Source organism: Pristiophorus japonicus, chromosome 18 (assembly GCF_044704955.1).
Source record: "Pristiophorus japonicus isolate sPriJap1 chromosome 18, sPriJap1.hap1, whole genome shotgun sequence".
Lineage (NCBI taxonomy): Eukaryota > Metazoa > Chordata > Chondrichthyes > Pristiophoridae > Pristiophorus > Pristiophorus japonicus.
In genome coordinates this window covers 93,375,383-93,497,278 of record NC_091994.1, presented here as the reverse complement: position 1 = coordinate 93,497,278, position 121,896 = coordinate 93,375,383, and the positions used below count along the sequence as shown (strand labels likewise).

At 46.3% G+C, this 121,896-nt stretch overlaps 1 protein-coding gene across 3 annotated transcripts; it reads right to left on the bottom strand.

Annotated features, from left to right (window-relative positions):
* Positions 1 to 9,667: 9,667 nt before the first annotated feature.
* On the bottom strand, positions 9,668 to 81,971 carry LOC139228900 (matrix remodeling-associated protein 8-like). Of its 3 annotated transcripts, none has more exons than XM_070860397.1 (10): positions 81,524 to 81,971; positions 64,958 to 64,984; positions 63,213 to 63,518; positions 53,305 to 53,406; positions 34,764 to 35,195; positions 20,631 to 20,789; positions 19,963 to 19,993; positions 16,374 to 16,453; positions 14,391 to 14,486; positions 9,668 to 10,304 (listed from the first exon to the last, which is right to left on the bottom strand). In XM_070860397.1, exons 1-10 carry the CDS (start codon positions 81,570 to 81,572, stop codon positions 10,279 to 10,281), a joined length of 1,308 nt encoding a protein of 435 aa, XP_070716498.1. In that variant the 5' UTR covers positions 81,573 to 81,971; the 3' UTR covers positions 9,668 to 10,278. The 3 variants fall into 3 exon arrangements, with proteins under 3 accessions (XP_070716498.1, XP_070716499.1, XP_070716500.1); XM_070860398.1 differs by having other exon boundaries at positions 14,391 to 14,483; XM_070860399.1 differs by having other exon boundaries at positions 63,213 to 63,308.
* Between the last annotated feature and the right edge of the window lie 39,925 nt (positions 81,972 to 121,896).

The following is a 121,896-nucleotide window of genomic DNA, read 5'->3' as shown; positions in this document are numbered from 1 at the left end:
GTTGTGATAGAATAATTAAGAACATATGAAATAGGAGCAGGAGTAGGCCATTCGGCCCTGGAGCCTGTTCTGCCATTCAATAAGATCATGGCTGATCTTCCTCAACTCCACTTTCCTGCACTATCCCCATATCCGTTGAGTCCCTTAATATCCAAAAATCTTGATCTCTGTCTTGAATAGACTCAATCTTGGTTTTCACTGAGTTAGGTGAGCTTGGTTGGGTGCTTCAATTGATCTCACAGCTGATTCCGGCACCTTCGCTGAGGTCAAATAAATCAATACAGATCAACGTGGCTTCTGGTAAATATTATATGCCATCTTTCGGATGAGATGTTAAACCGAGTTCCCGTCTGCTCTCTCAGGTGGGCGTAAAAGATCCCATGGCACTTTTTTGAAGAAGAGCAGGGGAGTTATCCCCGGTGTCCTGGCTGATATTGATCCCTTAATCAACATAACAAAAACAGTTTATCTGGTCTTTATCACATTGCTGTTTGTGGGAGTTTGCTGTGCGCAAATTGCCTGCCGTGTTTCCCACATTACAACAGTGACTACACTCCAAAAGTACTTCACTGGCTGTAAAGCACTTTAGGACATCTGGTGGTCATGAAAGGCGCTATATATATGCAAGTCTTTCTTTTATTATTCAGTATTCAATTGAGCAGTAGCTTTAATTACTGGACCATCAGGGGGTATCACTCTTTTAGCTCAATGTATGATTTAAAAATTTTTTCGCAGCCCCAATTGTCCTTGAGAAGGTGGTGGTGAGCCGCCTACTTGAACCACTGCAGTCCGTGTGGTAAAGGTACTCCCACAGTGCTGTTAAGAAGGGAGTTCCAGGACTTTAACCCAGCGACGATGAAGGACCAGCAATATATTTCCAAGTCAGGATGGTGTATGACTTCGAAGGGATCTTGGAGGTGATGGTGTTCCCATGCTTCTACTACCTTTGTACTTCTAGGTGATAGAGGTTGCAGGTTTGGGAGGTGCTGTTGAAGAAGCCTTGGCAAGTTGCTGCATTGCACCTTGTAGATGGTACACACTGCATATACGGTGTGCCAGTGGTGGAGGGAGTGAATGTTTAAGGTGGTGGATGGGGTGCCAATCAAGTGGGTTGCTTTGTCCTGGAGGGGCTCAAGCTTCTTGAGTATTGTTGGAGCTGCACTCATTCAGGCAAGTGGAGAGTATTCCATCACCCTCCTGACTTGTGCCTTGTAGATGGTGCAAAGGTTTTGGGGAATCAGGTGAGTCACTCGTTGCAGAATACCCAGCCTCTGACCTGCTCTTGTAGCCACAGTACTTTTGTGGCTGTCCAGTTAAGTTTCTGGTCAATGGTGACCCCCAGGATGTTGATGATGGGGAATTCAACGATGATAATGCTATTGAATGTCAAGGGGAGCTGGTTAGACTTTCTCTTGTTGGAAGATAGTCATTTTCTGACAATTATGTGGCACGAAAGTTACTTGACACTTATCAGCCCAAGCCTGAATTGGGCAGTAGCTTTAATCACTGGGCTATCAAGGGTGTCATTCCTCCTTCACTCTTTTAGCTCAATGTATGAATGTAAATATACCCAAAAAGACAACCTTATCAACAGAAATCGATTTAAACTTTAGTATATAAAAACTGAATTGTTGACTGCACAAGCTTATCTGCTGTGCTGTTGCTTCCAGTAAATTGGAGAATGTGCTGTGTTATAATGACTGGAGCTTTATACCACAATGTGTTATTAAAAGACAGTGAGAGTGATTATGTCTTCATCGATCTTTCTTATTATGCACTCAGTAGCTGCCTTGAAAAAAGTGGTCTGCTGCTAATGTGGAGCTGTCTTTAACTTGCCTGTCCCATTAAGATGGCGCTTTCACCTGGCCTGCCCCTTTAAGGTGGAGATCTCTAGCTGGCTTGTCACTTTAAGGTGGCACTGTCTTTCACCTGGCCTAGCCCTTTAAAGTGGAGTTGTCTTTACCTTGCCTGTCACTTTAAGGTGGAGCTTCTTTAGCTTGATCTGTCTCTTTAAAGCCAAAATCTTGTGTAAATATACACCTCCTGAGGTTAGAAGCTAAATTGCTGTTGCTGAGTGATTTTTTTTGTAGATTTGACAGCTTCTTGTAAATCTTCAGCTCCCCTTCAGAAGAGACTGGGCTATCAAGATCAGAAGGAACCAGCAGGAAATTATTGCCTTTTCTTAAGATGCTACTTGTTCATTTGTTCCACTTTTTAAAGTTATACATTCTGTCTTTATGTTAATCTTTCCTTTGTAAATTCCTATGTCAACATTTATAATAGAAAATGCCTATGTAAATTTGTCACACTGTAATTACAAAATCCCTCTGGTGGCACTGAAGTGCCGCCACTGTGGAGAAGATGATATTACAGCATGACCAGTTTACATAGACAATTTCTATTATAAAACATGACGTAAAAATGTATAATAGGAAAAGTTGACGGAGTGTGCAGATGTATGATTTTTAATAAAATACGAGGTGACTTCCTGTGACGTTGCACCTAGGGAATCAAGAGCAAAAGTAGTCTTCAGGTGAAGCAGTGGATAATTGCACCAGAGAGTGCATGTATAATTCAGTCCCCACTTAAATGTTGTAATTTCTGATCTTATTTTTATATTTCCATTATAAATTCCTTTGTCCAGTTATAATCAAAACAGCCTATGTAAACTTGTCACCCAATAATCATATCCACTTCTCTTTCAAGCACCTGTCTTTCACCCCTATCTCTCTCTCTCGACTCCCATCTCTTTCAAACCCCTTCTCTCAAACTCCTCTTTAAACCTCTCAACCCCTTCACTCTTTCGTGACCCCCATTTGCCTCTTAGCTCCATCTCATTTCACCACCTTCTCTCGTTCTTCTTTTTCTGCCTCCTCTCCCCTGCTCACTCTTTCTTTCACCCCTCTCATCCTTCCCTCCCTCTTAACCCTTGTCCTCCTGTCTTTCACTCCCTATCACCCCTTCTCTCTGACCCCTCTCACTCACCATTTGCCCCTTCACAACCATCCTCTCTCTTTCTCTGCCTAATACATTTTCTGAAATTCGTAGAACACAAAGGCTGCAGCAGGAATGTCATCATTAGTCATTATTTCTCATTGTCACATTGACACAGCCTCTTTTAAAAAAAAAATGCTTATCATTTTTTTTTACCTGTTAAGCTTTTATAATTTGATCTGTTTTTAATTTTTTTTGAAGAAAAATGACTGAGCAGTAAGTTGAAGAAGGTATTGGAGAGGCCACACCTGGAATACTGCGTGCAGTTTTGGTTTCCATATTTACGAAAGGATATACTTGCTTTGGAGGCAGTTCACAGAAGGTTCACTAGGTTGATTCCAGGGATGAGGGGGTTGACTTATGAGGAAAGGTTCAGTAGGTTGGGACTCTACTCATTGGAATTCAGAAGAATGAGGTGTGATCTTATCGAAAGGTATAAGATTATGAGGGGGCTTGACAAGGTGGATGTAGAGAGGATGTTTCCACTGATGGGGGAGACTAGAACTAGAGGGCATGATCATAGAATAAGAGGCCGCCCATTTAAAACAGAGATGGGGAGAAATGTCTTCTCTCAGAGGGTTGTACATCTGTGGAATTCGCTGCCTCAGAGAGCTGTGGAAGCTGGGACATTGAATAAATTTAAGACAGTTTCTTAAACGATAAGGGGTTATGGGGAGCGGGTGGGGAAGTGGAGCTGAGTCCATGATCAGATCAGCCATGATCTTATTGAATGGCGGAGCAGGCTCAAGGGGCCGTATGGCCTACTCCTGTTCCTATTTATTATGTTCTTAAGAAAAATATTGCATCAGTATAGCTGACTGAATGGTACCCTATCCTGGCAAATTAGGTACTCTGTACACTGCATATGCTCAAACTTCACAAACCAAGTTCAGTTCAAAGAGTCACAGGTCTGCAAGCCCAAACTTTAGAAAGAGGTTGAGATCTTCATGTGAAATGTTTAATGAAGGCATTAAAATACACAAAAGATAATTCAATGGATAAATCATGTTACTGATTTATTTAAAAAAAATTCAAACCCTTATTTAGCTTTAGTTACTGAGGAAATAAAATGGCAACTGAAATGTTTTCTAAAGCATTTTATGAGAATCTAGTGGCCAGACTGTGTAGTCACTGTGATTAATTTACGTAGGCAAACCCTATAATATATATTATGGGCATTTATAATAGCAAATATTGACCCAAAAACATGGCATCTGGAAGTACCACAGGGAAGATTTTGAATATATATCTAATTGGAGCTAGACCATTTAGGAGTGAAATCGGGAAGCATTTTTTCATACAAAGGGTAGTGGAAATCTGGAACTCTCTCCCCTAAAAGGCCATGGATGCTGTGTCAATTGGAGCTTTCAAAACTGAGATCATAGATTATTGTTGGCTAAGGGTTTCAAGGGATATGCAGCAAAAGCAGGTAAATGGAGTTGAGGAACAGATCAGCCACAATCCATTTCAATGGTGGTACAGGATGAATGGCCTATTCCTGTTCCTATATGTGTTGTGATTTCTGAGTACTTTAATTTTGAGCGAAATGCAGGTCCTCTTACAGTGTAGATGAAGTGACTGCTGTGGAAACAATTGACTAATAAAAAAAGAGACAAAGCAAGGCATCTTGTTCTCTTTATTTAAATTCATGAACATTTGCTCATTTAACAGCATACTGTAGAACTGTATCAAGCCAGCATACACACACTGTATACTCTATAATGCACTTGAGATGAGCATGTAATAATAATAATAATGTGATCCGATTGGCTGGTGAGCAGGCACTAACCTCCAACATTTTTAAAGTGGTACTACGCACACTCTTATAGGGACATAACTCCCAATTATTTGCACAGGGCTATTATGTAGGAACACAACAGGTCTTATTACACAGAGACACCTTTTATGTTCATACACCATACCTCGTGTCACACTAATAGCAATAGCTGCACCAGTCAGACTGCAAAGCAGAGCTAATGTTTTAATGCGCAATAGGTAAAGTACTGATAGCAGAGAGAGCAGCACATGTCAGACACACATATATGTATATAAAATAATTTCCTGATGTCGCAAAAAATACACCAAAAATAAAATAACTTTGGATGAAGTGAGAGAAAAAGGTCAAGGGAGCAAGCAACAGATTGAATATGCTCCCTAAAGTCTAGGAACACAGGAACTTACAGGACTAGAACAGATGACTGTATTCCATCTTATCCACCCTTTCTGAAAAACACTTTCAACACATTCTTGAGTTTTCCATATTTTCAATCCTCGGTGAGAAATGTTAAGTCTAGCCTGCCTGTTCCCCTCCCTTCTGCAGGGCCCACATACATGTTACATTTTTAATAATTATACGTTTCAGTGCTCAGACCCATGGCCCTGATATTAATAGGGAGCAGGAGAGGGTGGTGATCGGGAGGGCTGGGGGGGGGAGGCTGGCAATTGGGAGGACGGAGGAATGGGGGAGGCTGGCGATCAGGGCTGGGGGAGGCCGAAGGCTTCCTTGAGGGGCTTGGCCTGGCCCACAAGGCCTGCTAAAAGAGCTAATTACTTTGGGGAGCCGACAGCTCCTGCCTTAGATCAGCTGCCGGGAATCCCACAGGTTGGGCCTTCCCCTCACATTAAATTTAAGTCGCAGTGCCGATGATCAGGCCACGACTTTGATAAGTTCATTAGGCCCCAATTGCCTTTTGCAGGAGCATCGTCCATAGCCCAATTTCTGCAATTTAAAATTTAAAAGGGCGGGAATGGTTAGTTGCCTGATTCTAATATTTTAGCCTTGGTGTCTTACGCTAGAAGATTTGGTGAGAGTTTTTGTTAATGTTGTACTCAAAATCTGATGGGTTTCTCCCCTCCCAGCCCAGGTTTGAGCAGTCCACCTGGAATTTTTAAAATGATAAACCGGACACTAAAAATTTATTTTTTTAAATAAAAGTTCATTTTCCCACTTAGTTCCGCGTTTTGTGAAGTGGCGATGTCATTAGTTATTAATGTTTTCAGTGAATTTTCATCGTTAGTAAAGAAAGCTTCAGCTCTCATCTGCCCTGCAGCAATTCCAACCCAAATCCCACACCTGCCCTATATCAACCTCTGTATCGCCACCCATGTTCACCTCTGCCTCAGCTCTGCTACTAATGAAACACTCGTCCATGCCTTTGTTACCTCTAGACTCGACTCTTCTAATGCTCTCCTGGCTGCCCCCCCCCACCTTGCACCCTCTGTAAACCTCAGCTCATGCTACTCTGCTGCCCGTATCCTAATTCGCACCATCATTCCTTTGCTCGCTGACCTACATTGGCTCTCAGTCCAGAAACACCTCAATTTTAAAATTCTCATTGTTTTCAAATCCCTCCATGGCCTTGCACCCCCCCTGCCCTCTCCCTATCTCTGTAACCTCCTCCAGCCCTACAAACCGAGATCTCTGCACTTCTCCAATTCTGGCCTCTTGTGCATCCCCAATTTTAATCGCTCCACCGTTGGCAGCGGTGCTTTCAGCTGCCTCGGCCTAAGCTCTGCAGTTCCTTCCCTAGACCTCTCTGCCTCATTTTCCTCATTTAAGACACTCCTTAAAACCTACCTCTTTGACTAAGCTTTTGGTCACCTGTCCAAATATCTCATTATGTGGCTCGGTGCCAAATTTTGTTTGATAACCCCCTGTGAACCACTTGGGACATTTTACTACATTAAAGGTGCTATATAAATGTAAGTTGTTGTTGTTGCCCCAACCCCTGCACTGGGTCAATCCCAATCCCTGCACTGGGTCAATCCCAATCCCCACACCGGAACAATGCCAACCCCTTTCCTGCCCCAATCCCTGCACTGGGTCAATCCCAACCCTTGCCCCGATTACTGCACTGGATCAATCCCAAACACTGCCCTGTCCTAGGAAGGGTGTTGATGTTACTGAGGATTGAAATTTGCAGGCCAATCATATGAGAGCCCTCGCTGGCTCAGAGTTTTAAGTATTATACCGGGAGGATTGTGATAAATGATGCTTTAATACATTATTTCCAATAACTAGAGTTCACAGTATAATAATGCTATAGCTCTATAAAGGAGTGGAAACTCCTGGATATCCCTTCAGGTCAATGGTTGAAGAGAGCTTCACTATGGAATCAGTCTGTCCGGCAAGATAGCAAAATGGAACTTGCACAACAGCATGGAGCGGGCACTGTTTGCGGTATAAGTAACTGCTGGCCCTATTGGTACCAACTCGTTACAGATCTACTCAGACATTTTCCTAGCTACTGGCCCATAAAAACCAGCAGCCAATAAGGTCAGGGAGGGAGTACACTTAAATTTTCTGCTGAACAGTAATTTCCTGATTGTGCGTGTGACTGAGATACCCCTGTATTACAGACAGTTTAGACAGAGTGATGGATAAAACCTGGATGGATGGAGAGTCAGTTATACTCACTATTCCTCTTCCCAGCATCCTCACTATGTTGAAATCAAGACCCATCATACCATCTCCTACTCCAACTAATTTTCCCTCGGCCCTCAAACTGTGGAACTCTTCACCTCTTACTTTTGCCTTCCTCCTACAATCCTCAGTCTACTAAAACCCAAGCTTGCAGTCAGCTGACCTCTTCCCCATGTTGCTGATCTTCTTTCCAACTCTTCTCGATCTTGGTGCTGTCCTGCCTTGACCTCAATTAAACAAAAGACAATCTGAAGAATATGTTTGAAACAATGCTATCTGATTTAGTAAAGCTGTTTTTCTTTTATAAAGTCATTAATATACAGGAGAGACCAATTCAACCCATTAATTTTACTTGTAAAAAAAAACATTAGGTGCCTACAATAAAAAAAATGAATGAAAGAGCAGTGTTTTATTTGTACGGCATTGGCTGTGGTTATACTTGGACTGGGAATATTCACCCAGTCTCTCTCCTTTTATCTTGTATTATTGTCATTTATGTTGCAGTTGAAGCCACACACCGTGTACGAATGTAGGGCCCACTGCTGATCCCAGGTCAGGCTCATCACCACAGATCCCAGGCCAGTGATAGCTACCCCAGGCTGATCCCAGGCATCAGCACTGATCCCAGGCCAGCGACTGTTATCCTAGGCCAGCGATGCTGATCCCAGGCTGAACCCCACTGATTGCAGGCCAGCAACGAGTCTTCTATATGATGTGACAGATACAATCACATGCAAAGAAAATCGAGTGAGAGATGGAACTGCAGGGTGAAACCACTGGATACGATGCTGTCTCAGTAACTGTGTGGACTGAGTAGGTTCCAGAAATATGGCAATGTGATTTTTGAAATGGCAGCATTTATAAAATAGGACAAATACATTGCATAATTGTCACATGATGATAATGATGAATTATGATAATCTTGTATGTCATTCTTGTTTAGAATAATACCGTGTTTTTGTGTCAGTTATCAAAATTGTCACTATTTCGGATTACCTTGGGGGAGGTAACTGTTTTGCAGAACATTTTAGAAATTATTCACTACATATTGAGTGGAACTTTTCACTTCATAAGACTTATTACTTGAATTCTAATCAGAGAAAATTAATCTATGAAAGAAAAGAAAATTCACCTTTGATAGAAACGAGGAGGTGGTCAGTAAGAAAGAAACATTCAGAGACTGAAGATGGAGGGATAGACACACAGGGATTGGAGATGGAGGGAGAAACATACTGAAAGATTGGAAATGGAGGGATACACTGAGGGACTAGATGAGAGAAAAACAGTCTCAAACTGAAGGAGGGAAAGATGCACTGAGAGATTGGTGATGGAGGGATAGACATACTGAGGGATTGGAGATGGAGGGAGAGGTACATGGATTGGAATTGGAGGGAGAGACAGACTGAGGGATTGGAGATGGAGGGATAGGCACACCGAGGGCCTGAAGTGGGGGGCGGGGAATAGATACTGAAGGACTGAAGGGGGGTGGGGGATAGATACACTGAGGGACTGAAGGGGGTGGGGATAGATAAACTGAGGGCCTGAAGGGGAGGGTAGATACACTGAGGGATTGAAGGAGGGGGGATAGATAAACAGGGCCTGAAGGGGAGGGTAGATACACTGAGGGATTGAAGGGGGGGGATAGATACACTGAGAGACTGAAGGGGGGTGGAGGATAGATACACTGAGGGACTGAAGGGGAGGGTAGATACACTGAGGGATTGAAGGGGGGGGATAGATAAACAGGGCCTGAAGGGGAGGGTAGATACACTGAGGGATTGAAGGGGGGGATAGATACACTGAGAGACTGAAGGGGGGTGGAGGATAGATACACTGAGGGACTGAAGGGGGGGGGGATACACTGAGGGATTGACGGGGGGGGTAGATACACTGAGGGATTGACGGGGGGGGATAGATACACTGAGGGACTGAAGGGGGAGGGAGATACACTGAGGGACTGAAGGGGGGGGGATACACTGAGGGATTGACGGGGGGGTGGGGTAGATACACTGAGGGATTGACGGGGGGGGAATAGATACACTGAGGGACTGAAGGGGGAGGGAGATACACTGAGGGACTGAATGGGCGATACACACTGAGGGATTGGAGATGGGGGGGAGACACAGTGAGGGATTGGAGAAGGAGGGATAGACACACAGTGATTGGAGATGGATAGACACACAGTGATTGCAGTGGAGGGATTGGAGATTGAGGGATCGACAGACTGAAGGATTGGGGATGGAAGGATAGACAGACTACAGGACTAGAGATCCACACTGATGTTAATTGTAAGCTGCCAAGTTGCTTGGTCCTTCAGCTGGTCAAAGCTGGAAAGTAACTGTGCTGAGTTGGTGCATTGAAATTGCAGCCTCCAAGTTACACACTGTGTATCATTGGGTAATGGTGATCGTTCCTCCAATTCAAGTAACACCACAGCCAACTACTTTGAAAGGAGCAGCACTTACCCTTGCGATCTTGTGCTCCCAGAATCTCTACCCTCCCCCCAGCTAACATCATATTGTGGACAGTTACAGCCAGACAGGATATCCACCGTTTCCCTTCTGACCAACGATATTGAAGCTGTTTGTTAGCAGTGCCTGTCTCCCTCATCAAATAAAACCATTGCACGCCTGGAATGGCAGAAGTGTTAGATGAATGAAAAGTTCCCAGTAAGGCAGTACCAGGTTTTGGTTCTGCAAAATTTGCCACACAGTTTTGTGATATGTTCGTGACAGTACCCTTGATATGTATACTTTAATTAAGCGCTGTATTATTGAAGGATATTGATAAAAGGCAACTGATTTCCTTATATAGACCCTTCACTGATCAGCTTCTGGATCCAGCCAGCAGCATCATTCTCTTTATTTCCAATATTTCTTCTCAAAATCTGAGGAAGTAAATCAAGAGGAATTAGTACAGATGATTGTTTAAATTGGTACAAAAGGCATTTGATAACTGTCATGTTTAATTATCGGGGGGCAATTATCGAGTAGCCCTCTTGCCGTCACCTGTGGCATTGAGCAGACTTGTCTGAGTTTCTCAGCCTCCAGTCACTGACTGACCAATGTCGATGTTGGTGAGCTGGGAATCGGGCTGCAACCCTCTTGTCTTTCTCGCCACATGAAGGCACCAAATGTTATCAGGACGTACAGTTAGCCCAGCATCAATTCAGCAAGTTAAAAGAGCCCATTAAAATGGAACCATTCAATGGAACTATAGGAAAGGTAGTTTACTCTTCCGAGCCTCCACTTATCGACCACCACAGTGACATGACTGAAATCACCCCCTGAAGAAATCACAGGCATGGCCTGCATCCCGTCACTGTGTGGGAATTCGTCTTGGATCCCCTTGCCACTGGATCAAGACCGTACTCCGTCAAGCCCATCTGGTGTCTAGTGTGCAACGGCCACCCCACGTTAAAATAATTCACACACAGGCATCTTCCACCGTTTAAAATGAGTTCATCAGTCACCCGAGAACTCATTTTTAGTGTGGAAGCAAGTCATCCTCGACCCCAAGGGACTGCCTATGATGATGATGATGACTGTGTGGAAATCACAGACACAGACCTATGTCCCGTCACTGTGTGTGGGAATCACAGACACAGACTCGCAACTCTTCACTGTGTGGGAATCACAGACACAGACCTATGTCCCGTCACTGTGTGTGGGAATCACAGACACAGACTCGCAACTCTTCACTGTGTGGGAATCACAGACACAGACCTATGTCCCGTCACTGTGTGTGGGAATCACAGACACAGACTCACAACTCTTCACTGTGTGGGAATCACAGACACAGATCTATGTCCTGTCACTGTGTGAGAATCACAGACACAGACCCATGTCCCGTTGCTGTGTGTGGGAATCAGACACAAACCCATGTCCCACTATTGTGTGGGGTATCACAGACATAGACCCACATCCCATCACTGTGTGGGGGAATCACAGACACAGATCCACATCCCATCACTGTGTGGGGAATCACATACCTTCATCCCATCACTGTGTGGGGGAATCACGGACACAGACCCACATCCCATCATCACAGGCATAGACTCACAACTCTTCACTGAGGGGGAATCACAGATAGACCCCCATCCCATCACTATGGAGTAATCAGAGACACAGAATCCCGTCCCACCATTGTGGGGATATCACCGATATAGACCCCTGTCCCACCACTGTGGAGGAATCAGATACAGACTCCCACCCTAATAGTGTTGAAGAATCAGACACAGACTCACAACCCATAACTGTGTGGGGAATCACATACCTTCATCCCATCACTGTGTGGGGGAATCACAGACACAGATCCACATCCCATCACTGTGTGGGGGAATCACATACCTTTGTCCCATCACTGTGTGGGGGAATCATAGGCACAGAGCCACATTCCATCACTGTGTGGGGGAAATCACATACCCCCGTCCCATCCCTGTGTGGGGGAATCATAGGCACAGATCCACATCCCATCACTGTGCGGGGGAAATCACAGGCACAGACCCTCGTTCCATCACCCTGTGGGGGAATCAAAGACACAGACCCCACCCTATCAGTGTTGAAGAATCACAGACACAGACTCACAACCCATCACTGTGTGGGAGAATCATAGGCACAGATTCCACACCCCATCGCTGTGTAGGGGAATCACATAAGAAATAGGAGCAGGAGTAGGCCATTTGGCCCCTCGAGCCTGCTCCGCCATTCAATAATATTATGGCTGATCTGATCATGGACTCAGTTACACTTCCCTGCCTGCTCCCCATAACCCTTTATTCCCTATCACTCAAAAATCTGTCTATCTCCGCCTTAAATATATTCAATGACCCAGTCTCCACAGCTCTCTGGGGCAGAGAATTCCACAGATTTACAACCCTCAGAAGAAATTCCTCCTCATCTAAGTTTTAAATGGGCGGCCCCTTATTCTGAGACTATGTCCCCTAGTTTTAGTTTCCCCTATGAGTGGAAATATCCTCTCCACATCCACCTTATCGAGCCCCCTCATTATCTTATATGTTTCGATAAGATCACTTCTCATTCTTCTGAACTCCAATGAGTATAGACCCAACCTACTCAATCTATCTTCATAAGTCCACCATCTCATCTCTGGAATCAACCTAGTGAACCTTCTCTGAACAGCCTCCAATGCAAGTATATCCTTCCTTAAATACGGAGACCAAAACTGTACGCAGTACTCTAGGTGTGGCCTCACCAATATCCTGTAGTTGTAGCAGGACTTCTCTGCTTTTATACTCCATCCCCTTTGCAATAAAGGCCAAAATTCCATTTGCCTTCCTGATTACTTGCTGTACCTACATACTAACTTTTTGTGTTTCATGCACAAGGACCCCCAGGTTCCTCTGTACTGCAACACTTTGCAATTTTTCTCCATTTAAATTATAATTTGCTTTTCTATTGTTTCTGCCACATTTTCCTACATTTTCCTCACATTTTCCGACATTATACTCCATCTGCCAAATTTTTGCCCAGTCACTTAGCCTTCCTATATCCCTTTGCAGATTTCTTGTGTCCTCCTCACTATTTGCTCTCCCACCCATCGTTGTATCATCAGCAAACTTGACTACATTACACTCGGTCCCTTCATCCAAGTCATTAATATAGATTGTAAATGATTGAGGCCCCAGCACCAATCCCTGCGGCACCCCACTAGTTATTGTTTGCCAACCGGAAAATGACCCATTTATCCCGACTGTCTGTTTTCTGTTGGTTAGCCAATCCTCTATCCATGTTAATATATTACCCCCAACCCTGTGAACTTTTATCTTGTGTCGTAACTTTTTATGTGGCGCCTTATCGAATGCCTTCTGGAAATCCAAATACACCACATCCATTGGTTCCCCCTTATCCACCCTGCTCGTTACATCTTCAAAGAACTCCAGCAAATTTGTCAAACATGACTTCCCTTTCATAAAATCATGTTGACTCTGCTTGATTGAATCATGCTTTTCCAAATGTCCTGCTACTGTTTCCTTAATAATGGACTCCAGCATTTTCCCAACAACAGATGTTAGGCTAACTGGTCTATAGTTTCCTACTTTCTGTCTGACCTCCCCAGAATCCAGGGAAATTTGGTATATTACAACCAATGCATCCACTACCTCTGCAGCCACTTATTTTAAGACCTTAGGATGCAAGCCATCAGGTCCAGGGGACTTGTCCGCTTTTAGTCCCATTATTTTACCGAGTACTACTTCTTTAGTGATAGTGATTGTATTAAGTTCCTCCCTCCCTATAGCCCCCTGATTATCCACTATTGGGATGTTTTTAGTGTCTTCTACCGTGAAGACCAATACAAAATATTTGTTCAAAGTCTCTGCCATTTCCCTGTTCCCCATTATTAATTCCCCTGTCTCATCCTCTAAGGGACCAACATTTACTTTAGCCACTCTTTTCCTTTTTATATACCTGTAGAAACTCTTACTATCTGTTTTTATATTTCGTGCCAGTTTGCTTTCATAATTTATCTTCCCTCTCTTTATGTTTTTTAAGTCGTTCTTTGCTGGCTTTTAAAAGTTTCCCAATCCTCTGGCCTCCCACTAGTCTTGGCCACTTTGTATGCCCTTGTTTTCAATTTGTTACAATCCCTTATTTCCTTAGTTAGCCACAGATGGTTATCCCTTCTCTTACAGACTCCCGTCCCATCACTGTGTGGGGGAATCACAGATTCCCCCGTCCCATCATTGTGTGGGGGAAATCACAGGCACAGACCCTCGTCCCATCACCCTGTGGGGTTATCAAAGACACAGACCCCAGTTCCAGTCAAGGGGGTTGGGGGGAGAAATCAGACATAGACTCACATCCTGTCGCTGAGCTCCTGGCTGATTATTGCAGGGTAGCAGGAGGATTGCTAATTGTGGGAGGTGAAAGGGTGGAGTCCATAATGAAAATATCTGGAAAAGTGGGAAAAATGAAAACACTAGAAGGATCGAGGGGTTTAAGCCCCAGCCTACCTCTATCTAAGTTCTTTGGGGGGATCTCCCTGAGCAGCTCCACCTTCTCTCTGGACATTGCAGCCTTTTCCTTTAGTATGTTGTTCTTGTAGTCTGCTAAAAATAAGAACTGCATTATTCTCACTCTGCAACAAGCACAAACGTACAGGTCAACTGCCCTCCCCCTCCCAAATCCTCTCACCCACCCACCCTCTCCCAGACACCCTCCCCTCCCATCCAGCCCTTCCCCTCTCCTGCCTCTATATTCGCGACTGCTGCAGAAAGTCGCCTTTCTACCTGGTCAGTGATATATCTTCACCATTGGGCAAATGTCACACACAGACAGGTCTTCAGTGATACAGGATGGAATGATTCTCCTGTCAGTATAATCTGATGATATAATTCCTGGTTACCATTAGCTGCATAAACAAATTAATTGGTAGGGATCTGAATCATCATCATAGGCAGTTCCTCGAAATCGAGGAAGACTTGCTTCCACTCAAAGTGAGTTCTTAGGTGACTGAACAGTCCAATACAGGAATTACAGTCTCTGTCACAGGTGGGACAGACAGTCGTTGAAGGAAAGGGTGGGTGGGGCATCTGGTTTGCCGCACACTCCTTCTGCTGCCTGCGCTGATTTTCTGTATGCTCTCGGCGATGAGACTCGAGGTGCTCAGTGCCCTCCCGGATGCTCTTCCTCCTCTTAGGGCGGTCTTTGGCCAAGGATTCCCAGGTGCTGGTGGGGATGTTGCAGTTTATCAAGGAGGCTTTGAGGTTGTCCTTGAAACGTTTCCTCTGCCCACCTAGGGATTGGCTGCCGTGTAGGAGTTCCGAGTAGCGTGCTTGCTTTGGTCTGAATACTGGAATTGTGTCAGATATTTAAATGAAAACCAGTCCAATGATTGAGAATAAAAGTTTTGCTTAAGTGTATCCGTGAATCCACCTGTTGAAGCACTGAGTCATTCAAACTAGGAAGGTCCCATGTTCAATCCCTGATCTCTGTTGTTAGCTGATCTCAGGCTGGGCTGGGCTGGGGTTAGGGTGCTATCACTTGTCTGAGTCATCTTGGGCTTGGGGTGGAGGGGAGCAGGAATTAGCCACGATTCCTGATGACTGTCTGGTGCTGGAAAGTGCGGGTGTTTGGATATTGGGTAAGGACAAGTTGGGTTTGGTTATCATGCCCCTTGCAGCCAAATGTCACTAAATCATAGAAGCTAACAGAATAGAAGGCTATTTGACCCATCATGTCTATGCTGGATCTTTACTAGAGCAATAAGTAATTAATCACATTGCCCCACTCTCTCCCCATAGTCCATTGATGTTTATAGTCTCCAGCAGGTACACTTTGTCTTGGTTCGCACATGAAGGATGGCCCTTTGGGTGAGATACTGATGTCCATGAAACACGTTCCTCAGCATAAGAGGAAGCGAACAATCACAGGTATCTGTAATGGGCACAATTTAAGTGATACATGCATGGCTCAAACTCGTATTCTCTCCTCCACGGTGCAAGGAGTGCACGATACAACTGTTTTGCTCCTTGTTACTGCTTTATTGGTTTGCTAGCTCATGCAGTGAGTGCTGATTCGTTGCATATCTTCAAAAGAGAGCTGGGCCAGTTCCTGGCTAGAGCGGAGATCCCGGCATGGAATGTTCGTCGATATAAAGCATGGTCAGTGTGGACTCCTGGACTAGTTTTGATCAGCTCAGCAGGTTGGAGAGGAGTTTTCCCTTTTCCCCCGCCACTCCCCTCCCCTGCCTAAATTGGCCTTGGGTTTTATATCTGGTTTCTGCCTCTCCCAGGAGATTACAGGGCTGCTGGGGTTGGGGGCTTGTTGTGAATAATGATGCTTAATTTAAAGCTTCACGGCCGTGTAGGGCAGGCTCAATGAACAGCTGGTCTTTTCCTGTCCACCATTTCCACATCTTTGTAAAGATGAGCAAAGGCAGTGACTATGCATAAATGCACTGTTCAGCCAGCAAATTTTACTGATGTTACACGTACCCAGTTTTATTTCCTCATTTTTGTTCGGTCTCAGATCAGTCGTGTCAACCACAAAATCGTTGAGGGTATCTTCTGTTCTCCTGTTGATTTGAGGAGAGAACACAGATTGAGACAGTGACCTTTAGCAGTCAATGAAGCTCCTGAGAAAAGTGCTTATTTGTATTTATTTCTGGTTTCTTTAGAATTTGCTTTACAATTCAGCCTTTGTTCTAGTATAGACTGAAAACTGTATAAAGTTTAAAAAAGAATGATTTTACTACCGTATATGTCCGTATATAAAGGAACATGAATGTAAGATAAACCCCCAGGAAAATATACTGAACATTCTGCAGCCTATTCTGTAAACAAAGCTCCCCAGAGAGCAGATTTTAACATGCACTGTTTCATGTAGCACTAATACTTTACACAAACAGGAAGCAGAACATCATGAGCAGAGAGAAGGAGCAGGAGATCAGGAGCCTGAGAGAGGGGAATAGGTGACCGGAAGCCTGAGAGGGGGGGAGCAGGAGAGTGGGAGTCTGAGAGTGGGAAGCAGGATATCAGGAGCCTTAGAGAGGGGAACAGAAGATTAGCAGCCTGAAAGAGGGGAGCAGGAGAACGGGAGCCTGAGAGAAGGAGTAGTATAGTATAGTATTAGGCAGTCCCTCATATTGAGGATGACCTACTTCCACATCAGAAAGGGATGAGTTCGCAGGTGTTTCAATGAGGGGAGATCAGGAGTCTGAACGAGGTAGGTTGGGATGGGAATAGGGCCATTAAGGGATAGACAGGAAAATACCACAGGTAACGATAGAGAGATGGCAGACATATTAAATAATTATTTTGCTTCAGTATTTACCAGGGAGATAGAACAGGTGGACATGACATTGGATGATGAGATTAGCAGATATGAACATTTAAAATAAAAAGAGGGGATATATTAAATAAAATAATCAAACTCAAAGAGGATAAAACCCCTGGTCGGAGGGATTGCATCCACGCATTTTAAAATAATCTTGGGAAGAGATAGCAGAGGCCTTACTACACATATTTAATAATTCGTTAGAAAAAGGTGTAGTGCCAGAGGACTGGCGGATAGCTAACGTAATACCTATATTTAAGAAGGGGTATTGAACATGTCCAGGGAATTATAGATCAGTCAGCTTAACATGGGTGGTAGGAAAAATAATGGAATACTACTAAAGGAGAAAATAGAAGAACAACTAGAAACCAAAAATATAATAACGAATAGTCAGCATGGATTTCAAAAGGCAAAATCTTGCTTGACCAGCTTCATTGAATTTTTTGAAGAGGGAACAGAGAGAGTAGACAATGGTAATGCAATAGATGCAATTTATCCAGATTTTCATTAGGCCTTCGATAAGATATCCCATAATAGACTGATGAACAAGGTCAGAGAATGTGCCGTCAGGGGACAAAGTAGCAGAATGGATCGCTAGCTGGCTTCAAGACAGAAAGCAGAGAGTAGGGGTAGAAGGTAGCTATTCACAGTGGCACAAGGTGGGTAGTGGTGTTCCACAAGGATCAGAGCTGGGACCACTGTTGGTCACAATTTATATTAACGATTTAGACTTTGGACTCAAAAACACAATTTCTAAATTTGCGGATGACACCAAATTGGAGGCGATTGTCAATACTGAGGAGGACGGCAACAAATTACAGGAGGACATTAATAAACTTGCAGAATGGGCATATAATTGGCAAAGAAGTTCAACACAGATAAATGTGAGTATTACATTTTGGTAGGAAGAACAGGGAGGTCATTTATTACTTGGAGGATGAGAGTCTAGGTGGGGTAGAAGAACAAAGGGATCTCGGAGCACAAATACACAAATCGCTAAAAGTTGTGACACAGTGCCATAAAAAAAGTAAACCAAGCACTAGGGTTTATTTCTAACGGCATAGAATTGAAAAGTATAAAGTTATGCTAAACCTGATTCGACCCTTGGTTAGACCACACTTCGAGTACTGCCTATATTATAAAAAGGATATGGAGGCACTGGAGAGGGTGCAGAGAAGATTTAGAAGGATGATACCAGAAATGCGAGGGTATACGTGTCAGGAAAGGATGAACAGGCTGGGTCTCTTTTTTCTTGAAAAAATGCTGAGGGGTGACCTAATAGGGGTCTTTAACATTATGAAAGGTTTTGATAGTGGATACAGAGAGAATGTTTCCACTTGTGACGAAGAGAATAACTAGAGGTCATCAATGTAAGATAGTCACCAAGAAATCCGAAAGGAAATTCAGAAGAAACATCTTTACCCAAAGTGTGGTGAGAGAATGTATGTGGAACTCGCTATCCCAGGGAGTGGTTGAAGCGAATAGTATAGATGCATTTAAAGGGAGGCTAGACAAGCATATGAAGGAGAAGGGAATAGAGGGGCTAGGCGGATGGATTCAGGTGAGGAAAGACGGGCGGAGACTCGAGTGGAGCATAAACACCGACAGGAATGGTTGGGCTGTTTGTGTGTCATATATGCTATGTAAGTTCCTGACCTCCTCCCCCAGCCAAAGTTCCTGACCTCCTCCCCCAGCCCAAGTTCCTGACCTCCTCCCCCAGCCCAAGTTCCTGACCTCCTCCCCCAGCCCAAGTTCCTGACCTCCTCCCCCCAGCCCAAGTTCCTGACCTCCTCCCCCCAGCCCAAGTTCCTGACCTCCTCCCCCAGCCCAAGTTCCTGACCTCCTCCCCCCAGCCCAAGTTCCTGACCTCCTCCCCCCAGCCCAAGTTCCTGACCTCCTCCCCCCAGCCCAAGTTCCTGACCTCCTCCCCCCAGCCCAAGTTCCTGACCTCCTCCCCCCAGCCCAAGTTCCTGACCTCCTCCCCCCAGCCCCAGTTCCTGACCTCCTCCCCCCCAGCCCAAGTTCCTGACCTCCTCCCCCCAGCCCAAGTTCCTGACCTCCTCCCCCAGCCCAAGTTCCTGACCTCCTCCCCCCAGCCCAAGTTCCTGACCTCCTCCCCCCAGCCCCAGTTCCTGACCTCCTCCCCCCCAGCCCAAGTTCCTGACCTCCTCCCCCCCAGCCCAAGTTCCTGACCTCCTCCCCCAGCCCAAGTTCCTGACCTCCCCCAGCCCAAGTTCCTGACCTCCTCCCCCAGCCCAAGTTCCTGACCTCCTCCCCCAGCCCAAGTTCCTGACCTCTCCCCTCACTCTCTCTCCCACCGCTCCCCCCACCCCACTCTCTCTCACATCTCCGATTTCCTCTCAGAAGGATGTGAAAATGTACATGTCGATAATAACTTTGATGAACATTCCACCACAGGGGTTCCTCACTCGGCAGGGTATAACCTCTGCAGCCAGAATCATTGAGTTCTCCAGGAGAGGAACATATTTGCTGCAAGCTGAGATGCTTGCAGCTTCAGTAATTAGCTTTCCTTCACCACAAGATGCCCCGTCCAGGAAGCAAAGAACTGCAAACACCACGGCCGAGATCCCTGCAGTACATGGCTGCAGACCTCTATCCAAAGGCCTTTGACCCGAAAGCGGTTAGTGGCTCAGGTCATGTGATAAGTGTACAGTTTGATCACAAGCCTACCAAAGAGTTTGTTTGTGCCGGTAGTGAGAAGAGAGCGAATGATAAGTCAAAACTTACGGTTGTGACGTCTTCACATTGTACTGAAGACCTGAAAAAAGGAAAACACAGTTGTGAGCCAAAAGGGTTCAAAGAGCAGGCATGCATCCATATCTGCTGCCTGTTCAGTGGGTCATACAGGCCTGTGTGACAAAGTTGCATTTTGATCTGTACCTCAACTTCAAACCATTACCTAACAAAAATCAATCAATACTGAAAGTCTTGAAAGCTCCATTGTCTCTCAGCATCCACGGCCATTTGGGACACAATTCCAGATTGCTACTATCCTTTGTGTGAAAAAGTGCTTTCTGATTTCGCTCCTGAATGGCCTAGCTCTACTTTTAAGATTGTGTCCTCTTGTTCTTGATGTTTTCAAGGTAGGGCAGAGGTGCGGTATACTGATACACACACAGTCCATGAGGTGGATCTCTGATCTCTTCTGCCTTTTAAGGGGAAGGCAGAGAGCTCAAGCCCGCAGCTCCCACACAGGAACGGATGTAGGGGAGAGCAGTAGGAACCTTTCCCACACATCTCTGAGCAACTGGCGATTGAATAACACAGAGGGTCCTCCCCCCGACCTACCTTATTACCTTTATACCATGTGCGCTGTGCAGGGGTCTTAAAGGGGAAAAGAGGCAGAGAAATATAAAAGAGGTAACGAGAAAAAATAAGGAAACTACAGACATCACCTCTCTTTCTCTGTCGATGAGTAAGCAGGGCAATGGTGGTTATCAGAATGGCCAGGAGCAGTAGCGTTGCCAGGATGTATCCAAGTTGATGAAGGAAATGTGAAGGATGTTCCGGAATAAAAACATTGATGATTTTCGGTACTTCAACTGATGTAGATGCTAAAAACACAAACAAATAAATAAATAGTCTCCAAAAATAAAGTCACTGATTGAAGATTGGAATCCACACATTGTTGAGACTGCCTGATCCTCTTGTGGCATTGTTAGTGAGCAGTCTGGAGCTTGGTTGTGAAGTTTAGCTGCTGATGTGGCGTTTGCCTTTAAGGACTCTGTTTTCAGGTAACTGTGCATATTTGTAAATTGAAATAAAGAACTTGCATTTATATTGCACCTTTCACAACTTAAGGTAGTCCCAAAGCACTTTACAGCCAATGAAGTACTTTAGAACTGTAGTCACCGTTGTAATGTAGAAAACAGAACAGCCAACAGCAAAGTCCCACAAACAGCAACGTGATACTGGCCAGGTAATCTGTTTAAGGTATTGGTTGAGGGTTAAATATTGACCAGGCCTCCAGGGAAAACTCCTCTGCTCTTCTTCTAATAGTGCCATGGGATCTTTTATGCCCACCTGAGACAGCAGATGGGGGCTTCGGTTTAATATATCTTCCGAAAGACGGCACCTCCGACAGTGCAGCACTGCTTCAATACATTGAAGTGTCAGCCTCGATCATATGCTCAAGTCTCTGGAATGGGGCTTGAACCCATGACCTGCTGACTCAGAGGTGGGACTGCTACCACTGAGCCAAGTCTGACACCTGCTCAAATTGCTGTGGCCAATTAAAGGCAGCTGCATTGCTTGCAAGTTTCAGACCTCAGGTTTGAAGAATGTGATAGGGAAATTATGGGTTTCTATAGAATGGTGAGCGAGGTTGGTCAAGTGACTCCCCTCACTTGCACTTTGTCAATTATTCAAAGAGCACTTTCACCCTGCAGCAAGCACACGTATATGTATAAAATATGTTGCAGCAAATTTTAACATAGTGGTTTCGATCTGTCTATTATATATAAAAGTTTTGAGAACTATTTGTCACACTTCAAGTGTCACACATGCAGATTTCTATGCCACACTTAAAAACAAGTTGTAAAAAAGAGAAAGAAAGCCAGTCATTTCCTGCAGATTTCACCTAATCTCTAATTGACTTTAATATATGCCTAGGATCATAGAAATGAAAGCAGACGGAGTAATGTGGTCGATCCTAGCTCTTCAACCGGACCAAACTGCTTAAAAACAGTCTCTAGTTGACTGCAGGAAGGCACCTTGTGGCCTTAAAGGGTAACAGCAGCTCACAAACAGCTGCCGCTTATAAAACATTGCATCATCGATTAATTACGAGGAACAACACGAGAGGTCCAATAATATCATTAACAAAATTTAGCCAGCAATAATAGACATGATATCAGGTTGCTGCGTTGTACTAAAGCAAAATACTGCGGATGCTGGAATCTGAAATAAAAATAGAGAATGCTGGAAATCTCAGCGGGTCAGGCAGCATCTGTGGAGTGAAAAACAGAGTTAAAGTTTCGGGTCAATGACTCTTTGTCAGAACTGCCGAACGTTCGAAAAGAGCACATTCTTAAGCACTGAAAGGGGGAAGGGAAGAAAGAACAAAAGGGAAGGTCTGTGATAAGGTGGAAGGCAGGAGAGATTAGAGAGACAAAAAGGGATTATGGGCCAAATTGAAATGGTAATGATAGAGTTAGAAAAAGGTTAATCTGGATAGGGTGTGAATGGCGTAGTAATGACCAGCTGCCATTATAGACAAAGAGAAAAAAAAAGAGAAGAAAAAACATAAGGGGGCGGGGCAGGGGGACGGGGGGTGGTGGGGAGAGAGAAAAGGGAGCCAAAGATGGCCAGAGGTTAAGCTCTGAAATTGTTGAACTCGATTTTGAGTCCAGAAGGCTGTAAAGTGCCTTAACGAAAGATGAGGTGCTGTTCCTCGAGCTTGCGTTGAGCTTCATTGGATCAGTGTAGGAGGCCGAGGACGGAGAGATCAGAGTGGGAGTGGAGCGGAGAATTAAAGTGACTGGTGACCAGAAGCTCAGGGTCACACTTACGGACTGAACGGAGTTGTTCAGCAAAGCGGTCACCCAATCTACGCTTGGTCTCCCCAATGTAGAGGAGACCACATCGTGAGCAGCGAATACAGTATACTAAATTGAAAGAGATACAAGTAAATCGCTGTTTCACCTGGAAGGAGTATTTGGGCCCTGGATAATGTGAAGGTAGGAGGTAAAAGGGCAGGTGTTGCATCTCCTGCGCTTGCACGAGAAGGTGCTGTGGGAAGGGGAGGGTGTGCTGGGGGTGACTGCGGAATGGACCAGGGTATCGTGGAGGGAGCGGTCCCTTCGCAACGCTGAGAGGGGAGGGGAGGGGAAGATGTGATTGGTGGTGGGATCATGCTGGAGGTGGCGGAAATGGCGGAGGATGATCCGTTGAACGTGGAGGCTGGTGGGGTGAAAGGTGAGGACAAGGGGAACACTGTCGTGGTTCTGAGAGGGAGGGGAAGGGGTGAGAGTAGAGATGTGGGAAATAGAACGGACACGGTCGAGAGCCATGTTAACCACGGCGGAGGGGAATCCTCGCTTGAGGAAAATTAAGACATGTCAGAGGCACTAGTGTGGAAGGTGGCATCGTCAGAGCAGATGCGACGGAGAAACTGGGAGAGTGGAATGGAGTTCCTTACAGGATTTGGGGTGGGAGGAAGTATATTCCAGCTAGCTGTGGGAGTCAGTGGGCTTATAGTGGATACTGGTCGAAAGTCTATCCCCAGAAATGGAGACAGAGAAGTAGAGAAAGGGAAGGGAAGAGTCGGAGATGGACCATGTGAAGGTGAGGGTAGAGTGGAAATTGGATGCAAAGTGATTGAAATTTTCAAGTTCAGGGCGAGAACAGTCATCAATGTATCGGAAAAAGAGGTGAGGGAGGGGACCCGAGTAGGACTCAAACAAAGAATGTTCCACATATCCCACGAAAAAGCAGGTATAGCTAGGACCCATGCAGGTTCCCATAGCAACACCTTCAATTTGGAGAAAGTGAGTGGAGTTAAAGGAGAAGTTATTCAATGTGAGAACAAGTTCAGCCAGGCGGGGGAGGGCGGTGGTGGATGGGGACGGGTTGGGTCTCTGCTCGAGGAAGAAGCGGAGCGCCCTCAGGCCATCCTGGTGGGGGGTGGGAGTGTAGAGGGATTGGATGTGCATGGTGAAAAGGAGACGGTTGGAGCCAGCAACTTGGAAACTGTTAAAGTGAAGGAGGGCATTGGAGGAGTCATTGATGTAGGTGGGAAGAGAGTGGACAAGAGGAGAAAAAATAAGAGTCGAGATAGGAAGAAATAAGTTCTGTGGGGCAAGAACAGGCCGAAACAATGGGTCTACCGGGGCAGTCCCGTTTGTGAATCTTGGGAAGGAGATAGAAGCGGGCTGTGCGGGGTTGGAGAAATATGAGGTTGGTGGCTGTGGAGGGAAGATCTCCAGAGGAGATAAGGTCAGTGACAGTCTGGGAAATGATGGCTTGATGTTCAGTGATGCTTGATGTTTGTTGTACTGATCAGCATATCATCACACAGCCTTTGGTTTATAAGCATGGTCATATGACCTCCCTAACCCTTGAGCCTGATGACACCACTCCTTAAACTGAGCCTGAAGTCAGGGTGAGTCTGTGCAGAACAGGTGAAACCTGCAGGAGATGACTGGCTTTCCTTCTCTTTTTCTACAACTTGTTTTTAAGTCTGCCAATATCTGGTGGCCTTCTTCTCTTTTGCAATGTTTACCAGATGGCTCAGTGGGTGAGTGCGTCATGTGGATTGGTACTGAGCCACATGGGAAGGTAGGTCCCAGGTTTGATGCCCACTCTAATAGCCGATCTTAATCAGAGCAAAGTTGAGGTTCCGCAATTGGACTCAGTACTCCTGGGAGAGAAAAGCAGCAAGGATTCTCACCCTAATCATCATCTGGTGACACTCCACTGGAAAATCCAGCTCATTTTGGGTGGGATTAAGGTTTATCTCTCTTAATCCCATCATTCTATCATTATATGGATCTGAGTGCTGGAACACGTGAAAAGTTGACAAGAAAAAGATACTAACAGGAGAGATAAATTGGTTGAGAGGAATACTGGGAGTATCCAGGATGCAAACATTCAAGAATGATGTAATAAGAGCATGGCTGAGACAAGCAACAATACTTGTAAGATCCACGAAAGATGACTGCGATGTTTTGGGCACGTTTTAAGAATGGAAACAGAATACCTTTCATGGCCCTGCATATAGAGGTACAAGGAACAAGAAACAGAGGAAGACCAAGGAAGAGCTGTATAGACAATGTCAAGAGCGACTTGTCACAGAAAGGGATACAGATGACTGAGTCAGCCAAGCTGGTTCAGAACCGACAACAGTGGAGTTAATTAATTCAGCCCAATATATACTTGAAAAGGAATAGTTTTCAGGGCTATGGGGAAAGAGCAGGGGAGTGTACTGTATGACTCTATGATTCAATCATCACTGCTGAGCTAAGCAACGGGAATTTAGTCGTAGTACTAGGCGAAATAGATGGACCAATGGCGTTCTCCTGCCTAAAATACTTGGCTAGGTTACCATGTAAAGTGTATGCATGCGCACACATACACATGCTAATAACAGGATTATGCTTAGCGGTGATACCCCACAGTCATATAGTCTGATTACACACACTTTCTGAGCTCTTGGATGAGGTATAAGAGGGAGTCCAGCTTTTGTGGAAGCATATTCCACAGAGAATCAGTCCCTTCAGGAGAGGGGGAGAAACTGGGGAGTAATCATTTAAAATTATATTTTGGTTATTGACTCATTCAGTGGTTAGTGTTGGTGCGCTGACAGTTTCTGTTCTGATAATGTGACCAGTTGATGCTGTGGAAGGTTAAACGCACGCAGAGCCACAGAGATCTCATGTGACACATTTTTGATGGTCTTCAGCTGGAACATCCAAGATAAACAGTGCAGCTCTGCGCCCGGCCCTCTCCTGTCAGACCATATTACCAGAGTTAATCTCTCTGTGGAACATGGTGCTCCAACACAGTGCAGTCTAGTGTTTGCACAGAGCATTTCCAGGTGCTGGTGCCTGGGAAGTGAGAGTTAGGTTGGAAGGAAAAGAAGTTAAGGCTGGCCTACTTTTGGTTCAGACATGAAACTATGCACGGGGGCTGCCAAGCATGAGAGCCAGGATTAAATAGGCAGCATCACAACCCAGGGAGCTTTCAGGCACACACAGTCCCTGACTCATCCCTACACCGTAATCTTCTGCCACGTTGGTGTATTCAGCTCCGGGGAAAGTCTATGCAGTGACAATTCCTATTCTATGGATTTCATTTTCTAAGTAGTCCAAGACTTAAAAATCAAACAGTGATTGTGACGGATGCAATCGGCGGTGCAGGAGTCATATCACCAATCACAATATCATAGTGTCCTCCTGGGCATTAACCTTGGCACTTTGATTGATCAGTCAAGTGTCTTGTGCATGGCAACAGGCAGTGAACTGAGTAACAGCCCTGTCAGATGCTTTACCAAATGGAAATTTTCACTAATTAGAGCCTAAAGATTAAAACTTTTGTTACTGACTGTTGGACAAAATGATTGTATAATGGGGTGTATGAGACATTGCTGCAAAACAAGGTGTATCAGTCACTCGCCTCGGAGTCAGAAGGTTATGGGCTCAAATCCCACTCCAGGGACTTGAGCACATAATTCTAGACTGACACCCCAGTCCACTGTTGAGGTAGTGCTACACTGTCAGAGGTGCCGTCTTTCCAATGAGACGTTAAACCAAGGCCCCGTCTGCTCTCTCAGGTGGATGTATAAGATCCCAAGGCACTATTCTGAAAAAGAGCAGGGGAGTTATCCCTGGTGTCCTGGCCAATATTCATCCCTCAATCAACATAACAAAAACAGTTTATCTGGTCTTTATCACATTGCTGTTTGTGGGAGCTTGCTGTGCGTAAATTGGCTGCCGTGTTTCCCACATTACAACGGTGACTACACTCCAAAAGTACTTCATTGGCTGTAAAGTGCTTTGAGACGTCTGGTGGTCGTGAAAGACGCTATATAAATGTGAGTCTTTCTTTCACTGATGTGTAATGGGGTGAATCAGTCACACTGCTGTATGTACACTTCCCACATAAGGACTTTCTGGCTTTCCCATTATGTGCTGTTACCTGCCTGGTTTATGCCCAGGAGGAGAGTTTGATATTGTGATTGATTACATGACTCCTGCACCACCGATTGCATCTGTCACAATCACTGTCATTCATCTAGGTGGGCCGGGTTCCATTCTTATCTATCCGGTCATAGCCAGAATAACACCTGCAATGGCTTCTCTTCCTGCCCCCACATTTGTACCTCTGGCGTCCTCCAATGATCTATCCTTACCCCCTCCTATTTCTCATCTACCTGCTGCCCCTTGGCGACATCACCCGAAAACACCTCAGGTTTCACATGTATGCTAATGACACCCAACTCTACCTCACCACCACCTCTCTCAACCCCTCCACTATCTCTAAATTGTCAGACTGCTTATCCGACATCCATTACTGGATGAACAGAAATCTCCTCCAACTAAATATTGGGAAGACCAAAGCTGTGGTCTTCGGTCCTGGCTACAAAATTTGTTCCCTAGTCACCGACTCGATCCCTCTCCCTGACAACTGTCTGAGGCTGAACCAGACTGTTCGCAACCTTGGTGTTGTATTTGACCCCTAGATGAGTTTCCTTTCCGACCACATATCCACACCATCACTAAGACCGCCTATTTTCATCTCCGTAATATCGCCCTGCCTCAGCACATATGCTACTGAAACACTCATCCATGCCTGTTACCTCTAGATCACTCTTGATCGGCCTCCCACCTTCCATAAATTTAAAGTCTTACAAAATTCTGCTGCCAATATCCTAACTCGCACCAAGTCCCATTCACCCATCACCCTGTGCTCACTGAGCTACATTGGCTGCCAGTTAAAATTCTCATCCATGTTTTCAAATCCTCGCCCCTCCCTATTTCTATATCCTCTTTAGCCCTACAATCCTTCGAGCTAATTGCACTCCTTGAATTCTGGCCTCTTGAGCATCCCTGATTTTAATTACTCCACCATTGGCGGCCGTGTCTTCAACTATTTAGGTCCTAAGCGCTGGAATTCCCTTCCTAAACCTCTGCACCTCTCTATCTTTCTTTCCTCCCTTAGGACGCTCCTTAAAACCTACTTCTATGACCAAGGTCAGCTGTCCTAATATCTCCGTATGTGGCTAAACATTAACAACTTGCATTTATATTCTTAGAAGCAAAGTCTCATAAAACAGCTGGGGATGTAAAACACCTTTTAGAGGAACAACAACGCCACAAGGTGTAGATGTCAAATTTTGTTTGATAACGATCCTGTGAAGCGCCGGGGGACATTTTACTACGTTCAAGGTGCTATATAAATGCAAGTTGTTGTTGTTTAAAGCATTCGCTCAGACACTTTGTTGGAGCGAAACAGCCGCCATTTTAGGTCTGGGTTTTAAAATGAAATTGCATTGTTCCATGTGATTACTGTGAGTTGTCCACTATTCATATTTTTGATGCATTTTCATCAGCAGTAAAGACTGGGCTCAAATCCTGTGTTAGATTTCATAACTACAGCTACCACAACACCCTGGCTGCCTAGAATATCCAGCTGTGAGCACTCCCGGTCATCAGCACTACATTATCAATGGTAATCGTTGTCTTACGCTACAGTTCAAGTAGAGTTCCTGAGTAAAGTGTAACGTCCTAGTCTCAAAACCTTGCTTAACCTTTGTTTTGTGTGTAACCCTTGTGGATTAGAATAAATATCAACATGGACGGTGATTTGGCTGTTAGCTGTATCATGTCCAGGAGACCTGGCTATTGAGACACTTTGGTTTTGAAATGTTTTATGGATTAAAAAATAAAGGTTGAGTTTTTACGTCACATCACTCTCTTGTTTTACAAATTAATATGCTCAAATCATTCTTTTCTTTGTTAAAACAAATGTTCCTGATTGTTGTTTTTCCAGAGGAATGAAGAATACTGAGCTGCTGGAATGCAGCCAGTTCCACATGGTTCCCATATGGATCAAATCGACTGAACAGGATGCACTTCATGCCTCAGAAACTTCTGGAAATTCTTAGAAGCAAACTCTCATAAAACAGCTGGGGATGTAAAACACCTTTTAGAGGAACAACAACGCTACAAGGTGTGGGTAATGGAAGAGTAACGGGGAGGAGAGGAGTAAGAAATAAAACCCGAAAGGCCGAGGCAAAAAGATAATAAGAACAAGCTTTGAGTGGCTGGTTGGCACAGTACTCTCTCCTGCCGAGCCTGTACCAATTAGATGTTGGCTGGGATAAATTATTTGCGTTTTGGAGCAACAGAAGCAGTCTCTTTGATTACATGCGACAGCTTTGATGGTGATTTTTTTATTTGCTTGCATTTAATTAAAATAGAAACATCCTCTGGTTAACATCCTGAGGTTAATTTTTTTGAAGGGTTTCTTTAAGACTGAAGCTTTGGGCTGGGGATCTTGAGCACAGTATTGTCGAACAGATGGGAAGATGTCCAATACTAGCAATAGCCAGCCCTTGTTTACTTTGGATTTGACTGCTACTTCCTTTCTTCTCCTTCTCCTTTCATGGTAATGTTCTGGATGGAGCTGAAACAACTGATTTCCTTCATCTGGAGGCTTCAGACATTTGTTGTGGCACTCTGGAGCTTGTCATAGCTTTGCAATGAATTAAGTTACAATATACTCCTTCCTTGTCCTTTACTGCCCTAAATTATCATCTTTCAAGTGTTGGGGTCTCTCGATTAAACCTCCTGATTATTGGTGTCTCTCTTTGATGTATTTTTCTTTCTTCTCTCAGTCTTGCTACACACTGTTCCGTTTCAGGAAATAGCCATTGCGTGTGCTACAATCTTTGTCCCTCTCCAGTGCCCCTCATAATTCTGCAGCACTCACTGAGCATAAAGATAGATTACTAATCTCTTAAGAATCTCCGGGGTGGGGGAGAAATGTGACCTTGCTTCACCCTTTTCTTGGGTGAAAAATGGAGCAAAAAGATCCAATTTAACAGGGCTCTGAGAACGCTTGAAAAACGTCCGACACCGTATTGGCTTGGATGATGGTTAGTCGTCTCTGGTGGCAGCCTTAAACAGGTGTTAGGCCTCATGCATATGCTAAGGAGGGGCCTAAGGCCTACTTTCCGAAATTGGTCAGAAACTCAGCTTTTACAGTTCCTTAAAGAGATCGATGAAATCCGCCGACAGAAAGTTATTTCTTTTTAACTTATTTTAATGTGGAGCGAGGGGGAGCAGGAGTGCTCCTTCTGGCTCCACACCGTTAATGCAGCCTGCTGCCAGCATGTACACTCGCCCCCCCCGCCCCCCCCTCCCGCCACCACCGAGGATCTACCCGAGGGTCACTGCTGGCCCAAACTGGTCGAGGAAACTCGCGAGCTGCTTCAGGCAGCCCAACAGGTGCCTACGGCTCACCGGTATTATTTAGATGAGGCCCAATGCCAATTTCGGACAAGTCTCTGGCGTCCAGCTTCTGTCACATGCCATGAGTGCGATGACCATTTCAGGTCCAAAAATGGGCCTAAATCTCCCCCTATCTGTCAAACTGCCCTGAATGATGTGAGGGTAGGTCCAACTTCTGATTTCCGCCATACACAGCATAGCATTGACAGAAACCGACAACAGTGAGGTCTTACTGCATTTAAAACATCCTGCTATTCTCACTTTAAACTTGAGATTTTACTAGGCAGTAGATCTATTTTAAAATCTTTAACGCAGTGTGCCCGCAGATATTAAACCCTTCAGAGATTATGATCCTGGCTACTATCTATAAGGGTTTTACCAAAGTGGCACTTGTATAAACGGAGAATGACTTACATAAGTGTATGACCCATACATAATTTTATACGATGGACCTCAAAACACAACTATCCCTGGTGAGGGATGAGAGGGTTGTCCTTCAAGGAGAGATTGAGTAGAATGGGCCGATACTCGCTGGAATTTAGAAGAATGAAAGGTGATCTCATTGAAACATAAGATTGTGAGAGGGCTTGTCATGGCAGATTATGAGAGGCTGTTTCCCCGGGCTGGAGAGTCTAGAACTCGGGAGCATAGTCTCAGGATAAAGGGTCGGCCATTTAGGACTGGGATGAGGAGAAATTTCTTCACTCAGATTTGTAAATCTTTGGAATTCTTTACCCCAGTGGTCTGCGAATGTTCAGTTGTTGCGTTTATTCAAGGCTGAGATTGATAGATTTTAGACTCAAGGAAATCAAGGGATTGGGCGGGAAAGCGGAGTTGAGATCGAAGCCATGATCTTATGGAATGGCAGAGCAGGTTCAAGAGGCCGAATGGTCTACTCCTGCTCCGATTTCTTTTGTTCTTAGGTCAGCCTGGCAGCAATGACAGTACTACATTGCCCTTCCAGCCATGAACGCATGACTTCGCCAAGGCGTCTTCAGCAGCACCTCCTAAAGCCGCGACCTCTACCCCCTAGAAGGACAAGGGCAGCAGGCGCATGGCAACACCATCACCTGCAAGTTCCCCTGCAAGTCACACACCATCCTGACTTGGAAGTATATCGCTGTTCCTTCATCGTCGCTGGGTCAAAATCCTGGAACTCCCTCCCTAACAGCACTGTGGGAGTATCTTCACCACACGGACTGCAGCGGTTCAAGAATGCGGCTCACCACCACCTTCTCAAGGGCAATTAGGGCTGGGCAATGAATGCTGGCCTTGCCAGAGACGCCCACATCCCATGAATGAATAAAAACACTCAAGCCGTGCCTATTATTACTGTTAGTAGTATTTAAAATGGCCCCGATCATGGAGTAGTGCAAATTAACGAGGTGTTTGAACCTGAACAGAACAGAAATTGGGAGCATGGCTGAAGCTTGCGAATGACTGTCGCATGCTGATTTCTCTCCCTTTGAGAAAACAAGGACAATCGGGATGCAGTACTAATCTATTATGATTGATGCAGTTCTGAGCGCTGCTTAACACAGCGTCATTCAATGCCTTTTATTCTCAAGGTTTATTTGGAAGATCAAATATCTCTTGCACATAAACAAAGAGGATCAATTTCTTCTTTATACAAAGTGTCTGAGTGTACCATTGTCCTTTTCCCCGAGTCTGAAGCAGTGACTGGAGAATATCGTACTGCCCACCTGACATTATCTACTAAATAGCAAGAAAAATTACATAAAACCTTTCTGAACACAAAGGCAAGAAATAGTATAAATGAACCCATTCACTAATCACAGCTTGATCACAACTGAACCCATTCACCAATTACAGCTAGCTCACAACTGAACCCATTCACCAATCACAGCAAGCTCACAAGTGAACCCATTCACTAATCACAGCTAGCTCACAACTGAACCCATTCACCAATCACAGCTAGCTCACAACTGAACCCATTCACCAATCACAACTAGCTCACAACTGAACCCATTCACCAATCACAACTAGCTCACAACTGAACCCATTCACCAATCACAGCTAGCTCACAACTGAACCCATTCACCAATCACAGCTAGCTCACAACTGAACCCATTCACCAATCACAACTAGCTCACAACTGAACCCATTCACCAATCACAACTAGCTCACAACTGAATCCATTCACCAATCACAGCTTGCTCACAACTGAATCCATTCATGAACCACAGCTAGATCACAATTTTCCATCTTTTGCCTTGATAATAATTTGTTTGGAAAAAATAAACTAGAGTTGGTAGGAGTGTGGTAGTGAGATATGCAAGGAGGGAGAGTGGGAATGAAGAGAAGGAAGCGGAGAAAGGAAGGTTCAGTGAGGCTACGGAAGAGAGGTAAGCACAGGAGGTGGGAAGGAGAAAAATGACAGAGCTGGAGGAAAGCGGGAGCAGAGTAGAGAGGGCAAAGGGAAGGAGGGAGGCAAAGAGACAACACAGTCAAAGTTTCAGACTATTTTTGCAGTTGCTTCTAGTACATCACTGCATTCAACCGCTAGGTTGTGTCTCTAACACCTTTGACAGGGTACAGCCAATAAGCTGTCATGTTCTGTTAAGTGACATGCTTAACATCCATAATGAGCTCACATCAGAATACCTCCTTAATTGGTTGAAAGTTGCTGATGTCCTCTCATAACAATAACAATAACTGAATGAAGAGAGGGTGCAGACTCCTGCTGATGTTCGGTAGGGAGGAGACTGCAGGAAGCGTCCTTCATATCCCGATGATAAAGGTACTGAATTATAAAAAAACAGGAATGTTGCTAATTCAAATCCCAGCCTATGTTGAGGTAGTTGCTCTCAGCCTTGGCAGCAGTAGGTGTGTTACAAGTATCAGCAACCCAGAGCTAGTGAAAATTCACCCAAGGTTCCTGCTTCTAATTGTTATCCAGTGGCCCCTATTGAAAATATGCATATTGGCTCAGAATAGGACCAGGCTCAACTGTGATACCTCCATAACCTCATAGGCAGTCCCTCGGAATCGAGGAAGACTTGCTTCCACTCCTGAAGTGAATTCTTTGGTGGCTGAACAGTCCAATACGAGAGCCACAGATTCTGTCAAAGATGGGACAGATAGTCGATGAGGGAAGTGGTGGATGGGACTGGTTTGTCACACCCTCTTTCCGTTGCTTGCGCTTGATTTCTACACGCTTTCGGCATTGAGATTCGAGGTGCTCAGTGCCCTCCCGGATACATTTTCTCCACTTAGGGTGGTCTTTGGCCAGGGACTCCCAGGTGTCAGTGGGGACGTCGCACTTTATCAGGGAAGCTTTGAGGGTGTCCTTGTAACGGTTCCGCTGCCCACCTTTGGCTCATTTGCCGTGAAGGAGCTCCGCGTAGAATATTTGCTTTGGGAGTCTCGTGTCTGGTATGCGAACTATGTGGCTTGCCCAGCGGAGTTGATCGAGTGTGGTCAGCTCTTCAATGCTGGGGATGTTAGCCTGGACGAGGAGGCTGATGTTGGTGCGCCTGTCCTCCCAGGGGATTTGTAGGATCTTGCGGAGACATCGTTGGTGGTATTTCTCCAGCAACTTGAGGTGTCTACTGTATATGGTCCATGTCTCTGAGCCATACAGGAGGGCGGATATTACTATAGCCCCGTAGACCATGAGCTTGGTGGCAGTTTTGAGGGCCTGGTCTTCAAACACTCTTTTCCTCAGGCGACCGAAGGCTGCACTGGCGCACTGGAGGCGGTGTTGGATCTCGTAGTCGATGCCTGCTCATGTTGATAGGAGGCTCCCAAGAAATGGGAAGTGGTCCACGGTGTCCAGGGCCTGCCGTGGATCTGGATGACTGGGGGGCGGTGCTGTGTGGAGAGGACAGGCTGGTGGAGGACCTTTGTCTTACGGATGTTTAGCGTAAGGCCCATGCTTTCGTACGCCTCAGTAAATACGTCGACTATGTCCTGGAGTTCAGCCTCTGTATGTGCGCAGACGTCGTCCGCGTACAGTAGCTCGACGACAGAGGTTGGGATGGTCTTGAACCTGGCCTGGCGAAGGCTAAACAGGTTCCCACTGGTTCTGTAGTTTAGTTCCACTCCAGCGGGGAACTTGTTGACTGTGAGGTGGAGCATGGCGGCGAGAAAGATTGAGAAGAGGGTTGGGGCGATGACGCAGCCCTGTTTGACCCCAGTCCGGACGTGGATTGGGTCTGTGATGGATCCATTGGTAAGGATCACGGCCTGCATGTCATCGTGGAGCAGGCGGAGGATGGTGATGAACATTTGGGGGCATCCGAAACGGAGGAGGACATTCCATAGACCCTTGCAGTTGACAGTGTCAACCTCCATAACATGCTGACACTCACTGCTTAGGCAAATACATGGAGAATGGAACTCAGGAGAGAAGGAGCCTAGGAACAGAAGCAGGCCAATCAGCCCCAATAGCCTGTTGGGAGGGGAGGAAGCAGAGAAAAATAAAACTAAAAAGCAAAAAATAAGATTGCCCTGCCCTTTCTTTGTTGCAGAATGTAACACCTAAAGTAACAGCTGAGCTCCTCTCTATGTGATGTACAATATTATGGAAACATGATATGAAAAAAATCTTACCTGTTTTATATGTAAAGTTCACTTTGACTGGCTCTGTAATAAAGAGGCTGAAGATGCGTCTTTCGTGAATCCCGCAGTAATGGTGGTGCAAATCGCAGGAGTACAGTCCTTCATCACCAAAGCGAATGTTAGAAATGGTCAGCGAAAAATCACCATCATCGAATGCCGTCTCTGATATATTCATCCTTTTCCTGATAAACTGGGGACCATAAGATCGCTGCTCCCCGGAAGCGTAGAGGTCAATCAGCCGATCAGCCTGGTCATGCCAGACGCCAGGAGGTGATCTGTCCCAGTGGACCACCTGTTGTTCTTCCTCGCTGTGTCTCTCTGTCCAAATGTGGTTGTGGTTTATACAAGGCAGCACCACAGTTGTACCAACTAAGGCCACCATCACTGCCTTCTCTCCATCCCAAAACTTTCTCACCTTTCTTGCTGTAAGCACAAAGCACTCTCAGTTAGGGGTTGTGTAAATAATAAATACGAGTCAATCTGTGGTAATAAGGAAAGATCATCAACCTGAAACATTAACTTTGTTTCTCTCTTCACAGATACTGCTTGACCTGCTGAGTATTTTCAACATTTTCTGTTTTTATTTCACATTTCCAGCATCTGCAATATTTTGCTTTTGAATCGCTGTGATATTGCACATGGAGTAATTTTCAGCTGAGTGCAGTTAAAGAGTCCAGGAATTAATTGGACCAAGGTGTAGAGACATAATTTTATATTTACTTTATAAATGTCTATGTCCCCTTTTTTAAATGGAAACTGCCTATGTAAAATTGTCACACTGTAATTACACTTTCCTTCCAATGGTGGCACTATAATGCCTCCACTGGTGGGAGGTGCAATTACAGTGTGACAAGTTAACATGGAAAGTTTCTCGTCGACACAGAAATTTATAAGTGGAAAATGTTAACTGGAAGGTCACAAAGAAATTATATTTTATATATACATGCATTGTTAAAAGGTTAAAATAGGACAGGCCAAAAGACAAAACCATGGAGCGATGGTGTTAAAGGATGCAATGGGCTGCAACCAGTAAGTAGGCCGTTTTTTTTTCTTCCGTAAAGGTCACGTCCCCTTTAACTAGCGCCCCGCAGCCCGTTACATGCCCCCTGAAGCTGTCGCGGTCATCGCCCAGCGCAGCTTCAGGGGGCACTCCCAAATCTTTGCTCCGGGGCGAAAAGCAGTTGCTGCACACGGTGATGACGTCGTCATTGCCGGTGCAGCGAAGCACTACCGGTTACCGCCGTCACTAAACCCCCACGGAATTTATCGGGAGTCATTAGCAGCGTCATGCCCAGGTGAACATTTGTTTGTGCCCAGTTAGCACCCCCTGAGGACGCTAACGGGAGGCACAATGACCCCCATTCTCCCCCTTTATGTCAGAAGGTATAATTGTTCACTTGGCTGGCCTCCAGTCCCAGAGCATACATTTACAGTTTCTCATGATACACTGAGAGTAATACTCCAGAAACCTTGCAGTCGATTTCACTCTTACGCCTTGGGCAATGGAATCATCAAGCTGACACCTTGTACTCTGGAGTTTGGAGGAACAGGTAACAGTGAACAAAGGCATCCATTCCTATTAGGATTGTCACAGCATTCAGGCAACCTCGAAAAGTGAATCATCTTAAAATATAAGTTGAGAATCACCCTCCCTCGGTACAGCCTTCCCACCTCACCACCTCGGTAGGGTATCGCCTCCCCCCAATCAGCTCTCGGTAGGGACTCTGCCCCTCGGTAGAGCCACCCCCCAGGCAGAACCCTCCCCTCCTCAACCTCTCGGTAGAGGTACCCCTTGGGAGAGATTCCTCCCAGCTAACAAGTTTGTCTCCTGTTGTTTCATCAGATGCTTTCAAAACTACCCAATCACAGAGCAATTGTGTTTCTCCCTTTTCTTTCACTTTTCTCCTATCTTATTTTTGCCTTATTGAAAATGTTTCCAATCCACTTTTCCTTAGGACCCATCCAGAGATCCCCAAACAGTGGGCTCATAGGTGACTTTTTCCCACACCCTTCCACTTCGCTTCTGAATCCAGTTGTTCGGATGGGGACATGGCAATCATGAACCCCAGTGAGAAAATTTAATGGAGGCATTACTAGTTCGCCAGCGTATCATGCTCCATGTTATTGCCAGGAGGTGTCAAGCTAGAGGAAGGAATCTTGGCCATGTCGGCTCATACAAACATAGAAACATAGAAAATAGGTGCAGGAGTAGGCCATTCGGCCCTTCTAGCCTGCACCGCCATTCAATGAGTTCATGGCTGAACATTCAACTTCAGTACCCCATTCCTGCTTTCTCGCCATAGCCGTTGATCCCCCTAGTAGTAAGGACCTCATCTAACTCCTTTGTGAATATATTTAGTGAATTGGCCTCAACAACTTTCTGTGGTAGAGAATTCCACAGGTTCACCACTCTCTGGGTGAAGAAGTTCCTCCGCATCTCGGTCCTAAATGACTTACCCCTTATCCTTAGACTGTGACCTCTGGTTCTGGACTTCCCCAACATTGGGAACATTCTTCCTGCATCTAACCTGTCTAACCCCGTCAGAATTTTAAATGTTTCTATGAGGTCCCCTCTCATTCTTCTGAACTCCAGTGAATACAAGCCCAGTTGATCCAGTCTTTCTTGATAGGTCAGTCCCTCCATCCCGGGAATCAGTCTGGTGAACCTTCGCTGCACTCCCTCAATAGCAAGAATGTCCTTCCTCAGGTTAGGAGACCAAAACTGTACACAATACTCCAGGTGTGGCCTCACCAATGCCCTGTACAACTGTAGCAACACCTCCCTGCCCCTGTACTCAAATCCCCTCGCTATGAAGGCCAACATGCCATTTGCTTTCTTAACCGCCTGCTGCACCTGCATGCCAACCTTCAATGTACCATGACACCCAGGTCTCTTTGCACCTCCCCTTTTCCTAATCTGTCACCATTCAGATAATAGTCTGTCTCTCTGTTTTTACCACCAAAGTGGATAACCTCACATTTATCCACATTATACTTCATCTGCCATGCATTTGCCCACTCACCTAACCTATCCAAGTCGCTCTGCAGCCTCACAGCATCCTCCTCGCAGCTCACACTGCCACCCAACTTAGTGTCATCCGCAAATTTGGAGATACTACATTTAATCCCCTCATCTAAATCATTAATGTACAGTGTAAACAGCTGGGGCCCCAGCACAGAACCTTGCGGTACCCCACTAGTCACTGCCTGCCATTCTGAAAAGTACCCATTTACTCCTACTCTTTGCTTCCTGTCTGACAACCAGTTCTCAATCCATGTCAGTACACTACCCCCAATCCCATGTGCTCTAACTTTGCACATCAATCTCTTGTGTGGGACCTTGTCGAACGCCTTCTGAAAGTCCAAATATACCACATCAACTGGTTCTCCCTTGTCCACTCTACTGGAAACATCCTCAAAAAATTCCAGAAGATTTGTCAAGCATGATTTCCCTTTCACAAATCCATGCTGACTTGGACCTATCATGTCACCTCTTTCCAAATGCACTGCTATGACATCCTTAATAATTGATTCCATCATTTTACCCACTACCGATGTCAGGCTGACCGGTCTATAATTCCCTGTTTTCTCTCTCCCTCCTTTTTTAAAAAGTGGGGTTACATTGGCTACCCTCCACTCCATAGGAACTGATCCAGAGTCAATGGAATGTTGGAAAATGACTGTCAACGCATCCACTATTTCCAAGGCCACCTCCTTAAGTACTCTGGGATGCAGTCCATCAGGCCCTGGGGATTTATCGGCCTTCAATCCCATCAATTTCCCCAACACAATTTCCCGGCTAATAAGGATTTCCCTCAGTTCCTCCTCCTTACTAGACCCCCCGACCCCTTTTATAACCGGAAGGTTGTTCGTGTCCTCCTTCGTGAATACCGAACCAAAGTACTTGTTCAATTGGTCCGCCATTTCTTTGTTCCCCGTTATGACTTCCCCTGATTCTGACTGCAGGGGACTAACGTTTGTCTTTACTAACCTTTTTCTCTTTACATATCTATAGAAACTTTTGCAATCCGTCTTAATGTTCCCTGCAAGCTTCTTCTCATACTCCATTTTCCCTGCCCTAATCAAACCCTTTGTCCTCCTCTGCTGAGTTCTAAATTTCTCCCAGTCCCCAGGTTCGCTGCTATTTCTGGCCAATTTGTATGCCACTTCCTTGGCTTTAATACTATCCCTGATTTCCCTTGATAGCCACGGTTGAGCCACCTTCCCTTTTTTATTTTTATGCCAGACAGGAATGTACAATTGTTGTAGTTCATCCATGCGGTCTCTAAATGTCTGCCATTGCCCATCCACAGTCAACCCCTTAAGTATCATTCGCCAATCCATCCCAGCCAATTCACGCCTCATACCTTCAAAGTTAGCCTTCTTTAAGTTCTGGACCATGGTCTCTGAATTAACTGTTTCATTCTCCATCCCAATGCAGAATTCCACCATATTATGGTCACTCTTCCCCAAGGGGCCTCGCACAACGAGATTGCTAATTAATCCTCTCTCATTACATAACACCCAGTCTAAGATGGCCTCCCCCCTAGTTGGTTCCTCAACATATTGGTCTAAAAAACCATCCCTTATGCACTCCAGGAAATCCTCCTCCACCGTATTGCTTCCAGTTTGGTTAGCCCAATCTATGTGCATATTAAAGTCACCCATTATAACTGCTGCACCTTTATTGTACGCACCCCTAATTTCATGTTTGATGCCCTCCCCAACATCACTACTACTGTTTGGAGGTCTGTACACAACTCCCACTAACGTTTTTTGCCCTTTGGTGTTCTGCAGCTCTACCCATATAGATTCCACATCATCCAAGCTAATGTCCTTCCTAACTATTGCCTTAATCTCCTCCTTAACCAGCAATGCTACCCCACCTCCTTTTCCTTTTATTCTATCCTTCCTGAATGTTGAATACCCCTGGATATTGAGTTCCCAGCCCTGATCATCCTGGAGCCACGTCTCCGTAATCCCAATCACATCATATTTGTTAACATCTATTTGCACAGTTAATTCATCCACCTTATTGCGGATACTCCTTGCATTAAGACACAAAGCCTTTAGGCTTGTTTTTTTAACCTTTTATAGGCCGCTGCCTCTCTCGACTCCCGCCTCTGTCGACGCTCCCCGGACTGCTGAGCCTTTTATAGGCCGCTGCCTCTTTCAACTCCCGCCTCTCTCGACGCTCCCCGGACTGCTGAGCCTTTTATAGGCCGCTGCCTCTCTCGACTCCCGCCTCTCTCGACGCTCCCCGGACTGCTGCCTTTTATAGGCCGCTGCCTCTCTCGACTCCCGCCTCTCACGGGAGCTAACCCCCCACGGGTTTACAGGCACCAACGCTCAGACTGCCAGCTCTCTGAGGAGCAGTGTGTGAGAAGGTTGCGCTTCCGAAAGGAAGTGCTGACAGAGATATGCCACCTCCTACAGGCAGACCAATTGACTGCACTGCTCTTAAGGCAGCCTTCAGTACTCGAGGCAGCCTTCAATACTCCCCTCAACAGGTATCCGAATTCATTGTGATGTGTTGCATGTTGCACAGCTTGGCCATCATGAGGGGCCACGCATTGCCACTGGGGATTGCATGTCCACCTCAGGAGGAGGAGGATGACGAAAAGGAGCCTGGCGAGGCCCCCATTGGATAGCCACCCCATCCACGGGGGAGGCAGTGTGGAGATGCTGCCGAACCAACACTTGCACATCACGAGCTTGTCATGGACCGGCTCTCCTAAATGGAAGAAACTGAGGGGCGGAGCTAATACTAGACACGCTATGTGCCCCCATAAAGGCACATCTCTGGTGAACGGTGGAATGATGCACAAGACACCAATGGCAAATGATGAATCATAAATTTTACTGCAACAAAGTCACAAAATCACCCCCCACTAAAATAATATCATACAATATACAACGTTGTGTTGCAGGGCACTAACCAACAATGAAACTTCTTTACCGCCACAAGTTTCGGCTCGGGCGCACAAAGTCCGTTGTATAACGCCTGACTTAACGCCAACACTCCTCCAATTTATATTTTCGCCAAAACTTGCAGTCAGAGGCGCAAACTATTTTCAGGCACTAACTTTAATGCCCCGCCACGATTAACACCCCGATATCCAAAAAGCCCAAATTCCAGCCCTACAGGTTGATAACTTGATGTAAGAGCATCATTGAATAGTTAGTACATGTGATTAACTGCAAAGCTTGCAAAAGATGAGGACTAGAGTAGTTTGGCAGTTTTAAGATTAAAATAGATGTGTCATGAAAAAGTACTGAGACTAGATCACGTTAGATGAACTGGAGCATAACACAGCAGCTCGCACGTTTGTGCCAAAAACAGGTCGCGCGATGTTCTGCAGAAGTGGACAGAGCTGGTTTAAGATAGGTTTAGTCAAAAGGATAGCACAAAATGCTAGCGATACATACAGCAGCTCTTCATCCGTGATGGGTATGCTACTTATGAGTACTTAGATGTATTGCTTGCTTGTAATAATCTTCTAATGTTCAATACATCTGAGTTAACCCATTCCTAGTGTCCGATCCTGTTACTAATCATGACTATATTGAAAAATTTAACACACAAAAACATTCAATTCCGAACCTCAGGGTTGGCTGCAATTCCTTCCTAATCACTAATGCCCATCCCAAGCAGAACGCCCAAGAGAACACTCAAGGAATGTTTATGGTTTCAGCAAAAGTAAAAATAGAAATGTTTCTGGTAAAACATATTTGTGGGAAGCTTTTTTGTGTCCACTGTATTTACAGTAATTTCCCTGGAATGCTAATGACTGATTGGTTTGTCTTTTGTCAGTTCACTGAAAGCTGTGTGTCTGCGAAACAGTACAAGAGGAAACTGGCATTCTGTCACAGTATTTCACTGCTGTATATTATTTATTAACTTTGAGTAATAGAAAGACCTTGTTTATCGGCAGAATGCTAATAGAACATTCTGCAGATAATAGACAATGGCGTCATTATGAAGTCTTTCATAGTATTCTAATGGAGTGACACTATGTAATCATAAGAACATAAGAAATAGGAACAGCAGTAGGCCACCTGGCCCCTCGACCCTACTCCGCCATTCAATTGATCATGGCTGATCTGACCATGGACTCAGTTCCACTTCCCTGCCCGCTCCCCATAACCTTTTATTCCCTTATCGCTCAAAAATCTGTCTATTTCTGCCTTAAATATATTCAATGACCCAGCCTCCACAGCTCTCTGGGGCAGAGAATTCCATAGATTTACAACCCTCTGAGAGAAGAAATTCCTCCTCATCTCAGTTTTCAATGGGCGTCCCCTTACTCTGAGACTATGGGCCCAAATTTGGCCTTCCGGTTTTTTTGGCGCACCTCCGAGCCCCCCCCCCCCCCGCCTACATTTTACCCCAGAAGCAGCGCCAAAAAAAATCCGTGAGATCATGGCCGATTCTCGGGCCGTCTGTGGAGCTGGCGTGGCGTAGAACAAAGAGGGAGGCGGAGCTAGGTCTCTGCTGGCCGCGCAGAGCCGGCGGGGGGGAGCGGGGCCTGATCTGAGTGACTGTCAGAGTGCCGGCAGCACACACATGCGCATTGCAACGTTCGCGCATGCTCAGTGGGGCAATAACATTGGCAATCGACCATTTTTAAAGGGAGAACCTCTCACTGAGTTTTGGATGCCTGCTTGATGTTTTGAAAGCTATAGGGGTGCTGTTTGGAGTATTCTGCAAGAAATTAGCTGCTAAACCTCCACAAGAAGTGCTGCATAGGTGAGAATCATTCATTGCTGCAAGCAAAATAAGGACTTTGTGTTTTTAAAAATCCCCGCACTAGTCTCTGTAGAGACCCAAGCCGTAACCCCCCGCCCCACACCATCACCACCCCCCATGAAGCAGTGCACATTCACCGAGATGTGGATCTGAGATGGGTGCAGCCTTTCTTTGCTGCTGTTGTTTTTGTTGTTGTTGTTGATTTTACTCTTGTAACTGTTTTCAAATGTAAATTGTTTTGTAAGTGATGTAACTTTATAAGACTAAAGTGACCTTAAAGTTTTTAAATGATCTTACAGTGCAAGTTTTTTCTAATGGAAATTGTTTTGTAAGTTTTGTAACTTTACAACTAATAAGTGATCTTAGGGTTTTTAAGTGATATTAGAGTGTAAATGTTCTCACATTTTGTAAGTTATTTAATTTCACACCTAAAAAGTAATCTTGAAGTTTAAGTGATTTTAGGTGTAAGATTTTTCACATTGAAATTGTTTTGTAACTTTTGTAACTTTACAAGTTTATAAGTGATCTTAACATTTTTAAGTGATCTTAAAGAGTCATATTAAAGTACAATTTGATAAAAAAATTATTTTATTACACTAAAGTGAAGTACATTCCAAATTTTCAATAAAATATTTTTTACATCGTGTTCCATTAACACAACACTTAGCCCAGCTCTTCTCACTCCCCAAACAGGGTAAGAAACCCAAAGGTCTTTTGTTCTCTCCCCCTCCCCCCTTCAGTCGTGACTTCTCTATCCCTCCTCGTCAGCACACCCGCCCCCCCACCCCCCACAGCCTGCAGAGTTCAGCCTTCTCCCTCCCTCCCTCCCATCCACCACCATCAGTCTGTCCCCACCCCACAGCCTGCCGCATTCTTTCTCCTTTTCCCTCCCCCCCCCCCCTCCCTCCATAGCCTGCCACGTTCTCCGTTTCTCTCCCTCCCACAGCCTGCCATGTTCTCCCGATTCTTGCCCTAGCCGATGGGCTTGCCAGTGTCCCGCACCTGGCCCTGGCCGAACTGACTCCAGCATGGTTCAGTTTAAGGTAGGATTTGATGCAGTACTTTTATTTGTTACTTTAATTATTTACTTCACTTCTTTATTTTTTATTGAATTGTTATTACTTTTTGTGCTTTGTTTGGTGCTTGGTGGTGCTTTAAATGTAGTTACTTGCGCCGATTCCTTAACTGTAAGTAAGGTCTTTCTGTGGGGACAAAAGTGGACACATATGCTACCCTAAGTTAGTTTAGTACAACTTTTTTCTGGCCAAATTGGCATAAATGGTGTAAGTGGCTGGGAATGCCCCCTTTTGAAAAAAAACTGACCTAACAAAAAACCTAACTAATTCACTTAAATTAAATGGCCATATTTGCAACTAAAAAGATACACCAGAAAAATCAAGTTACACCAAAAAAAACGGTGCAACTCATGGGGAAATTTGGGCCCAGAAAGTCCCCTAGTTTTAGTTTCCTCTATGAATGCAAATATCCTCTCTGCATCCTGATTATCTTATATGTTTCAATAAGATCACCTCACATTCTTCTGAACTCCAATGAGTAAACGTCCAACCTACTCAACCTTCATAAATCAACCCTCTCATCTCCGGAATCAACCTACTGAACCTAGTGGCTATCAGTCTGAGTACTTCACCCAACAGAACTCTGCCGTTCACAGGAAGTGATCACATGCACAGATCCACACCCATCACTTGGTGATGCAGAGTTCTGGCACACTCTAGACTTGGGTACTGTTATGAAGAATGAGAGCAGCAGCCCTGAGCTATGCTTGATGCCATCAGAACTGCCTGTTGGCAGCCCGGCTGAACCCGTGGGCAATATTTTGCCGGCCAATCGGGAAGTCGGGTGGCAAAAATAACGTGGTGGCTGTGGCAGCGCGACCTCCCCTTGAAGGGCTGCCATGCTGCCGGGCCACAAACAGTCAAGAGAAGGTGCAATAACAGAGAAAGCGGTCGGGGGCACCGCGTGGCGAGGCAACGATTTTTTAAACTAAATTTCAGTCGGAGTATTCTGGAGGTGCGAGAGAGTGGCGGTGCGCGTTTTAATGACAGGTTTATGGCGATCAGCAGCAGCGGCGTGGAAGTGGGAACAGGCCGAAAAATCCCTGACCTGAATTGAGGTTGGGGCGGCCACTGGGCTGCAACGTGGCGGCCACTCGATTCCACCGCATGGCCGCCGCAAAATGGCGGAAACAGGCCTTATAGGGACCCTTCATTTCGGCTCGATGTCCCATCTTCACACTGAGGGCATCCTCTACCGTGTTGTGTGGCACTACCACCGTGCTAAATAGGATAGATTCAGAACAGATCAGCAGCTCAAAACTGGGCATCCATGGGACGTTGTGGGCCATCAGAAGCAGCAGAATTGTATTCCACCACATTCTGTAACCTCATAGCCCTTATCAAGCGGCACTTGCTCACCAATAACCTGCTCACCGATGCCCAGTTTGTGTGCCGCCAGGACCACTCGGATCCAGACCTCATTATAGCCTTGGTCCAAACATGGACAAAAGAGCTGAATTCCAGAGGTAAGGTGAGAGTGACTGCCCTTGATATCAAGGCAGCATTTCACCGAGTGTGGCATCAAGGAGCCCCAGTAAAATTGAATTCAATGGGAATCAGGGGGAAAATGCTTGACTGGCTGGAGTCATACCTAGCACAAAGGAAGATGGTTGTGGTGATTGGAGGTCAAACATCACAGCCCCAGGACATCGCTGCAGGAGTTCCTCAGGGCAGTGTCCTAGGCCCAACCATGCTCAGCTGCTTCATCAATGAACTTCCCTCCGTCATAAGGTCAGAAGTGGGGATGTTCGCTGATGACTGAACAGTGTTCAGCGCCATTTGCAACTCCTCAGATAATGAAGCAGTCCATGCCTACATGCAGCAAGACCTGGACGACATTCAGGCTTAAGCTGATAAGTGGCAAGTAACATTCGCATCACACAAGTGACAGGCAATGACTATCTCCAACAAGCGAGAGTCTAACCGCCATCCCTTGACATTGAGTGGCATTACCATCACCGATTCTCCCACCATCAACATCCTGGGGGGTCACCATTGACCAGAAACTTAACTGGACCAGCCACATAAATACTGTGGCAACAAGAGCAGGTCAGAGGCTGGGTATTCTGCGGCGAGTGTCTCACCTTCTGACTCCCCAAAGCCTTTCCACCATCTACAAGGCACAAGTCAGGAGTGTCGTGGAATACTCTCCACTTGCCTGGATGAGTGCAGCTCCAATAACACTCAAGAAGCTCGACACCATCTAGGACAAAGCAGCCTGCTTGATAGGCACCCCATCCACTACCTTAAACGTTCACTCATTCCATCACCAGAGTACCGTGGCTGCAGTGTGTACCATCTACAAGATGCACTGCAGCAACTCACCAAGGCTTCTCCAACAGCACCTCCCAAACCTGTGACCTCTACCACCTAGAAGGACAAGGGCAGCAGGTGCATGACAACACCATCACCTCCACGATCCCCCCCAAGTCACACACACCATTCTGACTTAGAAGTGTATCGCTGTTCCTTCACCGTCCCTGGGTCAAAATCCTGGAACTTCCTCCCTAACAGCACTGTGGGAGCACCTTCATCACATGGAAGGCTTCGGCCAAAATACAAGCCGAAAGGAGGAATCTGCAACCCGGATGGCGGCCAACCGAGCAGCGAACCAGGGCGTCAGAAACACTATCCGAGTGACGGTAAAGAAAGTGGAAGGACAGACAACGATCAACCGGGACCTCTTTGTGAAGAAATCCTGCTTGGAACATGTGGTATGAAAGTTGCCGATGTCTTCGCCTTGAAGGACCTCCCGAAGAGAGGTTACTTTGATGTAACCTTTAGAACCATCACCCTATGCCTGAAGTTCCTGAAGGGATTGAAGGAGGCGAGTGAACCACTGTGGTCAGAGTTGACTTGGGAACCACTGTTCACCCTCCCGTCACAGAGAAGACGCACTATCACAGTGCAAATGTACAACCCCCACATCCCGGTCATCGACGTGCTGACTTTCCTCGCCAGGTATGTCGATGGGGCAGGAAACAGCAGCGACCTGAAAGACCTCCACGCCAGATCCAGGTCACCATGAAAGTGGACGCCAGTGGAACCATCCTGCACCCCCCGTCCAGCTTCGTCATCAGAGGAAGTCGGGGCTACATGGTGTACGCTGGCTAACCCAACGTGAGCCGGACCTGCGGGAAGGCAGGCCATGTGGCGGCAAGCTACAAGACAGTCATCTGCCGCAACTGCAAGAACGAAGGCCACCAGACAAAAGACTGTAAAGAGACCAAGTGCTGCAACCTTTGTGGTCTGGCTGGGCATCTCTACAAGAACTGCCCCAAACGCAACTTCAGCTATGCGCAGGCGGCAAAGAACATTACACGAGAGGAGGAGGAAGCTGAGGAACACAATGCTCCAGAGGAGACCTACACCCTCCCCCTGACCGACACGCAGGGCAAAGAAGCAACCGCCCACGTGGACTCTGAACAAGTCAGGGAGGAAGAGAAGCTTGCTACGGCGAGCTGCGAGACCCAGCACCCAGCAGTGAAGCTCTCCCCCAGCGCACCGAGTCCACGTACGAGGAGACAGCAGATGATGAAGCGGGTGGGAGGCCGTCAAAAAAAAGTTCCGTAAGCATAAGGAAAAGAAGCAAGCAAGGGCCCCTGCTGAAACGAAAGGGAAGAGGCGGCTAACATCCACGACAGACAGCAGTGACATCTGCTCGTCTGACGATGAAAGGCGAGACAAGACCCCTCACTACCGCCACCAGAACAAGCGGCAAAACGCCAACCCACAGTCCCAGGCGACCGAGAGCAGTGAAGCGACCAGCGCAGCCCCGCTCCGAGAACCCGGGAGCAGCGAAGTGCCCAGCGCACACGAGCTCCGGAATACCGGGAGCGAAGAAGCGACCAGCGCAGCCCAGCTCCGGGATGACGGGAGCAGCGAAGTACCCAGCACACCCCACCTCCGGAATACCAGGAGCGATGCAGCGACCGAAGCAACCCAGCTTGAGAACGTTGTGAGTGATGAAAAGAGAGAACCACCAACACCAGGCGAGGACAGTGAAGAGGACATATCGGACTTTCTGACAGTTCTGCAGCAGTCCCCTGATCGAAACACTCCCACGGCAGAGGATGATCAGTACACCAGCCCAGGTGAAGTAGTCTTTTATAGTGTTAATCTATGCATGCAGAAACTGGCCACTGGGCAGGTCTCCAACGTAAAGGACAGTTTATTTGAAATGTAAATGTTTTGAACTGTAACCTGTAACTTAAATATGGATTTAAAAATTGCATCTATTAACGTGCGTAGCGTAAAATCCACTACGCAATGTGTTTCCACCTTGGGGTACCTCGCCAAGGTCAAAGCAGACCTGCTGTTCCTGCAGGAGTGCGGTCTGCCGCACTTCAGCAGTTATCGGCAGTGGTCACGATGGTGGGCCCATGGACCATCCGTATGGTCAGGAGGCAACGACTGCCGGTCCTCAGGCCTGGGCATTTGGCTGCGGGGAGGCCACTTCACCATCACCGAAGTTAAGGAGGTGGTGGGCGGCCGCCTCCTCGTAGCAGATGTAATGTACAAAAATTCCCCTCTAAGGCTAATTAACGTGTATGCCTCGCCTCTCAGAAGCGAGCGGCTGGCCCTCTTCCAGCAGCTTCCACTGCTGCTGGCAACATCCAGGCCGGTCATTCTGGGCGGTGACTTCAACTGCATCATCGATGCGGCTGGACGATCCAGCAGAGCCGACAGCAAACTGGACACCACGTCCAGACTCCTGATGGATGTGGTAAAAGACGCCAAACTGTGCGACGTCTTCAGCAACCCTGCAGACGGAGCACCGCGCAGATACACCTGGTCAAGACCGGACGGGTCCGTCCGTTCCAGAATAGACTTCCTGTTTGTGTCCCACACGCTCAAGGTCAGATCCACCGACGTCATGCCGGTGTTCTTCTCTGACCACTGCCTCCTACTGGCCGACTGTCGCCTCACAGGAAAACCAGTAAGTTGGCAGGGGGATATGGAAGCTCAACGTGAAACTGTTGACTCCGGAAAACGTGGAGGAACTCAAGAGGGATAACAAAGGTTGGAGAACCGTAAAGCCCCTCTGCGATTCCCCGATGCACTGGTGGGAAACAATCAAGACAAACATCAAGAGGTTCTTCATCCTCAAAGGTGTTCAGGAGGTGAGAGGGAGACAGAGGGAATTGTCCCAACTCCAGAAGAGTATGCAAAACCTGCTCCTGCTGCAGTCGATGGGGGAACTCGAAGAGGTGAAGGGCCAGCAAGCCTTGCTCTTTGCCTCAGAGTCCTCCAAAATCATTTTCCGCTCCAGAGTCCGCTCCGTCGAGCAGGATGAGACGTGTTCGCGTTTCTTCTTCCAAAAGGTACACAGGGGGAGCTCTGTGATCACCAGCCTAAAGGAAGAAGACGGTTCTGTGACGTCTTCGCAGCCTGACATGCTGAGGATCAGCAAATCCTTCTATGCCAGGCTGTATGACGTCAAGCCCACAGACCGCGCGGCCTCCCAGTCATTCCTGTCGTCTATCACGGAGGTCCTAGACGACAGCGAGCCGGAGAGCCTGGAACACCCGTTAACTCTGGACGAGCTGACAAAGGCCGCCCGGTCCTTCGAGACGAAATAAAACTCCCGGAAGCGACGGCTTACCGGTCGAGTTGTACTCGGCTCTGTGGGACTGGATGGGCCCAGACCTGCTGGAAGTGTACGAGGGTATGCTTCTGGCCGTCAGCATGTCAGCATCGATGAGGAAAGGCATCATCACCCTCATCTAAAAGCAGAAGGGGGAGAGGGAGGAAATTAAAAACTGGCGGCCCATTTCGCTGCTCAATGTGGACTACAAGATCCTGTCAAAGGTCATCGCCAACAGGGTCAAGTCTGCTCGTGATTCACCCGGACCAGACCTGCGCTGTCCCCGGCAGGAAGATCTCTGATAGCTACTCAGGGATACGATAGCCTACATGCGGGACAGGGGGAGAGACACCTGTTTAATCAGCTTAGACCAGGAGAAGGCCTTTGACAGGATATCGCACACGTACCTGATGAACGTGCTCTCCAAAATGGGGTTTGGGGAGGGCATCCGCAATTGGATCCAACTGCTCTACAGAGACATCAGTAGTGCAGTTCTAATCAACGGGTGGGAAACTGAAAGCTTTCTGATCAGATCTGGAGTCAGACATCTGTCCTCTCTCATCTGTCTTGTTTGTGTGTTGTATCGAGCCCTTTGCCGGGTCCATCAGGAAGGATGCGGGCATTAGAGGTGTGACGATCCCAGGCAGCGGAGGCGTTCAGGTCAAGACCTCCCTGTACATGGACGACGTGGCCATCTTTTGCTCAGATCCTCAGTCGGTCCGCAGATTGCTCACAATCTGTGACCAGTTTGAACTGGCCTCGGGAGCGAAGGTCAATCGCAGCAAAAGCGAGGCCATGTACTTTGGCAATTGGGCCGACCGATCCTTTATTCCCTTCACCGTTAAGCCAGATTACCTGAAGGTGTTGAGAATATGGTTCAGAGCGGACGGGGCGTGCGCCAAAAACTGGGAAGAGCGTATCGCCAAAGTGAAGCAAAAACTGGGATGGTGGAAGCTGCGCTCCCTCTCCATGGCAGGAAAGAACCTGGTCACCAGGAGTGAAGTGCTCTCGGGTTTGCTGTACGTGGCACAGGTCTGGCCCATCTCACGCTCCTGTGCCGCGCCAGTCACCCGAGCCGTCTTCCACTTTGTCTGGAGGTCCAAAATGGACCGTGTCCGCAGAGACACAATGTACAAATCTCTGGACAGTGGAGGAAAGGATGTTCCGAACGTTGCCCTCATCCTGATGGCCACCTTTGTGTGCGGCTGCATCAAGCTGTGCACCGACTCCCGGTACGCAAACACCAAGTGTCACTACGTGCTGAGGTTCTACCTGTCCCCGGTGTTGCGAAGGATGGGCCTGGCCATGCTGCCGCGAAACGGCCCCACCAGCTGGACCATGCCTGTCCACCTGTCCTTCGTGGAAAAGTTTTTCACAAAAAACCCTTTGACCACAAAGCCATAAAACAGTGGTCAGCACGTAAGGTCCTGGACGCCCTACGAAAGAAGGAGAGGGTGGACCCTGTCGGGTGGTTCCCTGAGCAGACTGTTGAACTCGTTTGGCAGAACGTCTCATCGCCAGAGCTTTCACACAAGCACCAAGACATAGCTTGGTTGGCGGTGAGGAGGGCCTTACCCGTCAGAGCGTTCATGCACAGCCAGCGTCTCAGCAACACGGCACGGTGCCCCCGAGTCGGCTGCGGGGCGGACGAGACTGTCATCCATCTCCTTCAGGATTGCGCCTTCGCAAGGCAGGTCTGGAAGGAGATGCAGTGGTTGCTGTCGAGGTTCATCCCAAGCAGCTCCGTAACACAGGACTCTGTGCTCTACGGGCTGTTCCCAGGGACACACACCGAGACTGACATCATCTGCTGCTGGAGGGCCATCAACTCGGTGAAAGACGCACTTTGGTCTTGCTGAAACTTGCTGGTCTTCCAGAGCAAGGAGATGTCCACGTCTGCGTGTTGTAGACTGGCGCAATCCAAGATCCAGGACTACGTGCAGCCGCCGCAAAGGCATGGTGGGGAGGAGCCACAGTTTAAAGCCCTTCCGCCACGGTAAACCCAGGGGCTGGTATCTGTATAAAACTCCCCTCGGGCTGCAATGGTAAACCCTTTGTATACATAGAGCACCATGATCTGCAAACACCTATGTGGTGCCATGTATAATGCAAGTTCTGTTGCGTAATGCATGTTGGAAAGAAATGTAACTGTACACTCACTGTGTACCGTATGGTGACACATGTAATGCAATTTGATGAACGTATCACAAGGTATCCTGGATTGTATGAATTGTACCTTGAAATGTAAAGAAATGCATTGAACGGAATTGCAGTCAGCATCCAAATGTAATGTATGGAATTGCTGACCGCATCCAAATGTACTGAACTGCTTTCGAATGTATTGTGCAAATTTTTATATGAATAAAGTATATTTTGAAATTTAAAAAAAACATGGACTTCAGCGGTTCAAGAAGCCGGCTCACCACCACCTTCTCAAGGGCAATTAGGGATGGGCAATAAATGCTGGCCTTGCCAGCGACGCCCACATCCCATGAACGAAAAAAACCTCACTTCAAATCGTTAATTTTTGTAATGTGAACAACATAAAGCTTAAACAAATAGATTTTTTCTCAGAGGGAACATTTTAAACCAAAGGGTGATCAGGTTGTGGAAGAAGTTGCCAGGGACGGATGGTGTAAATGGGGTGAAGAGACAATTAGATGGATTTCTGGAAAGTGATTGAGGGATACGGGTAGAAGATGGGTTAATGGGATTGTGGACTATGGGGAGAAGGTGGGTAGATCGGATTGTGGACTATGGGGAGGTGGGGTTGAGGGATTTGGGGAGAAGGTGAGGTTAAGGGATATGGGGAGAGGGTGGGTAGGTGGGGTTGAGGAATATAGGGACAAGGTGGATAGCTGGGGTTAAAGGATATGGGGAAAAGATGGGAAGGTGGAGTTGAGGGAAAAATGGGAGAAGGTGGGTAGGTGGGGTTATCAAAAATGGATGGATAGTTGGGCCTAATTGCCTTTTCCTGTTTTTCTCCCCCTGTGATTCCATTTCTACTGTGTGATATAAAGTTAATGTTCTCATGCTTAACTTATGGCATCATGTGACTAAAACTAATTCTTGAAGAGTGAGAGATGTGACAACCTGATTGTTCAGGGAAGTTCATTTATGTGCCAGAGAATATATTACAGTTTCCCGCCCTTTTAAAAAGAGACCTCTATCAACATCGGGAGCGAGATCAAGTGTGATGAGCATCACCTTTCAATCAAGATTGTGCTCCACAATCCTGGCTCAGACAGATAACCCAGACACAAAACTGAAGCGGTTTTAACAGATTGCTGGAACTAATATAATGTATTTCAGGTGTGACGGTGAGTTCCACATATCTCACGTGTGCTCTGGTGTATGAGAGCTCTCATCTTTCATAGTCTCACCGCTTTGTCACCACTTAGATTACCTCTGCACAGATCTTCACACCTACATTGTGTTTAAAGATCAGTGCTTGGGATGGAACTCTGCTCTCTGTAGGACCATCAAATCAAATGAATTTTCCAGCTTTGGGGTATTGTGCACCACTGCTGTTAATCTCTGTGGTGCTGTTAAAGGTTGTGATCTCCCAATTAAAGCAGGACAGATGAGAAAGGTGTGTCTACAAACTACAGTCATGGAATTACACTGAAATTACAACATGGAAACAAGCCATTCAGCCCAACCAGTCTGTGTTGGTGTTTATCCTCCGCAGGTGTAGTATCCTAATCCCATGTGTCCACCCAGTTCCCATATCCCTTTTTTCTTGTTTCCTTCAACCACCTATCTAACCTATTCTTAAATGTTGACTTGGTCTCTGCTTCAATCACTAACTCCGGTAGTACGTTCCACAACCTCAGGACTCTCTTTGTATAAAGGTTTCTTGTGCTCTCTGTCCAAAATTTCTTACATTTAATCTTATATCTATATCCCTTATTCTAGGCCATTCAATCACTAGAAACAGTCTGCTTCTATCTACTCTGTCCCATCACTTCATAGTTTTGAACACCTCTATCGGGTCACCTTTTCATCTCCTTTGTTCTAACAAAAACAGCCACAGTGGTCTCAACAAAAAGCAAATTAAACTTGGCTTCTGTCTGCGCCTGATTTCCCCACCTTGTGCCAGTCCAACCCTTCACTTACCTGATCTGGTGACATTGAGTTGAATTTTGATTGTTTCATAAAGGTGACAGTAATGGTGGTGAAGATTACACGAATAAAAGCCTCGGTCAGTTGTTTGAACATCTGTAAAAGCAGGAAAATAAAGAAAGGGAGGTTAGAAATCTTATTTGAGGGCACTGGATAATAAGGTAAAACTGAAGAAATGAAAACTTCACTCAGCACGAGCATCAAAGAACTGAATTAACTCTGACATTGTTTTACAATAAAATCTCCAAACTATACCAATTACTTTATACACTGATCATGATACAATGTGAATGAATGTGACTCACGAGCTTTGGTCAGAGTGTCCAAGCTTTTGTCTCCATGGATGGCATATTGTGTACCATGGACCCTTGGGGCCCAAGTATAAAGTTTAAATCCTCATTCCCATTAATTCCCAGATATCTCAAGTTACTGATCTCATCATTCTGATTAAGAATGTATCTGCCAATCAGGCTGCAGAGCTAAGAACAGCCCTTTCCAACCCTGCAGGTCAGATTCACCAGACAAAAAAGTAGGGGATCTTTGTGATTGAGAGGATATCGGGGTTAGCTTAGCTCAGGATCAGATAGGACACTGAGGCTGCAAACAGTCTGGTTCAAACTGAGACAGTAATTAGGAAGAGGTTGCAATCAGTGGCAAAGGTACAGAGTTTGTGGCAGGGGCCAAAAACGATGGTTTCAGTCTTCCCAATGTTTAACTGGAGGTAATTGTGGCTCATTAAGGACTGGATGTCAAACATGCAGTCCAACAACAGAGACAGTGGAAGAATAAAGAGGGATGGTGGAGGTAAAGCTGGGTGTCATTAGTGTAAAGATCTTTGGATGATAGCACCAAGGGTCAACGTGTAGATGAGGAAGAGGAGGGGGCCAAGGATAGATTCTTGTGGGATGCCAGAGGTAACGGTGCAGGGGTGGGAAGAGAGGCCATGCAGGAAATGCTCTGGCTACAATCAGAGAGGAAAGGTCTGGAAGGTTGATGATGGACGATAGTTTGCAAGGACAGAGGAGTTAAGTGTTTTTTTTGAGGGGGGAAGATGATGGCTGTTTTGAACACAAATCTCTTCCAAGTAACTTTATCAAATACCTTCTGAAAGTGGAAGTATTTCACACCCACCACATTATCCTCATCTACCCATTATGTGACATCCTTAGTGATTCTGTACTGGCTTGGAATTATTGTCTTCCTCTCATCCCATATTCTTGCCCTTTGATGGTTTGCCTACTGTAGCTTAAGCAAACTGATCTGTGATTCACAGGATCCGATGTCTAGTCTTAGCTGAAACAACATTACCCTGTTACTACACTGTAGGAATTTTAGTCACAAATCTTCTACTTCTACTGAGGTAGTGGTACAGGTCTGGTTAATGGTCAGGGACAGGAGGGTATGACTGCAACTCAGACAGGTAACGGGACGCCAGGTGCAGTGCTGGAGGAGCCTCAGCCTTTCTTCTTATCCAACAGGTGTGAGGTTCTTGCTGCATAGAAACATAGAAACATAGAAAATAGGTGCAGGAGTAGACCATTCGGCCCTTCTAGCCTGCACCGCCATTCAATGAGTTCATGGCTGAACATGCAACTTCAGTACCCCATTCCTGCTTTCTCACCATACCCCTTGATTCCCCTAGTAGTAAGGACTTCATCTAACTCCTTTTTGAATATATTTAATGAATTGGCCTCAACAACTTTCTGTGGTAGAGAATTCCACAGGTTCACCACTCTCTGGGTGAAGAAATTCCTCCTCATCTCGGTCCTAAATGGCTTCCCCCTTATCCTTAGACTGTGTCCCCTGGTTCTGGACTTCCCCAACATTGGGAACATTCTTCCTGCATCTAACCTGTCTAACCCCGTCAGAATTTTAAACGTTTCTATGAGGTCCCCTCTCATTCTTCTGAACTCCAGTGAATACAAGCCCAGTTGATCCAGTCTTTCTTGATAGGTCAGTCCCGCCATCCCGGGAATCAGTCTGGTGAACCTTCGCTGCACTCCCTCAATAGCAAGAATGTCCTTCCTCAGGTTAGGAGACCAAAACTGTACACAATACTCCAGGTGTGGCCTCACCAAGGCCCTGTACAATTGTAGCAACACCTCCCTGCCCTTGTACTCAAATCCCCTCGCTATGAAGGCCAACATGCCATTTGCTTTCTTAACCGCCTGCTGTACCTGCATGCCAACCTTCAATGACTGATGTACCATGACACCCAGGTCTCTTTGCACCTGCCCTTTTCCTAATCTGTCACCATTCAGATAATAGTCTGTCTCTCTGTTTTTACCACCAAAGCATGTTTGGATGAAGACAACATCTTCAGGGTGGATGAGCAAATTGCCCACAGCACCATGGTACAGGAAACAATTCAAGTGGGGGGAGTGAAAAGGAATGTTGTAGTGGTAGGGGACAGTATTGTCAGGGGGATAAATACTGTTCTCTGCAGCCGCGACCAGGAGTTCTGAAGGCTGTGTTGCCTGCCAGGGTTAAGGATGCCTCCTCGTGGCTGGAGAATAATTTGGAGTGGGAGGATTCAGTTGTCGTGGTCCTCGTAGGGACCAATGACATAGGCAGTATTAGGAATGAGGTTCTGCCGAGAGAGTTTGAGGAGCAACGGCCCAAATTAAAAAGCAGAACCTCAAAGGTAATAATACCTGAGCCATGTGCAAATTGGTATAGGGACAAGCAAATCAGAGAGTTAAATGAGTGGCTCAAAGAATGGTGTGGGAGGAAGGTGTTTCAATTCATGGGGCACTGGCACAAATACTGAGAAAAGAGGGAGCTGTTCCGTTGTGCCGGTCTCCACTTAAACCAGGCTGGGACCAGTGTCCTGGCGAACCGAATAACTAGGGCTGTAGATAGGGCTTTAAACTAAAAAGGCCGGGGTGCGAGACGGGAGGGGTCAGGTGAGGGGAAATTTAGAAATCTAAAGAGAAAGGTCAAGGCAATGGAGCAGTGAAGCGATTTAGGTAAAGATAAGCAGAGTGTAACAGGAAGAGCCAGCGAGTTTAACAGTAAAATTGCATCAGCGAATAAGGTGAAAACAAGGAATAATGGTTAAAAAGTTTAAATTAAAAACTCTTTAATTGAATACACATAGCATTCGTAGAGGAATCATTTATTGCACAGAAGGAGACCATTTGACCCACGTGTCTGTGCTGGCCGAAAAAGAGCTATCCAGCTTAATTTCACTTTCCAGCTCTTGGTCCGTAACCTTGTAGGTTACAGCACTTCAAGTGCATATCCAAGTATTTTTTAAATGTGGTGAGTGTTTCTGCCCCTACCACCCTTTCAGAAAGTGAGTTTCAGAACCCCCACCCTCTGGGTGAAACATGTTCTCAACTCCCCTCTAATCCTCTAACAATTACTTTAAATCTATGCCCCTGGTTATTGACCTCGCTCCACTTTATCTAGGCCGCTCATCATTTTATACGCCTCATTCAAGTCTTTCCGCAACCTCCTCAGTTCCAAATAAAACAAACCCAGCCTATCTAATCTTTCCTCATAGCTAGAATTATCCAGTCCTGGCAACAACCTCGTAAATCTCCTCTGTACTCTCACAGTATTCCTGCAATGTGCTGTCCAGAACTGTACACAGTACTCTAGCTGTGGCCTAGTGTTTTATACAGTTCAAGCATAACCTAACTGCTCTTATATTCTATACCCATTTATAACAAGATAGACGAATTAGTGGCACAAATAGGAAAAAATGGCTTTGATCTAATAGCCATTACTGAGATGTGGTTACAAGGTGACCAAGCTTGGGAACTAAATATTCCAGCGTACCTGACATTTCAAAAAGACAGGCAGAATGGAAAAGGAGATGGGGTAGCCCCAATAATAAAGGATGACATAAGGACAGTAGTGAAAAGGGATCTTGGCTTCAAAGATCAGGAAGTAAAATCTGTATGGGTGGAAATAAGAAATAACAAGTGGCAGAAAACACTGGTGGGAGTAGTTTATAGCCCCCCCCCCCCCCCCCCACCCCACCCAAGCAGTAGCTAGACTTTTGGACAGAGTATTAATCAACAATAATAGGAGCTTGTAACAAAGGCACTACAATAATCATGGGGGACTTTAATCTTCATATAGACTGGGCAAATCAAATTAGCAAAGGTAGTCTGGAGGACAGGTCCATGGAATGCATTTGAGACAGTTTCCTAGAACAATACGTCATGGAACCAACCAGGAACAGAGTATTTTAGGTCTTCAATTGTGTAATGAGGCAGGGTTAATTAATAATTTCATAGCAAAGGATTCTTTGGGGAAGAGTGATCATAACATGATAAAATTTCACATTGAGTTTGAGAGTGAAATACTTAAATAAAGCCAATTACATACGTATGAGGGCGAGATGGCTAAAGTAGATTGGGAAATTAGATTAAAAGGTATGACAGTATATAAGCAGTGGCAAACATTTAAAGAAATATGCCAAAATTCTCAACAAATTTACATTCTATTGAGAAATAAAAACTCCACGGGAAAAATAATCCATCCGTGGCTAATTAAAGAAGTCAAGGGTAGTGTTAGATTAAAAGAAGAGGCTTATAATGTTGGGCAGAATAGTAATAAGCCTGAGGTTTGGGAGAGCTTTAGAAACCAGCAAAGGATGACCAAAAAATTGATAAAAAGGGAGAACATAGAATATGAGCGTAAACTAGTAAGAAATATAAAAACAGATTGTAAGAACTTCTACAAGTCTGTAAAAAGGAAGAGAGTAACAAAAGTAAGCGTTGGTCCCTTCAAGGCTGAGAGGGGTGATATTATAATTGGGAATAAGGAAATGGCAGAGACTTTAAACAAATATTTTGTATCTGTCTTCAGTCGAAGACACAAAAAACATACCAAATATAATGGGAAACCAAGGGGCTAATAAGATTGAGGAATTTAAAGTAATTAGTATCAGTGGGGGAAAAGCACATGAGAAATTAATGAGACTAAAAGCCGACATATTCCCTGGACCTGATGGCCTACATCCTAGAGTTCTAAAAGAGGTGGCTACAGAGATAATGGATGTATTAGATCTTCCAAAATTCCCTAGACTTTAGAATGGTCCCAGCGGATTGTAAGGTAGCAAATGTAACTCCACTATTCAAGAAAGGAGGAAGAGAGAAAACAGAAACTACAGGCCAGTTAGCCTGACATCAGTCATCGGGAAAATGCTGGAATCCATTATTAAGGAAGTGGTAACAGAGTGTAATGTTTGTAAGCTTGTAATGTTTGTAGCTCCACACTGTGAAGGTGGACGTATTGTGTACTGCAAGTGCAGGGTTAATAATAAACAGAACTAGGCAGATTTCCGGAGACTTCCGAGAGAGCTGCCTGCCATGTTAGGAAGCTGTGTGTGATGTGCTCTGTGAATATATCACATTTGTCGACGAGGATGAGATTTTTCGGATGATTTAAAGCTTAAATTTTTGTTGGTGAAGGATTCAGCCAGCCGACAGAGAGACTTTGGAAGTTTCTGCCTTTGGAAAAAAGCTACAAAATCCAAGGTAAAATAAAGCACACGGGGTGAACAGCTAGAAATTAAAATGGCAGAACCCGCAGGTGTATTGGGACATTTGGGAGAATATAGACACGACTGGGAACGTTTTAAAGCGTACGTGGATCGGCTAGATGGTTTACATCCAATCATGGAAAAATTGGATGCAATTAGAAATGCACCCACTCCCAGGAATGTCACTGAACTTCGTTCATTCTTGGGTCTTTTGAACTATTATGGGAAGTTCCTACCAAATTTGGCTACAGTATTACATCCACTGAATGAACTTTTGAAAAAACAGGTCCATTGGAAGTGGTCAAAAAAATGCGATACAGCATTCAAGGAGTGTAAAATCAAATTGGTAGAGAGCACCATGTTAGTTCATTATGACATATCTAAGGAGATTAAGCTAGCATGTGATGCCTCTCCGTATGGAGTTGGGGCAGTAATCTCTCATGTGTTAAGTAGTGGGGAGGAGAGACCAATTGCTTTTGCTTCACGCACTCTCAGTGCCAGTGAGAGTAATTATGCGCAAATTGAAAGGGAAGCTTTGGCATTAATTTTTGGGGTCAAGAAGTTTCACAAATACTTGTATGGTCGTAAGTTTACCATCGTTACAGACCATAAGCCCCTAACAGCAATCCTCCATCCAAAGTCCCCAGTTCCAACATTAGCTGCAGCCCGAATGCAGAGATGGGCTTTGATTTTGTCAGCATATACATATGATATTGAATACAGACAATCAGCTGATCACAGTAATGCTGATGCAATGTCTAGATTGCCTTCCCCATCACAAGTTACACCCAATAGGGAAGAAGTGTTCTATTTTTCATACATTGATGAACTGCCAGTCACAGCTGAAGAGATTGGTAGAACAACCAAATGTGATCCAGTGATGTCAAAGGTGTATGAGTATATTGTAAATAGATGGCCAAACCAGGTAACAGACAAAGATACACATCCATTCTTCATTCATAGGAATGAATTATCAATCGATAAAGATTGTATCATGTGGGGTGCAAAAGTGGTTATACCAAATAAATTCAGGTCCAAATTATTAGGAGACCTCCATGACCAGCATCTGGGAATGTGTTTGACCAAGAGTTTTGTGCACAGTTATTTATGGTGGCCAGATCTTGATAAAGATATAGAGTACATCATGAGTCAGTGTACGACATGTCAATCGGTAAGCAAGCAACCACCACCAGTACCATTACAGCCATGGAAATGGCCTCCCAGGGTGTGGCAAAGGCTACATATTGATTTTGCGGAGTTAGAAGGACAACAATTGTTCATTGTGATTGATAGCCATTCGAAGTGGGTTGAGGTCTTTCCAATGTGGAAAATAACAACAAGTAAAACATTGGACATTTTACGAAAATTCTTTTCTGCATTTGGCCTCCCTGAAGAAATTGTTTCGGATAATGGACCACAATTTCATTCAGAAGAATTTGCACAATTCATGAACAAAAATGGTGTGAAACATACCAAGGTTCCACCATACCATCCTGCTTCGAATGGTGCAGCAGAGCGCACTGTACAAATTGTAAAACGTGCCCTCATAAAACAAATGTTAGATCCAAATCCAAGGAAATGACAGTTGTCATTGGATCACAAATTGGCTAATTTTTTGATTACATATCGAAATACTCCAGCAGAGTTGTTTCTCAAACGACAGCCTTGAACCAGATTCTCATTGTTAAAGCCAAATTTGGCAGTCCGTAGAAGAGACACAATTAAGACAGAAAGAGAATCATGATAGAGGTAGAGTAAAAGAGAGAAGTGTGAAATTAAACCAGAAGATGAGAATGAAGAACCATCACCATAAATGGTTAAAGTGGTTACCAGGAAGAGTGGTGAAGATATGTGGGCCTCGCACATATTTGGTAAAGATGTTTGATAATAGACAGGTTAGGTTTGTTCATATTGATCATATTTTACCTACAGACATGGAAGGAGTTGAAGGTGGGAATGATTCAATTATTTCTGACTCATCAGATATTTTGATATACCAGTAGCAAATCCTAAATCCAATGTACTGGAAACAAATCCAGGAGAGAATCAGAATGAAAGTCTGAGTCCGAGTCAGGAAAACAAAGAGCCTGAAGTTAGAGTGAGTTCAAATGAAATTCTGTGGAGGAAAACGTTCCTCAGGATGAGCCTCGAATGAGTGTGAAATCGACACCATGTTTGGAAGATTTTGTTCGAGAGCGAAGGTAGCCTCTTCGAAACAGAAAACAAGTGGTAAAGTTAAATTTGTAAACATGGAAAAAAAATAAGTTTATATCCTGTGTTATGTATAAACATGAAAGTTATGTATGATGTTTGTTATGATGGTTTCTTCATTAAGGAAGAAGTGTAATGTCTGTAAGCTTGTAACGTTTGTAGCTCCACGCTGTGGATGTGGACGTATTGTGTACTGCAAGTGCAGGGTTAATAATAAACAGAACTAGGCAGATTTCCGGAGACTTCCGGGAGAGCTGCCTGCCATGTTAGGAAGCTGTGTGTGCTGTGCTCTGTGACTATATCACACAGGGCACTTAGAAAATCATACTATGATTAGGCAGAGTCAACATGGTTTTATGAAAGGAAAATCATGTTTAACAAATTTATTAAGAGTTTTTTGAGGATGTATCTAGCAAGGTAAAGGGGAACCAGTGGATGCATTATGTTTGAATTTCCAAAGGGCATTTGATAAAGTGCCACATAAAAGGCTGCTATACAAGTTAAGTGCTCATATATTCAGGGTAATATATTAGCATGGATAGAGGATTGGATAATGGACAGAAAACAGAGAGTAGGGATAAACTGGTCATTTTCCAGTTGGCAGAATGTAACTCGTGGGGTGCCACCAGAATCAGTGCTTGGATCTCAGCTATTTACAATCTATATTAATGACGTAGATGAAGGGACCGAGTGCAATGTATCCAAATTTGCTGATAATACAAAGCTAGATGTGAAAGTAAGCTGTGAGGAGGACACAAAGACCCTGCAAAGGGATATAGACAGGCTAAGTGAGTGGGCAATATGGTGGCAGGTGGAGTACAATGTGGGGAAATACAAGATTATTCACTTTGGTAGGAAGAATAGAAAAACAGAATATTTTTTAAATGATGAGAAACTATTACATGTATATTCAGAGAGATTTAGGTGTCCTCGTACAGGAAACACAGAAAGTTAGCATGCAGCTACAGCAAGCAATTAGAAAGGCAAATGACATGTTGGCCTTTATTGCAAGGTTTTGGGGTACAAGAGTAAGGAAGTTTTACTACAATTGTACAGGGCTTTGGAGAGACCACACCTGGAGTACTGTGCACCGTTTTGGTCTCATTATCTGAAAAAGGACATACATGTCTTAGAGGTGGTGCATCGAAGGTTCACTAGATTGATCCCTGGGAATGAGAGGGTTGTCTTATGAGGAGAAATTGTGTAGATTGGGCCTATAACTCTCAAGATTGAGAGGTGATCTCATTGAAACGTATATGATTCTGAGGGGGATTGACAGGGTAGATGCTGAGAGGTTGTTTCCCCCGGCTAGAGAGTTTAGAACTAGGGGGCATAATATCAGGATAAGGGGTCGGCCATTTAAAACTGAGAAGGAATTTCTTCATTCAGAGGGTTGTAAATCTTTGGAATTCTCCATCCGAAAGGGCTGTGGATACTGAGTTGTTGAGTATATTCAAGGCTGATAGATGTTTAGACTCTAGGGGAATCAAGGGATATGGGGATCGGGCAGGAATGCGGTGTTGAGGTCGAAGGTCAGCCATGATATTACTGAATGGCGGAACAGGCTTGAAGCACCGCATGGTCTACTCCTGCTGCTAATTCTTATGTTCTTATGTTCTACTCCTCATTTTCTTAAGCATCCTTAGATGTTATCCATTGAGGGCCACCTTATTCTATAGGCATTGCCTCTTTACCCCATTTTATTTTATAGGTGGTGCCACTGTATCCTACCGTATTTTATAGACTGTGTCATTGTACCCCACTTTATTCCACAGACTGTGCAACTTTACCCCAGCTTATTCTATAGGAAGTACCTCTTTATCCCACAGTATTCGATATGTTCTGCCATTATACCTCACCATATTATATAGGCGCTGCCACTGTACCCCACCATATTCTATAGGTGTGTCACTATACTCCATCTTATTCTATAGGCTGTGCCACTGTATACCACCATATTCTATAGGCAGTGTCATTGTACCCATTTGTATTCTCTGGGCGATGTCACTGCACCCCACCTTATTGTATAAGACAGTGCCACTTTAATTTATCTTATTCTATAGTGTCATAAAATCCATCTTATTCTATAGGCTGTTTCACTTTATCTTACATTATTCTATAGGCGTTGCTGCTTCATCGCATTCGGTAAAAAAAAGCCTGAAATAAAAACAGGAAAGTAGTTTGCTTTTACCTTTTATCACTAAAGAGAAGTTTCCATTGGAGAACGCAGAGGTTGACATCATTACCCGTCCCTGGTTGTAGCTGTTATAGATCCGCTGATCCCCTGCTGAGAACATATCAAGCACTCGTTCAACCTTATAGTCACCGTTCATTGAGAACCAGTCCCAATGAGCCACCCGTTGACGGTCATTCAAACGGTCCTGGGTCCAGACTATTCGCTGACTGTAGCACTGCAGTATCACCTCCGACCCAGCGGGGGCAGACAGGTTTTGGTATGCCACCACAACACTATCCGGGTTCATTTCATTCGCAGGAACTAGAAAGAGAAGTAATATTATTAATTTGATTTCTCACCTGATTTAAATTCCATTTTCTCCACTCCATGGAAGTAATGTTCTTCCACTTGTCGCTTCCTTCTCTCCTGTCTTAAAGGTGATGGCTTACTGGGTTGTGGCTTTCAGAGGCACTCACCGCCCTCCAGTGAGTGGTAGCAGGGCATGTCACCACAGAAGGCATCAAAGGCAAGCTTGATCCTGTTCCCCTCTGACGTTCACAGATACACATACACACAACACACTCTATCCAGCTAATGTCACTGGATAGTGATCTGGAGCAGGAACCCTGGCTGAGTTTTCCTTCCCCACTCCAGGGACAGTGAGGCAATGTAGCACCCATACTGCTGCCTCAGCTGAGAACAGTCATGGACGCATTGTGATCTAAGGCTGGCAGTATTTGCTGAAGCTATCCAACTGCCTTCTAACATTTATATCATAGCAATGCAAAAATGCCTTTTGGATTCAAACAATTTAACTTATCATATGGATGTTTTATTCTAGACAATATAATTGGGAAGACAAATCACATTTATATACATGCATGTTGCTGGGTGAAGGTGAGGATACAAGGGTATTCGGTTTTGGGTGAATCAGACTGTTTTATCTTGGATCATTAGTTTAAACTGCAGTGGTATAAATCTTCTGGACTCTTAAACTACTAAAATGATTGCCTTTTCAATGGCTAATTGAAAACTTTGTCTGAATTGTAACTTTTTAGTGCAGCAAGGTTCAAATTTTGTCATTTTACATGGTATTGGAACCTCATCTGGACCGTGCAAAGTGAATCTTGCGCCCAGCCTAATATTCACTGCTACATTCAGCCTAATATTCACTGCTACATTTCCTCACCATAGGAAGTGACTATTGTCACCTCAGTGGGGGAAGATTTCTCCTGGGTACTATCTATAAAGAAGTCATAAACACAATAGGCAGCACCGCTAAACATCAATAGAGAATCAGCATGCATTTTGAAATTAATGCAAAAAAAAACTTGGGCAGGATGTAGAATGAGTTGCCGTTTCCCTATTGCCCATTCTGCACTATCGCCCAGAACGAATTTCGATCCAATCTTTATAAATAGCCTCACCATTTTGTTACACATATACCGAGATTATTCCTAAACGGCTGATAACTGAGCATCAAGCCAGGTGGGGACTAGAAATTGTTATCATAAGTACATGAGGCAAGAATGTTCACGCATTAGAGCCATTATGGATAATGGGCCACACTCAGAATGCCAACTTGTGCTGTGTATTTCTAGCACTTTATGTGAGTAAAAACTGTTTCCTGAAGCATTTGCGTTGGTAGCATCTAGCAACGAGCTACAGAAACTCAGCATGTCTCCACATAACCAGATGATACAATTAATTACTCTCAATATACTTGCATAAAAATAAATAAATAATAAGAAATCACTTACCATTAGTGTAGGCGAGGGAAAATTTCACTGTAAAGAGAGGAATGAGAAAGATTATATGTTTCTAAACTTGCTGAACACTGCTTTGGAGCTCAGGGCTCACTTTTATGAAAGTGCTAAGGCACAGCTTTGATCCTCCTGTGTTATTATGATAACTTGCCTTAATCTCACCCTACTGCTACACTGACATGGCAGTCCTGTTGTTTAGTTTAATATCTTCACTACAGATGCTAACCAGCAAAGTTTTAAGCTGATAGTTGGTGCATTAGCTTGTTAGAGTTGCATAAGATCAGTTTTTTAACTGGTAGTCAGTAGAAACCAATCATATCATTTGTAGGGTGGGACAGGAGTCTGTCAAAACAAGTCAATTGGACACTACCTTCTCCCACTGTTGGTTGTGCATGAGCTCAAAGCAGAAAAGTTTTAAAATGTGTTGATTGTTTGAGAGTCACAAATGTGTTTATATACAAAAACAAGAAATATATTAACTGATTTTGATGCACATTCCTGTTCTTCCACTTATGGAATTGTTACAGTTGGAAAATAAATAGGGATTGGGGTGGGAGTGGTGATGAGTTTTACTTAATTTAACAATGACACTAAGGGGCCGAAATTATCCCTATGAGGTCTGCAGCGACTTTAGTGGCGCCCACTGGGCCACCGGGGAAGGTGTCGGCCGAGCCAGTGGCCTGGCACCCGAGAGCGGGTGCCGGGCTGCATATTGGTGGCACAGCCACACTAGTGGCTACCATAGTCGGGCCGACTGAAAAATCGTCCGACAGGAAAAAGATGGTGGCTACCACACTACCACCTCCTTTTTAAGGACGGCCAGGGCACCCCAGCCAAGCTGTTGGTGGCATTACCCTGTGCCGACCTCGCGTCCCGCAGGGCACAAAGGGGTCGGCGCATCGGTGTGCTAATTACAGTGTGTGGCGCACTGGCGGAGCCCCGGGGGCAATTCCGGGGGCGGGGTACGATCTGGCTGCTGCGCCTGGGAGAAAATCCTTCAGCACTCCAACAGCACGTCCCAGAGGCCTTTCTGAGGGCAATTTTAGCCCTAAGACTCCTATGTTTTGGACTTTGCTGCAGTGTAAAATGTGTGATGTGGGCCTGTTTTCAGGGTGAGTGATAATGCCAGGTTATGTTCTGCAGTTTTGAAAGCGGATTATTACACATTTGTGGCAGAATCCCTTTTGTTATCATGCAATAACTGGGGAGAACAAGTTATTGGGGAGAACAACCAAAACATCCATATTAGAACAGTCAATACCCAAGAGGGAATGACAAATAACAGTGCCCATGGGTCTTACAACCAATGAGGTACAAGTGAGAACCCTTAACTATTACAGTTGGAAGAAACTGGTAGCAACAACGTCCTCGTATGGATAAGCCCGTAGACAATATTCAGGGAAATAGGAGGACATGATCTCAGAATAATCCCGTCTATGACACTGATGATATTTCCATTGTGTACTCTACTCTATCGATCTTTATACCTACATAGTAAGGCTACTCAATGGTTGATAGTTTTGTGTTACATTTTGTGACCATATTGCGCTCTGGCAGTTGGTTTGAGAGTGTCCAAACTCACCTTACTTGTGTAAATGACTAATCTCCAGAAAGTGAATTAAAACATAGGATGCTCTGTGGCTTTTGAGGCAGAGATGAGATCATCACTTAAAAAAGAACTGGATAAGTATTTGAAAATGAAGAATATAAAAGCATAAAAGGCAGGGAACTGGGATTAGAGGAGGCAACTCCAGCTGAAAAGTTGGCACCAACATACGGCCGAACGGCTCAGCTGTAATTTCTACAACAGACTTCACTGCAGTCTGTCGGATTTGAACACATGTTCCAGAGGACAGAGTAATACATTGCACCATCCAGTTTTCTGGAAGATTCTATGCAAAACTAAATACGGTTTAGTGTTGTTCAAGGATTAAGTAGACAATCCAAAACATATTCCAGCCCCAGAATACCATCTCTGTAATCTGTAACACATGTTGTACTCAATGATTGTGCCAGACAGGCAGTCTGCTTTTGGTTTACAAAGATGGGTCATTTGGAATTTAAAGGGATGGTTTTGGAGTTGAGCCATTTGTATTAAAGAGTGTGATTGGATAAAATAGTGACAGGGGGATCAGTACATGGTGAGAATTTAAGGGTTTGTTTCAAAATGAAGCGGTCCTGGCTAGATTGGTAGGTGTCTGATGGTTTGTGTAAATGATATCTAGGAACTTACTTTACTGTAGATTATCAATATCGGTCATAGGGTAGAAATAAGTCAATGCTTTTTAGAAATGTTTGCAAAGTATAATTAAAGAAAGCCCTGCATTATCAGGTCTCTCAGTCCTTCACATACAGGTTGAGCGTCCAAAATACGGAGTTCCGAAATTCGGAATTGACACCAGGCCGATCCGTGGTGGGGTCGTCTGGAAAGCAGAAAAAATGTTCCAAAGTCCGGATTCCCCCCGTCTCGGCGGCCCGACTTCATCTCCCCCCCCCGCCCCCCCCCCCCGCCATTACCTCAGCGGCCGGACCTCGCCCCGATCCTCGGCGGCCCGACCTCATCTCCCCCCCGCCCCCCCCCCGCCATTACCTCGGCGGCTGGACCTCGCCCCGATCCTCGGCGGCCCGACCTCATCTCCCCCCCCGCACCCCCCCCCCCCCCCCCGCCATTACCTCGGCGGCCGGACCTCGCCCCGATCCTCGGCGGCCCGACCTCATCTCCCCCCCGCCCCCCCCCCCGCCATTACCTCGGCGGCTGGACCTCGCCCCGATCCTCGGCGGCCCGACCTCATCTCCCCCCCCGCACCCCCCCCCCCCCCCCCGCCATTACCTCGGCGGCCGGACCTCGCCCCGATCCTCGGCGGCCCGACCTCATCTCCCCCCCGCCGCCCCGCCCCCCCCCCCCCCGCCATTACCTCGGTGGCCGGACCTCGCCCCGATCCTCGGTGGCCCGACCTTGTCCGGCCGCCTCCCTCCCTTACCTCGGCGGATCGACCTCGCCCCGACCCTCGGCGACCCTACCTCGCGCCCCCTTACCTCGACAGCCCAACCTTGCCCCAACCCTCAGCGACCCGACCTCGCCCGCCTTACCTCAACAGTCCGACCTCGCCCCGGCCCTCGGCGCCCCTTACCTCGACTGCCCGATCTCGCCCCAACCCGACTTGGCCTCCCTCCCTTACCTCGACTGCCCGATCTCGCCCCAACCCGACTTGGCCTCCCTCCCTTACCTCGACTGCCCGATCTCGCCCCAACCCGACTTGGCCTCCCTCCCTTACCTCGGCGGCCTGACCTCGCCCTGGCCCGACTTCGCCTCCCTCCCTTACCTCGGCAGACCGACCTTGCCTCAGTCCTCGGCGGCCCGAACTCGCCCCAGCTCTCGGCAGCTCGACCTTACCTTGGCGGCCCGACCCCTCCCCCCACCCCCACCGACCCCATCTACCTCGGACCAGGCAAAGACGTTCCGAAATCCGGAAATGCCTGGAATCCGGAACGGCCTTGGTCTCGAAGCTTCCGGACGTCATACTGTACAATGAATTAGTTAGGGCGATAACTTTTGTTATGTTATGTTATGTTTTCAAATTGCTACATGGCCCTGCCTCTCCCTATCTCTATAATCTCCTCCAGCCCTACAACCCTCCACAATCTCTGCACTCCTCCAATTCTGGCTCTTGCTCACCCAGATTTTCATCGCTTGACCATTGGGGGCTATGCCTTCAGCTGTCTAGGCTCTAGGCTCTGGAATTCCCTCCCTAAACCTCTCCACCTCTTCTCCTTTAAGACACTCCTTAAAACCTACCTCTTTGACCAAGCTTTTGGTCACAAGTCCTAATATCTCTTATGTGGCTCGGTGTCAAATTTTGTTTGATAATCGCTCGTGTGAAGCACCTTTGGATGTTTTACTACATTGAAGGCACTATATAAATGCATGTTGCCGTGGTTAGAAAGTCAAGTTAATCTAACAGTTGGAAGAGAGGTAAATTTTGGTCAGGGCACCATGAGAACTTGGCTCCTCTTCAAATATTCCCACAGGATCATTAACATCCACCTGAACCTGCAAACAGGACCTCATCTTAACATTTCACCTCAAAACAGTGCAGTACAGAGGGAGGGAAGTGTCAGCCTAAATTAAATGCTCACGGTGGGGTTTGAACCAACATCCTTCTGATCTGGAGGTGAGAGCTCTACCAATTGATTCAGCCTGACACTTGTCAAGCTATGGAACCTGAAAGCAGGGAATTGCGATGAGATTTCAGGTCAGTGCCTGCATCTGTGCAAGTCTGCTGTGTCAGGGGACAGCAGAGGAATGGAAGCTAGCCTTCAAGGCAGAAGGCAGAGAGTAGGGGTAAAAGGTAGCTATTCATAGTGGCAGAAGGTGGGTAGTGATGTTCCACAAGCCTCAGTGCTGGGACCACTGTTCACAATTTATATTTACGATTTAGAATTTGGAATCAAAAACACAATTTCTTTATTTGCGGAAAGCACCAAGTTGGGGGATAGTCAATACTGAGGAGGAATGCAACAAATTACAGGAGGACATTAATAAACTTTCAGAATCGGTATATAATTGACAAATGAAGTTCAACGCAGATAAATGTGAGTATTATATTTTGGTAGGAAGAATAGGGAGTTCACTAATTATTTGGAGGGTGAGAGTCTAAGTGGGGTAGAGGAACAAAAGGACTTCAGAGTACAAATACACAAATTGCTAAAAGTTGCGACACAGGTTAGCAACGCCATAAAAAAAGCAAACCAAGCACTAGGGTTTATTTCTAGCGGTATAGAATTGAAAAGTAGGGAAGTTATGCTAAACCTATGTCGAGCCTTGGTTAGACCACACTTGGAGTACTGCGTACAGTTCTGGTCGCCATATTATAAAAAGGATACAGAGGCACTGGAGAGAAGATTTACATGGATGATACCAGAAATGTGAGGGAATACATAAGGATGAACAGGCTCGGTCTCTTTTCTCTTGAAAAAAGAAGGCTGAGAGGTGACCTAATAGAGGTCTTTAAAATTATGAAAGGTTTTGATAGAGTGGATACAGAGAGAATGTTTCCACTTGTGGGGAAGAGCATAACTAGAGGCCATCAATAGAAGATAGTCACCAAGAAATCCAATAGGGAATTCAGAAAAAATTCTTTACCCAAAGAGTGATGAGAATGTGTGTGGAACTTGCTACCACAGGGAGTGGTTGAAGCGAATAATATAGATGCATTTGAGTGGCTGCTAGACAAACATATGAGGGAGAAGGGAATAGAGGGTTATGTGGATAGATTTAGATGAGGAAAGACGGGAGGGGGCTCGAGTGGAGCATAAACGTCAGCATGGACTGGTTGGGCCGAATGGCCTGTTTCTGTGCTGTATATCCCATGTAATCCGATGTAATTGTGTGGTGCAGCTTCATACGGCTTATCTGATAATTGCTCATTACCCTCAATGTTTGATATATGGAACCATTGGAATTGTTGAGAAAGTAACAAAACTACTTCCCTTCAAGCCACGTATCCTGGTACCAGTGCAGGTCGAGTGGAGTCACAACATCTCCATCGTCGTGACTACCATAACATATTATGGGGTGCCCAGTACAACATCCAGCTGGAAAAATCTTTAACAGCCATCAACAACCTGACACAACTATCAATCAGAACATTAAAGTAGAGCCGTGCAACTCTCCCAGTCCGGCATCTAATAACTAGCAAATATACACCCTTCATTACATCCTCTTCCTCATATCCGTTCCCTAATAACCAGCATGTATGCATCCTTCGGTACAACCTCTTCCTTATATCCAGCACGTATACACTCATTACAATATCCTCTTCTTAATAACCAGCACATATACACCCGTCAATCATCCTCACCATCAGCACATATACACCCGTTGCTGCTTCCTCTTCCTCACAACCAGGAAAAATACACCCAGCCCTACATCTTCCTCCTAATAACCAGGACACACTCATTCCAGCATGGTATCCTTTCCCTACTAACCAACATACACACTCCATCACGACATCCTCTCCCTAATTGTTGTATCATATCTGTACACTCTTCCCATCCACAAGGCTACACAAACCTTGGCATTATCATTGTATTTAGCAAGGTCAGTAGCATTACAGGTCTCAGACAGGAGTTGGCATCAGAGCAGATGATCTATTCTTTGCACTTCATCCCCAATGTGCATCACTGAGTTACTGTCACTGTAACCCAATCCCACATCATTACTTTTGAACAATCAGTACCAGTGCATAAGTGATTAAGGCATTTCCTGATCGGCCATGGTTCAGAGCTGCAGTTGGGAGATGCTCATAGGTTTCGATATCCACACGATGTGACTTATTCTATCGACATTAATTCTCCACTGTTTCACACTGGAGTTGGGAGGGTTAACAGAATGGAGGAAGCTGCATCTCAGCTTCAGTCTACTCTGAGCAGGTTGGTACTGGAACAATGGATGGCGAAGATCATTACATTGTCTGGGTGCGGGTCTGGATACGGCTGCTCCATCTGTCTGGAGGTGCAATACTCGACAGCAGGTAAAGATCGTCTACCTTGCTAGGTTTAAGACAGCCAGTAATGTTACAACAGCAATATCGAGAACGGAGTTCAATTTCTTTGCATTGGTGGAGGGTTCCCATAAAGTGCAAACATATTCAGCAGCAGAAAAAGAGGGGGGAAATTTTAATCCCCAAAAACAGATGGCTTTGGGTCGGGTGAGATGTTAACAATCTTAACCCAAACTCAACCCGTCTCGAACCCGCTCACTTCCGGTTTTAATGGAGGCGAGGCGGGCAACCAACCCATTCCCAGGAGGCGGATCACTCATTTAAATATTTTAATGTGGCTGCGTGCCTCAGATTTTACCCTCCATTTTCAATTTTATGCCAGCAGGTCAGGTTTCCCAGGCTTTGGGAAACCCTCCAATCTCTCCTCACTCTGGTCCTGGCCTCCAAACTCCCCCTCCCCCTGGCCACCGATCTCCACCCCACCTCACCCCAGGCTTTTCCGATTCTTCCCTCCCTCCTCTCCGCTCCCCAAATGCAGCCTGGTGCCGAAGGCCTAGCTGCCCGACAGCCAGCCAGCCTCTCAACCTGGCTTTCTGCGACCGGGAAGCAGAATATTCTATGCAATCCTTGTACAGCTCTTTAGATCCATCAGATGAACCAAGAAATTGCTAGTATAGCAAATTCCTTCGAGCTGTCTTCTGTATCCATTCCACAAAAGGATCACAGTTCTCAGGTGTCACAGATATATATTTAATGGCCAAATTCAGCTCTGATGAGAAAACTTCCCAATCTGCTATCTTAAAATTAAATTGGGGAGACAGCCACATTTAATCTCAATTCCGATGGGTTCGCTCAGCCAAGACAGTTAGGGGCCGAAATTGACCACTGCGGAAATGCGGTGCATCTACCCTGTTTCAACTGTTACTACCGGCCCGGTGGATGTGGTGGCCTCTTGAGCAAAATTCCGCACTTTGGCTTTTTTTCTAGCGGCCCAGAAGTCGGTCGTAATGGGGGCAGAAATGCGGCAGTGAGTGGAAGCTCGCACACTAGATTTGCGGAAGTTGGGAACGGGCAGACTGTCCTCTGCCGTCACTGATCAGCGTAGCGCTGATGACATCATCGCGCTAGCGCGTCACCACATCTCTCCCCTTCACTCAAAGGGAAGAGCCGCTGCCATTATTTAAGTTAGGTCCATTGGGCCATCAGGGAGGGTTTCGGCCGGGCCAGCGGCCTGCCACCCAAGAGAGGGTGCAAGGCTGCCTGTTGGCCGCCCGGCCGAAGCCAGGGCATAATTGTTGACCCGACATGGCAGTCGGCCGACAAAAAAAATTAAGATGGCGGCCGCAGCAGTAGGTCCTCCCCTTTAATGGCAGCCGCAACGCCATTTTGAACACACTCCAAGCACAGTGCGCCGGCAGAAAAAGCTGGTGGCACCGAGCGGCGGGAACAAGATTTTCTCGGCAGAATTTTGCGAACCGGGGTGGGGGGGGGTGGACATCAGCGGTGCATGCTCTGATGATGCACTTAGGTCGGATTGGCAACGGGGTGAGTGGGTCACTGCCGGGATACTGCAGGAGCGGAATTTTCAAAATGGCGGCCATTCCATGAAAAATCTGCGGCCATTCCACTCTGCAGCATGGCCGCGATTTCCGGCAGTAACAGGCCTTAAGGGAAGGGGCAATTTCGGCCCTTTAATCTTTTACTTCTATCTCCCAAGTCAATAAGGATTTAAGATCAGATCTTCAGCTCCACTTAAATATTTACAGATCAAAAATTTTGCAAAGTTGCAGTGTAAAGCAATCATGTTTTCTTGGAGTTTTCTTAAGTTTCAGAACTCAAGTTGCATGTCTCAAGGCAGATTCCAATTTCTCCTAAAGGTGCAGCTCATTGGGATTCAGGTCCCTTCCTCTCCTGAAGGTGCTGACGCTCACTGGGGTTCAGGTTCCTTCCTCTCCTGAAGGTGCAGCTCACTGGGGTTCAGGACCCTCCTCCCCTGAAGGTGCAGCTCACTGGGATCCTTTAGTACCTAATCAAGTGGCCATTCTTCATGAGTGAGCCCAAATAGGTCGTATCATGAGGATATTGGACCTTGCTGAGCATCACAGCGAGCCTGTCATCAGATGACATACATCCACACTCACTTTCTAGATGCACTGATCAGGAATGGTGATCTTGGTTTATTTTTTCTCTGCCTGTCATTCAATGTTCACAGGTATCAGCCATGGCTCAGTTGGTAGCATTCTCGCCTCTGAGTCAGATGGTTGTGGGTTTAAGTTCCACTCCAGAGATTTGAGTACGTAACTCAGGCTGACATTTCCAGTGCTGTACTGAGGGAATGCTGCATTGTCCAGAGGTACCATCTTTTGGATGAGACACTACACCGAGGCCCTATCTGTCCTTTCAAGTAGATGCAAAAGATACCATGGCACTATTCAAAGAAGAGTAGGGGAATTCTTCCCGATGTCCTGGCTAATATTTATCCCTCCATCAACATCACTAAAAACAGATGATCTGGTAATTTATCACATTGCTGTTTGTGGGATCTTACACTATGCAAATTGGCTGCCGTGTTTCCTACATTACAACGGTGACAACACTTGAAAAGTACTACATTGTTTGCAAAGTGCTTTGGTACGTCCTGAGGTCATGAAAGGTGCGATATAAATGCAAGTCTTTCTTTTTTTTGGCTTTCCCCTGACATGCTGACATGTTTTGTTGGATATTCTGAAGTGGGATTGGAGAAACTAGCTAAATATTTCCCGATCAGCCTGTACTATTTAAATAAATGAAACAGTTGTGGGCGTTAATATTCTAAGTCAAAACATCATTTCAATCTTGGAGATTCCTGCAAGCATAAGAATGGGAGAAATTTCTCAGCCCACTCGAGATGTCTTGCAATTTAAGTCCATGTTCAAAGGCTGTTCAGACGATTGGAATCTCCTTCCTGCCTGGCATTCAGCCTTCTCTGAACTGTCCTCTCTTGATCCTGATAATTGAAAATATCCAAATATACTCACTCTTCCTCCTTCCTGCATCCTCACTGTGTTGAAATTGAGATCTATCACACTGTCCCATACTCTAATACATTCTTTTCTAGGCCTCCCTCAGCTCTCCCTCCTCCGACAGGCTTTTAAAATCCAAGCTTGGTATCCCTTAATCACCACTTCCTGGTTGACCTGATCTTTTCTCCTCTTTTCATCCGTAGTGCTGTCTACTCTCCAGGGTCAGCAGATTGCTCCTGGAACTTGTAGATAGTTTCATTGCATTTTATGAAGACTTGTGACCCAAAGGCTCTCCTGACAGACCAATGCCAAAGGAAGCACATACTGTAGCACTGAATTATATGGACTAGAGGCCCCAAGTTTGTTCCCTGATCTGTACAGAGTTAGCTGAGCTCCACTCAGGAAACGACTGGAATGCTACAGTTGACCTCAGTGCCCTTGAACTAGGGAAGGGAAAGTCAGCTGGGGTTTCTGCTCCTGAATTACTATCCAGCAACAGATCAACCTGGAACGTTTACCCCATTTCTCTCTCCACTGATACTCCCTGACCTGTTGAGTATTTCCACATTTTCTGCTTTTATTTCAGATTTCCAGCAGTATTTTGCTTTTGTACTATCCAGCGACACCTGCTGGACACTGTATGTATTTGGATGTTGTATGAGGACAGGGTCAGGTTTGGCCATGATGCTCTCCATGACACTCTGTGTCTGGGTTAATACATGGTCACTTGGCCAAGGTACTGGAGGGAATACAACCCATGCACCAGCACCTGCAGGAAAGGAAACGTAAAATCTGGTGCACAGGTACAAAAAGTACTAATGGAATGATGACCTTTATCTCAAGGGGGGTTGGAATACAAAGGGGAGGATGTTATGCTCCAGTTATTTAGAGCCTTGGTCAGACCTTAACTGGAGTACTGTGTTCAGTTTTGGGGAACACACCTTCGGAAAGATATATTGGCCTTGGAGGGGTTGCAGTGCAGACTCAACAAAATTATTCTAGGTTTGAAAAGGTTACATTATGATGACAGGTTGCATAAACTTAGTTTGTCTTCTCTTGAGTTTAAATGGTTGTGGAGTAGTCTAACTGAGATGTTTAAGGTGATAAAGGATTCAATAGGGTAGATACAGAGGGAGAAAAATTGCTCTGCGCTCCGATTGGGGGCTGTAACCCACTCGGGGCGGGACTTCCTGCACTTGGCATGGAAGTCCCACCCCGGCCACTGAATGGGCATCTGCCTCTCAAAACAAGTGGAGCGCCTGCTCGCGCGCGCTCCAATACCTTTAGGGGCGGGACCAGCGGCGCTAACGGGGCGTGATCAGGAGCACCAGCAGCACTAACGGGGCACAATCGGGAACGCTATGCGGATGCTCTGCATAGCGCTGACGTACTTCAATGCCCCTCCCCTTCACTTAAAGGGGAGGGCCGCTGCGCACTCTGCAAGGCCTCTGCTGGACCACCATGGCAGTGTGGTACCGGGCCTGCAGCCCAGCATCCAAAATGGAATGCTGGGCTGCACCATGGCAGCCCAGAACAGGCAAAAAAAAGAGGTAAGCTAGGTAACCTGAGAGTCGGCAAAAAATGTAAGATGGCGGAGTGGGGCGCTGGCGACCTCCCCTTTAACCTCCGCCCCGCGAACGGATGTCTGCATAGCGCTGATGTACTTCAACGCCCCTCCCTTTCGCTTAAAGGGGAAGGCTGCTGCGCACTCTGCAAGGCCTTTGATGGCCTCTGCTGGACCACCAGGGCAGTGTGGTGCCGGGCTGCACGATGGCGGCCTGGACCACGCAAAAAAAAGAGGTAAGTGAGCCGACCCGAGAGTCGGAAAATGTAAGATGGCAGTACGGGGCGCTGGCAACCTCCCCTTTAACATCCGCCCCACGAGTGGATGTGGCCAGCTTCATGACCCGTGAAGCTGGCGCTGACACCCGCTCATGCAGCCTCGTGCGCTGCAGGGCAATTTCCGGGCGGCAAAGGGTAGGCGCGCGGCGCTGAGGCGTCACTGCGCACGGCGATGGTTGTACGGCGGCCTGGAGCGCTACCCGCAGGGTGCGGTGCTGCCATGTCAGCGCCTCCGCAAACCCCCGGGCAATTTCCTGGGAGCCGGTAGCGCCCCCCTCCCCTTGCTGGGCAAAAAGTGTATTGTGCCTGACTAACGGGCCTCTCAAAAAGAGGCAATTTTTCCCCCGGGGTAACTATTTCCTCCAATGGGGGAATTTAGAATGAGGGGGCACAATCTTAAAATTAGAGATAGTCCATTCAGGAGCGAAATCAGGAAGCATTTTTTCACACAAAAGCAGTCGAAATCTAGTACTCTCTCCATAACTACAATAACAACTTGCATTTATATACTGCCTTTAACGTAATAAAATGTTCCAAGGCACTTCACAAGAACGATTATCAAGCAAAATTTGACACCGAGCCATATAAGGAGATAGGTCAGGTGACCAAAAACTTGGTCAAAGAGGTAGGTTTTAAGGAGCTTCATAAAGGAGGAGTTCGAGAGGGAATTCCAGAGCTTAGGGTCTGGGCAGCTGAAGGCATGGCCGCCAATGGTAGAGCAAAGAAAATCACGGATGCAAAAGAAGCCAGAATTGGAAGAGCACAGAGCTCTCAGAGGGTTGTGGGGTGGATGCTGGGTCAACTGAAATTTTCAGGACTGAGATCGGCTGATTTTTTATTAGATAAGGGTATGAAGGAATATGGATCAAAGATGGGTAAATGGAGTTGAGGTACAGATCGATGAAATGGCGGAATGACCTACTCCTATTCCTACATTCCTAAAAGGGGACAAAATCCTTGTGACCATTTGGCAGATAAAGCAGCAGGTCCATCCTGTAAAGAGGGCAGGAGAATTGCAGTCGAGGTTAGTAACAGCTGTTCAGAATTAGAAAAGAATTCTGAGCTGTGCAGAGTCAGGAACTTCAGGGTCACATGACCCTGCTCTTGAAGAGTGAGAAGAGAAAAACAGTAAAAAAATATATTTAAAATATCATCTGGGGAGCACCTGCCAGGAAGTGAGTAACTAACCAGGGCACCACATTAATAAAAGGCATTGGAGTAAAACCAGAGCGAGTGATGCACCAGGCTCAATGGGAATAAAAGTGAGACAAAATAAAGGTTGTTATAATTTAGAGACAGGCAAGGGGGCAAGGAATGCTCAATGGCATGAAGTATCATTTAATTCAAGCCTCCATCCAAATGTTCTGAAAACAGAACAATCAGCATGCACACCAACAGATCAGAGTGTTACACAAAAAATAATGCACAGGCAAGAGTGGGTTATATACAGGATAGCACATGGGTTACGGTGTGTTACATACAGGATAGCAAAATAAAAGCAAAATTTGAATTTATATAGAGCCTTTCATGACCACCGGACATCCCAAAGTGCTTTACAGTCAATGAAGTACTTTTTTAAAAAAGTGTAGTCACTGTTGTAATGTAAGAAATGCATCAGCCAATTTGCACACAGTAAGCTCTCACAAACAGCAATATGATAATGACCAGATAATCTGTTTTAATGTTGTTGATTGAGGATTAAATATTGGTCAGGACACTGGAGATAACTCCCCTGCTCTTCTTTGAAATAGTGCCATGGGATCTTTTATGTCCATTTGAAAGAGCCGACGGGGCCTCAGTTTAACGTCTCAACCAAAAGATAGCACCAGACAAGATAGAGTGTGTTACATACAGTATAACACACGGGATAGAGTGTGTTACATACGGGATAATTCACAGAAGGAGTGCACGAAATACAGGATAACACACAATCTTTCATGCGTTGCATAAGCATAACACACATATTACATATGAGTGTTGACAAGCTATTCAACCTGAGAGATCATCACGGCTTAGCCTGATCTTGGCCCACCTCACACCCACACATGTTTCCAACACGAACCACTGGATAATGATCAGAAGCAGGGAAACTGATGGATTTTTCCTTCCCTATCCTTGGGGCACTGAGGCCAACTGTTGCTCTGGCTTGAATAAGATAATGCGACACAAAACCGTAACTTATTTAAAAAAGGAATGAAACAAATGTTTTATGCAAGGTGATGTGTGTTAACCAACTTCACACTGCAGGTTTAAACAAAGTGTCACGGTACCAAATAAAAGTACAGACATGCTCTCCTCTTTTGTCTCTAATTCTAATCCCACGCCCCTCTTTCTGTCTCTGATTCTAACCATACTCCCCTCTTACTATCTCTAATTCTAACCCCACTTTCCTCTTAGTTTCTCTGATTCTAATCTAATTCCCTCTTCCTGATTCTAACCCCTCTCCCCCTTCCTCTCGGATTCTAACCCCTCTCCATTTACTGTCTGATTCTAATGCCGCTCCCCATTTCTCTCTTATTCTAATGCCACTCCCCATTTACTCTCTGATTCTAACGCCACTCCCCTCTTTCTCTCTCATTCTAATGCCACTCCCCACTTGCTTTCTGATTCTGACCCCAGTCCCCTCTTCTTCTCTATAATTCTAACTCCCACGCCCCTCTTATTGACTCTGGTTCTAATCGCACTCCCCTCCACTGTCTCTAATTCTAACATAGATTGATAAAAATCCAACTTGCCTAATTCTCTTTCCACAAGATGCAGTCCTGCAACGACAAAATTGTGATAGATAAGGTCTCCCGGAACTGTCAGGGTTGGGCTCTGATTTTTTTTGTCGATGGGAACGAGGAAGAGTGTTGGGCCTGAAATGTGTGTGATAAGGATTCTCCAAATTTGTGTGCATTTCTGTGGGTTTTAGTGTACAATGTACCTAAATTAGCAGAGTAGCTCCTGGGGTCGTATGAATCATTCTCAGAGGTTTTAGAGTTGCTGACCACAAGATTTCACGATTTGGTTGTTTCTTTCATCTCCACTGTAGCAGTTACAAACACAGTACCAGCAATCACTTCCACAAGACCATCCTAAATTTGTTTGGGGAAACCGGGCGGGCAGATAAATCATCCATGGGACTTTCTACCCTGGTCCCGCTCTTTCCTGCAGGATCCAAGTTTAACGGGCTATTCTGAGCAGGCGACAAAGACCCTCATGATTCTTCTTTAAATATGGCGTCATCAGAGCCTGACTCCTGCTGTAACCAGTGACTTTTGTAGGGAAGCCTAGCGGAAAGAGGACTCGGACCAGATGAGTCCCAAAAAAGTAAGTCTTATTCCTTTTTTTGACTTCCCCGTGAGGCCAGGAAGAGCAGGAGTGTTCCTCCCCTGCCCTGGGCTCCCCCCACTCACCCAACCAGGAGGGCCTCGCAACCAGTTGCCAGAGTGTCGGGGATCATTCCTTCGGCTGCCTGATATCCCACTGCTGCCCGGCCAGCTGCTGCTTCCCGCCGATTTTGGGTGGGAGACTGACAGAGCCTACGTGGATGAGGCCCAGGAGTTAAAATCTCCTGGGCTTCACATTGTTGAGGTCAGTATATTTGGTTGTCCACCTCGGCCCCCAATTAAATTCAAGGCTTTAGTCTTTCCAGTTTTCTCCCCATCGCTCCTTTAAGCATTGACTCGTGCAGAGCTACAGGTTCCACCGGCACCACCCGCCCTCCAGTACCTCTCTTGATTGAACGTCCTTCATGTGCAAGTCTAGACAGTGAGTATTGGAAGTACATTGGACAGTGGGTAAATCAGAGCCAAGCCCAATCCTGTCCTCTGGCTTCACACATGCATCTTTCAGCAGGGATGTCTGGATAGAGACCAGGATCAGGAAACCCTTGAAGATTTGTTCCCCTTCCTAGCCTAAGGTCACTGAAGTCAGCTATGCACACCGGGGATAGACATCTGGTTTATATTCAAATATAATTGAATGACTTCATATTTTATTCTGTGTTGTCTGATCTAGCTTTGGATAAAACAGAGCGTGAACAGGACTGTCACATTAGCCTGATCCCTTTAAGAGTGAATCTCACCATTGATGGTTCTCTTTTATTCCCGAGGGCTGAATTTTGTGGTCGTTGAGGTGATGGGGGAACAACACTTTCCACACCAGGTAAACAGTCTGAACATCAAACACTCCCAGGGCAGGTCCAGCACGGGTTACATACAGAGTAAAGCTCCCTCTACACTGTCCCATCAAGCACTCCCAGGGCAGGTACAGTACATGTTAGATACAGAGTAAAGCTCCCTCTACACTGTCCCATCAAGCACTCCCAGGGCAGGTACAGTACATGTTAGATACAGAGTAAAGCTCCCTCTACACTGTCCCATCAAGCACTCCCAGGGCAGATACAGTACATGTTAGATACAGAGTAAAGCTCCTTCTACACTGTCCCATCAAACACTCCCAGGGCAGATACAGTACATGTTAGATACAGAGTAAAGCTCCCACTACACTGTCCCATCAAACACTCCCAGGGCAGGTCCAGTATGGGTTAAATACAGAGTAATGCTCCCTCTACACTGTCCCATCAAACACTCCCAGGGTAGATACAGCATGGGTTAGATACAGAGTAAAGCTCCCTCTACACTGTCCCATCAAACACTCCCAGGGTAGATACAGCATGGGTTAAATACAGAGTAAAGCTCCCTCTACACTGTCCCATCAAACATTCCCTAGGTAGATACAGCACGGGTTAGATACAGAGTAAAGCTCCCTCTACACTGTCCCCTCAAGCATTCACAGGGTGGCTACAGCACGGGTTAGATACAGTGTTAAGCTCCTTTGGCCAAAGAAAAGCTGAGCAGAGCAGCTCTAAACATGCAGGAGAAATTGCACAGCATCATTAGCACCGGCAGCAAGGTCCAAAGCCTAAACTCTGCTGCTTTATTCCATGGACAAATCTTGCTTATTGAAAAGCCACTGGCCTGGTCTATCTAACCTCTGACTAAAGCACCAGGAATGAGCACAAGTCAACAAAGCTGCCACTAACACACTGCACACACATACCGTTCAACTCGAAACACCCTAACCAGCAAACATTAGTTAGAGATTGCCTCTTTGTCTAGTTACTGGGTGACACAGAAGAATGCAAATTTTCAATCAGGAAACAATCATGTGTCTCTGAATCTTTAACAAAATAACTTTGTTTTAAATCAGTAATTAGAACTCCTTACCTTTTAAGAGCAGGAGATGCCACACCAGGAGTTTTTCCAGCTGTCCCATTCTCCCTTTCTCTTTTGTCTTCAGTAAACTTTTCACGGTTGTTTCAAATCAAAAACAAATCATGACATCATCACAGCCCTTCGTTGCAGAAGCTCCAAGTGTTTTTGGTCCAAAAGGGACCTGCTTCAGTTTGGAGTTTTTCTTTTATCGGGGTGGGGGGGCGGTGTCCTGACCTGTCAGTAAAGGTTTTTTTCTCGCGTTGGGACCAGCCTCACAAGCAAATGAGCCCCTTTTGTCTCCAATTAATTCCGAAGCCTGTGCTGTTTCTAACTTTGGCAGAAGGTAATGTGACTCTCCTGCTAATCGCACTGCTCTGCACGACTCCAGATCCTAAGCTGTGTTTTCTTCTTTCTCTGTGTGTGTGTTATTAATTTGCTCGGAGTTGGAGCAGTTTTGAGCTGTCCCAGCCCCATTTGACTCTGGGCCATAAAACTTCTCTGCTTGGGATTTTTCTGACTTATTTTGATTCTTTTCCCTTTAATCTGTCCCCTGTGTATTAGCCTGGACTTGCCTTATAGAAGCCTCTCAGCCAAGATACTTTAACCCACTGTGTGCTGGTGCAATTCGAAGCACAACATTCTCTCAAAAACAGCGTCTATTGATTCACTTTACCAAATACAGACAGAGCTAGATGGACTTGGAATTTATACAGCAGCTTATCACGCTGCGCTTCCCTTCTTGATCAGAAGCCCCAACTTAACAAGTCTGCCAAAAATGGGCTTCAGCTGCCTCATGGTTGTGCTGTGCCATGCTGAATTTTTCAAGAGGAATTCCTCCCCCCTAATTTGAATAGGCCACTGGCTCAGGATGGGCTTATCCAAACAGCTTGGCCTAGCCCTGGGGCACACTTGGATGGGGAATAGTGAGATGAATGACCAGTTAATCTACAGTTTTTTGGTGAGTTTGGTTTTCACAATACAGATACACATAGCAATATTAGTCTCTATTTTCTTTCTCCCTCACCCCCCTTTGCGGTGTGGACTATTCCTGGAGCTCCGTGCACAATGACTGCTCCTCATGGGCCTTCCCCAAGTGTCCTTACTTCCCATGTCCCAGGCAATGAGTGTTTGCAGGCTGTTCTTTTTTTAATTATTTGTACCTTTGATGTAAGCCAGTGTTTATTGCCCATACCTAGTTGCCCTGAGGGCATTAAGAGTCAACTACACAGTGTGGTACTGGACTCACATGTAGGCCAGACGAGGATAAAGGCGGCAAGTTCCGTTCCCTGAAGGACATTAGTGATTCAGTTGGGTTTTTATTACCATCCAGCAGTTTTCATGGTCATTTTTATCTGCTGATTAATTAAATTTGCTTTTACAATTTGCCAAAGTGAGATTTGATTTCTGGGTTGCTCCCCCAATACCACAATCACTAGGCTTCTGTATCCTATTCAGCTGCGAGAAAAGCTGTACACTGTTCATGAGGCATATATTTTCTACAAAGTCCCCATAGTTGATGAGAGGAGTGCAGAAAAGTTTTACATAATTTTTTGGCGAGTTTCATGCAATTCATCAGAGCTCCCCGACCTCTTAGAGCTTCAGGGAAAACATGAAAGTGCTAATGGAGAGCGAAAAGCCCCAATCAGCGATCATGCTGGCTCTGGATCATAATCAGGAGTCAGGATTCTGGGCATCTTTTCCTAATCCCCAACTCAGTGTCATTGGGCCCAATTGCAGCATCCATGATCTTCCTGATCTCCAGAGCCCACTGACATGACTCTAGAACACACCCCTCTATAAAATAGCCTCTATAACATGTCCCTTTATAGATACACCTCTACAACATGCCCTCTATAACACACCCTTTATAAAATCCTCGTTGAAAACACCTCTCAATAAACACACCTCTGTAATACTCCCTCTATAACACGCCCCTCTGTAACACTCTAGAACACATTGCTCTAGACACACCCCTCTATATCAGACTATAAATACCCCTTCAGAAATACCCCTCAATAACACAGCATCTTTAAGCTACCCTCTATAAATACACCTCTATATCACACCATTTATAAATAACCCTTTCTATCACACCGTCTGTAAAATGCTGTTCTATACACACCCCTCGAGAACACACCTTTTCATTGAAAAAACATTCTTCGTCTTCCCTTCTTATTCCTAAATCACTCATCCCTGAATTTCCATGGGGGTTCTCCCAATCTCCAGCAGCATAAGCTGTACGATGAACCCCCGAAGAAATGGGGAAATTCTAGTTGTCAGCCATTTACATTGAGTCACCGGTGGAGTTCCGTCAATCTCCCTCGAAAGCAACGGCAGAAGATTGGGAGAAGCCCAGTGGAAATTCAGGGCCCTCAATTTTAACTGTTATCTCCTACAATGTGACCCCTTCACCACAGTGAACAATTTGCCCCACACCACAATTCCTTGTACAATTAGCTCACTATTTTGGCCACAGTGACAATGAAAGGCAACAGATAAACAGTATCCACCTCTGTAACTGAGCATGAGCCAATTTGTACTGCTCCCTGAGAGGAGCAGTTACAGAGAACTATTACGAAGAGACTGAAAGGAGTTGTCCTACACATTCGGTCAGCAACGGGGGCTGCTACTGCCCACAGCAAGCATGCCCTTATTGAATCCAGCACCAACACATCTGCCCATTAAAAAGTTTGGCACATGGCAGACTCTAATAGGAAGGTGGTTTTTGAAAAGGATAGAAAGGCAATTAAAACAAAATGATATCCAAATGAGTGTAGGTGTACAGTGACTGAAGAACTGACTAAATAGCAATGCCATGAGGAGAGGATCACAGGCGCACCTTGTGTGTAGCAGCTGAGAAGTAATCATGAATACTAAGGGTAGAGGAAATGAGGCAAGACACATCTGCAGAGCTGGCAGGCACTGCCATAGGCTCGATGAACAGATGCATAGTGGGACCAGAGAAGTCACAGCTGGGTCTGAGTGGAGCAATCATTAAAGTTATTTCAACTGCCCTAATCTGGAACACTGTGGTGTGAAATATATAATTATCATTTAAAAAACAATTTCAAATATAGATGCAGAAATAGTCCCTGTGTCAACTTGGCTCAGTTGTGGCACTCTCGCTTCTGAGTTAGAAGCTTGTGGGTGGAAGGCCGACACTTCAGTGCAGTACTTGAGGAACTGCTGCACTGTTGGAGATGCCTACTTTCAGACGAGATGTTAAACCTGTCGGCCTGCTCAGGTGTATGTAAAAAATCCCACAGCACTATTTCAGGAAGAGCAGGGAGTTCTCATCGGTATCCTGACCAATATTTATCACTCAACCAACATCACTAAAACAGATTGACCTATGAATTGAATATTGCCTGAAAAATGTGCACTCTGCGGCCCAATTTCCAAGCCGTTATCTGGTCATTTATCTCATCGTTGTTTGTGGAGCTTGCTGTGCGTAATTTGGTTGCCAAATTTCCTACATTACAACAGTGACTACACTTCAAAAGTACTTCATTTACTGTGAAGTGCTTTGGGATGTCCTGAAGACATAATAAGTTGCTGTATAAATGCAAGTTCTTCCTTTATGTTAAGAGATACGGGCCTAGAAATTGGCCTCGTTGTTGCGACCAGGTGCGCCGATAACATCGACTCCCGCCATATTCGGCTGGAGTTTTGCGGCCACGCTACACCCCAATCCCCTTCGCCCGGAGAGTGCCACAACTAAGCCAAGTTGACACAGGGACTATTTCTGCATTTATATTTGAAATTGTTTTTTAAATGATAATTATATATTTCACACCACTGTGTTCCAGATTAGGGCAGTTGAAATAACTTTAATGTTTGCTCCACTCAGACCCAGCTGTGACTTCTCTGGTCCCACCATGCATCTGTCCTTCGCCCGGAGACCGGCTGACGTCGTGGAGAAGCAACATTTTTTTTTTTGCAGGGCCTGCAGCGATGGCCCTTACCTTTCAACGTGGTAGCACTGCAAGGCCCAGTGTGCAGCGTTGCTCCACTCACTGCCTCGCCTGCTGCCGACTGCACTCCAGGAAAGAAGTGGAGCGCCTGATTTAGCGCTGTACTGCCTTCTGGGAATGCAAACAGCACATTTTTTTTAAAGTAGAAAAAGATTAGCGCCTGCCGCTAATTTTTTTTCTACTTTTGAAAGTTAGCGCCCCAATCAGGCGCACCTGAATTTCTCCCCCAGAGTATTGCATTTTTTTAATGGTGTAAAGAATTTGAAGACAAAAGTGTTTTTAGTTCTGGGAGCCAGGAGCCATGTTACTGTTGGTGGTTAACTCCTGACTGACTACTATCCTACAGCTTCTGCTCAACCTCATGTAAAGGGGGAACTTTAAGGGAGGTTTCCATCATCATTAAAATCACTAAACATTCTGTTACTTGACATTCCTGTTTTGAAGAAAATGTCTTACTTACTATCGAAGCATTGTATCCTATATTCAACCTCCTCCTGGCATCCTCACTGTGGTAAAATCAAAGCACATTGGCCTAGAAATTCAATCGGCCTGAAAACTGGTGCACAGAAGGTGGGGCTTGCAATTCTCGAGTCTGCTTACCTGGTCCCCGCTAGCATATGAAATTGGTGCTGGGACCTCATTATAATAAGTCAGGCGTGCAACCACCGCTATTCATTGGCTGTACACCTGTTTGGGGGGCCATAAATCCGGCTTCACTGATGCCTCTTAAAATCAGCCAGTGTCTTCAGACAAGAAGGAATATTTCAGAAGAAACAAATGGCTGGAAAAAACACTGATGCCGCCTTGGAAGCCCTGGTCCAGGTGTTGGACAGCAGGAAAGAGATCCTCTTTTCCACCAGGGGGAAAATGCTCCAGGCAGCATCTCCACCACCAGTGCGAAGACGTGGCTGAGCTGGTGAAGGCCAGGAGCTTAGCTCCCAGGAGATGGCTGCAATGCAGGAAGAAATTCAATTACCTCTCCAGTGTTGTCATGGTAACATTACTCTTACTCTCTGCTCAAACCTCCAGCCTCACTATTCACAATACTCCCCACCCATGCTTCTCTTCTCTCTTCTACAATCACCGTACCACACTTCACTCCATCCCCTTCACTCATACTCACAAACTCTGCACCTCATACCCTCACCACTATTCCAACCCTCACTTTCCCACACCTCACATCTGATGCACTGCAGACAAGCTTTTCGACCATGCCAAGCACATTCTTTAAACACCTCACAAGGATGTCATTAACATTCTCTCTTGCAGAAAGGCTGTAAACATTGAACCAACACTTTAGCAAGAAGGATGCAAGTGTGAAGTTATCAAGTTACAGCCATACTCCAAGTCAGCACTCGGCTAAAATCTTACACATGTTGTTTTGTAAGTTGACCTTACCCAACACTAAGTGCGGTTTAGACTCCCCGATTTCCTGAGTGCTCAGTTCATATTTTACTGCACATATCAACACCAGGGCCTTCCAAATACATACACTGTTCATTGGGGTTTCCAAACACTAAGTTCTGAGACTTAAAATAGTCAGAAATGCTGTGTTCTTTGATAACATTTTGAAAAGAAATGCCCGATTTTCTCTGAGGAATGAACTTGTGGGCTCTTCGCTGTGCACATTCAACTGCCTCGTTTAAAATGAATTGCACGTACGGTTGATATTTATTTATTGAAGTACTATGTACAGTCCTGGGTTGTATAAACACTGCAGAGCATACAGAGAAGAGCAACAAGAATGATTCCAATGTGAGGATGTGTTGGAAAAAACTGAATCTCTACAAGCTTAAAGAAGATGGTGGGTCAGAGAAACCCTGCTGAAGTTTGTGAAATGTTAATTGCCTTAAAAAATGCTAAAAATTACTTTAAAATGAGGCAGGATATTACCTAGAATTTACAGCACAGAAACAGGCTATTTGAATCAACAGGTCTATGCCGGTATTTATTCTCCACACGAGCCTCCTCCCACCTTAATTCATCTAACCCTATCAACATATATTTTTTTCCAGTCTCCCTCATATACTTAACTAGCTTCAATTGAAATGCATCTATGCTATTTGCCTCAACCACTCTGTGTGGTCGCAAGTCCCACATGCAACCTCTCTCTGTGTAAAGCAGTTTCCCTTGAATCATTTATTGGATTTATTCGTGACTATCTTATATTTATGGCCCCTAGTTTTGCACTCCCCCACAAGTGGAAACATTTTCTCTACAAATTGAACTCCTAATTTATTTTAAAGACCTCTATCAGGCCACCTCTCCGTCTTCTCTTGCCTGGAGAAAAGAGTCCCAGCTCTTTTAGAAGGAGCAGAAGTTATAAACATAAGCTATTGAAAAATCAATTTAGGTCAGTCCTTCACACAAGAGCCAATAAATGTCTGGAATAATTGGCCAGACCCAGAGTAAAGACACAAATCATAGAATAATACAGTACAGAAGAAGGCCCATCATGCCAGTGACATCCTCTATCCACAGGAGGCCAGGAGGCCCTCCAGACAAACCGTGAAGGCAGTGGGAGCAGATAGCCGTTGCGGTCAATGCCAGGAGTCAAGCCCCCAAGGACCTGGAAAAAGTGCCGCAAGAAGTTCAATGACCTCACACGAGTAATCAAGGTCAAATAATTCATCATCAAATGCCATATACCACCAACTGCACCATCAGCCTCACACACTGCTCAATGCACCACACCTCCATCATTCACCTACCTCTATCAATCGTGACTCATACCTCACATTTATAGCTTCACCTCACCCTCACACACTTAGCACTGCTGCAAGCCTCACACCCACATCTCACAGTTTGCACACACTGTCAGCTATTCAACAAAGACAACTACATCACCCAAACACATTGCACCACACTTCCTCTCTTTCTTAACCGGCGGGGACAAGCACGGTTACATGTCCTTGCTTATGGAGGAGGCGGTGGTGAGGCTGTGGCCAGCAACAGGGCTGAAACTATCGAAGATGGCAGCAGCCACATACCTAATCCTCCTTCTCACATCCCACTTCCCTCTCATTCTACTATCTCTTCTGATTTACAAGCTGCAGATAGTGTAAGCATGCACCTCTTGCGTTCCCCCACTCCCCTCACAACAACCCTACACTTGTGCCTTTCTCCTTTCAGATACCCAAGAACTGCAACCTGGCCAGGCAATGGTGGAATAGCAAGAGTTGGAAGACAGTGATAAAGAAGAAACACCATCATCCGATTTCACACTCGCAACCGTCAGCTCAGATACTGACACTGCGCGTAATTTAGCAGATAGCTAAATCCCTTCGAAGCGGGATCTGCACGTGTGAGACATGTGCACGAGTGGTCTGCAGCCAGGGCAGGGGACAAGGTATCGCAGGTGCCAGCTCCTGCAGAGGACTCAGATGAGCACTTTGATGGGTCGGGCTACAGAAAAAGGCTGATGTATATGCACAATGAAATGCTTGGTGCATTGGCAGGTCTTCCAGAAAGCCTGCGTAAATGTCAAGGAGCATGGAGGAGTCCGGCACCAACTTGGCACAGGTCTTTGCGCAGAGCTTGGAGCCCATCCTTTCTAGCATGGAACTGATGGTCAACTCCATTAGCCTACTTGCGACCCCAACCATGATGCAGCCTCTGATGGCTGATGTCTCAGCCTCCATTGCAGCACAGGCAGAAGCTACTCAACATCTGGGTGCTGCAGTGGAAGCTCAGACGTCTGTCATGCAAGTTCAGCTTGCAGCCATGCAAGCTCACACTGCTCTCGTGCAAGCTCAGCTTGCTGCCGCGCAAGCTGAGACTGCTGCCATCATGGCTGTGGATAACAGTGTTCAAAGGGGCTTGCAGGGCATCACATTAGTCCAGCAATCTATCCTCCAACAAATTACTAGGATTGCTGAGGCGCAGCGCCAGGGGAGTGGCAGTGGCTCCTTGGAGCATGAACTTGCTGTCCTCTCTCAGGATGAAAGCATTCATCCTCCCAAACCACAACTCCGCCAATGCCCTTGCTGTTGCCTGTCAGTCAGCCAGCTCAGACCGCTGCCGATCATGTCGAGATGGTGCAGTCCAAACCAGGGCTTACAGGCCCTGAGCTACTCGAGATCATCCTCCAAGGCCATCTGCAGTCTCCCCCAATAAAAGTCATCAGCCTTCCACCAGCCATCTGCTGCACAACCTTCATTATTAATCAAAAAATTCAACCAAGTTAGTCAAACACAAATTGCCTTTAACAAATCCGTGCTGCTTTCATTTATTAACCTAGATTTTTCAATGTGCCAATTCATTTTGTCCTGGATTACTGTCTCTAAAAGTTACCCCACCACTGACGTTAGGCTGATTGGTTTATCCCTCTCTTTTTTTGAATAGGTGTGTAGCATTTGCAATCCTCCAATTCCCATACCCAAGGAGGATTGGAAGTTTGTGGCCAGAGCCTACACAATTTACACCTTTACTTCCCTTAGCAACCTAGGATACATCCCATCTGGAGAGGTGACTTTTCTACCCTGAGCGTTGCCAACCTCCTCTTTATTTTTATTCAATCCAATTTCTCTACGACCTCCTTCTTTACTGTGACATTGACAGCATCCTCTTCTTTAGTGAGATGCAAAGACAGATGCAAAGTACTCATTTAGTACCTCAGCCATGCCATCTACCTCCATAAGATCTTTTTGGTCCCGAATCAGCCCCACCTTTGCTTTGACTACTCTTTTACTATTTATATGTTTATAAAAAGACTTTTGAGCTCCTTTTATGTTATCCAGTATCATTCAAAACACAGATGGTAGGCTGCAAGAGGATGAATTCTAGAGGGATGAGACTCATTGCTCATCCTTGACGATTACATATGAACATATGAAAAATGATGAATAAGAAAAGACCTACTGGTCCATTCAGACTGTTCCACACAGATGTGACGCCTTATGCATCATGACCCAGACACTTTCCACCCCACCCAGAGCCATGTAATCTCCTGGGATAGGTGAAAAAATTTACCTTTAGAATAACTCCACAAGACTGTATATCTTAAGCTCAAACTGTTGTGACCTTGGTCTCTTTATTGTAACTCCAGAGTGAGGAGGCAGCATGGTAGACTGCCTTTTATATCTGCTTGCACAGGGTGTGCAGGTGACCCTTGGATCTCCCACAGGTGCGGCCCAGGTGGCAAATCTTATACATTGGTAATGTTTACATACATAACATCATTTCCGCCCCCCCCCCCCCCCACCCCCACAAAGTCTTATTTACAAGTTATTTACAATTTGAGGCGATCCAGGGCTCTGCGTTCCCGGGTTGATCGCCTGATTTGAAGTTCTGGCTTCCTGGGTGAGTGGGTCGGATCATTGCTGCGCTGTGGTGTGGCTGGTCTGATCAGACTGTCGGGCATGGTGGGTTCATCCTCGTGGTTGGCCGCGAGGTCAATTGCTGGTGTGTATGGGTGGATCAACGATGGTATTGTCCTCTTCAAACTGTTCTTGGTTGTCAGTGAACCGCAGTTTGGTCTGATCCAAGTGCTTTCTGCACGTTTGTCCGTTCAAAAGTTTGATAACAAACACTCTATTCTCCTCCTTGGCTTACACAGTGCCAGCAACCCATTTGGGACCATGACCATAATTGAGAAAAAACACAAGGTCATTAACTTCAATGTTGCGTGATACGGCGATTGTGATACATGTTATGCCAGTGACGCCGGGTTTCTACATGATCACTGAGATCCGGGTGGACAAAGGAGAGCCTGGTTTTGAGTGCTCTCTTCATTAGCAATTCTGCAGGGGGAACCCCGGTAAGCGAGTGGGGTCGCGTGCGGTAGCTGAGCAGAATCCGAGATAACCGGGTCTGCAGGGAACCGTCCGTCACGCGTTTCAAGCTCTGCTTGATTGTTTGGACTGCCCGTTCCACTTGACCATTGGATGCGGGCTTAAACGGCGCAGACCTGACATGCTTGATGCCATTGCGGGTCATGAACTCGTTGAATTCCGAGCTGATGAAGCATGGTCCATTGTCACTAATAAGGACATCGGGCAAACCATGGGTGGCGAACATGGCCCGGAGGCTTTCAGTGGTGGCAGTGGATATACATAACGACATTATTATACATTCAATCCATTTAGAGTAAGCGTCCACTGCTACTAGGAACATCTTTCCTAGAGAGGGGCCATGGAAATCTATGTGGACCCTTGACCATGGTTTGGAGGGCCATGACCACAGACTCAGTGGGGCCTCCATTGGTGCAATGCTCAACTGTGAGCAAGTGTTGCATTGGTGTATGTATGACTCGAACTCCGAGTCAATGCCGGGACACCAAACGTGCGACCTGGCGATAGCCTTCACCATGACTATGCCTGGGTGGGCACTGTGAAGGTCGCGTATAAATGTTTCCCTGCCTTTTTTTGGCAAAATTACATGATTCCCCCATAGGAGGCAGTCCGAATGGATGGACATTTCGTTCTTGCTTCGGTGGAACGGCTTAATTTCGTCTTGCATTTCCCCTGGGACCGCCGAATAAACTGCAAGTGCATTTTACAAAAATCTTTATGAGGTAGATTTTGACTTTGTGCGATAGTCTAAAATGAGTGATAGCAAATCGGTAGTCCATTTTCCATCTCTCTCGATTTTTATTTCCATTGACTTCAGCATCAATGGGTTGCCGACACACTATCCTCCATTTCACACTATCCCGCAAAGTCGAAATCTAAGCGGGTAGAGAAGACAGCTTGTAATTAACAGGTCTTGAACTGTAATTTACAATTGTGCCAACATTGAAGACTATTCAAAGTATGTATTGTGGGTAAAGTATTATTTTAAAGGCGGTGTTTAACTGTAATGGTTTGGTATTTTACCCATGTTTCCAGACCAACCGTCTCTGCACAAGTGGGAGCAGATTGGGAGATTGCTCTTTCTTTAAAATTTCTGACTGTCCTGAAGTGTGGGCCGATTTTCAATGCAGTAATGGATTGTACTTCAATGAACAGATGGTGGAGTTGTTGAAATTGTTATACTTCTCACTGAATCTATATGCACCTGCTCTCACTGTGATATGCAATACACATCAGATAAACACATCTGGTAGAGTTTAGTGGTGTCTGTGTGATGTATGTGTATAATGTTAGCTCCGATATGCATGCTGGAAGCTGAGTAAGTTGTCTGCCAGTTCAGGACAAGCTGTTTCATTTTGTCCAGTGTACAACATGTGAATGTAAGTGCCTGGAATTTCTGCAGAACTCTCCCAATTACCTGCCATAACTTTGGCGTAAAATCTTGTGGAGAAACGGATTAAATGCCCAAAACAGTGCTTGACACTATTTTTCCAGGGGTTCCGCTAAACTTCCAAAGTTACAACAGTAGATTGGGTATACCCAAATAAATTCTTTCTGAATAATTACAGTGACAGGAAAAGGCCACTGAGTCCAGCAAGCCCCGCTCTTTCCTATTGATCAACCTCCACCTTCTCATCATATCCCTCAACCCCACCTACCCACCATATCTTTCAATCCATTCTTTCATTTGTACCTGGGTGGCATCCTTTGCTTGAAGGTGAAAGTGGCATCTGAAGGACATCAAGCAAATATCGTGATGTTCAGCCTGAGGTGCTCCTCCATCGTTAGAGGGTCTCTCATTTGTGCCAGCGACCATGAGTGTGGAGGACAGTCCTACTCTCTGAACAGCCACCCACCCAGCGATTATCCGCTTCAAATAATTTGGGCACTGCGGATTATTGCACATGCCTTTGGTGCCACTCCTACATCAATGCGAGCTGTGTGGCCATTATGTCTCCACTGTGCCATTGTCCACTTTTCTGTCATCAGCACAAATACCCAATTTTATGGCAAGCTGGAAGATTAAAGTGTACAATGTCTGGGGAGGGAAGAGGAAAGAAGCCTTTCCCCCGGTTCAGCAAACTTGAAATAAATATGGTCCAAAACTCCATAAAAGCTGAGGAATGAACCTATACCGTTTATGTTGCTCTTATTACCCCTTTGAAACTGACCGCAACTTCAGGATGTAGCACATGTGCATCTTAATGTGGGAATCCTGAAGTTGCGGTCAGTCGTTCATTGCTCCTACACAGGTTGCGTTGTGCCCTGGCACCCCACCCACAGCCGTCAATCAGTGGAATCTGTCAAATCATGGAAACTGTTGAAAACTTCGGCTCTTCTGCAGTAATACTGCAGTTAAATACCCCATTAAAAGTTAAACCCTTTTTGGATTAGGTGTAACTGAGGTTTTTAACAGCGTATCGACTGCTAAACAAAGCTAATTTTAATTTTGTGGAGTGTTAAATTTATCCATTTTAATAAAAAAATAAATGTTTAAGAAACTTAAATGTTTTAAATATTTTTTGTTAAAAGTTTGTTCATCTTTATTTCAGGTTTGCCTTTTCCCCATATGAGAGCCACTCTTTGTTTTGCTCTCTCAAACATTTTTTAAAAATGAGAATCAAAGGAGCTTCTTCACTTCCTGTGAGAATTCTGTGATTTGACTGGCTGCTTAGACCGCTTGTTGACGTCACAGCAGCTCTTTGCTGGGAATCCCCAGTAACTTTCGTTGATTTCAATTATGCGTTGGAAAAGTCGATCTTCTCAGCACAGAGATCGCAAGATCTTTGTGGGAGGCTTATTTCAGGGCCAGCGGTGAACACCTTTGCTTCGGTGCTGACCACAAATTACAGGCCAATGAGTTTAATGAAAAGCAGTAGGAAAACGGAAATGAAGCTATGATAAGGAAAATCAATTCTTCTAGAAAAATTAGGATGTCACAGTTCTACACCAGTCTGCAAAGTGAAGATGAATGGATTTTTTTAAAGTTAAGGTAATCCTGCTTAACTAATGAAAGAGAAATTTGAAAGAATATCACGAACAGCAGAGTTCACTTTCCAAAGGTTAACCCGTAGGATTTTCAATCTTTGTTTAATTTATTCTCAGGATGTGGCCAAGGTCACATTTATTGCCCAGCCCTAGTTACTCTAAAAAGGTGGTGATGGGCCTTCTTCTCGGTTCACTGCAGGCCTTGTGATGCTGGTGCTTCAATGATGATGTTAGGTGGGAAATGCCAGGATATTGACCCAGCGACAATGAAGGAATGGCAATATATGTCCAAGTCAGGATAGTATATGACTTGGAGGAGAACTCGGGAGGTGTCGAGCATTTGGCCTCTAAACATGTGCCATCCACAACGATGGGTTTGAAAGAACTGAATAATTCAGGCTGATTTCCCACTCTTCTCACATGACATATTCTTCTTACAGTTTGAGGCTGACCACTCGCATCTTAAGGATTTGGTTAGAGGGAAGACTGCAGGATCTTTAGCTTTGAAAGTAGGTAAGTCAGCAGCAACCTTCCAGAAGTTATTAAGTTATTATAGGAACACAACTTCAAGGTAAGCCAAAACTTGAGAAGAAGGAGTCAGAGACTAAGGCCGGAGTTTTCTGGAGGAAAGCGGGTTGGGGTCAGGTGGACACCGATGCAGTTGGGAATATGGGAGACTGGGTTTTCCGCAGGACCTGGGCCAGGGGGAAGCATCGGGGGGGGCGGGGGAGAGAGAGGACCGGGGGAAGCATCAGGGGATTAGAAAGCGCCGGGTATCAGGCCGGGGGAAGCACTGGGGGAAAGAGAGAGCCGGGGAAGCATCAGAAGGAGGAGTGAGGACCAGGGATCGGGCCGGGGGAAGAATCAGGGGAGAGGGCTGGTGATCGGCCGGGGGAAGCATCGGGATAAGGTTGGGCAGAGATTGGAGGGGTAGGGGGAGATGGGGAGAGAGATCGGGGCCAGCTACTGGAGGATTATGGCTGGCCTCAGCATCATCATTGGGGTGGGGCAGAAGGCCTGTGGGGCGGGGGGTGGGGATGGGGGGGGGGGGGTGGGGGGGAAGGGGGAAGACCTGGGGAAGAAATCGGAGGCCTGGGGGAACCTGGGAAGAAGATCGGAGGCCTGGGGGAGGGGGGATCTCCGATCGCGGGGGGTGGGGGATGGGTTAGATAGGATCCCTAGTTCCAGGAAGTAGGTATTGTTATGTTCAGAATAACCCCACAAGACTGTATACTGTAAGCTCAAACTGATGTGACCTTAGTCTCTTTAATAAGACTCCAGAGTGCCAAAACAAGGTAGCAAGTCTTTTATACCAGCCCAGCATGAGGTGAAGGTGACCCGTAGGACTCTCACAGTCACGCCCTCTGGTGGCAACTATATATAGCTAAATACATAATAGGTATAAAGCCACTTACCACGTGGATCCCGCAGTACCCACCTCGCTTTATCTGCCAGGTTTCGTGAAGTGTTTGAAACCCTGCCAAATGCAGCTAAAAACAAAATGGAGGTTATAAAAGAGGCTTTCTGCCTTATTATAATATTTAAATTTACATTCTGCCTTCTGGGAGCGGGTTGGTCGCCCTTCCCACATCGAAACCGAAAGTGAGTGGGTTGGAGCTGGGATCAGGTTGGGAATCCCATTTTTAGCAATTTAACTACCCCCCCCACGGTCAAAACCCATCTGTCTTTTTTAGGTTAAGGTGATGGGGGGCGGGGGGTGGGGGGGGTAGACAGGTGTGACACCTAAGTCACGGGTGGGGGGGAGGGGGGGTGACCTCAGTCACTGGGGGTGTTATGTCCTTGGATGCTCTGATAATGACGCCACGAGGCAATGTGTTGTACTTCAACTGTAGTGACCTTAGTCCTTTATTGATAACTCCAGAGTGAGGATCACACCTGGTAGCCTGCCTTTTATACTAGGCCAGGCACACCTGTACAAGTAACCTACAAGTCTCCCACTGCTGTGCCCTCTGGTGGCACACCTTGTGATAGTTGAATACATGACAGCTACTGTTTGTACTATCATTGTAACCCATGTATAAGCTGACCTAAGTTGTACACCTTGAGAACATTGACCACAAGGGGGTGAACTTGTGGGAGACACTCCTAACCTGGAATTTCAGGTATAAAAAGGGAAGCTCCACCCACCTTCATCACTTGAGGTCTTGGTAATAAAGGTAACTGGTCACAGAGTGACCTTCTCTCAAGTACGGGCCTCATGTGCATTTATACTGCATAGTAAGGACATATCAGTAGCCATGTAGGATACATGATGGTGGAGGGGGGGGGTGGGTGGGAGGTAGCAGGTAGGCCAGGTGTGATCTCAATCACTGAGGATGTTGGGGTGGGAGGGGCAGGTGTTACCTCAGTCATGGGGAGGGGGGGGGGAGGGGGCTGGAGTAACCTCAGTCACTCGGGGGAGGGGCTGATGTGACATCGGTCACTGTGGGGAGAGGCTGGTGCGACCTCAGTCACTGGGAGGGGGGTGCCCATGTGTCCTCAGTCACTGGTGGGGGTGGGATGGCTGGTGTGACCTCAGTCACTTGGTGGGTGGAGGTCAGGTGTGACCTCAGTCACTGGGGATGGGAGGGCAGGAGGCTCAGGTGTCAGTCACGGGGGCGGGGGGCGTGGGTTGGGGAGCAGGTGTGGCCCGAGTCACTGGGGAGGGGGGAGGGGCTGTGGAGGGGGTGCTGATCTGACCTCAGTCACTGGGCGAGGGCGGGTGGTGTTGCAGATGTGACCGTAGTCACTGGTGGGGGTGGGGCTGGTGTGACCTCAATCACCGGGTGAGGGGTGGCAGTTGTAACCTAAGCACTGGGGCGGGGGGGTGGGGGGGGGGTTGCGGCAGGGGTGTCAGGTGTGACCTCAGTCACTGGAGGGAGGGTCAGGTGTCTGAATGTGCTTCAATAGTGTGGTGGCACATCGCGGTAATTGTTTCGCGTCTGTATGTGCGATTGTTAAAATATAGGCTGCTTAAAAAAAATTGCCTCACTACACAGCGCAACCTAAATTTTCCATCCTGGCTACATTGTTGTGCTTCCACCCTGTGTGTCCCGATTCAGTTTAGAAAATATGGTCACTCTGCTGAATGTAGAACTTAAGGGAGCTAAATTTGGGCTAGTGAGACGATTCATGTTTGGCTTGGCCCTTGTCCCAGCTTATTTGTCAGAGAATTCACTGTTCAGGCCAAAAAAACAATTTAGAAAGGAATAAATCTCAGGTCAAAACGTGGTGATAACATACTGATTGTGGACTGGCCTCACACTGAAATACTCCAACTCCTTAATACAAGATCTCCTAATTCTCGGTCTTGTGGCTGGGGGGTGGTGGGGGCGGGGGGCAGGGGCGGGGGGGGGGGAGGGGTCTTTCCTTTAGCTGTTTAGCAGTGCCTGTGTGAATCTGTTAGCTCTTATTTGAGATGAAGAACAAGATCTGTGGCTCACAATGCTGCTGTTTGTTTCTGTATCTCGCACAGGGCTGAGAACTCTGCTGACTGGTAGAAACAGCAGGATTCGCAATGCACCGGAATGAAATAAGTTCCTTGGAATGTGCCGATAAATGTTAGAACAGGGCTGACAAACAAAAGAGAGTCCCGCAAGCTGAAGACGGGGGTGTGGGGTGGAGACAGTGAGAGTAGTTACAGAAAGAGTTATTGTGGAGGTCCAATAACTACGCTATACAGCACTAATACATTCTGAAATACCACACTCGAGGGCCAAAATTGCCCCTTTTTTTAAAGAGCTGTGAGACGGCAACAGTGCGGAAAAGAATCACAACTCAGTGGGCGCGGAGGGTCCAACATTTTGTAAATTGCTCTCTTTATCTTTGGAGCGGTATGCGGGACTGAGGTCACACCAGCCCCTCTGCCCAGTAACTAAATGGGGGCGGTAACGACACCCGAGGGGAAAAGACGCAGTGGTGACTGCAACTGAGGGGTGGAAGTTGGGTGCAGAGCGGAGTCACCGCCGCGATGACATCACCACGGAGCCGCGTCATCACAACTCTCCCCTTCATTTAAAGGGGGAGCTTTCGCGAGTTCAAAACTTTGGCCCATAGGGCCACCAGGGAGGGTTTCGGCTGGGCCAATCCCATGAGCCCTAATTTTGTTCAATAACCTTTTGTGTGGCACCCTATTGAATGCTTTCTGAAAATCCAAATACACCAATGGTTCCCCCTCATCTACTCTGCTAGTTACAACCTCAAAAAATTCAAACAGATTTGTCAAACATGATTTCCCTTTTATAAATCCGTGGTGACTCTGCCCAATCTTCTTCTTCTTTTCTAATTGGCCTGTTACCTTAATAATTAATTCTAGCATTTTAGAAGATGACAACCAATGTATCCATTATTTCTATAGCTACCTCTTTCAAAACCCTAGGATGTAGGCCATCAGGTCCAGGGGATTTATCGACTTTCAGTCCCATTAATTTATCCAGTACCATTTTTTTTAGTTTCTCATTCTCGCTCGCGCCTTGGTTCGCCACTATTTCCGGCAAGTTTTTTGCATCTTCTTCCGTGAAGATGGACACAATGTATTTGTTTAATTTCTCTTGCCATTTCCTTATTCCCCATTGTAATTTCTCCTGTTTCAGCCTGTAAGTGACCCACATTTACTTTCACTTTATGTCTCTCGCTAGTTTACTCTCATTCTATTTTCCTTTTCTTTATCAATTGCTTGGTCCTCCTTTGCTGAATTCTAAAATCCTCCCAATCCTCAGACTTACTGCTCTTTGTGGCAACATTATAAGCCTCTTTGAGCTAATACTATTTTTTAACTTCTCTTGTTAGCCACGGTTGGACCACTTTACCTGTGGGATTTTTGTGCCTTAAAGGAATGTATATTTGTTGTAAATTGTGTATTAATTCTTTAAATGTTATCCATTGCTTGTCTACCGTCATACTTTTTAATGTAGTTTCCCAATCTACCTTAGCCAATTCGCCCCTCATACCTACGTAGTTTGTTTTGTTTAGATTTAAGCCCTCTGGGTTACATAGTGTTGCATACATAACATCACTCCCTCCTAAAGTCAGTAGTACACTTATTTACAGGGTGAGATGATTTGGGGCTTTCCACTCCCTAGTCGATCGTCTCGGTACAAACACCGGTGCAGGTGAGTTGGTTGGGCCTTCGCTGGGCTGCTGCGCACCTGGCCTTGCTGGGCTGCTGGGGATGGTGAGTTCAGCTTCGTGGTCAACCATGATGTGGGTTGCCACTTGTGTGTGTGTCGGAGGGTCGAAGTTGGTGGTGTCCTCTTCAGGTTGCTCGTGGCTGTCTGTGAATCGCAGTTTGGTTTGGCCCAAATGCTTTCTGCAAGTTAGTCCATTTGCGAGTTTGACCTGAAACACTCTACTCCCTTCTTTGGCTATAACAGTGCCAGCAAGCCATTTGGGACCATGTCCATAGTTGAGTACAAATATAGGGTCATTGACTTCAATATCGTGTGACAAATTTGCGCGATCATGGTACATGCTTTGTTGATGCCGCCTGTCCCCGACATGATCATGGAGATCAGGGTGGACTAGACAGCCTTGTTTTGAATGTCCTTTTCATGAGCAGTTCGGCTGGGGGAACCCCGGTGAGTGAGTGGGGACTTGTGCGGTGGCTGAGCAGGACTCGGGACAGGCGGGTCTGCAGGGAACCTTCCGACAATCGTTTCAAGCTATGGTTTGGACTGCCTGGCCGTTGGATGCGGGCTTGAACGGGGCAGATGTGATGTGCTTGATCCCATTGTGGGTCATGAATTCCTTGAATTCGGCGCTGGTGAAACACGGCCCGTTGTCGCTGACAAGGACATCAGGCAGGCCATGCGTGGCAAACATAGCTCGTAGATTTTCGATGGTGGCAGTGGATGTGCTTACAGATGTTATTACACACTCAATCCATTTTGAATAAACATCCACAACAACCAAGAACATTTTGCCTAGAAACGAGCCAGCAAAATCAACATGGATCCTAGACCATGGTTTGGAGGGCCATGACCACAAACTTAGCGGTGCCTCCCTGGGTACATTGCTCAGTTGAGAGCAAGTGTTGCATTGGCGCACGCAAGACTCCAAATCTGAGTCGATGTCGGGCCACCACACATGGGATCTGACTATAGCTTTCATCATTACTATGCCTGGGTGGGTACTGTGTAGGTCGCGTATGAACGTTTCCCTGCCTTTCTTGGGCAAAACCATGTGATTACCCAACAAAAGACAGTCCGCTTGTATGGACATTTCATCTTTATGCCGCTGGAACGGCTTGATCTCTTCATGCATCTGCGCTGGGATGCTGGACCAGCTCTCATGGAGGACACAGGTTTTTACAAGGGATATTAAGGATCCTGGCTGGTCTAGGTCCTGATCTGGCGAGCTGTAACGGGTGACTTTTCGTTTTCAAATGCATCCATCGCCAAGAGCAAGTCTGCAGGCTGTGCCATTTCCACCCCGGTGGTGGGCAATGGTAGCCGACTGAGGCATCAGCGCAATTCTCTGTGCCTGGCCTGTGGCGAATTACATTGTTATTTGCAGACAGCGTGAGCGCCTATCTTTGGATGCGAGCAGAGGCATTGGTATTAATACCATTGCTCTGAGAATAGCGATATGAGCGGCTTATGGTCAGTTTCTAACCTGAACTTAAGCCCAAACAGATACTGATGCATTTTTTTTTACCCCGTAAACGCATGCCAGAGCTTCTTTTTCAATCATGCTGTAGGCCCTTTCGGCCTTGGACAAGCTCCTGGATGCATAAGCGACCGTTTGTAATGTTCCCGATTCGTTTGCTTGTTGTAACACACACCTGACCCCGTACAAAGACGCATCGCAAGCTAGCACTAAACGTCAAGCAGTTTGTTGGAACATAACAGATTTCGGGCTTTCTCAAAAGCTGTCTCTTGTGATTTTCCCCATACCCAGTCAGCTCCTTTGCATAGCAACATGTGAAGAGGTTCCAGCAAAGTGCTTAACCCGGATAGGAAATTACCAAAATAATTGAGGAGTCCCAGAGACGACCGCAGCTCCGTCACGTTCTGTGGTCTCGGCGCGTTCTTGATGGCCTCCGTCTTGGCGTCGGTGGGTCTGATGCCGTCTGCCGCGATTCTTCTCCCGAAGAACTCGACATCTGGTGCCAGGAAAACACACTTCGAGCATTTCAATCTGAGTCCCACACGATCTAGGTTCTTCAAGTGTTCGATGGTGTCCCAAGCTGTGATCAATATGTCGGCCTGGAAAACCACGGTGCGCAGAACCGACTTTAGCAGACTCTCCATGTTCCTTTGAAAAATAGACATGGCCGATCGAATCCCAAACAGGCATCTATTGTAAAGGAACAGACCTTTGTGTGTGTTGATGCAGGTGAGGCCTTTCGAAGATTCCGTCAGCTCCTGCGTCATGTAGGCCGAGGTCAGGACCAACTTGGTGAATGTCTTCCCTCCTGCAGGTATACCTTGGGGAGCGGGTACTGGTGCTGCAGCGAAAAACGGTTAATCATTACTTTATAGTCCCCACAAATTCTGATTGTGCCATCACCCTTGAGAACCAGAACAATGGGACTGGCCCACTCGTTGAACTTCACCGGTGCATAGAAACATAGAAACATAGAAAATAGGTGCAGGAGTAGGCCATTCGGCCCTTCAAGCCTACACCACCATTCAATAAGATCATGGCTGATCATTCTCTCAGTACCACTTTCTTGCCTTCTCTCCATACCCCTTGATCCCTTTAGCCATAACGGCCATATCTAACTCCCTCTTGAATATATCCAATGAACTGGCATCAACAACTCTCTGCAGCAGGGAATTCCACAGGTTAACAACTCTTGAGTGAGGAAGTTTCTCCTCATCTCAGTCCTAAATGGCCTACCCGTTATCCTAAAACTATATCCCCTGTTTCTGGACTTCCCCAACATCGGGAACATTCTTCCCGCATCGAACCTGTCATACAAATATAGAAAATAGGTGCAGGAGTAGGCCATTCGGCCCTTCGAGCCTGCACCACCATTCGATAAGATCATGGCTGATCATTCCCTATGTACCCTTTTCCTGCTTTCTCTCCATACCCCTTGATCCCTTTAGCCGTAAGGGCCATATCTAACTCCCTCTTGAATATATCCAATGAACTGGCATCAACAACTCTCTGCGGTAGGGAATTTCACAGGTTAACAACTCTCTGAGTGAAGAAGTTTCTCCTCAACTCAGTCCTAAATGGCCTACCCCTTATCCTAAGACTGTGTCCCCTGCTTCTGGACTTCCCCAACATCGGGAATATTCTTTCTGCATCTAACCTATCCAGTCCCATCAGAATTTTATATGTTTCTATGAGATCCCCTCTCATCCTTCTAAACTCCAATGAATAAAGGCCCAGTCGATCCAATCTCTCCTCATATGTCAGTCCAGCCATCCTGGGAATCCGTCTGGTGAACCTTCGCTGCACTCCCTCAATAGCAAGAACGTCTTTCCTCAGATTAGGAGACCAAAACTGAACACAATATTCCAGGTGAGGCCTCACTAAGGCCCTGTACAACTGCAGTAAGACCTCCCTGCTCCTATACTCAAATCCCCTAGCTATGAAGGCCAACATTCCATTTGCCTTTTTCACCACCTGCTGTACCTGCATGCCAACTTTCAATGACTGATGTACCATGACACCCAGGTCTCGTTGCACCTCCCCTTTTCCTAATCTGTCGCCATTCAGATAATATTCTGCCTTCGTGCGGTGCGATGATACCCTCTCGTTGCAGCCTGTCCAGCTCGATCTCCACTTTCTCTTGCATCATGTATGGTACCGCATATGCGTTGTGGTTGATGGGTCGTGTCTTGGGAACCAAGTGAATCCACACCTTCACCCCAGAGAAATTTCCGATGCCTGGCTCAATAACGACGGAAACTTGCTCAGAACCTGGGCACATCAGGCGTCGTCGACGGACGAAAGCGCTCGGATGTGGTCCCAGTGCCAGCGGATTTTTCCCAGCCAGCTTTTGCCGAACAGTGTGGGGCCATCTCCTGGTACAATCCACAGTGATAGTTCGTGCACTGCTCCATCATAGGAGACTTTTACTGCTACACTGCCAATTACAGGGATCAGCTCTTTCGTGTAAGTTATCAGCTTGGCATGAATAGGGCTCAGCTGCGGCCTGTGTGCCTTGCTGCACCACAGCCTGTCGAAGGCTTTTTTGCTCATGATGGACTGACTCGCACCCGTGTCCAATTCCATGGATACTGAAATTCCGTTCAGTTCAACTTTTAACATGATCGGTGGACATTTCGTGGAAGGTTTGAGTCTCTAGTTCAGTTTGATCCGCCATGGATCGGTCTTCACGTGGTGGTTTGCAGGGTTTACATCTCGTCTGCACATTCGCTGGCGGTGTCCCATTGTTCCACAGCCTTTGCACGCATAGTGTTTGAAGCGGCATTGATGGACTCGATGATCACCTCTGCAGTGCCAACAAGGTGTTAACTGCCTCGCATTAACGCTTGATGGCGGACTCTGGGTCATCTGAGGTCGTGCAGCTGCAGGCGTGTGCATTCTGCCATATGCATTCCTGCCTGAAAACGACATTACTTTTGTTATATATGTAAACTTGTATTTACTCTGTACAACCACCAGAGGGCTCATCCCCTGGAGTCCCAAGGGATCCCATAATCACCTTGGAGCACAGGTATTTAAGGTGGCCTCACAGGTTGGAGAGGCACTCTGGAGACCTGCAATAAAAGACTACGGTCATACTTTACATTGAGCTCACAGTGTTCAGTCTGACTCTTTTTCCATACATAACAACTGGCGACAAGATACAGATAGCGAACCCAAAGCTGCAGAGAACAGTGGGCATCCTGGAGAAATTTTCGGAGGGAGATGATTGGGAAACTTTTGTGGAGCGACTCGACCAATACTTCGTGGCCAACGAGCTGGAAGGAGAAGCGAACGCTGCCAAACGAAGGGCGATCCTTCTCACCGTCTGTGGGGCACCAACGTATGGCCTCATGAAGAATCTGCTCACTCCAGTGAAACCCACGGAGAAATCGTACGACGATTTGTGCACACTGGTCCGAGAGCATTTGAACCCGAAGGAAAGCGTTCTGATGGTGAGGTATCGGTTTGACACCTACAAAAGGTCTGAAGGCCAGGAAGTGGCGAGTTTTGTCGCCGAGCCAAGACTCCTTGCAGGACATTGCGAATTTGAAGGATATTTGAAGCACATGCTCAGAGACTTTTTCGTACTTGGCATTGGCCACGAAACCATACGTCGCAAACTTTTGACTGTAGAGACCCCAACCTTGAGTAAGGCCATAGCGATAGCCCAGGCGTTCATTGCCACCAGTTACAATACGAAGCAAATCTCTCAGCACACAAGTGCTGCTACAAATACTGTGAACAAACAGATACTGTTTACAAATCATAATGTACAGGGCAGGTCACACATTCCTGCAGCTGCACATCCACAGATGTCTCAGAGTCCACCATCAAGGGTGATGAATGCAAGGCCATTAACACCTTATGGGCCTACGGGGGTGATCATTGTTTCCATTCATGCCGATTCAAAAGATACGTTTGCAAGAGCTATGGAACAATGGGACACCTCCAACGAGTGTGCAGGCGAGCTGCAAATCCTGTTAAACCTGCAAACCACCATGTTGCAGAGGAGGGCAGATCCACGGAGGATCTCGACGAACCAGAAACTCAGACCGAGGAGGCAGAGGTACATCAGGTGCACACATTCACCACGAATTGTCCCCCGATAATGCTGAATGTTGAACTAAATGGACTCCCGGTGTCATGGAGCTGGACACAGGCACGAGCCAGTCCATCTTGGGCAAAAAGACTTTCGAAAGATTGTGGTGCAACAAGGCCTCAAGGCCAGTCTTAACTCCAATTCGTACGAAACTAAGAACTTATGCAAAAGAACGGATTCCTGTAATCGGCAGTGCTACCGTAAAGGTCTCCTACGATGGAGCGGTGCTCAAGCTACCACTCTGGATGGTATCAGGCGATGGTCTCATGCTGCTCAGCAGGAGCTGGCTGGGAAAGATACGCTGGAACTGGGACGACGTCTGAGCGCTATCGCCCGCTGACGGCACTTCATGTGCCCAGGTCTTAAACAAATTTCCTTCGCTGTTCGAACCAGGCATCGGGAAATTCCAAGGAGCAAAAGTGCAGATCCACCTAATTCTGGGGGCACGACCCATCCATCACAAGACGAGAGCAGTACTGTACATGATGAGGGAAAGGGTAGAGATCAAGCTAGACCGGCTGCTAAGAGAGGGCATCATTTCACCGATTGAATTCAAACGAGTGGACCAGTCCTATCATCCCAGTCCTCAAGGGAGACAGCACCGTCAGAATCTGTGGCAATTGCAAAGTAACTATCAATTGTTACTCCCTGCAGGACCAATACCCACTACCAAAGGCCAACGACCTCTTTGCAACGCTGGCGGGAAGGAAAGACGTTCACGAAGCTAGATCTGACTTCAGCCTATATGACACAGGAACTAGAGGAATCATCGAAGGCCCTCACTTGCATCAACACGCACAAAGGTCTTTTTGTTTATAACCGATGCCCGTTTGGAATCCGATCAGCGGCGGCGATATTCCAGAGAAACATGGAAAGCTTACTGAAGTTGGTCCCGCACACCCTGGTCTTCCAGGACAACATCTTGGTCACAGGTCGGAACATAGCCGAGCATCTGTAGAACCTGGAAATGGTTCTTAGTCGACTCAACCGCATGGGGCTCAGGTTAAAACGCTCAAAGTGCGTTTTCCTGGCACCTGAAGTGGAGTTCTTGGGAAGGAGGATTGTGACGGACGGCATCAGGCCCACCAACGTGAAAACGGAGGCAATCGAGAACCACTGAGGCCACAGAACGTGATAGAGCTGCGGTCGTTTCTGGGACTCCTGAACTACTTTGGTAACTTCTTACCGGGTCCCAGCACACTGTTAGAACCAGTGTATGTCTTACTATGAAAAGGGGACAAATGGGTTTGGGGCAAAAGGCAAGAAAATGCCTTTGTAAAAGCGAGAAAATTGTTATGCTCAAACAAATTGCTTGTGTTGTATGATCCATGTAAGCGTTTGGTACTAGCATGTGATGCGTCATCATATGGCGTTGGGTGTGTATTGCAACAAGCTAATGATTTCGGGAAACTGCAACCGGTTGCTTATGCATCCAGGAGTCTGTCTAAGGCTGAGAGAGCCTACAGCATGATTGAAAAAGAAGCGTTAGCATTGTGTCTATGGGGTAAAGAAAATGCATCAATACCTGTTTGGGCTAAAATTTGAATTGAAAACTGACCATAAGCCACTAATATCCTTGTTTTCCGAGAGTAAAGGGATAAATACCAACACATCAGCCTGCATCCAGAGATGGGCGCTCATGTTGTTTGCATACAGCTATGCCATCCGCCACAGGCCAGGCACAGAAAACTGCGCCGATGCTCTGAGTAGGCTGCCATTGCCCATCACGGGGTTGGAAATGGCGCAGCCCGCAGATCTAGCCATGGTTATTGAAGCATTTGAGAGTGAGCAATCACCCGTCACTGGCCGTCAGATCAAAACCTGGACAAGCCAGGACCCCTTATTATCTCTAGTCAAAAGCTGTGTGCTTCAAGGGAACTGGTCCAGTGTCCCAGTGGAAATGCAGGAAGAGATAAAGCCGTTCCAGCGGCACAAAGATGAAATGTCTATACAGGCAGACTGCCTTTTGTGGGGCAATCGCGTCATGGTCCCCAATAAGGGCAGAGACACCTTCATCAATGACCTCCACAGTACCCACCCAGGCATCGTAATGATGAAAGCGATAGTCAGATCCCACGTGTGGTGGCCCGGTCTCGATGCGGACTTAAGAGTCCTGCGTTCACAGATGTAATACATGCTCACAGTTAAGCAATTTACCCAGGGAGGAGCCGCTAAGTTTATGGTCTTGGCCCTCCAAACCGTGGTCTAGGGTACACGTCGACTATGCAGGCCCGTTCTGAGTAAAATGTTCCTTGTTGTTGTAGACGCATATTCCAAGTGGACTGAATGTGAGATAATGTCGGCTAGCACGTTCGCTGCCACTACTGAAAACCTGCGGGCCATGTTTGCCACACACGGCTTACTCGATGTCCTGGTGAGCAACAACGGACCATGTTTTACCAGTGCTGAGTTCAAAGAATTCATGACCCGTAACGGGATCAAACATGTCACATCTGCCCCGTTTAAACCAGCGTCCAATGGTCAGGCAGAGAGAGCAGTGCAAACCATCAAGCAAGGCTTGAAGAGGGTAACTGAAGGCTCACTGCAGACACGCCTATCCCGAGTCCTGCTTAGCTACCGCACAAGACCCCACTCGCTCACTGGGATTCCACCTGCTGAACTGCTCATGAAAAGAGCACTTAGGACAAGGCTCTCGTTAGTTCACCCTGATCTACATGAACAGGTAGAGAGCAGGCGGCTTCAACAAAGTGCATACCATGATAGCGCAAATGTGTCACGCTAGATTGAAATCAATGATCCTGTATTTGTATTGAATTATGGACAAGGTCCCAAGTGGCTTTCCGGCACTGTCGTGGCCAAAGAGGGGAGCAGGGTGCTTCCGGTCAAACTTTCAAATGGACTCATTCACCGGAAACACTTGGACCAAATCAAACTCAGATTCACGGATTATCCTCAGCAACCCACCTTGGACCCTACCTTTTTTGATCCCCCAACATACACACCAGTGGCAACCGGCACCACGGTTGACAACGTAGCAGAATCCATCATCCACAGCAGCCCAGCAGGGCCCAACATAACAGGCAGCCCAGCAAGGCCAGCTGCACAATAGCCCTGCGAGGGCCCAACAAATGATTCAACAATACCGGCTTTCACACCGAGACAATGAACCAGGGCAAGAATGGCCTCAGATCGACTCACATTGTAGTTACACAATTGACTTTGGTGGGGCGGGGGGCGGGAGGCGGGGGAGTGCTATTATATATGTAAACTTGTATTTAATCTGTACAGCCTGGAGTCCCAAGCGATCCCATAATCGCTTGGGAGCGCAGGTATTTAAGGAGGCCTCACAGGTTGGAGAGGCACTCTGGAAACTTGCAATAGAAACATACGGCCCAAGTTTCCACACGCGCCTAGAACGGCGCAATCCCGACCTGGACGCCCGTTTTTCGCGCCACAAAGTGTGCCTAAAAAAATCCTCCGTATTCTCCACCTCCCTGCAGCTCCTCTGGCCCTCGGCGCAGCGCAGCACGAGCTGTGGGGGGGCGGAGCCAGGTCCCTGCGCTGAAAACAGTGCCGGGACTTCTGCACATGCGCGCTACAGTGGGCACGCAAATGCAGTAGCTCCAGGCGCCCGAAACTGTGTGGGAGGGGCCCGAAGCACGCAGTCCCTAGCCCTGGCCGAATGGCCTCACTAGGGCTGCGTGAATAAGGCTCCTCCCAGCGCCAGCTCCTGCTTCTCCTCCCACCCCGGACTGGATCCGAACCCGATTCCCGCTCCCGCTCTCCCCCGCACCCCCCCCCGGACCGGACCCGACTCTCTCTCTCTCTCTCTCTCTCTCTCTCGCTCTCCCCCCCGCCCGACTGGACCTGACCCGACCCCTGCTCCCGGACCCGACCCGATTCCCGCTCCCGCTCCCCCCCCGCCTGACTGGACCCGACCCGACTCCCGCTACCCCCCCCCCCCGACTGGACCCGACCCGACCAGCGCTCCTGCTCCCGCTCCTCCCCTCCCCCCCCCCGACTGGAACCGACCCGACCCCCGCTCCCCCCCGCCACCGCCTCCGGACCTGACCCGATTCCCGCTCCCACTCCCCCCCCCCCCCGACTGGACCCGACCCGATTCCCACCGCCCCCCCCCCCCCCCCGACTGGACCCGACCCGACCTGACTCCCGCTCTCTCCCCCGCCTCCCCCCGCCCCTGCCCCCGGACTGGATTCGACCTGACCTCCCCGACCTGACCTCCCCCTCCCTCCCTCCCTCTCTCTCTCTTTCTCCCTCTCTCCCTCCCTCCCTCTCTCTCTCTCCCTCCCCCCCTCTCTCTCCCTCCCTCTCTCTCCCTCCCTCCCCCCGACCCAAACCGAACCGAACCTCCCCGACCCGACCCAACACCACCTACCTGTAAATCTGGTGCTGGGGACGGGCCCTGCCCGAAGTCTCGGGCCCGGCCCGTTCAGCCTTCCGTCCCGAAAGGCCTGCCTGAAGCACTTTCACACAGGTAGGAAGATGGTTTATTTCATATTTTCTTTGCTTATAAATGTTTATTCAGGTTGGATTTATTTGTATAATATTTGTATAAGTATAAATAAGGATTTATTGTAGAATTTAATGACTTCCCTTCCCCCCCCCTTCCCCCCCACCTCGTTCTGGACGCCTAATTTGTAACCTGCGCCTGATTTTTTAATGTGTAGAACAGGTTTTTTCAGTTCTACAAAAATCTTCACTTGCTCCATTCTAAGTTAGTTTGGAGTACGTTTTCACTGTGGAAATTTTGAAATTAGGCGTCAGTGGCCGGACACACCCACTTTTGAAGAAAAAATTCTGTTCCAAAGTGGAACTGTTCTACCTGACGATAACTGCAGAAAAAAAAATGTGGAGAATTGCGATTTCTAAGATAATCCGTTCTCCACCAGTTGCTCCTAAAAATCAGGCGCAAATCATGTGGAAACTTGGGCCCATTGAAACATAGAAAATAGGTGCAAGAGTAGGCCATTCGGCCCTTCTAGCCTGCACCGCCATTCAATGAGTTCATGGCTGAACATGCAACTTCAGTACCCCATTCCTGTTTTCTCGCCATACCCCTTGATCCCCCTAGTAGTAAGGACTTCATCTAACTCCTTTTTGAATATATTTAGTGAATTGGCCTCAACAACTCTCTGTGGTAGAGAATTCCACAGGTTCACCACTCTCTGGGTGAAGAAGTTTCTCCTCATCTCGGTCCTAAATGGCTTACCCCTTATCCTTAGACTGTGTGCCCTGGTTCTGGACTTCCCCAACATTGGGAACATTCTTCCTGCATCTAACCTGTCTAACCCCGTCAGAATTTTAAACGTTTCTGTGAGGTCCCCTCTCATTCTTCTGAACTCCAGTGAATACAAGCCCAGTTGATCCAGTCTTTCTTGATAGGTCAGTCTCGCCATCCCAGGAATCAGTTTGGTGAACCTTCGCTGCACTCCCTTGATAGCAAGAATGTCCTTCCTCAGGTTAGGAGACCAAAACTGTACACAATACTCCAGGTGTGGCCTCACCAAGGCCCTGTACAACTGTAGCAACACCTCCCTGCCCCTGTACTCAAATCCCCTCGCTATGAAGGCCAACATGCCATTTTCTTTCTTAACCGCCTGCTGTACCTGCATGCCAACCTTCAATGACTGATGTACCATGACACCCAGGTCTCGTTGCACCTCCCCTTTTCCTAATCTGTCACCATTCAGATAATAGTCTGTCTCTCTGTTTTTACCACCAAAGTGGATAACCTCACATTTATCCACATTATACTTCATCTGCCATGCATTTGCCCACTCACCTAACCTATCCAAGTCGCTCTGCAGCCTCATAGCATCCTCCTTGCAGCTCACACTGCCACCCAACTTAGTGTCATCCGCAAATTTGGAGATACTACATTTAATCCCCTCGTCTAAATCATTAATGTACAATGTAAACAGCTGGTCCCCCAGCACAGAACCTTGCGGTACCCCACTAGTCACTGCCTGCCATTCTGAAAAGTCCCCATTTACTCCTACTCTTTGCTTCCTGTCTGACAACCAGTTCTCAATCCATGTCAGCACACTACTCCCAATCCCATGTGCTTTAACTTTGCACATTAATCTCTTGTGTGAGACCTTGTCGAAAGCCTTCTGAAAGTCCAAATATACCACATCAACTGGTTCTCCCTTGTCCACTCTACTGGAAACATCCTCAAAAAATTCCAAAGATTTGTCAAGCATGATTTCCCTTTCACAATTCCATGCTGACTTGGACCTATCATGTCATCTCTTTCCAAATGCGCTGCTATGACATCCTTAATAATTGATTCCATCATTTTACCCACTACCGATGTCAGGCTGACCAGTCTATAATTCCCTGTTTTCTCTCTCCCTCCTTTTTTAAAAAGTGGGGTTACATTGGCTACCCTCCACTCCATAGGAACTGATCCAGAGTCAATGGAATGTTGGAAAATGACTGTCAATGCATCCGCTATTTCCAAGGCCACCTCCTTAAGTACTCTGGGATGCAGTCCATCAGGCCCTGGGGATTTATCGGCCTTCAATCCCATCAATTTCCCCAACACAATTTCCCGACTAATAAGGATTTCCCTCAGTTCCTCCTCCTTACTAGACCCTCTGACCCCTTTTATATCCGGAAGGTTGTTTGTGTCCTCCTTAGTGAATACTGAACAAAAGTACTTGTTCAATTGGTCCGCCATTTCTTTGTTCCCTGTTATGACTTCCCCTGATTCTGACTGCAGGGGACCTAAGTTTGTCTTTACTAACCTTTTTCTCTTTACATATCTATAGAAGACTACGGTCACACTTTACTTTGAGCTCACAGTGTTCAGTCCGACTCTTTCTCCATACATAACAACTTTGTGTACAGTACTTGTCGAAACAACTTTATGCTGCGAAATTTGTTTGGTGTTATCGCTGGTGGACATAAATGCCTGGGCTATCGTTATGGCTTTGCTCAGGTTCGGTGTTTCAACAGTGAATAGTTTGCGAAGGATAACCTCGTGGCCAATGCCAAGCATTAAAAAAGTCTCTTAGCTTTTGCTCCAGGAATCCATCGAATTCGCAATGTCCTGCAAGGCGCCTTAGTTCAGCAACGCAGCTCGCTACTTCCTGGCCTTCAGACCACTGACATGTGTAAAATCGATACCTTGCCATCCTAATGCTCTCCTTGAGATTTAGGTGCTCCCGGACCAGCGTACACAGTTCTTCATACGATTTGATTGTTGTTTTCACCGCAGCAAGAATATTCTTCATGAGGCCATAGGTTGTTGCCCCGCAGACGGTGAGGAGGATCGCCCTTCGTTTGGCAGCATTCACACTCCCTTCCAGCTCATTGGCCACAAAGAATTGGTCGAGTCGCTCCACGAAGACCTCCCAATCGTCCCCTTCTGAGAATTTCTCCAGGATACCAACAGTTCTCTGCATTTTCGCGTGATGGTTCGTTATCTCGTTGCCAGTTGTTATGTCTCGAATAAAGCAATGTGACTGAGTACTGTAGACGTAAGTGTGACCTTAGTCTCTTTATTCTAACTCCAGAGTACTGGTACAGCATGGGAGGCCTGCTTATATACAGTGCTCGAAGGGATGCTGGGATCCCTTGGGACTCCCCCAGATACGCCCTCTGGTGGCGGTAGAATGCTGGTTACATAGTGTTGTATACATAACAGCCAGGACACTGGTCCCAGCCTGGTTTAAGTGGAGCCCGTCCCAACGGAACAGCTCCCTCTTTTCCCAGTACTGGTGCCAGTGCCCCATGAATTGAAACCCCTTCCTCCCACACCACTCTTTGAGTCGTGCATTTAAACCTCTAATCTATTTGTCCCTGTGCCAATTTGCACGTAGCTCAGGTAACAATCCTGAGATTATTACCTTTGAGGTTGTCATGTATTGATGTTTGGAGTGACTAGACACCAGGGGGCGTCACTGTCGGAGATCATCAGGCTGTATGCGTGTGTGTGTGTGGGCCTTGGTATATAAGTGCTGGTACCATGTCTTGTAGTCACTTTGGGCACGAATAAAGTGGACCAGGTTTACATCTGAGTGAGTTTACAGTAACATGTCTTTTGAGTCATTGGTCTTGAAATTCCGATGTCCCGGGTATGTACGAAGTTTCTACGGACCCGGGAAGGCATCGGAAAAGCCGGATTTCAGCGCGCAATGCGCATGCGCTGAAAACCGGCTTTTCCGATCTGTCAAGTTTCTGGCTTGACAGATCTCGCGCACATCAGGAGCGAGGACACTTGCAGGGCAAGATTTCCGATATTTACAAAGATCTTGCCCAGTAAACGTCCTTTAAAATCTTGCGTCTGAAAAAGCAGGCGTATAGCTTATTTTTATAGGCGCAAGTGTTTAAAAATACACAAACATTTTTTGTAAAACCCTCCCCACTACGGTAAGTTTATTTTAAGGCTTAATTTTAAAAACTTTTTTTTTTTAAATCGGGAAAATCAGAGAGTGGGAGAGTCCAAGTTCGGGAGAGTTGGGAGGTCGGGGAGTCGGGAGGCCCCGAGGTCGGCGAGTCGGTAGACCCTGAGGTTGGCGAGTCGGGAGGTCGGCGAGTCGGTAGGCCCCGAGGTCGGGAGGGCGGCGAGTGGTAGGCCCAGAGGTCGGCGAGTTGGTCGGCCCCGAGGTCGGCGAGTCGGTAGGCCCAGAGGTCGCCGATTCGGTAGGCCCAGAGGTCGGCTATTCAGTCGGCTCGGAGGTCAACGAGTCGGTAGGTCCTGAGGTCAGTAGGCCCTGAGGTCGGTGAGCAGCTTTGAAAGTAGATAAGTCCCCAGGCCCGAATGAAATGCATCCCAGGCTGTGGAGCGAAGTAAAAGAGGAAATAGCAGAGGCCTTGACCATCATTTTCCAGTCCTCTTTGGATCTGGGCATGGGGCCGGAGGATTGGAGGACTGCTAATGTGGTACCCTTGTTTAAGAAGGGAGAAAGGGATAGGCCGAGTAATTACAGGCCTGTCAGCCTAACCTCAGTTGTGGGGACATTATTGGAAAAAATCCTGAAAGACAGGATAAATCTGCATTTGAAAAGGCAAGGATTAATTAGGGACAGTCAGCACGGATTTGTTAAGGGAAGATCATGTTTGACTAACCTGATTGAATTTTTTGAGGAGGTAACCAAGAGGGTCGATGAGGGTAGTGCGTACAATGTAGTATATATGGACTTTAGCAAAGCTTTTGATAAGGTCCCACATGGTAGATTAAAGCCCATGGGATCCAGGGCAAAGTGTCAATTTGGATCCAAAATTGGCTTGGAGGTAGGAAGCAAAGGGTAATGATTGATGGATGTTTTTGTGACTGGAAGGATGTTTCCAGTGGGGTTCCGCAGGGCTCAGTACTGGGACCCTTGCTTTTTGTGGTATATATCAACGATTTAGATTTGAATATCGGGAGTATGATTAAGAAGTTTGCAGACAACACTAAAATTAATTTTGTGGTTAATAATGAAGAGGAAAGTCATGGGCTGCAGGAGGATATCAATCTACTGGTCAGGTGGGAATTTAATTCAGAGAAGTGTGAGATGATTCACTTTGGGAGGGCTAATAAGGAAAGGGTATACACATTAAGCGGTAGGCCACTTAATAGTGTAGATGAACAAAGGGACCTTGGAGTGCTTATCCACAGATCCCTGAAAGTAGCAGGCCAGGTGGATAAGGGGGTTAAGAAGGCATACGGAATGCTTGCCTTTATTGGCCAAGGCATAGAATATAACAGCAGAGGAGTTATGCTTTAATTGTATAATACTTTGGTTCGGTCACAGCTGGAGTATTGCATGCAGTTCTGGTCGCCATATAGGAAGGACATGATTGCACTAGAGAGGGTGCAGAGTAGATTTACTATGATGCTGCCTGGAATGGAGAATCTTAGTTATGAGGACAGATTGGATAGGCTGGGTTTGTTCTCATTGGAACAGAGGAGGTTGAGCGGAGACCTCATTGAGGTGTACAAAATATTGAGGAGCCTGGACATAGTGGGTAGTAAGGGTCTATTTCGATTGGCGGAGGGGTCTATTACAAGGGGGCATAGTTTTAAGGTGGTTGGTGGAAGGTTTAGAGGGGATTTGAAGGGGGGCTTCTTTACACAGGGTTGTGGGGATCTGGAACTCGCTGCCTTGAATTGTGGTGGATACAGAAACCCTCACCACTTTTAAGAGATGGTTGGATGGGCACTTAAAGTGCAGCAACCTGCAGGTTTATGGAACTAGAGCTGGCAATTGGGATTAGACTGGATGACCTTTTGTTCGACGGAGCAGATATAATGGTAAGTACTGCAGGAAATAGAATACGGCCAGGGTGATCTCCTGAACTAGTTTCGATCGCCTGCATGGGTCGGAGAGGAATTTCCCAAGATTTTTTCTCCCTAAATTGGCCTGGATTTTTATCTGGTTTTTACCTCTCCCAGGAGATCACATGGCTCCGGTTGGGGTGGAGTGTAGAATGTTTTAATATAAGGGGTGTCGCAGTTGTGGTGAGGCAGACTGGTTGGGCTGGATGCTCTTTGCCTTTCTGTCATTGTTCATAGGTTTATATATAACCTTTAGGGCTGCTGACCAAGGGTCGTGTGGCTCTTTGTCGGCCGGCGCGGACATGATGGGCCGGAATGGCCTCCTTCTGCGCTGTAAATTTCTGTTCTGTTTCTAAAATTTCTCTTTATAAAAACTTTAATTTAAATGAATGTTAAATACGTAGTTTATTTTCTATTTTTTTATTGTGTTTTGGGTGTTTAGAGGAGGTTTCTCATTCATAGTAATCGGAGTTCCGGACTTACGGAACTCCTATTACTATGAATGAGAAAATATACTAACCTGATTGGCTGCTGTCTCCAGCTTCCGGCCTGCGCACGTCCCCATGTGCACACGAGGCCTCAGGCTCGGAAGTTCGAACGGGCACAGCAGCAACAAGTGCGTGCACATCTTTTTTCCCTATTTCACTCGTTTGCCCGCAGGAAGACCTCAATCGGACTTTCAGGCCCATTATATACTTAACATTTGGCAACAAGGTAACTTAAGAGCCTTCGCATGCACAATGGGCACTATTGGAATTCTTGAGAGATTCGTGGATGGTGAGGATTGGCGGGTTTTAATCAACCGTCTGGATCAGTATTTTGTGGAGGGCAGAGAAACCCAAGGCAAAAAACAAAAAGGGCCAATGTACAGCAAAATTCTAAAGGGTCAAAGTGTAATAAAAAGGCAAGCATGAAAGCTCAGTGCCTCAATGCGAGGAGTATTCGGAACCAAGGAGAGGGGTCTGAGCTAGTTAGAGTGGATGAGAGCTCAGATGAACAGGACCCCAAAAAAGAATGCAAAAGGCAGGAGGCAAGAGAGCAGAGTAGCACTGGGGTAAGGGTAAACCACAAGGTGATAGGAAGGGACAATATGTATGAATATAAAGGGGCTGCAGAAGGGGTCAAAACTAAAAATCATGGTTTAAAAACTAGTATTAAAACACTCTGCCTAAACGCACGCAGCATTCGAAATAAAGTAAATGAGTTGACGGCACAAATCATTACAAATGGGTATGATCTGGTGGCCATTACAGAAACGTGGTTGCAGGGTGGCCAAGACTGGGAATTAAACATACAGGGGTATCTTACAATCGGAAAGATAGACAAGAAGGGAAAGGAGGTGGGGTAGCTCTGTTAATAAAAGATGATATCAGGGCAGTTGTGAGAGATGATATTGGCTCTAATCAGCAAAATGTTGAATCATTGTGGGTGGAGATTTGAGATAGTAAGGGGAAAAAGTCACTGGTGGGCGTAGTTTATAGGCCCCCAAATAATAACTTCACGGTGGGGCGGACAATAATCAAGGGAATAATGGAGGCATGTGAAAAGGAACGGCAGTAATCATGGGGGATTTTAACCTACATATCGATTGGTCAAATCAAATCGCATGGGGTAGCCTTGAGGAGGAATTCATAGAATGCATACGGGATTGTTTCTTAGAACAGTATGTTACAGATCCTACAAGGGAGCAAGCTATCTTAGATCTGGTCCTGTGAAATGAGACAGGAATAATAAACGATCTCCGAGTAAAAGATCCTCTTGGAATGAGTGATCACAGTATGGTTGAATTTATAATACAGATTGAGGGTGAGGAAGTAGTGTCTTAAACGAGCGTTCTATGCTTAAACAATGGGGACTACAGTGGGATGAGGGCAGAGTTGGCTAAAGTAGACTGGAAACACAGACTAAACGGTGGCACAATTGAGGAACAGTCGAGGACTTTTAAGGAGCTCTTTCATAGTGCTCAACATAAATATATTCCAGTGAAAAAGTGCGGCAAGAGAAGGGATAACCAGATGTGGATAACCAAGGAAATAAAGGAGAGTATCAAATTAAAAACCAATGCGTATAAGGTGGCCAAGATTAGTGGGAAACTAGAAGATTGGGAAAATTTTAAACGACAGCAAAGAATGACTAAGAAAGCAATAAAGAAAGGAAAGATAGATTACGAAAGTAAAGTTATGCAAAACATAAAAACAGATAGTAAAAGCTTTTACTGATATATAAAATGGAAGAGAGTGACTAAAGTAAATGTTGGTCCCTTAGAAGATGAGAAGGGGGATTTAATAATGGCAAATGTGGAAATGGCTGAGACCTTAAACAATTATTTTGCTTCGGTCTTCACAGTGGAAGACACAAAAACCATGCCAAAAATTGCTGATCATGGGAATGTGGGAAGGGAGGACCTTGAGATAATCACTATCACTAGGTGCTGGACAGGCTAATGGGACTCAAGGTAGGCAAGTCCCCTGGTCCTGATGAAATGCATCCCAGGGTATTAAAAGAGATGGCGGAAGTTATAGCAGATGCATTTGTTATAATCTACCAAAATTCTCTGGACTCTGGGGAGGTACCAGCGGATTGGAAAGCAGCTAATGTAACGTCTCTGTTTAAAAAAAGGGGGCAGACAAAAGGCAGGTAACTATAGGCCGGTTAGTTTAATATCTGTAGTGGGGAAAATGCTTGAAGCTATCATTAAGGAAGAAATAGTGGGACATCTAGCTAGGAATAGTGCAATCAAGCAGACGCAACATGGATTCATGAAGGGGAAATCATGTTTAACTAATTTACTGGAATTCTTTGAGGATATAACGAGCATGGTGGATAGAGGTGTACCGATGGATGTAGTGTATTTAGATTTCCAAAAGGCATTCGATAAGGTGCCACACAAAAGGTTACTGCAGAAGATAAAGGTACGCGGATTCAGAGGAAATGTATTAGCATGGATGGAGAATTGGCTGGCTAACAGAAAGCAGAGAGTCGGGATAAATGGGTCCTTTTCGGGTTGGAAATCGGTGGTTAGTGATGTGTCACAGGGATCGGTGCTGGGACCACAACTGTTTACAATATATATAGATGACCTGGAAGAGAGGACAGAGTGTAGTGTAACAAAATTTGCAGATGACACAAAGATTAGTGGGAAAGCAGGTTGTGTAGAAGACACAGAGGCTGCAAAGCGATTTAGATAGGTTAAGCGAATGGGCTAAGATTTGGCAGATTGAATACAATGTCGGAAAATGTGAGGTCATCCACCTTGGAAATAAAACAGTAAAAGGGAATATTATTTGAATGGGGAGAAATTACAACATGCTGCGGTGCAGAGGGACCTGGGGGTCCTTGTGCATGAATCCCAAAACGTTAGTTTGCAGGTGCAGCAGGTAATCAGGAAGGCGAATGGAATGTTGGCCTTCATTGCGAGAGGGATGGAGTACAAACGCAGGGAGGTCCTGCTGCAACTGTACAGGGTATTGATGAGGCCGCACCTGGAGTACTGCATGCAGTTTGGTCACCTTACTTAAGGAAGGATATACTAGCTTTGGAGGGGGTACAGAGACGAATCACTAGGCTGATTCCGGAGATGAGGGGGTTACCTTATGATGATAGATTGAGTAGACTGGGTCTTTACTCGTTGGAGTTCAGAAGGATGAGGGATGATCTCATAGAAACATTTAAAATAATGAAAGGGATAGACAAGATCGAGTCGGAGAGGTTGTTTCCACTGGTCGGGGAGACTAGAACTAGGGGGCACAGCCTCAAAATACGGGGGAGCCAATTTAAAACCGAGTTGAGAAGGAATTTCTTCTCCCAGAGGGTTGTGAATCTGTGGAATTCTCTGCCCAAGGAAGCAGTTGAGGCTAGCTCATTGAATGTATTCAAATCACAGATAGATAGATTTTTAACCAATAAGGGAATTAAGGGTTATGGGGAGCGGGCGGGTAAGTGGAGCTGAGTCCACGGCCAGATCAGCCATGATCTTGTTGAATGGCGGAGCAGGCTCGAGGGGCTAGATGGCCTACTCCTGTTCCTAATTCTTATGTTCTTATGTTTGTGGCCAACAACATGGCGGGAGACGATGACGCAGTTAGGCGCTGGGTGGATTTCCTCATCGTTTGTGGTTCAAGAATATATGGCCTCATGAAGAATCTGCTCTCGCTTGTATGTCCAATGGACAAGGAATACAAGGATTTGTGTGCTTTGGTACGTGACCATCTCAAGCCAAACGAGGGGATCATCATATCACGCTATCGCTTCTACACACATGTTCGTGCTGAGGGCCAGGATGTGTCGGGATTCGTTGCCAACCTGCGATGTCCTGCTGAGCAGTGTAAGTTAGGGGCCGTGTTGGAAGACATGCTGCGAGATTTCTTTGTGATAGGCATCAACCATGACGTGATTCTCCGGAAGTTATTGGCTGCGGAGACGCTGGATTTGAGCAAGGCCATCGCGACTGTCCAGGCATGCATGACGACTGATGATAATCTGAGGCAGATATCATCAAAAAGTCGGAGCTCCATGGCAAGTACTGTAAACAAGATTGTGTCATCGTCTGGCAGACCTGCTTATGGCAGGGCCTACTCGACTGCTTACGTGAAACCTGTAGCTGCTCAAAGTCCGCCAACTGGTACGAATCCTATTTCACTCTGTTGGCATTGTGGGGGCAATCATCGGCATCATCAGTTTAGGCAGTACATCTGTAACGGCTGTTCCAAAGTGGAGCATCTTCAGAGAATGTGCCCACAACTGAGCAATCTTGCTGCCGCTCATCACATTGGTGATGATGACCAGTCTAGTGCTGGCCCGGATGCACAACCCGAGGAGGAAGTGTATGGTCTGTATTCGTTCTTGGGAAAGAGCCAGTCGATAATGGTTAATGTGAAACTGAATGGTGTGCTGGTATCGATTGAGCTGGACACGGGTGCGAGTCAGTCGATAATGAGCCAAAGGACATTTGACAAGCTGTGGGACACTGAGACGGTGAAGCCTAATCTGAGTCCGGTCAATGCCAAGTTGCGTACTTACACTAAGGAACTCAGACTGGTGATTTGCAGTGCAGTCCTCAAGGTGTCATATGATGTTGTGGTTCATGATCTTCCGTTGTGGATCATCCCAGGCAATGGTCCAACACTGTTCGGCAGGGATTGGCTCGAGAAAATCAAGTGGAATTGGAACGATATCAAAGCGTTGTCATCAGTGGATGATACTTCGTGTGCTCAAGTGTTGAAGAAGTTTCCTTGTTTGTTTGAACCGGGCACTGGAAATTTTACGAGCGCCAAGGTGCAGATTCATCTGGATTCTGATGCAAGGCCTGTCTGTCATAAAGCTCAGTCTGTTCCCTATATGAGGGAGAAGGTTGAAATTGAGCTTGACAGACTCCAACGTGAAGGGGTCATATCACTGGTCGAGTTTAACGAGGTGGGCCAGTCCTATTGTTCCTGTGTTGAAGAGTGATGGCACTGTCAGGATTTGTGGAGACTACAAGGTTACGATTAACCGATTTTCGAAACAGGATCAGTTACCGAGAGCTGATGACCTGTTCTCCATGCTAGCTGGTGGAAAGTCGTTCACTAAACTGGATCTGACGTCGGCCTATATGATACAGGAGCTTGTCGACACTTCGAAGAAACTTAGCTGTATCAACACCCATAAAGGACTGTTTGTCTACAACAGTGGCCTTTTGGAATTCGTTCGGCTACAGCCATATTTCAGAGGAACATGGAAAGTCTACTAAAGTCCGTCCCTAGAACTGTTGTGTTTCAAGATGACATTCTGGTCACAGGTCGAGACACTGCTGAACATCTGAACAACCGTGAGGAAGTTCTACATTGACTGGACAAAATGGGACTCAGGCTGAAATGTTCAAAGTATGTCTTCATGGCACCTGAAGTTGAATTCCTGGGAAGGAAGATTGCTGCTGATGGCATCAGGCCTAAGGATTCGAAAACCAAGGCCATCAAAAATGCACCCAGGCCTCAGAATGTGACGGAGCTGCATTCATTCCTTGGGCTAGTCAACTACTTCTGTAATTTTTTACCCGGATTGAGCACTTTACTAGAGCCACTGCACATGCTGCTCAGAAAAGACAACAACTGGGTCTGGGGTGTATCTCAAGGTAGAGCTTTCTAGAAAGCTCAGAATCTGCTCTGTTCAAACAAACTGCTGGTTCACAATGATCCGTGTAAACTTCTTGTATTGGCCTGTGATGCTTCGTCATATGAGGTTGGCTGTGTACTCCAACAAGCAAATGAGTCGGGTAAACTACACCTTGTTGCGTATGCTTCGAGAAGTTTGTCAAAAGCGGAAAGAGCTTACAGCATGGTAGAAAAAGCTTTGGCCTGTGTGTATGGGGTAAAAAAAATGCATCAGTACCTGTTTAGTCTTCGCTTTGAACTTGAAATGGATCACAAGCCACTCATTTCATTGTTTTTGGAAAACAAAGGTATTAATACCAATGTATCGTCCCACATTCAGAGGTGGGCATTGACGCTGTTTGCCTACGATTATGTTATTCGTCACAGATCGGGCACTGAGAATTGCGCCGATGCACTGAGTCGTCTGCCTTTGCCCACACCAGATATGGAGACGCCTCAACCTGCAGATCTACTGTTAGTAATGGAGTCTTTTGAGAGTGAAAGTACCACTGTCACTGCTCAACAAGTTAGGATCTGGACCAGCCA

Coding starts and splice junctions, on each gene's coding strand:
- LOC139228900 (XM_070860397.1), bottom strand. CDS start 81,572: ATGGGACAGCTGGAAAAACTCCTGGTGTGGCATCTCCTGCTCTTAAAA. Junction 64,985..81,523: donor GCATCTCCTGCTCTTAAAAG/GTAAGGAGTTCT, acceptor CTCTCTTTACAG/TGAAATTTTCCCTCGCCTAC. Junction 19,994..20,630: donor TCATCGACAGAGAAAGAGAG/GTGATGTCTGTA, acceptor TCCTTTTTTCAG/GTCTTCAGTACAATGTGAAG.